A 144,179-nucleotide genomic window follows, 5' to 3' on the forward strand; every position below is an offset into this window, starting at 1 on the left:
GCTATTTTGTTGTTTTTTTTTCATGTCAGTCAGCAGCCTATGTGACTAGTAGGTGAAACAGATTTTGTTTGTAGTAATAGCTGCCTAGGGACAGATCCAGGGAATGAGCAGTGGTGAAGATGCACCACTCCTTTGATTCCTGCACCACCCAAACTTTAAAACCAACTTCCTGGGAGAAGTAGTGGCCTTTCCATTTAGGCAGCAGTGAAGGAGTCAATTGACTTCATGACTCATTATCATCTACTTGACTCCTGCTAATCTCTCTTCACTTCACAGGTGTTAATGACCCTCTCTCCTTTTAATGGTCCTGTTCCACTATTAAAACTATCCTTTCTTCTGCCATTTGGCTGTCTGTTAGCCATTCTGCATAATGTCTCTCTTCTATTACACAGCCCTGCAGACTGGTTTTAGCTGCAGTTAAAACCTTAACTCAGATGTGGTCATATTAACTCAGGTGTGAAAATGCCTGAAGTATTGGAGGCACTGTCAAATCACAGAAGACCCGATTTTGTTTTATGAATCTGAATAAGAGATGTACGTTTACCTGTTACTGTATGTTAACTATTTTTTGCCTAGCTTATTTTTTTTAAGCTTAATATATAATCTAAGAAATTAATGTGTATTCCAATAAAGTTATATATTTTTTTGCTTTGATCTTAAATTGAATTATGTTGTGCTAGGCCCCTAGCTTATTAATAAAGCTTCTAGTTTATCTTTACCTGGAGAAAAAATATTTTTATGTTATATATGATGAAGTGCCACACCATCTGCATCCCTCTTCAAAATCCTAGATCCACCCATGTAGTTTCCCTCTGTGCCCACTCTGTAGAGAATATAGGCTTCAGATCAGATGTAGGTAAGGGATTGTGGTTACACTTTTTACCTATTTAGCACCTTAAACCCAAGACTTTGAAAGTCCTTTACATACATTAATTAGAATAGGGAAAATAATCTGTGACATTCCCCATAGTCTATATTGTAATTGACTCTGACAGCACTCACTCCCCTTTTATTTGTCTTGAAGTTTTGCATGAGGTTTTAGTAGAAGAAGAGATAAGCAATAACCAATATTAAAATGAACAGCAGTAAGTTGGTGAGGCGTGCATATGAAATTTTGAAGAGATGTGGGCAGGATATTCCCAACCTCCCTTTAATTGGCAGTCACATCTGTTTCCTCACCAGGACCACTGCTCGCTGTGTTGTGTGCTGTCAGTGAAGTCGCATGGTATACTTACTGCTCCCTGGCTAGCTAACCTTTATAAATAGGAGCAGTTCTCATGAAACTGCAGGAAACTTAGTCACTCAGAGGATAAAGGACATGGCAAGACATAATCAGGCCTGGGAAACTCAGAATACTTTTTTTTTGTTCTCCTCTTTTTAATAAGATGCAGTGTCCCATCTGACAACATAGCAATACTTCCACACCTCAAGAATAATAATACTTAGTACCTGATTCATAGATGTTTGGGTCAGAAGGGACCTCAGTAGATCATCGAGTCTGCAACCTTGCCCTGGGCAGAAAAGAGCGTTGAGGTCAGATGACCCCAGCCAGGTGCATGTCTAGCCTCCTCTTAAAGACCCCCAAGGTAGGGGAGAGCACCACCTCCTTTGGAAGCCCGTTCCGCATTCTGGCAACCCTCACCGTAAAGAAGTTCTTCCTGATGTCTAACCTAAATCTGCTCTGTCAGTTTGTGGCCGTTGTTCCTAGTTACCCCAGGAGATGCCCTGGTAAACAGAGCATCTCCTATTCCTTCCTTCCTCTCCCCCCAACGATGAATTTGTAGGCAGCCACAAGATCACCTCTCAGCCTTCTCTTGTGGAGGCTGAAGAGATCCAGGACCCTCAATCTCTCATCATAGGGCTTTGCCTGTGGGCCCCTAACCATACGAGTGGCCCTGCTCTGGACCCTCTCAAGGTTATCCACATCCCTTTTGAAGTGCAGCACCCAGAACTGGATGCAGTACTACAACTGCGGCCTGCCCAATGCCGCATGAAGGGGAAGTATCACCTCCCTGACCTGTTTGTCATTCACCTACTAATGCAAGATAAAGTGTGGTTAGCTTTACTGATCGCTTCATCACATTGATGACTCATGTTCATCTTGGTGTCAACAATAACGAGATCCCTTTCTGCTGCTGTGCTGCTGAGGTCTTCCCCCAGCCTGTAAGTGTGCTGGTGATTCCTTTTCCCTAGGTGCAGCACTTTGCCTTATTCTTGTTGAACTGCATCCTATTCTGTTCTGCTCATTTTTCCAACCTGTCCAGATCTGCCTGGATTCGTTCCCTACTCTCTAGTGTGTTAACTTTACCCCATAATTTGGTATCATCTGCGAATTTGGATAGAGTGATTGAGGGAGAATAGAAGAAAAGAGTCTGGTATATTGACTAAGCAGAATTTGCATTTGTCTTTATTGCATTACTAGGACTAAGGAAGTTACTTGAAGATAAGGTGCTGCAAAGGAAATCCAATTGAGTACTATAGTTTTTCAATACACACCATCCACTGACCTGAAATGGCCTGAAAAAGTCTTATTGTAAGACTATGTGAATAGCACAACTGTATAGCTTGGGGTTCCTTTTCAATACACCTCTGAATCCCCCAAAATTATCTATACCTTATGATTTTAAAGATATCAAGAGCTAAAATATTTTCAAAGATGGAATTATATATCATCCACATATAACACAGTGCTGGTGCATCAGTTCCTTAGGGGGCTGGAAGGAAGTTCTGGCAACATTCAGACGTAGTAAGGCCACCTGGGGCACATCCAGAGGAGTGTGCACGTATGGTTTGTGGCTTCTCAAAACTGTTTGAGGCACCAGAAACCACAAATGGTGCATGTACAATCATTTGCCATGCTGCAATTTTGATATTGGGAACTCCTGGTATCAAAAAAACCTGACACACAAAAAAGTGGTGTGGTGCATGTTCCGGGAGCACATGCTGGAGCAAGTAGAAGCTGGGTCCTCCAATGACACACTCTACTGCTTTAAGTGTCTTTCAGCTTGTCTATCACACCAGGAGGTGGCAGGAGTGGGGAAATGGTAGTTTCTCTAAAACAGGGCATTTTGCCCCTCAGCAAACCCCACAGGCAGGGGCGTGCACAGTGGCATACATATATGCTGCTGCTATTTGTGCCATGGCAAATGCATGCCCCTGTATGTGGGGACTGACCTGCTCCTGAGGGCCATTGATTAAACCAGTGAAAGGAAAAGGGATGTCCCCTATTGTTGATGTCCCTTATTCTACGTTGTCTTTTATAAGACAGTTCAGTCGTGAAACGAACATTTTAAAGGCCCAGATTCAGTAATGTAATTAAGCATGTGTCTAGTTTTAAATGCCTGAGTAATCCTATTGGCACCTTGACTATAGAGTAGAAAACCACTTCCTGAGGGTCAGGGATATGGAAGAGGTGAATTTTAAGACAGGAATCTGAGTGTTTCCTTTTGATTTTGTACTTTGAGATAAAGGTCTGGAAAAATCTCAATATTATTTGTATGTCAGATGTTTCTGTTATTTAAATTTCACCACATCACCATAATACAAATACTATGCCTTTTTCCTTTCCTATTCCCTGATGTAAGTATCTACATTAGGCCTGCCATGTCATATACTATATTCCTACCTTCAGCTTCTGTATCTCTCTACAATATCCTGTCCCTAATTTCTTACTGAATTGCAGCCAGAGACAGAGAAAGGAAGTGGGTTATAAGTGAGGTGAGTGCATGCTATATATTTAAACAAGTGATTACCCAGATAATACTTCCATAGGCATCTCCAGGATTTCATGAAGGAGGGTGAGGGAGTGGTGACCAGCACTGCAACAGTGGCTGTACCTTCTTTCCTAGCTACACCTTCTCTCTCTCCCCATCAGCAGCAGCTGGGGACATTTTAAAATCTCCAGATCAGGTAAGCCTTACCATGTCCCTACTCTTGGCATCTCCTTAATTCTCTCTGTAACTCACAGATGAGATGGACAGGCCATGTCACCAGGATGATAGATGAGAGACTGCCAAAGTGTTACACAAATTGCCAATTGCTCAAATCATGAGTGAGATGTTATAAGGGAGTATAAGGCAAGATGCTGTGTTTATTGATACACAGGCACACATACACACCACATTCATACCCCAATTTCTGTTCTGCACTGGTATACATTACCAGTCTTATTAAGACTCCCAAGCTGATCACGAATAGGGAGCTGGGGTCCTGCTGGTCCATCTCATCAGACGAACTGATGCTCCCGGATGACATGCAGAACAAGACCCAAAATCGATGTCTGACCCCATTTTTTATAGCCTTGTCAATTGACCCAGCCCTCTGGGCTTTTGCTGTGTTATCACTGTATTCTTTCTTGAAGGTTGATTGCCGTTGTTCTCTCGTTGTTCTGGGGCGAATTCTTGTTGTTTTGTATTTTATCTGTCTGCATTCTTCAGCCAGTGGCCAGCTGGTGTTTTCCTTTTTCACAGACACACACACACCCATTCTCTCACACACACAGCAGACAAAGGTTGAACACTTATGTCAAGTTACAAAGCAATACAAAATGGAGTTTAAGACAAGGCAAAACTCAAGAAAATATATAAGATTAAAAGCAATAAGCAAAAAGTCTATGTTTATAACATAAGAAGACCTTCTACAGTGAGCTAGAGGAGGGAAAACATTCTCAGGGAGGCCAGAAGAAACATTTCAAGGACTCTCTCAAGTCATCCTTGAAACATTTCAACATTGACCCAAGATCTTGGGAAGATCTTGGTCATGATTGTTCCACCTGGAGAAGCCTCATCTATAGCTGAGCTACAGTCTCTGAGTGGAGAAGAGCTGCCGAGGCACAGCAGAAGTGCAAACAGCGTAAAAATAGCAACAGCAGCACGTCCACTGTTGATCAAGCAATGCAAAGTGGCATCTCTTGCTTAGTGTGCCACAGACAGTTCAATGCACAGATTGGCCTGATCAGCCACTCATGTGCGCACAGAAACCAAAGCAACCAGTAATGTCATAGATTCATAGATGCTAGGGTCGGAAGGAACCTCAGCAGATAATTGAGTCTGACCACCTGCCTAGGCAGGAAAGAGTGCTGGGGTCAGATGACCCCAGCCAGATGCCTGTCCAGCCTTCTCTTAAAGACCCCCAAGGTGGGGGAGAGCACCAGCTCTCTCGGAAGCCCATTCCAAATTTTGGCCACCCTTACCGTGAAGAAGTTTTTCCTGATATCTAGCCTAAATCTGCTCTCTGTCATTTTGTGACCATTGCTCCTTGTTACTCCAAGAGGCACCTGGGAGAACAGGACATTTCCGATCCCTTTCTACGTCCCCCAAATGAATTTGTAGGCGGCCACAAGAACACCTCTTGGGGTCATGGTCATCTTCGAATTTGAAGGAGAAACAACACAACACAACACTTCCTGTCCCATTTGCTCCCCTCCTCCACCTAGTGTTGCTGCTGTTTCTGGCCACCCTGGGGGCCAGGGGGAGCTCCAGAGCTGCTCATGTGCCAGTTCAACTGGGCTGTGTGGCGATCTGAGCTTGGCTGGGCTCAGAAGCAGATCTAAGATTTTACAAAGGGAGCAACCAGCACTGCAGGTGTGTCTGCACAAGCTTCCCTGCCCAGCACACCCCATGCTACACCGGGGTGGGCAGACAAAAACATCAGTTGGGGAATTTTTTAAGTCCCCAAAGCAGAATGTATACTCTTGTGACTGATATCGCCTAGCACTCCCTGAAGAAACAGCTTACAGTCCAAGGGAGTCCAAGTATAACCCAAGACAGACAGGATAGGCTGCACATTCCCTAAGACCATTTTTTTAGATAATAAATATAGGACAAGAATTTAAAAGTAGAATAAGAACTTAATAGCACCCCTGAAAACCAACCCCCACCATCCAAAAATACAACTGGAGAGAAGAGAGAGTTATGTCTAAGTGAAGTGGTTGTTAATTACCCTAACATCTTTCTCTGTGGCAACAAGCTACTCTCAATACATACATATGCATACCATCATATCTGCCTTTTAACTCTAACTGTATCAAATTTATTCTATAATTAAAAAATGCCTAGAGTAAGGAAGAAGGGCTACATTAAAAATATGGCAACTTTTAAAGGTTGGGGGAGAGCAGCTAGAAGAACGTGAGAGATCCTTAACCAGCATTAAAAAATGGGGGAATTTGTGGAAATTGGAGCTGAAATGATGCAAATTGAATTCAATTTATTTGGAAAAGGATCTAAAAAGCCTTTTCTACGTCCAGTTTGATTTATGAGGAGCATAATTTATTTAGCTTGTTGTAGCAGACACCAGAATCACTTGATATATTAATATGCATCTTGAATGCACTCCTTTGCATGTGAATTGTGATATCTTTTGCCTTCAGATATCTGACAGTAATTAACTCTTTATTCAATGAAATCTCCTCCCCTCTCTTTCTTCTTCTGCATTTTGGAGTAAAGCCTATCAGGTTCTGAGGTCAGCCAATTTCTGTATTAGTTAATAGGAAGTAGGGGTATTCAGAGTCACACTGCATAATGAACATTGGGTATATTTTCTCTTTCTAATGCAAATGCATATGGTATGCAAGTGTATTTTTATGCTTTATATATTGTGCTACAGTAAGTGAAGCCATTTTTTTTTAACAGCAAGCTAACCAGTGACAGAGGCAAAGCAAAGTGAGTAGGCACAGGACCTTCTCTTTCCACCCATGTTAACAAGAATTTTTATGTAGTTGACATGACTTAACATCTTCCAGTAATGTTCTTCAAAATCCAGGCAGCCCTTAAAGAGACATTAGGGAGGCTCAGTTTACAGCCCAAGTCACCAGGAGGATCTCATGTCTCTGCTAATAAGACTCTAAACTTTATGGCTTCTCATGGGTCTTTTAAAAGCAGTAATGAATTTAAATTCCATCTACCAGGCACAAAATGTGAGATGTTTTATGCAGTCTTCTTGTTCTAAACTTGGACCACTTTTACATGAAGCATGACACTGGAAGGAAATATCCTTATCTGTACATCAATAATCACACTTTTAGAAATAAGAAATATTTCATACTCAAAAAATAATATTAAAAATATAGCTTGGCATTCACCTCCCCCCCTTTAAATCCCATTTTAACACATACTAGACTGACCTCAGTTTTGGGAGAATCACTCAGCTGATTCTAAATATAGCATCACATCTACCCATAAATGGGACTGAAGGGGCAGTAGCCTTCCTTTAGAGATAGAAATTATTTTTGTTTTCCTCAGCCAGAGCTTGCTAAGGCTGTTCTTCCTCTCTGCTTTGCCATTTTTATTCTCATTGGGTAAGTATATTTTCATTTAAAAAAAATTCTCAGTAAGGAAGGAAATGAAAGAATGTTTACAAGTGTCTGTACAAAATATAAAGGAAAATGAAGAACATAATATACAATTATTTATGAAAGAAAATATCAGATTAGAGGGAAAATATGGCATGTTTTAGTCTGATTGCCAATTATATTTTATTTATTTTTAATCACTTCTTTGGATCTAGACAAATTACATTGTACTCATCTATAGAAATATGGGTATCCATGTTTCCTTATTGAAAATATAGCCAGTGCTCTTTCTTGTTCTCTATTCTCAAAAAAAGGAAGAAAACATAATTTTGTCCAGAATAGAAATATAATGTAATTAGGACACAAAAAACTCTATTTTATTTTCATCCTTTTCGCATAACTAGCAAAAACCATTTAGTTTGGAATAAAAATTGATGTATTTGGAACACAAAGTCCTATGCTATTTGTTGTCAGTCATATTTTTAAGTACATGTCTTTAAAAGACAGTTTTCTGATTGTTGTTATTGCTTTGTGCTGCTTGATGTGTTTTGTGCTTCCTGAAAATTCCAGCTAAATACCACTGATAGAGCCTTTAGAAATTGCACTCATGTTCTTGAAACTATGCCTGCTAGAAAGAGATAGTGAAATTGGATGATTGCGCCTAAGAGCCAATGAAAGCCCCATAATGAAGGATAATAGAGATTGGAATGGTTGGAAGCAACTACCTTTCACTATCTCACTGTTTCATACTCTTTGCCATTCAGTTAACAGGATATGGTGCATTAGAATGTGAGGGAAATCTCCAAACTTGATGGAAGGCGTGTGCTGCAAATCTGTTGTGTATGCAAACAGTTAGGATGATAACATTTTGGGTGAATGCGGATATTTATGGGCCAAGTTCATCCCATGCATAAGTGGCTTCAGCAGAACTGGACTCGTTCTAAAAGTCAGAAAAAATGTTTATAAAACCCTTTCAGAAAGGTGAACAAGTTTGTGCTGTCCCTGGGATGTATTTTGCCTGGTTATGACTAATGTACACAGAGTCAAAAAGACTCCAAAAGAAGTCAAAAAGAAGACGCAAGAAGAGTCAAAAAGTGCCTCCTCATCTCCTTGTCACCTACAAAACAGCCAGGTAGATCCCTGCTCCAGGCAGTCAAGGGAATACAGAAACTATGTCCTTCTACTCCCAAATTTAGTGCCTGAATGCAGTTGGGGAGAGGACCTAGGAGGCAGAACCATGGCTTCTACCTACATGCTGGCAAGCAGAGTGGGATGTCTGCAGCAAGAGGATAGTGTCCCCATGAAGTAATGCAGAAGTCCTTGTACACAGCATTCCTGTAGGACAGGAAAGTCTCATCTTCCCAGGGTGAGACAAGCTGCATCCACACTGCCCTTTACTGTGGACTATGTGCAATCTGTGCAATCTAAACCAAGAACATTTTCATTATGAGGAAATATTTATATTTAGTTCTTAAATTCACATGTATTCATTCAATGATGTTAGTATTTGGAAAGTTGAACAGCAAATGGCAAGTGATAAAGATCCATAAATTCAGATCCTACCCTGAGTAATTATCTCCTGACTATGATGTCCAGAAAGCATATATAATTGTTGGTCCTTACACAAGGTTTCCATCAAGATCACATTGTAAGTTCTGCCTAAGTGACTATATGCTAGAATTTCTAACAGATTTTCCTATCTAGCCGTAAATTACTTGCTGTCACCTGTCTGAAGTAAAAGGAATTTCTGTGAAATAGACATTAGAATTCAATGGTAATTTAGGCCACCTGGACTTGAAGATAACCTGTTGCTATAATGGCCAAATATTAAGGGATTCACCATACCATTGGTATATAAAATGGAAAAAACTGTGCGCTGAGGGGAGGGGGAGTTGGAATCAGAATGAGCAAATTCTACCCTCAGCTAAGAGGAAAATAACAAACCATCTAACCATTATGCTGTAGGACTCCAGGAAGCATAGAACAGCCTCTGGCAAAGTATGCATATCATAAAAGCCATGATAAGCCCAAAGTAACAATATGTACAAAATGTACAATATGTACAAAAGCAAAAGAGCAAGTTATACTGATCTTTTAACAGGAGTCAGAAGATAGCATTCAGCCAGAGCAGGGGGGACCCTGCCAATTTCTGCATTTGTATAGCTGGACAAGGACAGAGAAAGTACAGTGTGTGTCGTACAGCACTAGAGATAGGAAAGAGAGACCTTCTTATTCTAAGCCATAGGAATGAAAGTTATCTGCCTGTAGTGAGCACAATCTTCTTCAAGTCAGGCCTAAATGATCAGTTTCTTGGTAAAGTGCATGTGCTTTGCGACTGTGGGAATGAACTAATTAGAATTATTGCTGGTCCTCTAAATCTTAAATTAAGTCACTCATTCGACTAGCTAGGTTGAATTAGCTTATATCTAACTCTGGCTTCTTTGCTCATGAAAGCACCCTTGCTTCTTGATTATTGTTCAGAACATTGGTAAGAGTCTGTGTGCAACTTGGCCTTTGAACTCTGCCTTTTCCTCCTTATTGCTTGATTGACTACTCAAGATATACACTCTACCAAATAAGTACATACATGGAAGCACTATCTGTCTGATGGACTCAAATGATAAAATTAGTGTGCTCGGTATAATTACGATTTAAAGTTAATAAATCAAATGAGCTCTCTTGTATACCAGTATTTAGATTCTATACTCTTGTGGTCAGGGATCAAGTCTTTGTGTTTGTACAATGACACCAGTGACAGAATTTTGGTCCTTATGGTGATCTTGGATGAGGAGGATGATGACGATGAATTGTTTGCCCTACTGTACCAGTAGATTTCCACCCGGAGACTGGATATAGAATGTGAGACTAAATCAGGGATCACATAATACCCTAGAACTCTATATTTCCATGCAAACAATGAGGAAAATTAATAGGACTTATGTGGAAGAGGTTTAAGAGCAACTTGACATTCAGATCATATTTTACAACAAACAACTTCTTACAGAGAACATGGCAGCCCATCTTCTCTTCACCCCAAACCTATTCGGTGACATTGTGCAGCATTAATTTTAATGGGGCCAAGAATTCACACTTATCTCTTCTCACTGATCTTAAATGATAGGCTGTGCAGCCCTGTTGGGTGTTAAATATGTACTCCATAAGCATTGTGGTAATTATGCAGTGATGTTATTGCATTTGAACTGGTGCCAGCCAGCAGCTCCCCTCTGTGATAACAGAAGGCTAAATGAATCTAGCTTCTAACAGGCCCTGTTAATTACCTCTATTGAGGATCTGCATTAAAGTTGATCAGCCATTTGTGTCTATATTCTATATAAAGTGGGCAAACATTTAAGTATCTGAACTCAAATTCTGGGAAAATCTAGAAATGGATTTATTCATAATAAATGGAAAGAGAATCATGTTTGAAAAATAGTTTTATATTTTAAATTGAGAATTATGTACTACAAATAGCAAAAATTTTGTATAAGGGCTTTAGTTTTGGGTGCCGTACTTTAAGAAGTATGTGGATAACCTTGAGTGGGTCCAGAGGAGGGCCAGTTGTATGGTTAAGGGTCTGCAGGCTAAGCCCTATGAGGAAAGACTGAGGGACCTGGATGTCTTCAGCTTCTGCAAGAGAAGGCTGAGAGGTGATCTTGTGGCTGCTTACAAATTCATTAGGGGTGCAGCAAGGAATTGGAGATGCTCTGCTCACCAGGGCACCTCTTGGGGTAGCTAGGAACCATGGTCACAAACTGACAGAAAGCAGATTTAGGCTGGACAGCAGAAGAACTTCACAGTAAGGGGAGCCAGACTCTGGAATGGGCTTCCAAGGGAGGTGGTGCTCCTACCTTGGTGGACCCCTACCTTGGAGGTCTTTAAGAGAAGGCTGGATAGGCATCTGGCTGGGGTCATCTGACCCTAGCACTCTTTCTTGCCTAAGGCAGTGTGTTGGACTCGATGATCTGTTGAGGTCCCTTCCGACCCTAGCACCTATGAATCTATGAATCTATAAATGAAAATTGCCTGGAATATGGCGTATCCAACAGCATGGACCTGGTTCTAAAGTCCCTCTGCATTTTATCTCAGAGAGAGTTACATGCTGAGAAAGAATGGAAGATTGGGTTCATAACATGGATTGAGTTGATATATTTGATAAACTGTTGGTATAACAGTTTACCTGGGCCTAATAGACCCTGAAAGAAGAAACAGATAACACATAATACTGGGTTGCCAGGTGTTTTCAGGTGTGTACATGAAAGGATCTTTGAGCTTCCCTTTCTGAACCTTCAGTTTAGTAAAGGAAGTAGGTATAAAGAGAGAGAGGGAGGCAGCAGCTGGAAGGGGGAAACACAGTATTGTTTACTGTCTATTTAAGGAATGACCTGGAACAGCTCACTTGTTGTGTAACTTGTAGACATAATGGTTAGATAGGGGGGCAAGTTTAGTATTTAATCTCGGTGTATGACAGATTTCTTTAACATGTTTTTGATACACATGCTATTTTTTTGAAAAGTTCTAGCTCCTGGATTTACAGGGTGATATGAGCTTCCCAGCTTTCTTTAAAAAGATTCTAGTCCTCATGGCTAGAGAAAGTTTAGAAATTATGACTAACACTCACTTTTGTTCAGATCCCCTTGCATTATACTCTGTATATGCAATAAAATTGCCTACTTGTGATGTCTACATAACAGTTTGGCAAATACTTAATTGTCATTTACTAAAACTGAAGACCTTAATAAAGAGCAGCATTTGTAGGTCCTAGTATGAGGGCAGTGAGAGAAAGGCATGATTCGCTTTCTTTTCTTGTATGACTCAAAAAGAGACAATTATTTTTTACTCCTCTATGCACAGAAAGGAGGAGGCCCCATGGCCACACACCTGTTTTTGCACCAGCTTGTGGAGCATGACCAATAGGTTTACTTCACAAAGAAATATATTACCAGTATCTGGCATGTTCCCATTTCACTCCAGGGGGTCCTTCCTAATATACTGGGAGTTTATCCAGCTAAGGGCCTGGGATTTGGCCCAATGTGCTTTAGAAATGTTATACAGAGGAATTGCTTTAATCATCACTGAAATGCAACCACCTCTGTTGGGAAATGTGGCAGTTATTCAACTGCTTACAGCTCTTCCTCACAACCATCTAAGGCAGCAGGACAGGAAGTGAAGAATCCCATATCCTATTAAAATTGCAAAGGGAATTTAAGTAGACAGACTGTAATTACACAAACAGGCATTTAGTAAGGACCTGGGTGGTATCCTTGTTGATTTTACAAAAAAAAATGGATGTCATTAAATTTCTAAAACACAAATGGACGCTCCTCTATCAGTACAGTGGCTTGTTTAACACCATGCTTGGGAATTATTTCAGGCTGGGAAGAGTGCCACCTACTGAACATCAATACCACTTTCCGGTAGCATCCTAGAAGTTCCTGGTTGCTCTCCCATCTGAATACTGATCAAGTTCTGCCATGCTAAGCTAGTGAGGTCACAGCATGAGATGACTATGTTAATCAGATATAACTTTTTGTGATGGATAAGTGCATTACTTATATATAGTTAGTTAAAAATGCTTCAGCAAGTACATTTCTTGGGAAAGCATCACAGAGGTTTGAAAGCACTGGTTAAATGTGAATATCATTATTTACTTTACAGGAAAAGACTGTAGCAGGTTGAATTATGTCGTCAAAGCCATTGCCATTTTACCAAAGGAGGCATAAACACTTTGATCAGTCATATCGCAACATTGAGACAAGATACTTGCTCCAAGAATATTCAGCAAGAAGGTATGTACCACACAGTTCATGCAGTATAGAGATATTTCTCTTCTAGTGTAACTCATTTAAAAATGTAGAACTCTTTTAAAAGAAAAAATAAAGAATTTATATTGAATTTTGATTTTCTTAGAGCATAGGTTCTCAACTCCTTTTCATGTTGCTATTCCTATATGCCATATGGATCTACATGTGCTATTAGCAGGGAGCAATAAAATCTGGTGCATATTGCACTAGAGTTTATTGCTCCTGGGTGCCATGTTTTCATGATCTGGGGGGCCAGCCTGTCAGCCCAGGGGTGCTCCAATCCACCTCAGTGTGCTGCAGAAGGGCTGGCTGGGGCATGACGTTGCGTCCGTGCGGAGCTAGCCAGCAAGCAGCCCCTGCACAGAAACACACTTGTGTCCCAGCTAGCCCCATCAGAGCCTACACAATGGGCATTGCTGCACACTGAAGAACTCCACTGAAGGAGAGTACTAGTATTTACAAGTATTAACCTATCATGAAGTTAATTAGCTTACTGCGGCCTAATAGAGCTGCACTTGTAGACGTGGAGACTTTACTGCAGAGCTAATTAGGCAGCTCCTCAGTAAATATCTCATGTAGATATGTCCCCCCACCATGACTATCCCAGATATAGCTGTGATCCCTTCTCTATTTAGTGTCACGGGTTGGTCACAATCCATCAGCACCTATTCATTACATCTGGTTTGAAAATTCTGGCCTTAAAACAGAGCTTTGAGTTTGAAAATGTCACTCTAATTTTAAGAAAAGTATTTGCTATAGATTGTATCTAGGTATGGGGACAGTTTTTAGTTCTATCTGAACTCTATACCTTGAGGATGTTCACTGCCCTGAAGTGCGTTATTTGAAGTTGCAGTCACTGGGAGTTTTTGCTTTTACTTTACATCTTCATTTCTCCTTTATTTGAAATTCTCTTCTCTCATAGTATTGCAAGGAGTATTGAAAATCCTATTGCATGCGTGTGGGAGTTTCCCTCTCTCTCCGTGTTACTGCAGCTATTGAAATAAACTCTGGGTATGGACAGGTGAAACAACTATACTGAATAAAAAGGGAATTTTTTAGTGCTTGAGCTGACCCATTGTAACTGTTTTGGGTGAAATTCTAGGGTAGATTAGGTGGGGAATGTTTTGTGGAAGCCATGAAATATCCCATTTAGAAAACTGTATGGTTCTGGTCACTGATGTTAAAAAAAATGAATTTAAACTGAAACAGGTACAAAGAGGGGTGGTTGTGGTGACTAGGGAAATGGAGAACCTATATTCTGAGAGGAGACAAAAGAGTGATGTATTTAGCTTAGCAAAATCAAGGTTGAGAAGACATATGATCACTGTTTATAAATACATTGGTTGGGGTGATAATTGGGGAGAGAGGAGCTATTTAAGCTAAAGAACAATATTGGCACAATATAACATGGCTAGATCTGGTCAGGAGCAAATTTAGATTAGAATTCATTTATTTATTTATTAGATTTATATATTTTTTCCTACAAAGGCTCAGGGTAGTTTGCAGGAAAAGACAGCAAAATGACATATAAAAGCAAATGGAATTGGTGTACACCTGATGGAAGGGAGGGGCCATCACCAAGAAGGATTATACCTCCATTGCTCGAGACTGTAAGGGAGCTGTTAGGAAGGCTAAGGTGGACACAGAACTGGGATTAGCAACCCAGATCAAAGACAACAAGAAGTCCTTTTTTAAATACATAGGGAATAAAAAGAAGGCACCAGGTAACATGGGGCCCCTGCAGGACACACTTGGCAATCTGGTGGTTGCACCAGATGACAAAGATGATCTCTTTAACAAATTCTTTGCTTCCATATTTCTGAGCAGGGACTGGGACATCCCCCCACCACCAGAATCCTGGACAAACTCAGGAGAGGCACAGCCGGGTCCAGGGTCAGAGAGGACCTGGTCAGGGAACTTCTGGTGGGACTGGACATCTTCAAATTGGCAGGTCCAGATGATTTCCACCCAAGGGTGCTAAGGGAATTGGCAGAGGACATTGTAGGACCGCTGGCACAGCTCTACGAGCACTCGTGGTGCTCTGGCAAGGTGCCAGAGGACTGGAAAAGGGCCAATGTGGTCCCCATTTTCTAAAAAAGGAGAAGGAGGACCCAGGAAATTATAGACCCATTAGTCTTACCTTGGTCCTGGGAAAGCTCTTTGAGAAAATTATCCAGGAGCACATCTGTGAGGGACAAGCAGGGGAGATTATGCTTAGGGGCAACCAACATGGGTTCATTAGAGGCAGGTCCTGTCAGACCAACCTGGTGGCTTTCTATGACCAGGTCACAAAATCCTTGGATGCAGGTGTTGCGGTAGACGTAGTCTGTCTGGACTTTAGGAAGGCCTTCGACACTGTCTCTCACCCCATTCTTATCAAAAAATTAGGCGACTGTGGCGTCGATGCCTACACAGTCAGATGGGTTGCAAATTGGCTGGAGGGCCACACTCAGAGAGTGGTGGTGGACTGGTCATTTTTGACCTGGAGGGATGTGCGCAGTGGGGTTCCCCAGGGCTCAGTCCTCAGGCCTGGACTGTTCAACATCTTTATCAGCAACTTGGACAAGGGGGTGAAAAGCACCTTGTTCAAGTTCACGGATGATGCTAAGATGTGGGGAGAAGTGGGCACGTTAGAGGGAGGGACAGCTACAACTAGACCCGGACAGGTTACAAGAGTGGGCGGATGAGAGGAGGATGGGTTTCAATACTGACAAGTGCAAGGTACTGCACCTGGGGAGGAAGAACCAGCAGCATACCTACAGGCTGGGGAACTCCCTTCTTATCAGCACAGAGAGAAAAGGACCTTGGAGTCATTATTGATTCCAAGATGAACGTGGGCCACCAACATGAGGTCACGGTCAGTAGGGCAAACCGCACCTTGTCATGCATCCACAGATGCATTGCGAGCAAGTCCAAGGAGGTGATCCTTCCCCTCTATGTGACATTGGTCAGGCTGCAGCTCGAGTACTGCATCCAGTTCTGGGTGCCGCACTTCCAGAGGGATGTGGACAACATCAAGGGGGTCCAAAGGAGGGCCACTTGCATGATCGGGTGGCAGCAGGGCAGACCCTACGAAGAGAGGCTACAGGACCTGAACCTGTTCAGCCTTCTCAAGAGAAGGCTGAGAGGGGATCTGGTGGCTATCTATAAATTTACCAAGGGGGACCAGTGGGGAATGGGAGAGACCCTGTTCCCCCGAGCACTACCAGGAGAAACTAGGAATAACAGCCATAAGTTGACTGAGAGTAGGTTCAGGCTGGACATCAGGAAGCGCTACTTCACAGTCAGGGCGGCTGGGATCCGGAACTAACTTCCAAGAGAAGTGATGCTGGCTCGTACCCTGGGGGTCTTCAAAAGGAGGCTAGATAATCACCTAGCCCATGGCAGGAAGTTGGATTTGATGATCTGCTCAGGTCCCTTCTGACCCTACCAACTATGAAACTAAGAATATGAAACAAAATCTCCTTAACAAGTATGCCAGCCTAACCTGGCTTGCTGAAGATCTGCTCAGATAGGGAGGTCTTAAAGCATTTTTAGGAGACGTTCAGGCCGCAGGCTCTTGCAGACCTGTAGGGATGTGAGTTCCAAAACTGAGGCGCAACTACTGAGAACAACCATGTGTTTTTGCCAAGTGAAATTAGTGCACTGATGATCAGGGATCCTGGTTTTCTATGATAAAAAATATCCCCAATTTTCGGGTTAAAAAATGTAACCCAAAATCCATATTTTTCATCATTAAAATGAAATGCCACTAATACATAAATACATATATATTGGTGTTTCATTTTGATCATGGAAAAATGATGATTTGGGGTTATTGTTTTAACCCCCAAATTAGGGACTTTTAAATGGAGACAGCCAGGATCCCTGCTGATGATACTGGTAAGTGGTTGCTAATGGCTGATTTTAGAGATCATGCTGAGCCCTTAGACACACAGGGCTTGTTCTTTTAAGAAATTAGAACATAGTTTCTCAGGATCAGAGGAATGAAGTTTTGGAATGGTCTTTGCACAAAGTAATGGGAGTAAATGACTCAAATTGCATTAGTATGGAGCTTGACAGGTTTACAGAAGAGGCTAGGGATGGAGCAATAACCAAAGCATGTGATATATAAATTCAAGAATTTTGTGCCTCCATTATGGGATTGACAGGAAACTTTATTTCCATATTGGCAATATCTGGTAAGCTGCTGGTCACCTACATGGGTCAGGAAGAATACTTTTTTTGGCTTCTGTTGTTTATTATTATTATTATTATTTCCCTATCTGAAGTATTGGATTTTGGCCCCACTTAGAAGTGGAAGTTTGGCTGGGGTATACTAGTGCTCTTACTAGTATCTGGAAGCTGCCCAGAAATGTGGTGGGAGGGTCTTGGGCATCTACTCAGAGTCAAACCTTTCATCTTATTTTGGGTCAGGAAGAAAGTTTTTCCCCAGGTCAGCTTACTGAGGATTCCTCCCCTACCCTCACTCCCCCTTTTCTTCTATAGCAGAGAACACAGTCCTCTCCTAGGACAATCTGAGCACATATTAATATCAGGAATTTCCTTGCAGAGGTGGCAGAGCATTGCCAGTTCTTCTCTCCCCTGTTTTTTTTTGCATTTGGCAAGTTGTAGGGCTTTTTCCCTCCTTTCTCCTGAGTGTGCTTTTTCTTTCTCATGGTGTGTGAGAAATGTGTGGACCCACTGGACAAGTGATTGAATTTCTGAGGAACCCCCTTCTAGTTTTAGGTATCATAAAGCTGAAATACAAAACAGTTAGAAAGTATTAACTTCATTTGCAACAGATCCCCACTCCCTTTTAATATGATCTAACTTTTCATCTGTTTATACAATAAGATATTTTAGTTGTTTGTACCCTCCTTGTATAAATGGGAATGGGGTAATGGAGGAGTGCTCATATTCCAGAGCCAAGGATTTTGCATTAAGTTTATTTCTCTTTGGCTATCAGAACCTTATTTGTTGGCCTTCAGCATATGCCACAAGACCTACCTTTTGGCCCAACCCTTTTTGGGGGGAAGACAGTTTACTGAAGAAGTCAAGTGAAGGATTATAAGGGTGACATGTGGAGGTGGGAAGATACTTTTGGAGATCTTTATCATAGAATCATAAAAAATTAGGGTTGGAAGGGACCTCAGGAGGTCATTTAGTCCAACCCTCTGAAAGCAGGACCAGCTCCAATTGGATCATTCCAGCCAGGGCTTTGTCAAGCTGGATGGAGTTTCCACCACCTCTCTAGGTAACTTGTTTCAGTGCTTTACCACCTTCCTAGTGAGAAAGATTTTCCTAATATCCAACCTAAACCTCCCTTGCTGCAACTTGAGATGATTGCTTCTTGTTCTGTCATCTGCCACCACTGAGAACAGTCTAGCTCCATGCTCTTTTGAACCACTCTTCAGGTAGTTAAAGGCTGCTATCAAATCCCCTCTCAGTCTTCTCTCCTGAAGACTAAATAAGCCCAGTTCCCTCAGCCTGTCCTTATAAGCCATGTGCCCCAGCCCCTTCACCATTTTTGTTACTCTTCACAGGACTTTCTCCAATTTATCCATGTCCTTTCTATAGTGGGGGACCCAAGACACAGTACTCGAGGTGTGTCCTCATTAGTGCAGAATAGAGAAGAATAATTACTTCCCTCAATCTGGCAGCATCACTCTTACTAATGCAGTCCAGTATGCTGTTAGCCTTCTTGGCAACAGGGGCACACTGCTGACTCATAGGCATATTATTTTCCACTGTAACCCACCAGGTCCTTTTTTGCAGAAAAAGGACCTGGGGGTTACAGTGTGGTCTCTCATGTGTTCTGTAGCGGTGGCCCTAAAAGTTTGCTGATTGTTTCTTAATAATTACATTGTGCTAAATAAGTAGAGATATGGCATATATGGGTACAGTTGATAAATACACTGAAATTTAAAAAAAGGAAAACAGTCTCCACTGAGATAGTACCATTCACCATTAGACTCTTAAGGAGACAGTATGTGAGATTTCAAGTTAAACCTAAATATTTCTCATAAAGCACTTCGTAGTTGTGTCATACACCTCATTGAAAGTAATTTCTTTGGTTTTATAATTCCATCTTTTATCAGTAGAACAAGTTGATAGTAATTTCTTTTATATTTAAAGGGCGGCTTCTAGACAAGCATCTTATTTTCAGTCATCTGCTGGTACAGGAAAAACTACATGCGTACTCTGTGCCAGGAGGGCACGTACTGCAGATGAAGAAGAGAGACAAGAAACCAGAAAGAGGTAACATTTTTACTAATCCCTTCAGATACTTTTAATGACTCCAGTCCTGTGCAATAAACTTTTTTGTCAGTATAATCTTCAGGGAGAAATACTAACTACAATGAAATTGATGGTAACATTTCCATTGACTTCAGTGGAATAAAGTATTTACTTTAAGAGTTTATTGTTGTATGTATCACTAAACATGCTAATGTTATTAGAAAGCAGAAGGGCATTTTAGTAAGGGCTGTTGGTACAATTCAGCTGATCTTGGAAGAAAACTACTGAGGAAACTGTGAAAGATGGAAAGAGTCAGTAGCAGAGCTATCTAAAAGCCATCCATGATGCTATGTTCAACATTAATCTGCCATGACTGGAATACCAACGTGTTGAGTATCTTTTAAGTCTCATATTCCATATATCTTCATGTCTAAGTTTTCCTCTAGGTTGATTGTGTGGAAAAAAGGACAAACATATAACCAGAATAAATTGGAGGATACTTGAATTTAATACTTTTTTAGATCAAGTATATTATATTCCTACTGAATACTAAAATGATGTCTTTGGGCCAACTTAACTGTACTAAAATTCTCTCCATAACATCCCATCTATCAAGGGGGCTTACTGTCTCATCTCAGTTACAGCACTGAAATGAACTCCTTTACTAAATGTGCTGACAACTATATTCCTGTTTTGTTAATTTGAGTATCTGCAATGTACCCTGACATACTGTACAGTAACTATACCAGAGACATAGATGTTGTATGACATAAAAGTTCCAGAGATAAGAACATATTCTTCTTTTCTTTTGGAGCTAAACTGACAGGTCCTTTTTTTATTATGCCACAATCCTTTTTATTTATATAGATACAGAACATGTAAAAATGGTAAAATAGCTTTAAAATATTAAATATTTTAAATATTTAGCTTTAAAATATTATATGCCTAGCACATAAATTAGGGCCTGATCTAATGTCAACTGAAAAAATCCCAGTGTTTAATGGCTTCAGTTGACATTGGGCTGATTACCTAATGGTCAACCTGTTCTATGGTGTGACTCACAAAATGGGACATATTCCGTTAGAAGGTTTGTGGAGATTACCTAATGGAGTTTTCCTTAAATCATTCTAGTGGAAACAGACAGGGAGTGTCAACACATGAATTTAAGTGGGCTTACATTTAATGCGTATTGAACTAATGTGGATTAAGCGGGTTTTGGCAGGTATCTACATGTGGTAGGATTTTGGATTAACTTTAGTCCCAAATTGCTTCAGCCTTTCCATGTGCCCCTCTGGTCACCGGGGGGAGCTCCAGCCTCTGGACACATAGCTGCCAGTACTTGGCAGCTATGCTGAAGCCAGAGCTAGCTGCCAGCATTTGGCAGCCATCTTGAAAGCACCCCCCACCCTCTCATCCCTGGCCAGCCCCTTCCCAGCCTAGAAGTTGTGTGCCCAGCACCAGGCAGCATTCAGCAGCTCCTTACTTTGCTCACCCTGCCTCCCTGTGCCAGGGCTACTCTTGCCCCTGTCAGTGATGCCCAGCACCCTGCTGTTCTAGCCCAGCCCCTGCCAGTGATGACCAGTGCACACTGGCCACAGTGCTGGCCCTGCTGGTCCCAGCAAGCACCCCCACCCAAACCACAGGAGAGTCACACACCTGCCAGTAGGGGCCAGGGCACCAGCTGCTGGAGACCCTGGCTCACCCCCTCGTCCTGCACTCCCTTCTCCAGCCCACCTGTGCTGCTTCTTACACACTCCCTACCCCTTGCCCACTCCCAGCACCACTCTCAGGACACACACATGGTTGAAACAAAAAAAAAAAACCCATTATGCTTACAACACCCACTCTATCCATCCCCCTGACAGCAAACAGCGCTTCTCCACCATCTTTCCTACCCACCAACAATAAAAAACTTGCTTACAAATGGCATACTATACAGCAGCCCAGCCCTGAGGGAGGAGAGGCACCCAGGCAGGAGTCCTGGTGCTGGGCTCTGGCCAGGCCCCTAGTGGCTGGGCAGACCCAGGATGAAGTTTCCTGTGCTAATGCAGAGTAATATTTCCACACATTTGTTAATCTGCATTAACTCATCCTGTTTAAATTTGATACTTGGTTTGGGCAGATATCAAATTTAGGCTCACATAGCCTAAAATCACCATTTTAAACTGCATTAAGGGTGTGTACATGTAGGCATGCACCCCTAATGAGGCTTAAATTGGACTAATCCACATTAAATAACCCTGTGTACACACACCCAGAGAGAACCATTGCCTACACATGGTTCCCTATGGCTGCTCACTGTCAATCACAAAGGCATAATTTTCTCAGGTGTATTTAGCTCTGCTGGTGTTTACTTCCAGCCTTCTATCTGAAAGCAGCATTATCACATGTAGGGGTTTGTCAAACTTTATCTGTGATGTGTGCTATCCCAGTTCCACAACTGGATCATTTCAGGTTTTGGAGGACTCAACTCCATTTGTTCCACTTGATATTTGAATAGGGTGGTGGATTCAGGATTTTACCTCCAATTGTTAGAATAACATACTGATTTTTCTTAACATCTACAAAATGTAGACTATAGATAATGAAGAAAACCAATCAAGCAAACAAGGAAAGAAAAGGAAAACCTATAAAACACAAACCCAAAAGGTAAAAAAACCAAAGAAAGACACTAATTAGTCATTAGCAATTTTGGGCATTGACAGGCATGGGAAAAAAAAGTGCTTTATTCGAAGCAGCATCATGCTACTTTTACCAGGCTCTGTAGCATCTGTATAGATTGGGTGCTTCAGCATGGCTTTTTGGCACTTTTCTCTAACAGCTGATTCAATCAGCTGTTAGAGAAAAGTGCCAAAAAAGCCCCAATAAAGCGCCCAATCTATAAAGATGCTGGGAAAGCCAGGTCCAAATAACACAATGCCTCTTTTTGGCATGCCCTGGGCTCAGTGCAGGAGTGTGCCAAGTTTAAAGTAAAGCGCCATTTTTTCCCCATGTCTGCAAGCAGCCTTAATGTTTGATTTCTGTCTGGTATTTTCTCACAATTCAGTTCTATTTGCAGAATCTTTGGGCCACTTTCTCAGCTGAAGTATATCAAGATAACTCCACTGAATTCATAGAAAAGTCAATTTATACCAGTTAATATTAGCATAACATCGGCCCTCTAAATTCACAGTGAAGAGAAAGGAACCAGAATACTCATTCATTTGCAGTTCATAAGATGTTTGTTGTGATAACTTGTGAGCAAGGGAATAGTTTACATAACCAGGAACTCTGGAATGCAGCTAATGGGGCTTCAGTTGCTCTTATTTGTCTATTAGTGACAACATTAAAGCTTTGATGCTGGGTTAAAATTATGAAATTTCTTTTCTATCACATAGAGCTCTTGAGCACAGGTCTCATACAAGTGAGGAGAAACGAACCCGGTTTGCCACTGAGTTATCTTATTTACAAGATGAGATTCATTCTGCCAGGCACCTTGCTAGAGAACAGCTGGATAGACTTACTATACAAAGAATGGTATTGTAACAGAACATTTTTATTTCCTTTCAAAACAAAACTGTAAATTAATCTGTGCTTTGGAACCATACTTCTAATGCAACAGTAGCTAGTGTTTCTTAGGGCCTTGTTACATGTTTCACATCAAGATACTCAAACGTTGATCCATGATAGTACTAGCTTTAGTTTGGAGCAGTCACACTTTAAGGCTAAAAACCTTCTCTGACTGTTCCCCACCTGCACAGCTGTGACTTGCCACTAGAGGCATAGCAAGCAGAGGCCTAACTAAGAGCTACACCAGTGACTTTCCATTACAGGGTCGGTGAGCCAGGATAGGCTTCTATTCCTTTTCTAGGTGGGGGCATGTGAGAGATAAGTGGTGCTGGGAGAGGGGGTTGGGCAGGAACATTGACTGGGAGGCAGAGAGTTTAATAGGATGGAGGTGGGTAGTAAAATAGGAGGTGGAAAGGAACTGGGTTGGAGGAAGGGTGGAGAGATGAGAGAAGTAAGCCACTGAAGGATAAAATAAAAGAAAAAAAATAAAATAAAGAGTAAATTAAAGAATAAATTGGAATGTGGGATTGGGGTGCAGGGGGTACTGGTCATGCTTTCTGAGGTGGGTGGAAGGTGGGAGCAATGAGAGAAGGCACTTTTGGGGGAGCTACTGCCCCTGCCCTGGGGAGGAAGTCCCAGCTCATGGGGACCTATTCCAGCCCCCTACCTTGTTTCCCACCACCCACCCTAGACTCCATTCCTGGACCTGTCTGTGCCCTGTCTGACTAGCTGGTATGTGCTCTGCAGGCTGTTTGCATGGGGTTGCATACCTGAGGGTGGGAAGGTCACACCTCTGGAGGTGGGAGGTGGAGTTAGCTTGGTGCCAGAACCGACCCCTGGGCAGTAGAGTTCTGGGGGTGTAAAGTTTGCCCACACAGGACAGGAGGATGGGGGAGGGATAAAATGTTCCCTCTGAGGTTTAGCGATCCGTGAGCAATCCTGGCTGGGAGTGCATGGGTATCTCAGTGTGCCCGCCCCTCCCTGCTCCTGCAGCAGCCTGTGGCTGGATAGGGGCAGGTGGCGAGCAGCTGGATGGAAAGCCAGCAGTGGTGGCACCCCCTTGCTACAGCACTGGGCATCCCCCCAGTCCAGCACCTGGGGCCATGGCCCCTTACTGCCCCTTCCCGTTGGTATGCCACTGTGTGCGCAGCATTAAAAAGTTATTGCATAGCATGATTTTTTATTGTGCGTGGCCATGCATGCGCACAGCTTAGAGGGAATGCTGGAAGGGTACTGCATCCTGGGATGCTGAAGGGTTGCAACTTGGGTGGCTTATTTCTGGGGAGTGGCCATACATTATTGAAACACAAGCTTGGTAACACAGATGAGAGATAAACCTGCCTTGGAGTAGCATAACTTTAAGCCACCTAAAGAGTGCCTAAAACCAGTTTCATGTGTTAATGTGTGGACAATCCAGGTGTTAAGAACTCCAGGAGCTGTTTAAAATGAATGTGTAACAAGGCCCTTAGTTTTTGTTCATAGAGTCTGACTCCAGATGACTCTAGTGTTTGATTGGGCTCCTTCTCATCACTTTTTACTTCTGACCTGTGTAACAGCTGGAAGAAAGGATGGCCTTGGAAAGGTATGCTGTTGAAGAAAGTATAAGTCGAGCTCCTGAAATTTTGGTGCGCCTGCGGTCTCATACAGTTTGGGAAAAGATGTCTGTGAGTCTTTGTTTCACTGTACAAGGATTTCCTACTCCTCTCGTACAATGGTAAGTATCTGGGCCTTTTTAGTCCTCTAAAAGTGGTGGTAAATTACCTATGACATGACTTCTAAGTGCCACATACACTTAAAAAACCTTTGTAATCCTCATAGACATGTTAGATAGTAACTGTTGATGCCGTAGCGAGAGGAACAGAAGTACAAAATTTGTATAACAGATACACATAGCATAATAAGTACATTAATATTTCAAAATGCAAACTATAAGAGGACTCAGTAATACATTTTGATTTAACTGATAAATAAATGATAACATAGATTGAGTTTTGTTAATGATAAATGTTTTGATGTTTTATTCCAGACAGGAGTACAAAGCAGTTAAATAGTGGAAAGTGAGTGAGATTAACCAAACCTGATGTTGTGGGAGTAAATTTGCCTATCAATTGAATGAGTTACAACTACACTGAAAATAAAGGGATTCCAGTGGTGTAACTGATAGATAATTTAATCTGTGAAGTTTATCATCAAAGCATTATAGCCTGAAGCATATTCTTAGACCTCTTTGAATGAGACAGAAATCCTGGTAAAAAGCAAATCTTTATGAAAATCTCAGGATCCTTTTATTCAACACTACAATTTGAAATGTGCATTTGGGTGCATTAGGCAAATGCTTCTTGTCATCAAAAAAAGATATTTGAAGTCTCTCTTCTGCTCTAGAAGGCTGTGTATTGAAAAGTAGAGTCAAGTTAATTTAGAATAATAAAGATGTTATCCTTGATTACACAATCATTAGCACACCTCAAATGCTTGTATTTAATGTAGGAAATGTAGCAGATAAAAAAAATATCTCTACCTTACTTGTAAAATATTATCCCTTAACTTTATTTGAAGTGGAAATGTGGGACCAGAGCTTTGCTTCCAGCTTCATTTTGCAGTCTAACAGAAAGGGAGAATGATGTTATTTGAGAAAGAAGCTGAGGACTTCTATAGCAATGACAAAACAGGAGCAGACATTAGGATTGGTATACCAGACCTGTTCCAGACCTTCATGCTTCTTCCTTTCTCTCCCTTCCCAGTATAAGGGTATTTCATTGTGGTCTGGATGCATCTACAGAGCATGTCAGGATAGGGAATGAGTTTAGAAGATCAAACTTTCAGGTAGTCTTGGCCACTATTTTATAAGGAGTTAGAGTAGCTTTAGGGCTGCTCTTATAGAGGGGATTACCAGTCACTAGCAGCTCCCTGGATCAAACAGCACATTGAAGTAACCTACAAAACTCTTCCCCAGGTTCATAAAGTGCTCCTGTATGTCTACGGGAGTAGAATTTTACCCTCAGGTTATGCTAACAGAGCCTGCTTTAGATTTTATTTGTGCCAGCATATGTATAGTTGCCCTCATCAAGATGAAAAAATAGTTCTGAGATATAAAACAGGTCAATAGTTTCTCTGTACTCAACTTACCTTCCCAGCCCCTTTCATCTTCATTCTGTACTTTTCATTGGCGCATGGTAGTAATGATCAGGAATAAGCTGTGTGTATAGTTTTCTGTATTTTGGTTACATGGCCAACTTTAGTTTACATGGGAAAACAGGTTATGGTTCGTAACTTCATATGTAGACAAGGTTCTTTGGGTGAATCTGATATCTTTTATTAGACCAACTGAAATAGTTGGAAAAAAATGTTAAGTTTTCACGTTTAAAAACCCTTCATCAGGCTGACAAAACACACACATTTAAACACATCAAAAAACACCCTAAACACCCCAAAAAGCTGTGATATACATCCAAGCCGTCAGATACCACTGAATTTGCACTGAGAACACCACCAATCTTAAAAAGGCTTTCACCCAACAAGGACACTCCTCCAGAGAGATAGATCGCATGTTGGAAGAGCCACCCGGATACCACATGAAGAATTGCTGCAGTAACCCTCCCCACCCCCACCCCCCTCCAAAATCGCACACTTCTGGTTATGACATATCACCCCTCCCTCAAACCCATATGGAAAATCCTCAAACCATTGCAATCCATACTAGAAAGAGACCCTAGTCTTAAAGAGATCTTCCCAGAACCACCCATACCAGCCTTCAAACAAGCACCAAACCTCACTAACCTCATCACCAGAAGCAAACTTCCTTAGTCCCAGAACACACCGAATAGATCCAGATCACGCCATGACAAGAAATGCAAAACCTGCCAACACATCTCCACCACCCCCACTATTACTACACCCCACAACAGAGCCATTAGCATTCCCAGATCTTACAGCTGCACCTCCAGAAATGTAATATATCTCATCCAATGCACCAAATGCCCTGATGGAAAATACGCAGGAGAGACCAAACAACAACTGCGCACCAGAATGAACGCACACCGGAAATCCATCAAAGACAGAAACACTCAATTACCAGTGGGGGCACATTTCTCACAAGAAAACCACTCTCTCTCCAATCTCTCAGTCCTGATCCTCAAGGGAAACTTACACAACACTTCCCAGAGACGAGCCTACGAACTCCACTTCATCATCCTCCTGGATACTAAAAATCACAGACTAAATATAGACATTGGATTTATGACACATTATAACCTGCCTGATAACTGACTCCCCAGGTACCTCTCCACCATTCATCCCCCTTCTCTCTCCCCCACCCAGGCTGTCTCTCACCCACTGACTTCTCAATTTACATCTTCACTGACTGCCTATCTTGTATGCACACCAGCCCAGCCTCTGGCTTCTTTACTTTTCATTCCATCCAGGAAGAGCACACACCAACTGCAGAGACTTCGTCAGCCTGACAAAGGGTCTTTAAACCCAAAAGCTTGCCTAATTTTTCCCCCCAGCTATTTAAGTTGGTCTAACAAAAGATATCAGATTCACCCAGAGAACCTTGTCTGCCTACGTCCTTAGACCAACACGGCTACAACCTATACCCCTGTAACTTCATATGTTATTTTTAAGTGCAGCATAAATATTCGGATAGCAGTGAGATTGCAGTGGTGTAGACTGAATTGTAAAGCTCATTCCTGAGAAAAGCATGTATTGTATCCTAGGAGCAGCTCTGGAAAATAACTGTCTTGGACAGCCCCTGCTCCTATATTGCTCTTTTATTTCCTTTAAGATGAAGCAATTTATTGGAGACTTGATGAAGATGAAGCTTATTGTATTGCCTTTTGTTCATGTTCATTTCTACTAGCTGGTATGCTGGGAGATTCAGTACACACCATCTTGTTTCTGTGTAATTTCCACTCATCTGCTATGGGGAGGAGTCTTGGGCAAGTAGTAGGATTTCCCCTCTCTCTCCTGAATGACCAAATACAGGCAAATTTGTATGTATGCCTTTATATTTATCCATGTATACTGTACAAAGAGAGAACACTATTATCAATAAATTACAGTACACTAATTTGTATGACAGTTTTTAGTAACTGCAACTTATTTTTCTTCTGAACTTTAGGTATAAAAACGAGGCATTGATTACTCCTGCAAGTGAACCTGGAAAGTACAGAATTGAAAGCAAATATGGAGTGCATGTGCTGGAGATAAACAGGTAGATTACTTTGGTGAACAAGAGAATATTAGGACTTTTAACAGAAACCATTTACTTCAGGTACATTTGAGATGTACATAATGTACTGCAAGGCAGTCATAAAACACAGCACAGAACTTCTGCTCAGCTGCTACTTTTGCTGGGAACATTGGATGCTCAAAGCTATTTCTATCACATAATTTCTATTGCTAACAAGATGAAGAAAGGCTGGAGACAAGTAAGCAGAAACACAATATTTTGGCTTTTGGAAGCTTCTGTTTGAAGTTTGAATCCACATGCCAGTGAGTGGAACTGCTTCCTCATCGTTAATGGTCCGTTCCGTCATGGCTGAACTTTTGGTTCAGGTCTCAAAGGTTAGAAAAGCTTAGCAGGTCATCACTAGGACATTCAGATCTCACTGTCTGGCTCTGGTATACACTAGCTCTGTTCAAATTAGCTTCAGATCTTTATTCCTCTTCTTATAACTAGGGTTGGGAGATTCTGGTAGTTTCTTTTAAAATGTTGTAAATTCCAAAAGATACATTTTATCCAATTTTTACCTTTTATGTTTTGTATGGAAATGTTATGGTCATGACATAGGAAGTTTTTTGGAGAAAACAACAACTTTTCTCGAAGTTAAGTTAACCCTTAGATGGGATATGTGGTTTCAGTATTATATGTTATCAGTAGTATATGGGTGAGTGAGTGGGACCCATGCCCTGGGCTCTGCTAGCGGGTGCTGGAAAGAAGCTAAGGGGGCACCTCCTCCTCTATTCCCACCCCCCTCCTCCTTCCTAGCTTCCCATTACATTCTGCACTCTCCCTCCTCCAGCTCCAGCAGCAGAGAGGACAGAGCAGTATCACCAGTAGCTGGAAGTTTGCTGCAGCTGGGAGAGATGTCAGCCTCTTTTTGTCATTTTCCTTTTGTGTGTCCTTGTGACAAGATATTTAGCAGAATTTGAAGATTTGTTAGACTCTGATGGACTGCTCCATGAACACCTCTGCTATGGTCTTTAAACTTGCAAACTTCAGGCTGTTAACTGTGTGCTTTAGTGCCCGTGCCACCCCAGCCCATTTTTTGTCACTGAAAACCAGTGATTTTTGGCTACTCAGAACACATGACAACAGCAAATAAGAGAGGTGAGGAGGTGATGTCTCCCTCAGCAGCAGCAAACCACTGGCTGCTGCTCCTGAGCTGCTGTAGCTGCTTTGTCCTTTCCATTGCCAGAGCCAGAGCTGGCACTGGAGCAGGGAAGGTGCAAGGTGTATGGGGGAAGGGGTACAGCTCTGCCTAGGATACAGTACTGGTTACAGTTATGCCTTTGTATTGTACATAGGAAGTATGATTTGGTTACAAAATAAAGAGTGAAGAACCGCAATTCAAGTGTCAAGCCAGAAAAAAATGTATAGTAGGGGCAGATGAAAACATTCAAGGAGCTGGAGTGCTTACAGCTAACATTTTGCTGGCCAAATATTCAGCTTCCAAGTTTGTCTCCAGCTGTCAGAAGCAGCAGCACTTAGACAAGCCAGGCAACATTCAGGAAACAATAGTGCATCATTATTCTGCTTCATGCAGGCACTCCTGGGTCTAGCTCTCTTGAGAATTACTGAAGCCCAGCTTCTTTTTCCCTACCCAACATTTGTTTGTGTAGAAAGAGCTGGGAAAAAAAATGCTATTTCTTCCTTTTGGCTTTAGTGAGGAAGGAGAAAGATTTATTTTTATCCGGGAGCCTTCACTAATCTATACTGGGTTCTTCTTCGCCTTTACGTGGAGAACCTTATGGTCTTCTACCCTCTCTTTAGCATTCAGCTTGTTGGCATCCTCTCTAGGGAGCAGATCATGACTGGCCCATTCCATTTGTTCTTGCTCTTTGGGGATCAGGGAAGGAAGCTGAGAGAAGCAGGTAGATTTTGTATTCTACAAACCTCTCTTGCAGCTGTGAGAATGGAAAAACTATTCACTACCTAATAGGGGTGGTTGCAAATGAGTGATGTTTAGGTGATTGAATACCAGTGGGTGGCCTCTGGGGGAGGTATGTTGGTGCCTTATTTGGTGCCAGGGGATGGTTGTTTGCATGTATGTGGATAGCAGTGAATAATGTGTGGGTGAGTGTGAAGGCTTTTGAATGCCTTTTGTGCTGCCAGTGCATAGCTGCCAGCAGGGATGGGTATAGGTGTAAATGCCAGAGGGTGGTTTTCTGGGTGACTGTGGGGGGTACCTAGCTGGGAGTGTGCTTGGTGCACCTGACTCACCTAAACGGCTTTGCCCCTACCCCCAGGCAAATGCCCACGATCACTTTCTTCACCACTGGCCACTGGCACCTGCATCACTTAGCCTTGCTCATGTTCTTCCAAACAGCCATCTGATGGGAGCCACAGATGTGTGTTCACTTAGCTTTTTCCTGTTCTCTGCTAAGATTTTTTTTTCCAAATTGGAAATGCCCAAATGCTATCTTAATTTTTAAGCTTTTATTTATTGAAAAGTTATTTGTCATCTCTGGCATTATATAACTACTTCAGGTCCCTGACTATTTCTAACTCAAATGCATAGAGATTATGGAATTAACATTGCTAAAATCAGCTGCATTTTTATTACCACTGACTTCAGTACAAAATTGGTTCATGGACTGTGCTCTGCTTCCCCATAATGAGATAAATACAACATTCAGGAAATACTGATATCCCTTTTGAATACTAGTACTGCTTATAGCTCATATTTGGAAATAAGAAAGTTATGGCTCAGTTGTTCAAATGAAGAAAAATGTAAAAGATCTAGCCATCTGAAATGTTATTTTTTTTCTGGGTATAGAACAGTTAGGATTACCCACCTACCCACTTCTATGCTCTTCTCAGCTGTTCATACCAAAGTGCTGAACTGCATGTCATCTGATCTGTGGCCACTTTAAATGGCCTTGGAATTTGTTGGCTGTCTTCACAGCACTCCTCTGATGTTTATGGAGTGAACTTTTCCTTCTGATGCAAGGGTCATATTTATTCCTACGAATATTTCTTGGCTCCACTGGAAAAATTCTTGAGGTGCCAAAACCAGAGCATCACCTCACATTTAAAAGTTATAACTGGACACACCTTCATCTGCCCATTTCTCCACCTTAGATTCAAAATAAAACTGTACAGTAACTTGGATAACTTTCAGATCTCTAGCTTATATTTTGATTATATCCTATGCTCAATTTACTACATTTTCCCCTTCACATAACATGGCTTTTCATATAGTGTTGCTTGATTGCTGCTGAGACTGGTATTATGCTAACCTTTCACAGTTAGCAACATGAGCTCAAGTTCTCTCTTGAGCTGTAAAGTAAATGGCCCTGAAGGTCACATTATAATTTATGCCCCTCCTAAAAACATATTTCATAGTTCTCAGGAACATAGGATTTGCCATTTTATAGATCCATGTAGTCCCAGGTCCAATCTCTGATAGTGGTCAATACCAAATATTTCAAAGGACAGCTCTGACATATTCCACCCCTTGTGGAAATTTCTTCTGAAACCCATCAATGAGTGGCTGACACATCCCTAGGAGAATGAGGGTTTTGTATCCCCTGTGTTTTTATCCCATCTAATGTAACTGTAGATGTTCTAAATATTTGGATGATCTTTTTTCATTATATCTCCTGATAATCCCTGGCTTTGGATTCCTAGACAAATTTAACATTATTTCCTTTTCACAGTTTAAAATTTTGTTCTTCAATTTCATTGGATGCCTCTTTGTTCTTACAACATAGTTCTGCTATATTCTTTTAAGATCAGGTGGCTGATCAGACTACAGTATTCTAGATGAAGGTGCACTGTTGATTTAGATCAGTGATTCTCAACCAGGATGCTGCAGCCCACTGGGATACCATGAGATCCCTTTAAGGATTCTGCTGGGTGCCATGCTATACTGGCACTGTTAAGTGTGGAAACATCTACACATGATTCACAAGACAAAACAAGAGATTTTCAAATAGGAATCCATAGTGCCAAAATATTCAGACGTGTTCTTTCTGAGTTCTTTCAGCAGAAGACCTGTTCTATTTTTTTCCAAGAGTGAAAAGTAAGATCTGGTATTTTCTGAGGGGTGCCTTGAGTCCAAGGAGGCATGACTTTAATTTAACGAGCTTGAGAAATGCTGATTTAGATAATGCCAATAATGACAGTATAATATTTTCCACATTGATCCAATTGACCTAGCAGTAAATGGGTCACCTTAGCCAAATCACTCTTGCATGCAATTGGTTATAGCAGCTGGCATGCCTTAACTATGCTAGACTGATGTTCTTTCTGTTAGGCTCAGGCAGACTTTTGTTGAACTGTTTACAGTGGTGCCTAAGCCTTTCCACATCTATTAATTTACATTCAGTAATAGTTGTGAATAATTCAAAGGATTCCTTCAAATATACATCACCTTGCATTTGGGAACTCTGAAGCTGTAGTGATGCTCCTGGCTCTGGGAACAAGAAGGGCAGTGGTATCTATGGGTGGAAACAGATGTCATCTGATGTCTCATTTGTGCTGCCATAAAAAAATTATGACATTGATACCCTTTGTTGTGACACATGAAAGGAAAATCGGTGGTGTAACAGAAGATGGTAATAGACTCCATCCCTTTATTGCGGTGGCTGTCTATTAGCTCTGTGGCAGAAGAGTACCAGCAACCTGAGCTGCCTGAACTCTCCCAGCACTCTGGGCAGATGGTCCTGAGGTATGAAGGGCTCTTAAGCCTCTAGAGCACTTGCCTCCTTTCCCTTCTTACAAAGAGACAACCCAGGGAATCTCTGGGCGCTTCTCCATAAGCAGGGATGTTGAGGTTCCCTGCTCAGCCAGACATTGGGCATGGATCTAGATGGGCAGGGAAAATACTGTCTGTGTTCAGGCACACTTGTGCCTTGGGTCTGACTGGTTATAGAAAAGCCCTGCTTTCTCTACTCAGTCAGACCTACCTCTGGAGACTGCTGGGGATGGGCCTGGCTAGTGGGGAAAATGGGGAGATCATATCATCCCTTGTCCTGCACCATCCAGTGTTTCACCCAATGAAGCAGATGAGCTATACTGCAGCACATCACAGCACAGTTGATCCACTTAATTCAGCAATGTGATTTCTAACCCCTCCATCAACAGGTGGGCAGGAATGGAAGGGGTTGGAGATCTGACTAAGCAAGGAAGAAATTTTGGTTTTGCGGGGCTCCTTCTGGAATGCTGCAGTTTCACACTGCATCATATGCAGGGCTTTATTTAGCTTTCTGTTAGGTCTCTGAAGTTCTTTTCACACGGCTGGTTGCAGCCCTTGTTGCAGTAGCAGAGGGTTTCTGGGTGCATCTGCAGATTTCTGCCATGGTGTGTCAATGAGAGCATAATGCTGTGTAATGCTAGCTACAGTACTAATTTCATGCATTAAACCAGGGCTCCCATTTCCTAACTTCTTATAAATGTAGTAAAAATTAAAAAGAAATCCAATTTTAGATATATAAAAGTCACCCCAGATATGATTCTACTGAGGCTATATTAGGGATAGAGCACTTTAAATTATATGATGATTGGCTACAGCTCACAGAGATCGGGTTTGTTTTATTGAGTGCCTGAATAAAAATATAGTAACTGTGAATATATGATCTATTTAATGTAAATAGCAACACATATATGAAACTGGCTCAGACCTATGGTGGTGTCCTCACCCATCAGATATAAACTGCAACAGCTAGGAGCCATGGAATGAGGTAAGGATGAAGTAGCTGATTAAGGGCCATAATGTTACCACCACTGAAGTAGAATCCCTGAAAGAGGACAAAAGATCTTGAAACTTCAATTCAGTTCACTTTGGAAGAAAAACTGACAAAAGTAATCATTTGGAGGAGGCAATTAGCAGCACGGGCTACAAAGGAGGCAGGAGGCAGGAGGCTTTGCAGTTATCTTCCTTCTTCCAGCATACTATATGGCTGCATCTCCAGGAGATGATGAGTTATGTTCTACAGTCATTACTGCACAGTCATTGAGTACTTTGTATAAACAAGTACTTAACAGTAACTCCAGTTACTGCACAGTAGTGTTGCTGAATGGCTTTTAGGTGATGTTGACTATGCAGTAGCTCATTACTACTGCGCAGTAGCGTCGTATCATATTTCCCTGCCACACAATGCTACTGCACAGTAGTAACGAGCTACTGTGCAATCAGCATCTTGTGTAGACACAGTCCATGTGTTTACAAAACTGGAATCATGGGTAGAGCTTCTTTATGCACCTTCTAATATCTAGTCCCCTTAGTGCACCCCTGAACTGTCACCTGTACTGGGGAGCTTTTACACTAGTTCTGCCTTTCCTTGCTCCATGCTTGAGCTTAAAGCTTCTTTAAAAACAAAATAAAGGCAGTAGGGTGAAAACTGTTATTATTTCCTGCTCTTCTTTTCTCAGTATTGAAAAGTAGTAAAATATTAACCATTTCACTTAGACTGTTGCCTCTTAGGACCACCATTTTCAGCCCTTTATGTCAGAGAAATGGGGAAGAGCTGCTGCACTGGAGAGAATCAGGGTGTTTGAATTCATCCCCAAAGGGGTCATTTTTATCTGTACATGTAATTGCTATGCTCTGCTTTTTCTCTCTCATGTTGGCTGAAGAACATACCAATTCAGGCAAAAAATGTTATTTTACTCTTAACTACTATGCTGCAACCTAGTCTACTCAGATGGATGAGTGCATGCATTTTAAACATATGTATCTGCCAATATAATGGTCCCCTTGCAAACATTAGCACTCAAGAACGTAATATGGATTCAGGGCAATTTTAGTTTCACAGACATTATTAGTACCTTGGGACAGATATACTCCTGTACTCCCATTTTGTTCTTTTTAAATGTAAGCCATATACATTTCATCTGACCTTTGTAAAGTCTAAGAAACCTGCTCTTGATAAGAACATTAAATTAACTGATGAAGATCCCACTTTGAAGCCCTTGTGCACCCTAGCTATCCATTTCACCAGAGTGGTTACATTCACTAAGCCTGATCATTTGCTTATCATTATTGATAGGGTTCTACTTAACTGGTGAGAGAAAGCAATTTTTGCACAAAACTTGCTCCCAATTATTGAATCTCTGAGTCAAATCCAAGATAAGACATCAGGAGCTTTAAGCCAATCTTACTTACACCTTCTTTTTGCCATCCATGGAAAACAAGTTAGCCAATGTGATATGTAACTTTCACCTTGGGAGCATCTACACATGCTATTAGCACACAGCAATAAACTTCGGTGAATATTGTGCCAAAATGTATTGCCCCAGGCAAGCTGTTTGAATGTGCACCTGGGAGCTCATTGAGCCAGGTTGGAGCAGTCCTGGAGTGGGTCCAGAGGGGTCAGCTTGCCAACCTGGGGCTTCTCCAAGCTGGCTCAGCATGTTGTGGAAGGACTGGCTGGGGCATGACAACTGGCAGGCAGCTCCTGCATTGAAGCACCCTCATGCCACAGACAGCCATATCAGCATCTACACATGCAGTGCTGTGGAGTAAAACACTCAGCAGCAGGATAGTACTTGTATTTACTCAAGTACCAGGGCAAGTTGGGTCTTTGCTATTGGTGATGGGCAGAGGCATGAGGAACTAAGCCTGGGAGAGGGTGCTGCTCCTGTTGCTGGACCTGCACCTGCCATTGGATCTGCAAGATGAATCAGGTTTCTGCTGTTGGGAGTCTTAAACTAGTTCTGGTGTAGGACTGGGGCAGGGACCAACAATTAGCTGATTGTCAGGCCTAGGCCCACCACAGCAGAGCTAGACTGTTCTTAGTGGTGACAGATGACAGAACAAGGAGCAATCATCTCACATTGCAGCAAAGGAAGTTTAGGTTGGATATAAGGAAAACTCTCTTACTAGGAGGGTGGTGTAGCACTGGAATGGGACACCTAGAGAGGTGGTGGAATCTCCATCCTTGGAGATTTTTAAGGTCTGACTTGAGAAAACCCTGCCTGGAATAATCTAGTTGGGGATGGTCCTACTTTGAGAAGCGGTTGGACTAGATGACCTCCTGAGGCCCCTTCCAACCCTAATTTTCTATGAGTCTATGATGTGAAAAAAGTGTAGATCACTTTACTCATGCCTTGTTCCTTATACTTTCTCCACAAATTGTCACTGCCTGCAAGAGTATATTGGTCTGACCCAGTATAGCAGTTGTTATCATAGGCGGAGGGAGAATTTTTTTTTGTAGGGGGGGGCTGAGTGCACATGTGCATGTGCCCCCCACAGTGGTAAAGTCTTTGGGGGAAGGGATGGAGGGGCAGGGAAAGGGCCATGGAGGTGGGGAGGGAGTGGGGCTGGGGCTGGGATCAGGAGGGAACAGAGTGGACCTGGGTCCAGGATTGGGATCGGGGCCTGGGCCCACTGCGCCCATGTGGCTGTCTCTTCCCTTGTGTCCAGGGTTGTTGCTTGGTGCCAGTGCCCCCCAAGCCAATGAATTTGGTGCCCCCCAGCCCTGCACTGGCCTCAGCTCTGGCCCCGGCTGCCTCCCTGCATTGGCTGTGGCCCTGCACTGCCTGGGGGGCCCAGATTCAGGGGCCAAGTCATAAAATAACAGATTTAACATTCAAGAACATATTGAATCCTCCAAAATATACACAAAGACAGGCATTAATCCTCTATCAACAGTGCTACCACAAGCCAAATTGATGTCTACAGAAGACTTGTGCTCACACTCCTCTCCTTTCCTAGACTTCAGCAGCTCCTCAGTGTTTCTGTCAGTGTCAAGCCAATGTGTTTCTTTGTCTTTATACAGTAATTTACCATTTATTTCCCCTAGAACTCTGCAAACACAAAATTCATTTGTTGCTTCTCATGTCTGCTTTTAATTTTTAAATTTATTCTAAATTTATTCTCACGTGTTCACTCATTGAATTTGCACTTCAATATTTTATAAAGTTTCTTAGATTTTCTGATTTGGGGAAGATTCCTTTTGAATAAATTCAAAATATGATCACTAGATTTTCAAGTAAGCATCTTTTTGCCTTCTTTCCTGTAGAACACTGACTTGATAGGACAACTTTTCCATTACTAAAACTTTACAAACATTTTGAAATCAGACAACAATTTAAGGAGTGTCACAGATTTTTAATTGCCTTTTTTCCTTGTTTGAAAAGGTAACACAAAGAAACATCATATGCTTATCAGCACTCATGTCCAAAGTTTGGATACCTTAACAATGGACCTGAAAAAATGTAGAGAGATTTAGGATCTATTAGTGGTGTATTCTCTGAAAATTAATTAAAAGAACATCAACTGTAATTACATAACCTTAATTGAAAGTTGCTTTATTTTCAAGGTTGCAACTTTCATAGTCACTCAAAGGTAATTTTGTCTTTTAGGCTCTATCTTTGGCTTTTGTGATAACACAAGCTAATTTCACAATTTACCTTTCATTTTTTTCTTTGATATTTACTTATATGATATGTTCAGCATTTTGATACTTTCTTTTGTAAAATGCATCATTCAAAAACTGCCTCTAGGCGGTGCAATAAGCCCTGTACATTTATACTAATGTAGAATCTAGACTCTTTCATTAGGGCATGTTTACCATTAACAGGAGGTGAATTTCTGAAATAAAGTGCCACGGGCAGCATACTTTGTAGCACGGACAGGCCAGAGTATACACCATGGATGAAAAACATTACTGTCACTTCAGTGACACATGCTGCATTACATGAAGTCTGCAACCGTGTGAAGTAGTTTGCATCAAACATTTTTGTGTCTGCTCTGTGCTTTCACATCCATTGTCTGGAATCTTTTAGAAGTCACTGGGGGCCATATGTTCATGTTTCACCTGACAGTTTTCAGAATGTTACTGAGTCAGTCTTCTGAAAGAGAACTGAATGCATGCACACTGAACATTGCACTTTTCATTGGACACTCAAAGTCAAGACCTCAGGCAAATGAGTGTGAAGTACAGAGAAGCAAGAGCCAATTGCACACATTAATTGCCTGATTTTTTCAATTTGATGTCAACTCTAAAAAATAAAACCATGAAAAAAAATTGACACAAGTATTTTTTCTAAGTGTTTGATCCATAGGAAAACTGAGGGAAATTTTTATATTGGGTCAAATAAAATATTTTGCTTTGGGTTTGAGTATTTTATTAAGATACTTAAAAAAACTGAAGTTGAAGTAACTTTTGAAATCTTTGGAATCAAAGTGTTTTATGTTGAGAATGTCAAAAATGAAACTTTCTAATTTTCCAAACTTCCCAAAAATCATTTTGTTTTTGTTTTTTTTTTCCAGAAAAAAAAGCTGAAGTAAATTTGTAAAACATTCTGGTATCATGAAATGTCTATTTTTGTAACAGTTTCATCCAAAATATTTTAACTAATAAATATGTGCCATGCATTTGTATATAAAATTTAATTTAAAGTACCCCAAGTCATATCCAAAAAAGACTAGAAGGTATTTTCTTTTTTCCTTACTTCACTTTTACATGTGTAACACCAGTGGGTTTGGTAGCCTTACTTCTGATTGACCCTTGTGGAGAAAATAATGGGGATGCAGGCATTTACACTGGAAATCATATCTTGGCTGGTATGTAGATATGATATGATAGTACCATATCAAAGGCAACTGTGGAAAACAAATTATTCCACCAGCAGGCTCTGTGAAGCACTAAAAATGAGTTTTTTAAAATTGATTACACCTTCCTTAATTAGCTTCTATTTTTACATTAAAAAGAAGGAAAAACATTTAAATCAAATTAAATCAAAATCTGTAGCCATTGTATGATGACCATATTCCCCAGGCTGCTCCACTGTCTTCAAGTGGTATAAAGGCAACAAAACCTTTCTGTAGCTACCTACCAAGGATAACCCTAGAGAAAGACATCAGAGCATACAAGGCCTGCTGTTTCTTATGCCTCTCCTTTGTCTCCTATTCCTTTTTCTTACAATGCATGATGCAGAAGCCTTGGGAGGGGCAGAAAGGAGACTGGGCAGTGTATTATATACTTCAGTTATTCCTATCTGATGAATGACTCTCTATTGCACAAGTTAATGAACCTTTCATGATGCTTAAACCTGTTCTAGACCCAGGATGGAGGCACACTGAGCTCCCCGACTTCCCTCCTTTGGTCTGTGTGACCTTAGCAAGGAATCTGGTTCACTTTGTTTATGATTTGAACCTCTTGATTCATAATATATATCATTATTTGCATTTACAATTGTAAATATTGTAATTTATTTTTCCTCTTTTCCCCATTAGAGCCAGTTTTGATGATACTGCTACTTATACTGCAGTTGCAACAAATATCCATGGGCAGGCATCGACAAATGCTGCTGTGATTGTGAGAAGTAAGTCCGGTGTCACACTTAGGAAAAAGGAAAATAGACATTGTACTTTTCTTATATGGACCTTAATTGTCTATGTTTTGTAGGGTTCAGAGGGGAAGAAGAGCCACTCCCTGCTGGCATATCACCTTTCAATTGTAAGCATCATCTCCTTTTTTCTTCTTTTTTTTTTTTTTGAGAAAAAAGTGTAGATACTTTATCCAATCAGTAGCCCCAGTAACATTATTTTTTAAAACAGTACATCTTGCTTCTGACTTTACTTTCTAAATTTTCAGAAGTCACAAAGTAAGATATACGGATACATTTAACCTTCCAGTTGCATGCATTGTTCAGTCCTATATGCTAGTAATCCATTCCACATGCTGAAGCTTTTTGGAAGATAATCTGCTTGTACCAAGTACAATTTACTAGTCTCAAAGTGTCTTATGATTTCTCCATGTTCAGTGCCCTTCCCGCTTGATGTTTGCTTCACTCACATTGATGTTCAATTTTTGGAGAAGTTTGGTGTCACTTTTGGGATGGAAGGAGAAACTCTTACCCTCAAATGTTCCATGCTGATAACTCCTGAGCTGACTAGGCTTCGACCTCGGGCTGATTGGTACAGAGATGGTAAGCTGGTTTTCATGCAGTAATTAACATGCATCCATTTAAATTAGTTTCAGATTGTTCAGATGCATTTAGCTTCCTCCTTAAATCTGTGGGTAGGTTTCAGAATGTATGCTCCTGAAAGAACTTTTTACCTTCTTTAATTATCCCACCCAGGAGAGATTTTCCATTGAAGTCTCACTTTACTGGAGTGACTGCTTTGCAAATTAGAATGCTAAAATGTAAGAAACTCATGCCAAGACAGGTAGGCTTAAGACACAGGCAGATTTTAATAGAAGTTAAAAGAGACTGTTTGAACTTAGGTTCAACCCTAAGGTTTACAGACTGCCCTAATAAGTTCCTTATTGCTAGATCTTTGTTCCCTTCCATCACCATTTCTTCTACATAGCTACATAGAATTTGGAGATCAGAGTTTTAATTGGCAACTTTGGTGCCTTGAAAAGAGAGTGGGAGAGGAAGTGTGGAGAAGGTTTGTGGAGTACTGGCTCCCCTTTTAAGTTGGTGCATGAACAGCACATGCCCCTGGCATCTGCAGGCGCTCCACGATTGCTGCTGGCCACCGCTGGGAGTGTGGTGGCAGTGGAAGCATGGCGGTGGTAAGCGGGGAGCTCCTGCAGATGCCGCTGGCAATGTCGAGGGGAGGAGGGGAAGGGTGGTGAGCAGCAACCAGGGGTTGGCAATCACCCACAGGCACTGCCGGCAGTGTTGGTGGTGGCCAGAGGCAATCGTGGACTGCTCGCAGATGCCTCCGGCAGTGTTGGTGGTGGGGTGGTGAGTGGTGACTGCCTGCAGGCAACACCAACAGTATAGGCAACACCTTTTTGCAGGGGGTGCAGTGCCATGCTCAGGGCATGCGCGTGCACCCATGTGCACCCTCTACGCATTGCCCCTGGGCTGATGCCATCCTAGTTATGCAACTAATAGGGACATTGCCTGGAACTCATCTGCAGTTATCTTTGACTTGCCTTCTTCTCACAAAGCTTAGGACACACATGGACTAGGGACAGAAGTTACACATAAACTGGTTAAAGTGATCAGAAAGTGGTTTAAACCTGTAACAGAACATAAGTTCAGTGCACATTAAGCCAGTTTCAAAATGGCTGAAACCAGTTTGAGATAAACCTGGTTGAATGATGTATCAGACTTAACTGATTGAGCACAAAGCAGGTTATGCAACTTCTATCCCAGACCCCTTCCTGGCTTAAGTTAAACCAGAGTCCCCTAGCATCCCAGCATGCACACTGGGCTGTGCTCTCTCCTCCAGTGGAGCAGGGTGGCCCTGCCCTCCTGCTCCCTAGTCGGAGCAGGGACAGGCAGGGGTGGGGGCCTGGCCAGATGCTGGCCCCCTTGGAAGGGGGCAGGGAAGAGGTTTATTCCACCCCTCCTCCTCCTCTGTGCCATCAGTGCAGACCTGCATTTCTCTGCTGCCTGCTCCAGTGGTGGGGTTGTGGCCAACCACTGCAGTGGCTTGGAGCGAACTGGCCAAGGAGGGGATTTAATTCTCCCCTCTCTGTCCCACTGGCATAGATCCAAGAAGGAGTGTGCTGGGCACTCCCCCTCATTGTTGCAGTGGCAGAGCACTGCTAAACGCCAGCCGGTATGCCCCCTTGAGGCAGAGAGGTCACACAGGGGTGTTATTCCTCCCTCTACCCCCACTGCCTCTGGGGAATGCAGCCAGGGTCTGCCCATCCCAACTGCCACCTCCACTGCTTGCTCCCTGCATGGAAGGAGCAGCAGGATAAGCCCCTCCTTCCCCATTTGCCAGACACCAGCAGGAGGGGGAATAACCCCCCTCCTTGCCTCCTCACCTAAGGGGCCTGCTGACTGGCCTCTCCCTTGGCTGCTGACCCTGCTGCTCGAGTGGCAAGTGGGCAGGGCCCTTATGGGGCAGCAGCCCCTGTCCTGGTGTTTGAGGACTGTGAGCCACTTCCCAGTGGCGGGGCTGTGCTGCCAGTGGGGATGGGGGTGCACTGGGGGGCAGGCAGAGCTGCTGCAGATTGGTGGTGGCAGCACTGGGAAGAGCTTGGGGGCTATGGTCCCCTTTGAGCCCCAGTGCCACCACATGCCCTGCACAGTCCATGGCAGCTTTGACTACTCACTTGCGGCCCTCCTGCCAGGAAGAGCTTGCGCTCCCTGGACACCGGGACAAGGGCTGCTGCCCTGTCAGGTCCCTGCCCTCTCATTGCTCCAGCAGTAGGGTTGGGAGCCTGGGGAGGGGCCAGCTGGAAGGGCCCTGCAGGTGAGGGGGCAGGGAGGGGAGTTATTCCCCGCTCCTTCCAGCATCTGGTGGAGGAGGCAGGTGGGGCTTCTCCTGCAGCTCACCCCACACAGGGAGTGAGCAGTGGAAATGGTAGTCAGGGCAGGCAGACCCCAGCTGTGGTTCCCTTGGGGCAGTAAGGGTAGGGGGAGAATAATCCATTCCCTGCCCCCTCTGTCTCAGAGGGCCATGTCAGCCAGTGTTTGGCTCTACCCCAGCCCTGCTGCTGCAGCAGTGAGTGGGGAACATCTGGTGGACCCTGGCTCAGGTCCATGCTGGTGGGACAGGGAGGGGGGGAATTAAATCCCTCCTTGGCCAGTTCACTCCAGGGTACGGCCCCCCCCCAGCACAGCTTCCCTGCAACCAAGGCCTGCTCTAGCACCCCCTGGCACCTGGCCTGAGCCACTGCAGATATGTGCCTGCATTTCCTGAATGTCTATTCACTTGCAAATTGGTTCAATCTAGACAGGTTAGACTAACGTGCAAAGATTGAATCAATTCAGGCTCCGGCTTTTTGAATGTCTGTCCCTGGCCATGGGCACAAAAACCAGATGCTCATATATTCAAACAAACAAGTCACAACCAAGTGGTTTTGTGAAGAGATAAATCCATTAAAGGATGTAGGGTGGTTAGTTATGTACTCCAGTCCACAGCTCTAAATTAGCACCTTGGCTAGTAAGTCACTGTTCATTCCATGGGAGAAGTTAGGTGTCTAAGAAAGGATCTACAAAAACCAGCACGCTTACTGGGAAGATAGTAAAGATATCCGGTAGGAAACATTGAGGAAAGGGATATGGCCTAGTCTATTCTTCTCAGAGTTTTAGATGCCCATGTACAAGTTATGGGTAGAATTTCATTCAAATATGGTAAGAATTCATGTGATATATATTATTTCTGTGTATTTTACATCCCACAGATGTAAATATCACAGATATTTTTAGAACAAATATCACAGATATTTTTATAACCAGGGCCACCTCATGAATTTGGATGTCAGGAAGGTTAATAATGGACCTAGCAATATCTAATAATGTATAACAATTTTTTTAAGTTCTTTTTCAGACAAGTCATGAAATTCTGTGTTGATATTTAAATATGCATTTCCTTATTTCTTTATTTCATTATTCAAATGATAAATCACTAAAGACTGGAGATAGATCTCTGTAGTTTACTTCTATTAATTATACACAAGAAAATTACATATTCAAAATTAATAAGACTCAGACTAGCTGCTAACCAGCAAACTGTAAACTGTAAATATGTAAATCATCTCAATCAAATCTTTTCAAATAGTTTTAAGTTTCTGACAATTTAGAAGTTCTGACTCACTTTTAACCAAATTAAGATGCTCAAGGAAACATACTGGAATAATAATTTAAGAGTGTACATCTATGACCAGTTTGGATATTAGCTCAGCTGGTTTCAGAGGTTTTCCTTTAATTAGGAACCTAAATTGTGAAATATTGTGCATTCACTTAGGCTGCAAACAGACGTCACCGTTGTCATGCCAGAAAAAAAATATTGCAGCACAAAATATGGTTGAACAGATGTCCTTGTCATGCCCCAAATGCCCCAAAATGTGAGCATGGTGATTCCTATTAATAGTTTGTAGCACTGTATTGTGGCAGATGGTCTATTTGATCCTGGTGCAATCCCTGCAGCCTAGGGCTGCCCACTTTCTCCAGCTATCCTGGGTAGGCAATTCTAGGGTGTACCTTTCATGCTGTAGAGCAAGGGAACTCCATGCAGTTCCCTGCTTTGTGCTTGTAGACATGCACCTTGGATTAGGGCCAGGCACCCAACAGCATTGTCTTGTTGGATCTGAATCCCTGGGAGCCGCAGGGGACTGATGCTGTGGGACAATAGTTCTGGGCAACATCTGTACCTTCCAATCAATTGGAGCAGTTCTGCTGGAAAATATTATGGGACACCTGATTCCATGACAAAAACAATGCCTGTTTATAGCTTTATATTGGTGTCTGGAGAAATCTTACAGAGTCGAGAGAACTTGTGGGTCAGATCCTAGTCAACTTCTAAGGTTTCTAAATAGGAATTAGATGGAATTTAAGTGCCTAAGAAATAAAGAATGGTCCAAATTGACTCAGGTCAGTAGCTACAAAACCTCTTATTTGCATGGATTCATGAAGGCCTCCACTTGATGTGAAAAAATCCCAAGGCACCTAGATTTGGGTTAGCACATATTCCTACATCATTCCTGCCTAAACTAAGTTGCAATCCAAATGAAGGCTGGGATGGACATAAACTCCATCTAACTCCTTAGGCAAGGCCATAGTATGCCTAATAACCTTCTCATATGAAACTTAATATGAAACACGGTGGTAATAGCACAGTGGTAAGAACACTTTTGAAATAGGCCGAGAATACAGCTTTCTGACTTATCTCTGGTGGGACGGATTTGAATTTATAGATCTCCCCAGGAAAGTTACTTTGCCTTGGTTACTAAACTATGGGCTAAATAGGGGTTAGGGTACTCTCCATGCCTCCTGTTGAAGTTGGTCCACTGGATACCTTCAAGTGAATGATTCATGGATAAAGACCAAGCAAATGGGAGCATGACTGTAGCCTTTGACATTTAAAGATGTAACACACTACCCCCGCCCCATTTCTAGTTCACTTGTGTAGTTATAAGTATATTAATTGGCCGAAATGACTAATCTGCAACTTTTGGCACATCTGCTTCAAAGTTTATTTGAGCATCATAATCAGGGATCCTGGTTTTCTCTGATAAAAAAAAAAATCCCCAATTTTTTTGGCCTACGAAAAGTAACCCAAAATCCACATTTTTCCATGATCAAAATGAAACACCATTATATATATAAATCTATGCATTAGTGGCGTTTCAATTTAATCATGGAAAAATGTGGATTTTGGGTTACTATTGTTAACCCAAAAATTGGGGATTTTTTTTATCAGAGAAAACCAGGAACCCTGATCATGATAATAAATATGCAAAGCCCTCAGACAAATTTGAATGTAAAGCTGCTGCATTAATTATAATAGGTTTGTATAGAAGAGAACTCAAGGAGTTAACAATCAGAATTCTAATCAATTCAGTATTCTAATCAATTATTTTAAAAAAGGGATAGAAAGGAACTCCCTTGACCAGCATAAAATATTCTGCTCATTCCTTTGCTCCAATTTCACTAGTCAATCAGATTAATTAACATTAATCATGGGTCACCACCTCTCACCTGTGAAAAATTCAAATTTAATTTGATTCACTGCTCAGCAGGCATGTCTAGAGGATTTAAAATTTGGTGTATATTTATAGCAGGCTTCAGATTAAACTGAAATCTTGTCTTTACACTTGAAGAAAGATAAGTTTGACTAATCTGACACTTGACCTGAATAGGCAGAAAAGTATATAAAAATGGAAAGAAGTTACATATTGCAATCACAACTGTGTATTGTTGGTTTTCATAGCATTGTTTCAAAATGTGGATTAAAATTCCTTCCTTGTCAGTGTGTTAAAATGAGGTTAAAGGGAAATCATTCCTATTTCTGTAGTAGGTACATTATAACAGAGCAAAAGTGTACACTCATTTAATATTAATTGATTAAATGAATTTGGTGGGACACAGTGAAGACCTTGTAGATGGGATTTCCAGAGCATTAAAGCACCATCATGCTGAGCAAAGCTGCAGAAATGGCAGGCCTGATGAGCACAAAAGTATGCTAGGATGAAGATTTCTATTTGCTAGATTATTGAAACAAGCCCTTTTGCTATTCCATCCTAGATGTCCTAATAAAAGAATCCAAGTGGACAAATCTGTTCTTTGGAGAAGGCCAGGCAGCACTGTCTTTCACCCATCTGAACAAGGATGATGAAGGTTTATATACCCTGCGTATGGTTACAAAAGGAGGGGTGAATGAACATAGAGCATTCCTGTTTGTCAGAGGTATGGTCTTTATTCTTCATTTGAAAACAACTTAGCAAATGCAATAGGATAAAGAATTCACTTAGCAACATAATGGGGATTTTGATTGGGGTGTGCCAGTGCTTCTGCTGCGACTTAAATCTGGAGGTTCCCGGCTAGAGGGTCTTGCCCCTCCCTTCAGAGTCAGACCAATTGCTGCATTTGGGGTCTGGGATGAATTTTAGCTCATGGTCAGATTGGGTTTTTTGCCTTCATCTGTAGCAGGGTTGTGGCCCTCTTCCTTGAATCTCTCAAGAGTATTTTAACGACCCTGCAGCAGCAGAACACTGGCTGCAGTTGTCCCCCTACTTTACCTGTGTCAGGTTTGGTTGTTATGCTTTGTGGTTGTGTTGGATATGCTGTTCTACTAATAGGTTAGACAATGGTTTTGTATAGAATGGGTAGAGATGATCCTGCCTTTGGTGGAGTGGGGGGTTGGATTAGATGAACTCTGAAGGTCCCTTCCAGGCTTACTTCTCTAGGATTCTATAGTGAAGGAACTGCGAATAAAACTATATAATGGCATTATAAAAATGTCTAATTTAGTCCACTGGTCTATATCAGGGCCAAAACAGACACATTATTCTAGGGGGTGCTTCAGCAGTCATTTTTTCTGAAAGATGCTCTTTCCCAAAAAGCTAGGGAGCCTGTCCTTGTGCAGTCTGCCCTCTTCTTGAGTGGACATGGCTTGCTGTGGTGGCCAGCTCATCTTACTGAGAGGTCCTTGAACATGCCTGCATTTAGTCCCTCCTCTTTGTCATGACTTTTGCTTTAATCACAACTAGGCAAGGACAGGCTATATAAATCTTTGAGTTATGATTGACCCTTGCACAGGGGGTAGTGAGGAAGGAGAAAAAAAAGGTTCTTTGTCTACTGTCATCTGTGCACCTTCCTCAGCGGCAATCACAGTCTAGTCCTATGGGTAACAGCTGTGGGAAAAAGGGAAAAGAAATATTGATTAGTCAAAAAATACACATTTCATGAGAGAGACAAAGAAAAAGGAGATGAAGACATTAAAATAGAATAAAGGTAAAAATTTGTCACTGATCACAACTACTGATGTGAGTGCGAGCTCCCACGCGCATCTGTGGGTATAACCTGCCTCTCTATCTCTTTTGTTTTTAAAAATGAGTGCAATTTTTGCTGTGAAGCATTTTGAGTCTCTTAAGCACTTCAGGCCCAATCCTCATTGACTAAAACTTGGTATAATGCCACTGAAGTCAATGGAGCTAATTCATACATGCTGATCTGGTGAGTTCAGTTTAAAGGCATACCACAGCTTACATGAAGTCTTCCTCACAGTTTTCTTTCAAACTGTCATAGCATAGCAGGGGGTTGAGTAGACATGGCCACTATGGTGGGCTGTAGATCTTGTGCAGACAAACTGCTATGGCTTTGTTTCTAGTTCATTTCCTCAGACAAAACCCTAGCCAATCATGCTGGATCCCAATCCTAAAATCTCCTTTTAATGCTCTTGCCTTTGCATTAGGGTAAAGTAGTATAAGACTCTTCGGCACTTCTCTGTGGTGTTACTTTAGCAGGAACTGGACTCCTGCATAGACACAGTATGATTAGCAATGACTTGTGCTAGCTGGTGGATTTTCTTTTAATCACTGTGCTGTGCTGAAGACATTCAGGGAACAGCCATATTTTAGGAGCAATCTTAAGATGAGGCTTATGTTTGGTGATTGTTTCTCTTAACAATCAAGAGAAACCAAGAAGAGATAAATGCAGGCCATGTGCAGTATATGTATAAGCCTTTTCTGGCAGGGTGAGAACTTCCTCTATTAATAGTCTTTTTCTGGAGTTCTGGGTTCTTCAACATCAACGCTCCCCTGTCTGCATATGGGTATCTTAATTAAGGACATTAATTAGGATTATTAGCATCTCAATTAAGAAATAATCTTAGAAAAGTAGAGAAGTTCATAACTCTATAGACCAAGCTAATTTTTTCCCGGAACCATGTTGTTTTTCATTAAGTCCCACTTTTTGACATGCGAATAACTGAGATCAAGCTTTTTACTGGGCTTCAAAATCAAATAAGGTTGTTAAGCTTTCACCTCTCATTGGAAGTCTATGGATTTTTGGTGTGTACAGTTCCTGGCACATGTTATGCTTAAGAAATGATTAAGCAGTTAATCATGTGTAGTTATCTAGCCATACATTAATGCACTTAATGGAGTGATACAAGGAATAAACCACAAAATTATTACACAAAATCTGTAATAAATTTATAACTGGTTCCTATCATGCTATTAATTGAATGTATGGCCAGGCTAATTGTGGCTCTCAACCTCCAAAGTGCATAGGAGCCCTGTGCTTCTGAAGCTGAGAGTGCGGATCAGCTGATTGACACTCCCAGCTGAGGGGGCATATTGGAGTCAAGAGCTCTGATGCATCCCTAAGGTGAGGAGAAGTGATCAGGAGCCACTCCCAGCCTCAGGGAAGTATTGGAGACTTTGACTCTGATATGCCTCCTTGGCTGGGAGCAGTGGCAGATTGGGGCTCCCAACCATCAGGGAGCAGCTGGAATCAAGCAACCCACTGCACCCTAGTGATCTGGAATGCCAATCAGCTGATCCAGGCTCTCAGCAGTGGAGGCACACCATGTGATCCTGCAGTTGGAAGCAGGAATCAGTTGTGGAGGCACATGGTAAACCCTCATGCTGCAGATCAGCTGATTAGAGATTCCAGCTGTAGGTATCAGGATACCCAGCTTCCTCTGCACCAGCAGTATGTCATGATGGGAACTGATGCTGGATCCCATAATCATGCCTCCTGCATACACTTGTGGCATTGTGCATTGCATTGTAGGGATTGTGCATTAGATCCCATAGAACCTTTAATTTCATGCCTTCCAGGGGCCTCTCTCACATCTCTATCATCAGAAAGATAAACCAGAAAAGTTTTTAAGCCTATCAATCATTACTCACAAGTATGTTATTTCAGTTTAATGTGGTTTAGCCACACTGAAAACACTAGAATCTGACTGACATAGAGTGGGAATACCATACTGGTGAATTAGACAGTGACTATACTTTACTTTTGCTGTGTTGTAGCTGCTGAGTCTGGAAAGCATCCTACTCAGATCCAATATACTTATTTTTTCTGGTATAGATGCGGATGCATTAATCATGGGGGCACCAGGAGCTCCAATGGATGTTAAGTGCCATGATGCTAACAGAGATTATGTCATTGTTACCTGGAAACCACCAAATACAGTTGAGGAGAGTTCAGTCTTTGGATATTTTGTTGATAGGTGGGTGTGCATTTGCAATTTATTCTTTGTCTGCAAAAAATGTATGTACTGAAACAAATCACAATTTTTATACCTTCCACCCAAATATTTGGACTGTTTGGGGACAGTTTAGTCCATGAACAATCTAGAGGAGGCTCAGGACTGTTATAATTCTCCAGGAACCATTAAAGGGGTTGGCAATCGTTTGGAATATAGAAGGGTTCAAGCCATGTCCCCTAATCTATCATGATCCCTTGTAGCAGGGTTTGCTAGCCTGGGGCAAGAGCTAATCCAAACTAGAGAAGACTAAGTGGGCAGTTTAAACCATCATTATAGCTTCTTTCTGTTGGATCTGAATTTTGGCCTGGGTTCTGCTCAGTAGAGGCAACTCGAATCTACATTTTAGCTTTCCCCTTCTGCATTGCTTGCTTCTTACAAATGTATCCAAGGGTCTGGTGAGAGAACACATTTGCACTAAAGTAATTTACATCAGTTTTGTATGCCACTGTAATTTATACTAGGATTTGAAGAAGACCGATAAGTAAGTTAACTGCATGAGGTAGACTCTAATTCAGTGCCTCACCAGTGGGTGGTGAGTGAGCAACTATTAGCCTACATTGCTTAAGCCAAAGGCTAACTAGTATATGCTGAGGACATGAGACACCTAATACTAGTGTAACATACACTAGTGTCATTTTCCCTCTGATTTTCCCTGGGGTAATTCTACACTGGATCTGAGCGAATTACAGTGGTACAGGGCTGTACATGTGTGCCTGATCCTTTTTTTAGAAAGGTAATAACCAACTACATTGGTGTAAATTCATCATATTCAGAGCCTGAGAATCTGAACCTTAATATTAAAAAATGGCAATTTACTATATACAAAAATATTACTGATATCATTTCAATATATTTGGTGCTCTATATTAAACTTAGTAGTTACTCATTTTTGCAATACATTTTTACCTGTTTCTGTACTGTGCTATTTGTATGCCAAATACCTTTGTTTTTTCTTGGAGATAGTCTTGAACCACTCTTAAAGGGTCATCACTGGGGGAGAAATTATTCTGCCTCTGAGGACTCAACAATGTATGTGTATTATTTAAGCCTATTTAAATGCTCAGAATAAAGCATTGGTCTAATAAAAGATATCAAATTCACCCAAGGAACCTTGTCTGCAGAATAAAGCATGGCATTTAAATGGTCTGTAGATCATGGATGAATTAGTGTACTGCTCCTTTTGTAGTGTTGTTATTACTTGGATTATTGTAGCACTGAAATGTTTTAGTTATGAGGTAGATGCTGTATAGAACAAAAAGACATCTCCTACCCCAATGATCTTAAGTCTTTGTAAAGGACAGGAAACAACAGATGGATACATGTAGGCAGATTGGGGGGGGGGGGGGGGGGGGGGGAGGAGGCAGCGTACAAGAAAACAATGAGATTAATATTGGCTAACATTACCGGCAGTGTAAGCATCACAGAAAGTAACAATTGGGAAGAAAGATTCAAAGAGGATAATGAGACTCTAGCTGTTGTTTATGGGAGCTTTTCCCAAATGTAAGGGGCCGCCTGGGTAAAACCACAAGTAGGTAATGGAGATCGTCATCACCTTGTCAGAGGCGGGAACTGAATAATGAAAAAGAGTCCAGAGAGAGGTGAATAAGAGCTGACTGGTAGGATGAGAATAGACTATTCAGGGTCCTGAAAATGAAGACAAATATTACGATGCAAGAGAGAACAGATTGCTAAGGAAAAGAGAAAGGTGACAAGGTTAAAACAACATACCAATAACATATCTTTGCAGTAGTAGTCTGAATGGATATGAGTAGGGCTAGACTGAATTTGGAAAGGTCAGAGAAAATGAAGTATAACAGAACTATATTTCTTAGTTAATATTGTGGGCTAAACCCATACCTGGTTTCAGTCAGGGGGCTTCCTAAAAGCCAATGAGGGATGACTCATTCATATCAGCTATGGATCTAAGCCTATGCATGGATGTAAGCCTGGTATGTACTAATCGCATATGTTTATTATGGAATGCTGATCAATGAATTTATTTTCTGTTTCAAAGGTGTGAAGTAGGCACTGAAAACTGGGTGCAATGCAATGATGCTCCAGTCAAAATCTGCAAATATCCTGTAACCGGCTTGCTTGAGGGACGGTCTTACATGTTCCGTGTGAGAGCCGTGAACAAAGCAGGTATCAGCAGGCATTCGAGAGTCTCTGACCCAGTTGCAGCTCTTGATCCTGTTGACCTGGACAGGTTACAAAGTAAGTACTGCAAGCACTAAGAAGCAGTTCTGTATTTACCATTCAAATGTTAAGGAAAGGTTTTGTTTCTGGGCAATACTTATCTCTTTGTTTTGAACCTCTCCTTTACCTACATTATTTTCTTGTGTGCACCTTCTTACTCATTATAAGACAGAGATGCCCACACTGGCAAAAAGATCCATACTAGGTACTTGTCAGGAGTTGAATGGTTCCAGTTCATTTACATTCATATTTGCAGGATAACTTAGTATCTAAGAAATATGCACAACTAAAATGGATAGCATTAAAAAAGAAAACAAAATGAAGGAGCAACTTAGGAGCTCCACTTATTGACTTTCCATAGACTTCATTCTCCTAGCTACTAAAGACACTTTTGAAAATATTATCCAATATATCTATATTAGCTGAATAGAAAATAATTGTTGTTTGAATTCACAGGCAATAAAAGTCTCAGTCTTCTTCCTCAGGCTGTCATTGGCAGCATATCCCTCTCTTCCCCCCCATTGTACACCCCTGATAAAATAACTTCAAATTTACAGGCAGATGGGTAGGATCTCTAGTACTACTATTGTAGTCTGTCAGAGGGGAGAGTAGTTTAGATGGACATTCCTTTCAGCTCAGATTTAGCTCTGTTCAAAAGGCTAACACAAAGGCTATGTGTTTCTAATGCCCAATGTAAATTATTTTGCACTGGCCCTCTGCAACAGGCATCACAGTCACTTCTCTCCTGTAAACATTGAGTTGCCACTGCCATTTCAAGGTAGTCCTCAACCCCAAATTTCAACTGATAACATGATGCCTTGCTACTATGCCAGAGAACATCAATTAACAATATAATTCTAGGACGTTTTAATTATTCTTTAAACAGCATGGTACTGTCACCATTACTTTTCATGTAATTAATTCAATGTGAGTAAGGGTGAAGTTACATGTTAACCTTAGGCCATACTAAAGCTATGGAATATTAAGTGCTGCTAGATTTACAATGGTCTGTGAGCAGTCACACATTAAGGGTTAATACTGTTTCTTGCCTGCACAGCTCTGACTTGCCAGTATAGGTCTGGAGAGCAGGGGCCAGGCTAGGGGGCCAGGACAGCTGGGCTCTACCTCTGTTCTGGGCGGGTGAGGACAGCTGGAAGTGATGCATCCTGGGATGCTGAAGTTTGCAAATTGCTTTTTATCTCCCTGAAGTGGACTGAAGTTGCCCTAACATGAATGAGGTAGCACAGACCAGAGTTAACCCTTGCATGAAGTAGCATAACTTTGAGAAGCTCAGAGGGCACTTAGCACAAGTTAAGGATGCTCATGTTAAGTGCCCTTAGATCAGGGGTGGACAAAATATAACCCATGAGCTGAACCTAGCCCACTAACTGATTGGATTTGGCCCACAAGTGGGTGCCTGCCAATTGATTGTATCCAGCCTGGCTGTCCTTGTAGCACTCCTAATGGGACTCAGCCCTGCCTTCACCCACTGGATGGTCCCAGCCCAGACCCTGGCCCTAGCGCTGACCACCATGCACAGCTTCCCAGTATGGCTGCTGCTGCCATGCTGCAGCCACCTGAGTTACTGCTGAGCTCCCTCAATCTGCAGACCCTGGCTCTAGCCCTGACCAGCATGCACGACTTCCTAGTGGGGCTGCTGTTGCCACTGCTGCAGCCACCTGGGTTACTGCTGAACCCCCTCAACCTCCAGCAGCTCCTCCTCCTTTTGCCCCTGCTGTGCTGCTCTGGGTAGCAGGTAGGGCAGGGAAGTGATGGTGGGTATTAAAATGTTAAAATGGTATCTTCCGAAATATTTTATATGCATGGCCCTCGACAGCTCACCAAAACTCGTTAAGTGGCCCTCCAGCCAAATGAATTACCCACCCCTGCCTTTGATGATCCAGGTATAATGTGTAACTTCCCTAACAGTGACAGAATCAATACACTATAATGAAGTTATAATACAAAAACTGAGATAGTGGGCACAGTTACCCAATGGTCTTCAGTATTGACAAAAATAAGCTTCAAAATCTGTAAATAGACTAAAGTAATCCAGAAACTAATTATAACAATATTTTCATCTGCAGCTATTCATGTGGATGAAGGCAGACGTATTATAATTTCTCAAGATGAACTTGAAGGTATGTAGCTCTTCCATGGTTTCTTTTGTTTACATCCAAGAAATTTTAGAACATAATCAGTAACATAAGAGTTTGCAAAAAATCTATTTAGTGAACAAGTGCTTTGTAAATATAAAATAAAGCAGGCATCCTACCTCACAAGCCACAGATAACATCAGTTAATGCAAAAGTCTGAGGGGTAGGATAAGGTCAAGTTCTTGATTGTGCGGTATTACAATACAAATTATGTCAGATTTGGAATTCTAAAGGGTGAACATTATTGGGACTTAGCCCTGTGAAGTCTATGAGAGTCTTTTTTTTCCCTATTCCCATTAATTATGTTGAAAATAGGCTTTTTTAGTACTTAAAATAATTTATTTACTATACTTCAACAAATCTGTTTTAAACTCAACAAATTGATGTGCTTTTGCAAAGAACAAAGACACATTTGTAGGGGATAAAAATAAAAATGCATTAAAGAGGATAGTAAGTGATGTAAATTATTGCATGCGAACTTCCAAGTTGCTTTTAAGAGCTGCTTTTATTTAGAAAAAGAAGTGCCATAGAAGACTAACTCCCAATGTACTCATTTTCAGCCTGGATTTTTAACTTGTAGTTCTAATGTCTTTGTGAATAAATTGTTATAGTTTCACCTTCTATGACTTATATTGTCATGTGGAAAAGACATTTTCTATTTTTATAGATGGAATTCTAAGCATTTATTGGATATGTGCAGAATGTTGCGCTGTAAAAAAAAGAAAATGCCCCAAATACCTTAAAATCCCTCTCACGCTACTACATTTTGAGCTGCAAGAACAGGGTATTTATGGATATCTCCCAAATTGCCATTGCTGAACTGTTGCCAGGTGATACCTTATTCAGAGATAAATGAATATGCTGGAAGCTGTCATTTATAGGCTTGAAACACCTTTTGCCTGTACCAGGTTTTCAATGTCCATTCAACTAACAGAACATGGCCTTTGCTGTGGCACAGAGTGGCAATAAATTGCCCTATTTGGGCAGATTAAGATTCCCTCAATTTGGCTCATCATCACATTCCTTGCAGGCCTTGGGTGGGAATAGAGAGGGGTATGTGGGCAGACAAGTGCTGCACTCCAACTAATCTCCAGATGACATAGTTACTTGAGAAAGTAGGAACAAAGGTGGCTGTATGCTACATTTGCATGTCTCTGATTCTGTAGGGCAGATCTAAATTATATTGGCTTGTAACACCATCCATATTAGAGAAGCTATCTTTAGTATGTTTTTTTCCTCCTGTACACTTAACTTTAAGCTCCTTTTCTATTTAAACGTACTGTCCTTCTGGAATTTTTATGGTTCAGTTTTCGATACCGACTCTTGGACTTATGTCTTTGATCAAGCATCTCTTATTTGCATACAGCAAGTGGCTTTATCAAGGCATTTTGCACAGCTGATTAAAGTAATTCAAATATGATCAAAGAAAAATCATGTGAGACAAATGCACAGAGATAGAAAGTTTTCTGTTGAATATTTTATTTCAGCAGTGAAAATAAATAGCCCACTTTTAATTTGCATACTTAGTTCCTTAAAATAGAAATGAAACAAGCTAGTAACATGTAAAGCTGATATTTTAGCCTTTAGTAGCTTTGAAATGCATTGTAGGGTGGGAGTTCAGAAAGATGAGCTGTAGCATAAGTGCTGACCTGGGTGTTAATCTACTGTTTAACACTTGTAAGTTTATTACTTCTCCAGGCGATATTCAGATTCCAGGACCTCCTACCAATGTACATGCTTCAGAAACCAGCAAAACATATGTTGTACTCAGCTGGGATCCACCTGTTCCCCGTGGCAAAGAGCCACTGATGTATTTCATTGAGAAGGTACGGTACTGTACTGTTGCGTTCAGCTGTAAGGCTTTTCATTGCCACATACAATTAAATTCAAATAATTTTCAGAGCCACAGAACTAACAATAAAACTAGCTCTCACTGAGGTCTCACAGGACCTCACACTGGCACCTTAGAGAAGGCATGGATAATCAAATATCTTATTACATGATTTAATGAGTGTTGAAATTCAAGATGCAGAGAAAAAAAAGTGCTATTTACTCACTATTGCCTAAAAAGAGAACAAAAGTACCAGTACACTGTAGTAGTTTAATGGAAAGCTTATCTCTCAAAGCTTCATTGACTCTTTGCAACTTGCCTTTAATAAGAGGGAACTTATGGTTGCTGTGCCTTTGAAGCAGACCCAGGAGTAAATTGTGACCCATAACTGGGTCTCTTCTTCCCACTTCCTCCATGAAAACAGTAAATTATGCCAGCTCTTTACATGGCACAACTGTCTGTCTCTTCTGCAGTGATAGTTGTGGATGGATGTGGGAGAGGAGACCAAGCTCTGCCAACTCCATTAATTTTTATAAACTACCAACTGCCTGCCTACCTGTGCAGGAGGCTGCAATTTTCCTTCATGCTCTGTTCCACCTGACCCGACCCGCCTGAACAAGGAGGGAGGCTAAGCCTCTTTCAACACCAGTCTCTCCCACTTCTGCTCTGTGCTGCAGAGCCCCTCTGGGGGAGACTCAGGTTCAGCCTGACTTCTCCCCTACAAATGTATGCTTGTTCAGTTCTGATATCTTCCTAGATAAACTTCTCAGTTTCTCTAACTTAAATGATTTTCAGGCTCACAATTCTGGCCATATTTTTACCATTTTTGACTAATTTCTCAAATCCCCTCCTTCTCCCCCCCCCCCCCCCCGAGTTTCATTCTTACCAAGATTTCACTGCTCTTTCTTTATTTGGCTTCTTTTTTCTTCCGCATCTTCCAGCTTTTTCCTCTTTTCTTTCTTTCAAAGATGCAGCTTTTCTCTCTTCAAACTACTCCACTTGCCTCAGTGATGACACATCTCCCAGTCACCTTCCATCCACTCTTCTCTCCTCCCTTACTCTTCTCCTTAACCTCTCATTCTCTTCTGCTTCTTTCCACCACATCATAAAAATACGCTTTAGACAATCATCTCTAAAAGAAAAAGAAACAAAAAACTCACGATTGACTTTATTTGCCTATCCAACTAGTGCTCCAGCTCGCTGTCATCTTTCATCTCTAAGTTCATTGAATGTATTATTTATAATTTTTCTGTAAAATTCCTTCCATCATAAACCTTCCTCATCCTAGACTCAGCCCATTAGATTTAATTAAAATAGCTGTCACAAACATCTCTAATGATATTTTGTTAGTTAAAGCTCAGAACTAGTGAGGATACTCATAATCTTTGATCTATCATGAGTCATTGGCACCACCAGCTCTTCTTGCAATCTTCTTCTTCATTACCTTCCAAGCTTTCTTGAAGTTCTTCTACCTCCATGGTACTCCAGTGTGTCTACAGGTGCATGTGGGAGTTGTGAATTCAAATGTCAGGGTAAATTTTGACTTGTATTCTATCTTAATGTATTTATCTCCTTTTCATTTGCGTGTGTACTTCAGCTGCCCTCCAACTTTCTGTAGGGATTCCTCAAAGTTCTTTGCTCTCATCGGGGGAACAAATTCAACTACCATTCTGTGCTGTCAATACAGAGATTTCCAGGTTTCTCTCTTGTTTTCTATACTAACATATCAGGTTATTGTTCAGACTTCTCAATGTTTAGCTGTCAATTTAAGTTTAACACAAAGTGAGTTCTTAACCTTTCCCCAAGACCTCCTTTCTCAGATCACTGTGGACAACCCAACTCACCCCAAGTACTCATATTTAGGTTATGCATTTGTTATGGAATTCTCAATTCCCACATGTGATCAGTTTCTATCATTCACTTATTCAACTGTCAAGCTTTCTTTGATGCTCTCCCACATACCCAACAGAAGCCCCCCCTGCCCCCATGGTATCCTCCTCTACAGCACTCCTTAACACATTCCTTTTCTATGATTCCTACAAAAATCTTTACATCTAAGCTACAGATGTACTCAGATCCCACTGCCTTTTATGCAGACTAGTGTGGTCTTGAACTCTTCTTTCTGATAGTACAGTCATCTGTTGTCACTTGACTTGCACTTACATTGAAAGCACTTAGAGTCAAGGACCCTCTGTGTCTTCTGTCTTGCTACACTGCATGTTTCATTATTTGTGCCCCATTGTGTAACTGTAATACACATAAATTATAATAATAATAATCCCTCTGTGCTGAAATGTATCCTGGATCAGAGTCTGACATCAATTGTGCACTTGAAATTTTTGATATCCACAGGGTTTACTTACGAAGCTCTTCATAGTTCCAGTGACAAAATATCCATATAAAGAGAAAGCAGTGGCAATAACAAACACTTGATTCATTACATAAAAAAATACTAAAGGAAAATGATCACAAGAATTCTAAAGCTATAATTTCTTTATACAAATGAATGTTAAACCCTGCAAATCTTGACTCGTATGAGTAATGTTTACCTATATGAACAGTTGGCTTAATTCAAATGTGAACCACAAGGCAGGGCAGTATGTGCTCTCCAGGTACTCTGGGATATGATTAAACAGAGAGGTTTGGAGAAGAAAACTCTAAAATATATTAGAAATGCACTGAGATGTTAAATTATAACTAAATATAAACCAGTGAATTGATTCTTGTTTCTGTCACATTAAAGCACCCACAATTAATTTGCTTCAAGTCAAGGCTCAGTACCAAAATATAAAATATGCAAAAAAAATGCTATTTACATATTTCCCATCTTTTTCATTAAAGAAGAAAATGAATGTTACTTCTGCTGCTGCTGCTTCTTTCTTTTGTTTCCAAGAGCAATGTCTGAGTTTAGCATCTATCAAAGGGATTTCAAAATATGGATTGTAGATGTTTTACCTTTGTATCATTTATTTGTGGTAACACCTGTTACATATAAGCTGCTAAGAAAACAGCCAAAAAAGACTATTCTTTCTCTAAGGAATTCACAGTCTGAAACTGTAAATATGCTGCTCATATAATTCGTATAGAATTCTGTGTCTATAATGTTTATGCAACTGTCTTTGTATGTCCTAAGACACTTTTACTCAAGCTGTCTACTGGACAATTCAGCCATCCTAAGGATACTGAAATAAACTGTGGCTTTTTTTTCTGGGTCAACTGATTATTTGGGGTAACTAATGTGCAGAATAGTTCGCTCAGAGCACTGGTTTTCCAGATCTTTCACTATGCTTTCTGCCATATACACTAAAGCCAGGTCTAGCTCAGTACAAATTACAAACTGCTTTGTTCATTTTGCATGTGTAGCTGAAAATGGGGCCCTAAATTGAAGTGGTTAGGTGTCTGCTATTGCACAGTAAGTAATCTCAAGTAACTTAGTTACTTGCATTTTCAGGTAGCAAAATTTACTCACAATTAGAACCAATTTCTGCTCAATAAGCATCGGCATGTGTAGATGTGGACACTTACTGCACAGTAACTAGCTTTACTGCTCAGTAAAGTGTCTTGTGTAGACGTGCCCAATATGTCTGCTTTTGAAAGGTGGAATGAAGAAAAAAAAGTCTTTCCTTGTAGTAAGTAACTGACTAGCAACAGCTAAGGAACAGAGCCTGTACATTGTTCTGTGCCCTGTGAGTCATATGCAGATTGTATTATCCCTTTTGCTCATTATGATCTCAACAATTTTTACCATATTTCTTGCATATAATGCACACTGCAGTTTCCACCATCTGATTACCGAATGTGTTGTATGCTAGAAAATATTGTACTTTATCCACTATCACAAGGGAGTCAAAAAAGATATTGCCTCTATCTCTTCGGCATCATGTCTTCTAATGTTCCCATGTGATTATGTGCCTGTGCTAACCCCACTTGGCTAGCCTGCTCCATGCAGATGGATAGATGGACACAGATAGACAGGCATATAGATCTCCTCTGTAGAGTAGTTACCAGTAGGAGCAGTGAGGATTTGTATGCATGGGTATCAGGCATTCCAAAATTATTCTCCTTCATGAACACATTTGGTATGCTCAATTTTTAACAATTATGAAGTAATCATCACTTTTATTTTTATAGTCCATGGTTGGAAGTGGAAGCTGGCAGAGGGTCAATGCTCAGGTGGCAGTGAAATCTCCTCGCTATGCAGTGTTTGACCTTATAGAAGGAAAATCGTATGTATTTCGAGTCTTGTCAGCAAACAAACATGGCATTAGTGACCCATCTGAAATAACACCACCTATTCAAGCACAGGATACCATTGGTAAGACAGTTCATGAAATGCTGTTGATTATTTTAAAATGACAAATAAACAAACTCTTTATAAATTCAGAAGCATGCATGGCAATCCAATTCGGTTTTATAAAAATATGTATTTTAACTATCATACAAGGGATCAGGTAAGAAAACTGTGCCACACTTTTGTAGAATTAATATTCAGGATTCTCCATCACTAGCATGGTTTTTTTGGTGAGAAATGGAAGTGTTAAATCATTCCATTGATTTCAGTTAGTCCTTCTTCAGCAGCACTTCGTTAATGTGACTACTCACAAAAGGAAGACCAGATGTTCTGGCCACACTCTACTTTTGGATAATTATATTATCTAACTCAGGGAATTATAAGCTACCTACATTTTCCTATAGTTCAATTAGATAATATAGGCTTCATTTCTCTTTCTAATAACCCCTGTTGTGAATTCTGGCTCATGTACAATTCCCATTGCATAGATGTTGTTGCATTTCAGTGATAGCAAGGGTATGGCTGGACATATAGTGGCAAATTTCAAAATTCAACTAAATCATATACCTGAAGCCCAGCCTTAAACTTATCAGAACAAAAAACTACGATGTGATTATTTTTTGTCCAAGCATTGGTGACAAATAAACATGTATCAGATATTAATAGTTCCTACTTACGGCGATTGTAGGTAGGAATGGGCACTCATTTCTAAAAACAGAAATGTTTGGAAAATTTCCAGTGCTAGAAATCTTTCTAGGAAAAGAAGTACACAGGCATTCTAGCCTGCAACCACCTCCTCTCCCCTGCTTCCTGTGCCTTCTTCAGACTGGGGTGATTCTGGTCTGGGAAAGGTGTGGCTACTCCACTCCCCCCAGTCTCCAGGGGAGATGCATTGCTGCTGTGTCCCATTGGCTGTCCCCTGCCTGTAACAGCTGCTCACCTTGAAGGGTAGGGAGGGCTGTGTGGCCTCAGGTGGTCTGAGGCAATGGGTGGTAGGCTTGTGCAAAGCGGCAAGTATTCGCTTCAGGTTTGGATTCAGCTGATTTGGAGTGACAGTGATTAGATTGGGAGATTTGAATCACTGTCCTGATTTGATTCAGCTGAATCAGATCCGAAGATTCAGCGCCGCTTCGGAGATTTGGCCATAGACTAAACAGGCAGCAGGTCTCACCACACCGGACACAGCTGCCTCCAGCTGGTAAGTCTGTTGTGTTGAGCAGAGGTAGGTATTTTGTTGTATCCATTGGGGAGTTCTTCTGCATTTAACTAGCTTAATTTAAGCATTTGCTTAAAAGCAGTAGAGATATGCAATCAAGAGTAACCAGTTATATGGATTACAGGAAAGGAAGCATGCCATTGTATCACATAATGATATTAAGAAAAAAGTCAGAGCTAGTGAAATCTAAATAGTTTAAATTATATAATGCTGTACCCAGATTAATTTAGTTGCTACCTGCTTATGTATCAGTGTCTTTAAATGCAACGAATATTTATGTCTTTCTTTTGCATAGTTGTCCCATCTGCTCCTGGTCGTGTAGTAGGCACAAGGAATACAAAAACATCAGTTGTCGTACAGTGGGATAAGCCAAAACATGAAGAAGATTTATTTGGCTACTACATTGACTATTCTGTGGTGGGATCGAATCATTGGGAATCTAGTAATCATAAACCTATTAAATATAATAGGTACTGATAATATCTTTCTGTTTCTACATATTTTGAAGTCTACTGAATGTTAATATACACGCCTCTTTAAGGCTACCTTGAAAGATATTTGAAGGAATGATTTTCATAGGTTTTGATTAAATATAAGCTTAACACTATCTCCTTCTTTTTACCTGGGTTGTTCAACTCTTGACTTACCTTCTTTATGATAGTTATTTCTGACAATCAGTAGCCAAATTCCCCAAATGGGCTGTTTTGATTAGAATCACTCAACAAATGCAGTTTGTACATGTCATTTGTATACTCCTGTACCTATTCATACTAGCATACTATATGTTGTGAATTATGTATTAATTTATAAAGATGTTATATTTTTCCAAATCCTTTGATCAAATTATCCAAGAGTGGCTCTATGATATGATAAAAAGGATTATTTCTTGATTATATGTTTGTAGAACCTGGAGCACATATCAGTAATGACATACCCACATCCTACAATATTCTGTAATGTCACAGCTACTAGATATAGCAACTCCAACCGTAATTGAGACTACATTGTGTTAGCCACAGTACAGAAGTGTATGTCAAGACAGTATTAGCATTGAAATGTTCAGAAACTTGACATTATTATTACGGGGTAATTTGAGCTGAATGTTACATCATTGTAAATTAACTTGGTTACAAACGAACTTTCTGCGGTAAGAGCTACTCTAGTATGTGATCACTATATGGTAAAGAAGACAGTTTACATTGAGCAAATGGCTACCCAGGAATGAAATACCCAGGGGAAGGGTTCTTAACCTATGGTTCCTGGGCCAGATCTGACTGGAAGAACCATTTGATCTAGACTGTGAGGCTGTAGCTTTGGTGGCATTCAGCATCAGGGGGTTTGCCCATGCTCCAGTAAAGTGTCCAAGCCACTGAGTGGTGGGGAACTTTCCCATCCCAGGCCACAGCCAGGCAGTGGGGGGAAGTAGTGGCAGCTCAGTCCTAGCAACAGCCCACCTAGGATTCAGCACACAGCTGGAAAACTTTGCTGACTGTTGGCCTAGGGAGTTGACATGCAATTTGTTACATAATCCTTTTTTCCACGCAGTTAAGGGGTCACTTTATCCTAGATTTGAGTGATTTAATGTGTTGAGTATCTTCTCCACTTTTACTATGAAATAAAATCAATTTTCAATTAAGTAAATGCGTTGTGTGTGCAAGATGAAAAATGTGAGGGAAAACAGGGGGACAGAGTGGAGTACCTTAGGCCACACAGCAGGTTAGTGCCAGTTATACCATCCATAGTTCCTAAATTTCAGCACAGTGACTCTTTCACTATACTCTGCTGTGCCATACTTACACTTATTATTTTGAATAGGGTATATTGTACCTAGGAAAACACACAAGGGGCACATGTACACAAGATGTTTACTGTGGAGTTGCCTAATTAGCTCAGCAATAAAATGTCAAAGTCTATACATGCAGCCCTATTAGGCTGCAGTAAGCTAATAAATGCTGTTGTAAGATAGTACTGCCCAACAGAAGTACTATCCTACAGCAGCATCATTTAGTGTGCTGCAACACACGTATAGATGCTGATGGAGATGGCTGGGGCACAGGAGTGCTACAATGCAGAGGTTACCTGCCATCTAGCCTGCACTGGATCACCCTTGTGCCTCACCTAGCCCTCTGCAGCACATTGAACTGGCTTGGAGCATCTCTGGACTGGCATTCCTGGACAGCTGGTCACCTAGAAGGGTAAGCATCCCTGGACTGGCATCCCTGGATAGCTCTGGACAGCCCTGGATAGCTCTGGGGCCCTCTGCCTGCTAGGGCTGCTCTGCCCTGGTTCAACATGTTGCAGTCCTGGGCAATGTGTAAATACTATGCTCAGGAGCAATAAACTCCAGCACAAACTGACCTGGAGTTTATTTAGTTGAATTAATTTCATGTGTAGATGCACCCAAGGAGATGAATTCACTTGATCCTTGAGATGAACTCACAATGTTAAAGATACAAATATTTTCCAAATACAGTATGGAAAGTTAGCTGACAGAAGCTTTAAACTAAAATCCAGATACATGCTGCTTTATTGCTTTTATTTTTTTAAAATCAGGTTTGTTGTTCATGGCCTGGATACTGGAGAGAAGTACATCTTCCGTGTGAAAGCTGTGAATGCCATTGGAACCAGTGAAAATTCTCAGGAGTCTGAACCCATAACAGTACAAGCAGCCCTTAGTAAGTGTGATTCTGTGCGACTCAACTTTTAATGAGTTAAAATTTTGGAATGAATTAACTCTTCTGGTCTCAGTGGCTGGACACATAACATGTTAAAACTAGTGTAGCAAACATTGGTTTTGTACATTGAAATAAGGTATACTGGTTTCTGGAGAGGAAACATGAACAGCTCCTTAGGTAGTTGCTACAAGATGCCATATGGCTCACCACTCGGTGATAGAGTTGGTAGTAGCTACCCCAGAAAAGAAGCAGATACTGAGATACTCCTGGAAAGGAGGACTGAATAAACTTTCACTCCTGTTTAACTCCACATGAGGATCTAGTAAGTTATATTAGCATAGTTGAATATGTATGCTGCATGTCCTTTCCCTTTTTATATGAAGTTCACAGTGAGTTATACTAAAGTAAACATGCTGTATATTGAGTCCCATGCTTAATGGAGTGCTAATATGTGGGATTGTAGCATATTTATCTTAGTAGTGTTTACTCATGCATTTGGCTATAGCATAAATGGAGAAAATAAAAAGAAGTTGCTTATAAAAGATCATGTTAAAAATACAGGGCCAGATTCAGTGCCATATCATAGCTGCTTTGTTCTGCTCTGGTAATGCAAAAGCATCAGTCAATCTGATTAAACTAGCTAGAGGTTGCTGTGTAACAGCTGAGTGGTGCAAATAAGTTTATCATTGAATCCATCCCCTTGGGTTGGTTTTCAGGTGACACTATTATTGCAAAGCTACATTAAACAGAAAAGTTTGTTTGACTGCCTCTGTAGGGTGACACAAACCTTGATTCCCTTTTGACACAAAACAGCTTGGGAAAACCATTTGCATCCTCTCCTCTGGCATCCTGAAAACAATGATTCAATCTAAGCGATACAATTTTGCAACCCCAGTTCCCACTGGCTTCAGTATGAGTTGAATGTTTATTGGACGGCAGAATTATTCCTTTGGCCCCACACAACTATTATAACCCCCTTGTATTCTGACTAGGTTCCTCCACTGAATTCAGAGCCCTGAGACTTGAATGAAAATCCATAGAAAAGTCCTGCACTGGGAAGATCAGTTTGATTAACAGGGTATACTTTCAGTAAGAAAGACTTATAGCAAAACACCTAATTAAATCTGTTCTCTCTTAGAGCTGTAGACAGAAGATAATAAACACAGTTTACCAAAATAATCTTTTAAAAGATCTGCTGTTGAAAATCCCTGTTTGAAGTCTTTTTCCTGGCCTTTGCTGCTTTATTAATTACAAATCTGTTCTATTTGATTGTTTAGGAGGAAGTATATCTCATATTGGTAGGTAGTAGGTTAACATGTCTACATCCGTTCACTCTAGATTCTAATGCCTACACTATTTAACGTTGTGGTAACTTATGCTAAGACACCACTGAAATTATTTAGCTAGCTGTGAAACTAAAAAAAAGTAAAATTCACTGTTTCATTTTTTATCAACATAGAATTATGAACATGTATGTTGCATGGGGTGCATTGTTAAACACATCTTGCCCACTTGTGTGTATGTGTTTGACTAACTTTGATTCATGTCAGCAGTCACAATGGGAAGCTAGCAGAAATACATATATAGTAGAAGTGATTCACAAGTGTGTTTGCAGTATTATGACTTTATAGATCTATATGAGTTTTTACTGTGTTCATTATTGCTTAAGATGAAATAGCAACAACAGGTAAACCCTAATTTATTAGTGGAAGCCAGAGCCACCATGAAATGCTGAAACATTTTCTCTGATGTGTGTCACTGAAATGTTTAATTATATTTGGCTATGAATGATCCTTCAGAGCATGAGACCTCATCTGAAAAAGGAACAACACCTATATGTGCTGATTACTGTCAGTACCCTATGCTAATCATTAATACAGCTATAAAAGTAGAGACCTTATCAAGGCCTGAGTTAGATTTTCTTCTACTTTAACTGTGATACCTGACATTTCCTGAGGGTCTCAAAGGCAAGCAGCTCAGCCAGCACTGTCTGTAGCATTCTAGGTCCAGGAAATGGTGTTTCTAGGCAGAGTTGTGATCAAAGATGGCAAATGCGAAATGGTGCCAAGGCTGATGGGTGCTAATTCCCAACACATATTACAATTAAGACATGATTAACTGATTAATCCTGTGTTCTCCAGATGCTGGGAGCACTGGTCAGCTGATCAGGGCTCCCAGCTGGGGGACCACAATGAGGTCTCATGGCTGGGAGCTCCATCAGTGATTGGAGCTCCGAGCCATAGGTGTGAACCATGTGCTGCCATGGCTGTCAGCTGATTGGAGCTTTCAACCACTGGAGTGTATGGTATGTCTCCAGGACTGGAAGCTTTGATCAACTGATGGGGTTCCCAGCCATGGGAATGAAGACTGCCAGTTCAAGGGAAGCCTGGGATCATGTTCCCGGGCTTCCTCTGCACCAGCAATATGGTATGATGGGATTTGATATTCAGTACCACAGTTGTGCTGCAAGCCATGCACATGCGATATGGCAGGTAGTATGATTGTTGGGCTCATGCATCATATCCTATTGTACCTCTTTTGAATGTCTGTCAGTGTCCCTAAAGTAGCTGTAATAAGGAGCAAAAGAAAACAGTCTCATAACTCTCCTTGCTTTGTGGGCAACATGCCTGCTCCTGACTTCTTAAGTTATAACACTGTGGGTAAAACTTATAGATGACATCAGCCTTCTAGTCTCAACAAAGCTTGGGTTTACAAATCTTAACAGAGCTCATTGTACTTCTCTTGCAGTGCATTTTGAAGTGTGATCTAGAGACACAGAGGATTCCAGAATAATTGGTCAAATGTTACTTTAATTAATTAACAGTATTAAAGACTCTTAAATAAAAATGTTCCTTCCTTTCACCTACTCAGACAAGTTAATATATTAGAAAGGTGTTTATGCAGGTCACATTCTATTCCATTTGTACTGTTTTATAACTGTTGTTATCAGCATACTTGCCAAAGAATGCAAAACCTGTTGATAACTGGGCAGGTATAGCAGCAAAAATTTTCTTGGCAAAGGGGCTCTTACTTGCTCTCAATTGTCTACAACTACCTTGCCTAGGATTCCTGTTTTCCTAAGCGCATTTTTGGTTCCCAATTTACAGTTCATTGCAAAGCTGCAATATCTTACATATAATATTACATAGAAAAGAAGAGTGAAAAATACCATGTTCTGCAACACTGCTGTGCTTTAGACACTGCACTAACACTCTATATCCTTGTTTTCTCATAGCCTGTCCATCATATCCTTATGGTATCACACTTCTTAATTGTGATGGTCACTCAATGACTCTTGGCTGGAAACTACCAAGATTCAGTGGAGGCTCTCCAGTTCTTGGTTATTATATAGACAAACGTGAGGCTCACCACCGTAACTGGCATGAAGTCAATTCCTCTCCTATTAAAAAAAGGATTTATACGGTTGGTATTATTTTATTCCCTGCGGATTCAGCCGCTATTTTTACTATTTATTTGCATTTGAAGAAGTTTTATATTTTTGGAGAGACATTATCTGAAGTTTATTTCCCATGACTCGACCAGTTCTTTCACCAAACCTGAGAATTGGAGTAGAGAGGATTGCAAAGGAGAATGCTGGCAATGCAGTATCACCCCCAACCACCATACGCCTAGAGAGGAGTTCAGAAATGGCATTTATGGCTTAAGAGTCAGTGTGAAAACCCCACAGGTGTGTCTCTGAGACCTGGCAGTGGAGTGAAAAGGCTGGTCTCCAGGGCAGAGCAGATGGGTACTGAGAAATGAGACAAAGGTAGAGAAACATGGATGGACAGGGCTAGGAAGTGCTTTTTAGGGCTGTTTATGCTCTCATAAACAAAGGGAAAATGTACAGTTAATTTGTTTCTAAGGTTCACAGCATGCAATGTGGCTATGCTTGTACTTAGGAGGGGCTATCTACATAGTCATTTGAAGTGGCGGGGCTGAATTGCTGATGGAAGTAAAGTAGAGAGCTTTTAGATGAACACATTATTTTGTGCCCTGCTAGAAGCAGGCTAGGCCGTCAGGTACAGAATATAAGAACAAGGGGATTTAAAAATTATTTTTAATGGCTGTATTGCCTTGTTAGTTACCTTAGCTAATGTTAGCTATGTTATATATTAATTCTCCTGTATTAAGAATTTCACGCTAGATTTTATTAGCACCTGCTGTTCCCCAAGCTTAGTCTAGTTTCACTTTGATCTTGGATTTGACACTCTTTTAGATAACCTTTCCAACATGTATCTCTCTGTTCCCATCAAAAATTAAATGTTACATTCCTTTTATTATCTCCTTTTTCTCTAAAGAATATTGCCCTAGTTTCTCTATTCTTTGTGAAAATCTAAGATCTTTTAGTTCCTCCATCAGCAGTGCCTGTCCTCAGCTGCAGCCTCCCTTCTACTAATACAGTAAAACATGAATGTGAAAAAAATTCTCCAGACTGTGGAGGTTCCAACTGCAGAGCTCCAGTAGGGGTAGGGAGAAAGCCAAAGGGAAGTCCAGAGACTTTGCAGCCTGTGTGGGCTCCAAAACTGAGTTTGGTGATAATGTACTCTTTGAAAAAAGCAAAGGGCTGTGGAAAGGACAGAAAAATCACAAAGATCATATTTTAGGTATAAAAATGGCTTAGATCCCCTACATATAAATCCTGCTTTGCTAATCCCATCCCCAGTGCTTTCTCCTTCTTTCTGTTGTGCTGTATGGTTCAGGAAGCTCCTCCTAGTCCTATGTTCTTATTGCCTGTTAATAATTAAAATGAACAAATAAAATCCCCCTAGAATGACTGGAAAAACTCACCTAAGCAAATCAAATGCGGGGACTTCGTTACTGTGTAGACATACATCTTCCCCAAGACATCAGTTTCCTTCCTTTTTCCCATAGTTTTCTGTTATCTTCCCTTCTTTTATTATTCCAGGTTGATTATCACTTTCTGTCCTGGGCTAACCTGTGCCCTTACTCTCCCAATATTTGCCTCTGCAACCAAGTAGATGGAGAGAAGGCTGGAGGGAAAGGAGGGAACATAAGAGTCCTCTCCATCACCCTCTCCTTGTTGATCTTAGCTGGCCATTCATAAGCTTCACCTTTTATGGAGCTGCAGGTGTATTTCCCACTGCAGCAAGAGGGGGCAGAGGAGGGAATTGTGCCTCTGAAAGGTATATCTGTCGGCCAAGGCTGGGACTCTTCCTGGGAAATCACAGGCTGCCTAGATGTTCTCATTTAGCCCTGTATGAGCTCTCTGGGTGAAATTGTTAGATTCTTGGACCTTCTCATTTTACTTCCTTGTAAAACTCCTGGCATGTTGGCAAGTGTTTAATAATGAATAAATCAACGAGTGAATTTGTATTATAGCTATTACATTTCTGAGGTCTTGAATACCAACTCAGTTATTTGTTTCTTGCCTCATCTGAAAAGGTAGAGGATCTGACAGAAAATTCCTTCTATGAATTCAAAATTGCTGCTACAAACATTGTAGGCATAGGCCAACCTTCAGATCCCAGTGAGCACTTTAAATGTGAAACCTGGACAATGCCAGAACCTGGTAAGTCTATCACTTCTTTATAATATTCAATGTAATATATATGCCTTGCAGCACTGTCCATTTAATACATGTACACAAAGCTGTGTAGGTGTTGCCTTGGGACAGAGGGATGGACTAGGGTTGAAATTCTATTTCCCTTTGTGTGCCTAGGTTGTAGTTTTCCAGTCCTGTAGGTAGCATAGACTGAACATGCCCAGTAGGCTGTGACTGGCTGAACATGTGCTCAGCCATGTATGTACCTATTGAATGCTCCCATTGTGGACATGTAAGTGATATACTGCAAGTAGATTGAGTTGTTCACATGTTACTGACTATATCCTATAAAACTATTGATTTGAGTCAGACACAGATCGATTGTGAACAAAAGTCATTGCCACTTGATAACTGCTCAGCGTTCTTTGTCAAATGAAATTATGTTCTTAATCTACTTCAAGAGACCTGAGGGTCGGTGTGCACTCTTGGAATGGACTATCCCTGACGAACATAACATAGCAATTTATAATAAGATGGAACAGGTAGGAAACCTTTACCAGACCAACAGTGTTGAGCAAAGACTAAGAGAATGATCTATATCCTATTGTATTCAGTTTGTGGCTACAAACAGATGTCATCTTTGGAGTGAGATCAGCAGAGCCAGGATATTTCCCAGCACAGCCGATCCATTTCATTGGCATGTCATGCAGGATCAAGACCCTGCTGCTCTCAGGGCTTCAGGAACCCAATCCTGAGGGACAGTAATCCTGGGTGCTGTGCCGAGATGGGGTGTGGCAGTGACATAGGTACACCATAGGAATCCCCTGTAGGTTCCTCCTGCTTGCAGAATTGCATCCCAAGTCAGCCAGGTATGTGTGCTGCAGGAATCCCAAGTACGAGATTCTTGTGGTGCGTCTGCATGGGAGAAGGGAAATCCCGTGCAGGTTCTCCTTTTGCAAATGGGTGCCCTGAGTCAGGATAAAGCAGTCAGATATGTACACTGTGAGAATCTCCTGAAGGGGAATTATTGTAACACGCAATAACCAAAAATATGTCTTGCCATTTATGATGGCAAGACAAACTACGGCTTTATGGCTTGACAAACTATGACTACCTTTTGTAATGGCAACCTTTTAGGTACTTGGAGTGCAGCAATGGACATGGAGGTCTACTTGCTTGAAACTTCTGCTGCTATGAAAATTTTTATGGAGGCAGAAGGGAGACATCTGTTTATACTCTCTCTTCCCAATGACTTCATAAAACAGGGTTTGAGCCCTGAAGTATCAAAAAATTAAGTTGGTCCCTGCAGAACTTACTGTTACGATCTGCTGATGAGATAGCAATAATTTCTGTGCTGCTGTCTATGCACCTCAAATATCAGCATTCAGAACTGTTAATCACAAACAATAAATTCAGTTTTAAAAATGTTGAATAAGCAAATGCCACTGACTTAAGGTTCCCAGTCCACAAATACTTAAAAATATATATTTAGCCTTGAACCATTAAAGATTGCTCTTAGAGAGCATGCAGAATGATTTTTCCACCAAATTTTATTTAATATGAGGTTCCTTATTAAAGGAGTCCTTATTCAAGCTGAGTATCATTTTTCTCCATGAGTGGACACATTGACTTCAGTGGAATTAGTTATATAAGGCACTATTCTGGAAGAATAAAGGTAGCTTAGGCTGAACCTTAATAAAAGCATACATGATTTGAAGGATCCCTGGCTAGCAATATAATACATATTTCAAAGCTTGCTTCCAACAGTTACTTATGGTATTGAAATAATACAATTGAACATTGTACTTTTAGTTCAAAATCTAATTGTAATATTCTGGGATGCAAAACCAGGAATCTTACCATAAACTTCAATGGGTACTGCAGGAAAGTTCAGCAGTTGTTTTTTTTTGTTTTTTTTTTTTTAGACTCTAGAGTTAATACTAGCACTTTAACAATTGAGATAAATACACAATATTTATTCATTTCTTTGATAAGGTTAAATTTAATTAAATTAATTTTAATTTTAATTATTATGCATTTAATTTTTTTTCACTAAAAAAGTTTAGAAATACTTTTGTAAAACAAGTTAAATTTCTCGTGGTCTTATGAGTGCTTTACACTATAACTGTGAGGCTGGGCTGGAGTTTTAAGTGAGGAGAATTTGATGTTTCCTTTTAAATTATATATATGAAAATTAGCTTTTGCTTAGGTAAGAAAACATTTTAGCCAAATTCTTATTAAACCATTAAACTTTTCTTCAATAATGTTGTACTAGTATAAGGGACTATAACCTGCTTTCCATTATCATTACCCATTATCAAATTTTCTGATCCCTTTGTAAGTGTTTATGATCATCTAAATCTCAGTGAGGCAGTTACTCTGCAAAGTGGGAAAATACTGAACTGATTACTTCTGCAATCTTCAGCAGGGCTGTCCAACTGATGGCCCACAAGCCACATGTGGCCTGTGAGGAGTTAACATGTAGCCCACAGGCTTTCACCTGGCTGCCACGCCAACTATTGCTCTTGTGGCCTCAGTGGTTGGGGTCTGCATATACCCCTTCTCTCCTCTGGCTTCTGGTTCCTGTCCCTGCTCTCAGAGGTGAGGCAGTGCAGTAGGAGTGTGCCAGGTTGCCTGGTGCAGCATACCTCAGGTGGACTGCTTGTGTAATTTATGTGGCCAGAAGGAGTATAGGGGAGCTGGGCTACCTGAACTACAGGGAGGGATACCCTCATGGTGCATGTGACTGGGAGAGGGTGGTTTACCATGTTCCAGGAGCAGGAGATGGGGGAGAGCTGGAATGTGAGGTCAGGAGCACAGCCGAGGGCGGACACAAGAAGTGTGGCCCCCAGGTCTGTGGCCCATGCTGCATATGGCTGCCCAGAAGTTGGACAGCCCTGGTCTACTAAGTCAATGTAGTTACATACAGTACACACCATATACATTAGCATAGCATTTGTACCCTTGGATTAAATATTATATATATATTATGCATGCATGTGTATTTGTGTGTGTGTATGTGTGTGTACACACACACACACACATGTAGAGCTATATCTATATCTATATCTATATCTATATCTACACACAAATACACACACACATAAAATACCTAAACCAATTTCTAAAGCAACGTGTGGATGGACAGGAAAAGTTTCCATTTCCATAACGGACTACGTGACCTTTCTGTTCCATGGACTGATTGCATTATTTTCAATTCTCATTATGCAGCTAACTGAATAGGTATCAATAAATTTCTCCCTCCTAAAAACAGGACTGTTAAAATGTTCCCTAAGCCTTGTTGAAAGTAGTATTAGAAAACGACTTAGCAGCAATGAAGAGGAATTGTGATTTAATTAAGATGGAGCCAGTATCTGGGCCTATTACCGTTACATAAAAAGATTAAGGACCAATATGATGTGGCAACAACATACTTATAATTACTGTAGTTACTGAGGAAGTCATTTTTAAGATGGAAACAAGTTTTTTCCACAGAAAGGCTACAACTCTATGCAAGATTTTCAGTGTGAGTAACAGGTTTTTAGTTCATCATACTGGTGTGTAACTAAATCCTTGTAGGTTTTTTTTTTGTCTCAGGTGTATCTGTGAGTTAACAATATTATCTAATGAATTATTCCACATGAATGAAACAGAATGAAATAGTCCTCTGTCTTGTGACAGTATACACCATCACATCCTGCAATGCATTTTTCTTTCATCTTCTAATGGATAAATAGAATCGTAGAAAGTTAGAATTGGAAGGGACCTCAGGAAGTCATTTGGTCCAACCCCCTGCTCAAAGCAGGACCATTCCCAATTAGATCATCCGAGACCAAGTTTTGTCTAGCCAGATTTTGAAAACCTCCAAAGATTCACATATGAATCTCTTCATAGGAAAATTAATTATTTGTGGTTGCATAGGCCACAGGGTTGGGATTTGCAGAGGACCCTATGAAGGTAAAATATTAAACCTGAGATCTGTTAGCCCCTTTGAAACTTCCTTGCATGCAAAATCTATTAGCTCTACTCAGTACATCTAAAAAGGTTCACAGATTTATATTAAAAAACCCAAACATCACTGATGTGTTTATGGTGAAGAAACCCTTATTTTCCTACAAAGCATGCTTGCAGATTCTCTTATCCACCATAGAATTTCATGTGTACTATCATCATTACATAAAATATGATAGTGTGAAAAGAAACCCTGGTATATTCAAAAGGTTCAACCATCTGTATTTTTGAACAGCAGCAGTATTAGAGAATCACAGGGTTCGAAAGAACCTCAAGGACTATCTACTAGGTTTTGTCAGCATGACAAACAACTGATATGATTACACTCTTGAACCCCATTGATAAAAATGAATTTGAAAATTGGAGGGTTTTAAAGAAATCTGACAAGCTGAGTACGAACAACGGCAGTGAAAGTGAAGGAAAATGCAGTGATGGGAATATTACCCTACATGGGATTATAGGGAAAATACAGTTCTTTCTGTTTTAATTGTCCTTTGTTTTGGTTTTCTTTATAACTATGATCATCCACCTCACAACAAAAAACCTCTTTTATTGAGGCAGATATAGCCTGATCTAAACCCACTGAACTAGAATGGAAAGGCTCCCACTGACTTCTGTGGATCTTGGATCAAGCCAGTGGCTCCTGTTTCATGCACAGCAATAAAACTAAAAATATTTATGCTAAATCACCTATTTGATTCCAAACTCAGTGAGCAGTAGCAAATTGGAACAGTGAATTTAAACTGCAATAAAAAGAAGCATTTATTTCTCTTTGGAATATTTTAGAGTGCATGGATTTTCCAGATGAATAATCTTACTTCAGCATCAAACTACTGGGATCCTGCTAATAATACAGCTTTGGAATACTAATGCCCATCTTGCTTAAGGACAGCAATCAACTATAAGGGAAAGAGACCTAAAGCATTTCATTCTGGGCAAGATTAGAATTAGAGATTTCTTTTATTCTGGATGGAGAATTTTGAACCGAGCCAAATAAAAATTTAGATGGTACCTTTCCCCTGAAGATAGCCAGTTTTCATAAAGTTAAGTCTAACTCTAAACTTTCAATTTTTAAAATGTTTTAGGTCCTTGCTATGACCTGACTGTTTGTGAGGTTAGAAACACATCATTGGTACTTCTATGGAAAGCTCCTGTGTACACTGGCAGCAGTTCTATAACTGGGTATTTTGTGGATTATAAGGAAGTAGATGTGGAAGAGTGGAGCACAGCTAATGAAAAAATAACTTCACATCATTACTTGAAGGTAATATCAAATAGATGGATGATATAGTTACTGATGTTTCAATGAATTGACCAAGCACTTGGGATAAGATCAGGGCCCACTGAAAACAATGGTAGAACAAATGTGGAATACAATCGGTCAGGATTTCATGTTTGATTCTTTGCTATAAATGTGACCAGTTATACAAGTTTACATATACTTTACTCTGTTCTTTTCCAGATTGGTGATTTACACGAGGGTAAAACCTATGTTTTCAAAGTCCGTGCAGTGAATGAAGCTGGTATAGGCAAGTCATCTGAAGTTTCTGAACCAGTGTTGATGGAGACCAGAGCAGGTATGCTATGTAATTTCCAGTTCTTAAAAAAAATTGAAATTTTTAGAAGCAAAATTGAATTGTAAAAACTGAAATTTTTAGGTGCAGGAACTAAAATTTTACCAGCTTTGCTTAATATATACTTATCTCTGTCGTCATGTTGGTCCTTGTACTTTTCTTTTAATGTAGGACATACCTTGAGAACTAAAAATGGTGAGATTGGTTAATTGTAAATCTAATTTGGTTGTCTAAAGCAATACAGAGCTTTTAAGTGCTGCCTAGTATGCTAAATAAAGTAGCAAATAAATATTTATATGAGCCAGTGTTAATGTTATTCCTGAAGTAGGTATTCAAGTATGGAGTATATGCAAGTATATTAGAAACATGTCTCAAACATGTTTTTAAATAATATAGAAAGGCCAGATTTTCCCCTATGCTAATCAGTACTTTACTCCATAGCTAGATTCCATGATTTCAATGGAACTGTCTAAGATAAAATCTTATTTGAGAAAAGGAGGCACAAGTTGGCTTGCAGATTTATTAATGGTGTAAAATTTGGTAAATCCTGGTTTACTGGTTATCATTTCTTATTAGTTTGCTTTTCTTGTTCATTGTCAGTTTCATTGTAGAGCTTAGTGCAGCAATGGGTAAGTATTTGGGCCTGCAGGCCACATAGGCAGTTTGGGGGAGCTGTCATGGGCTGGTCAGCACCCCACTCCCCCACAACAGCCTGGAGCCTGTGTGCCCTGCAGCTCCTCACTTCCATTAGTGCTCATAAGCAGCTGAGTGCACAGCCTTGGCCCTGGCCTGGCCCAGCCCACCCAGTGCCCCCTCAGGACCTGCCTTAACTGGGGTGGACTAGCTCCATCCCAGCCAGGACCTGTGCACACAGCCTCAGCCCTGGCCCACCCCATGTCTATTCCAAACTGGCCCACCCATGACGAGCAGTGGCAGTGGCTAGGCAGAAGCTGCTGCTGGGCACGGGGGAAAAGCAGCTCCTCCCCCTCACCACTGCTGGGCCCTTTTTGCTGCAGCCACCTGGAGTCCATGGCCCTGGTGGACTATGGCTGCCCTGCAGCTTCTCTCCACTGCCACTGCTGCACCACTGGGTGGCCTGGAGGTGGCACTGTTGGTGGTGGTGACTGCACTGGAGAGGAGCCACAGGGCAGCCCAGGTGCAGGCTTTGGGCAGCTGCAGCAAGAAGAGCCCAGCAGCGGTGAGAGGGAGGCAGCTGTTTTTCCCCCATGTCTAGCAACAGCTTCTGCCCAGCTGCTGCTGCCATTCATGGTGGGCAATCAGGTCCAGAGCAGGTGGGGGTGGGCCAGGGCCAGGGCTATGTGCATGGGTCCTGGCTGGACTGGAACTGGTCTGCTTTGGTTGGGGCAGGTCCAGAGTGGGCACTGGCTGGGCTGGGCCAGGGGCGGGGCTCTGTGTGTGGGTCCCTGCCAGTTCCCATGGGGCCAGGGCTGGAGTCCAGCTGCAGAGCTGTCCCAGCCCCACTCCATGCCCAGGGGTGATGGGATGTGCCACGGGCCAGACAGCATCTGGGCTGAGCAGGACCAAGGGACCCACCATGGGCCAGACAAGTTTCTCTGCAGGCTGGATCTGGCCTATGGGCTGTATTTTGCTGACCCCTGGCTTAATGTCTCAGCAAGCACCCAGCTGAGGGGAGTAGTAGATATGCTGGCTGGTAGAGCTAAGATTCAGAGAGACTTTGGACCAAAAGAAACCAAATAAGATTCAATAAGGACAAGTGCAAAGTCTTGCACTTTGAACGGATCAATCCCATGTACTGGTACAGGCTAGGAACTGACTTGCTAAGCAGCAGCTTTGCAGAAAAGGACCTGGAGGTTACAGTGGACAGTAAGCTGAACATGAGCCATCAGTGTGTCCTTTTTGCCAAGAAGGCTAATGGTATACTGGGTTGCATTAGTAGGAGAGTTGCCAACAGATTGAGGGAACGATTCTTTCCCTCTATTCAGCACTGGTGAGGCCTTATCTGGAGTACCGTGTCTAGTTTTGGGCTCTCCACTATAAAAGGATGTGGACAAATTGGAGAGAGTCCATTGGAGGGCAACAAAAATGTTTAGGGCCCTGGGGCATATAGCTTATGAGGACAGGTTGAGGGAACTGGGCTTATTGGGCATTTTTTTATACATGTAAGCGCCGCAGCGCTAGGCGCTTTGAAAAGCGCCTGGTGCTGCAGTGCAAGCAGTTGTATAAATAGCATAATGCGTGTCAGTGCGAAGAAAATGGCAGTGGTACCCCCAGTTTAATAACCTTTAAACTAAAATATCTCAAAGGTGTTTTAGTTCAAAAGCGCACCACTGCCATTTCCTCTGTGCTCTCATGTATTTTGCCACTTATACAAGTGGAAGCGACACAGTGTGGTGAGTGTCAGCTCACATGCGGAGCATACCTGATTAAGCAAGTCTGCTCCAACATGGTGGATCTCCAGCATGTCACAGCGACAAAAAGTATGTGTATAAATGCTCATTTAGTCTGTAGAGGAGAAGACTGAGGGGGTTTAATAGCAGCCTTCAATTACCTGAAGGGGGGGGTTCCAAAAAGAATGGAGCTAGACTGTTCTCAGTGGTGGCAGATGACAGAACAAGGATCAATGGTCTCAAGTTGCAACAAGGGAAGTTTAGGTTAGATATTAGGAAAAACTTTCGCAGTAGGCAGGTAATAAAACATTGGAACAGGTTACCCAGAGAGGTGGTGGAATCTCCATCCTTGGAGTTTTTAAAGACCTGGCTAGACAAAGGCTTGGCTGGGATGATCTAGTTGGGGATGGTTCTAATTAGAGCAGGGGGTTGGACTACATAACCTCCTAAGGTCCTTCCAACTGTAATTTTCTATGATTCTATGACTATTATTTTAGACTTTGGTTTCTTTGTATAACACAAGAAACACTCCAGTATGTCACACCCTAATTTTGCAAATGATGCAAGGGTATATTTAAATATACCCATTCAGCAAAGTCTTTAAATAATTGCTTAAGACTCATTGCTGGAGCAGCATGGATTTAGATATCTGCTTAAATGCTTTTCTGAATTGCACTTTTGAAGAATAAATGCTACTCTGGCCATTGTATGTGAATTCATTCTCATTTTTCAGGAACGAAGGAAATCTTTTCTGGTGTAGATGAAGAAGGTAATATTTACCTAGCTTTTGACTGCAAAGAAGCTACAGATGCATCTGAGTTTACATGGTGCAAATCCTATGAAGAGATTGATGATACTGATAAGTTTAATATTGAAACATCTGGAGACCAGTGAGTGCTCCATCTCTGTATGGAGACAGTAGACATTTGTTCTTGTAAAGGTTTGTTTGCTTGTGGCAAAATCTCTAACTATATATTTTTATTTGATGCCTTTAGTTCTAAGATGTACTTTAAAAATCCTGATAAATCAGATTTGGGAACCTATTCCATAGCTGTTACTGACACAGATGGTGCCTCATCCAGTTTTGTTATGGATGAAGAAGGTAAGACCACTATTGTTTCAAGTCCCTTCTAGCTATAGCTATAGCCTCTTTCCTTAAATCTCTTTCCCCAGAAGAGATGTATAACCAAACTGATAACTTTGTAGGGGCTTTGTAACTGTTTTGGCACTTAAAAGCACACATTCTACTTTGTACATAGACAACAAAATATAAATGTATGTACAGGATTTGTGGGAGTTGCTAATTTTTTTGACTATCATACTAGTGAAATTTGAGCATAGTATTCAAGGAACTATAGAGGTAATATAAATAAAAGTAAAGGGTGAACACAATTCAAAAGGATATGCACTTTATATTTTAAAGACTTTTCATTTTGCTAGGCATGCAACTGTATTTGCAAAAAATAAAAATCCTATTAGTTTTCCTTGCACTAGCTATTCAGGTGAATTTCTGAAAATCTAATTATTTGTGTAAGCTGTTTTTTTTGGAATCTGTATAGCTAATTGTCTATTCAAGCTGTGTTCTGAAATTCTATGCCATTTTATTTTTCTTTTAATAACCAACTATCCTTCAGCTATTTAATCTATTCTCTAACCTCTATGCATTATCCAACTTGTTTAAGACACAGATGCAGAGTTATGAGTTCTTAAAAATACAACACTAACTTATAACTGTCAAGGTGGAAACAGATGTAATCTTTCTTCACCTTTTTCTGCCATAAACACTTATGTTGGCACAAAAGCTAAGCAGGCAGTTGTGCATTCCTCTTTTTGTACCACAAATGCCCAAAATTTGTGGCCATGACAAAGATATTTATAGATTGGGCTTCTTTATTGCAATAGACATCTGTTTTGCTTTATGGTGGGAGAGTGTGGACAGCTCTGGCTGCCCATACTCTCCAGTCACAATGGGCAGGTGCTCTGGAGGTTGAGGGGCTTGGTCCTGTGTACCTGGGGAATTTCTGAGAAGGAATGGACCCCCTTGATACCCTAGAGTGCCTATCTGACTTTCCCCTCTAATAGACATGCACCCCAGAGAATCTCAGGGCATATCTCAGTAAGAGACACAGCCCTGGGATCTCATGGGTGCCTGTGGGAAATCCCAGCAGTTCATCTCGCTAAGTGGGTCAAGCTTAAAGGGTTCCCCACCTGTGGAGATGCATCCTGAAGAGGTGTGGGAGCTGGGGAATTCCTAGCATCCTATGTCTACATAGTGGGACCTGTGCAGGTCTCACACCAACCTGTGCTTTACATAGAGGCAGAAGTCAGCATGGGTCCTGGCACAGATGTGTGGGATGGTGCAGGAGCCAAGGAATCTCCACCATCCTGTATATCCACACAGGGACCTGCACTTACCTGTCCTCCATGTGGAGCATGGGTCAGTGTAGATCCCAGGATGGAGACAGGGGGTCACATGAGTTCCTGTCTGAAGGCATCATTGAATCAGTGGCAGAAACGCAGCAGGGCATAAATACACTCACCAAAGCCTGATTGGAAGGACAATGCATGTACATGCTAATCCTGCAATATTTCTGCTTCAGGACAAACATAGGCACAATTTGTCCTGGGACAAATTCAATGTTTGTTCCTAGCCTAAGAGAGAGAGTGACTGCGTGTTGTACTCCATACTGAACTTACAGTTGTTGTTGCTGTGAATCAGGTGTACTAAATGGGTTCCTAATGAACTGGGAATTTAGGCTGAATTCAGGTGCCTCCCCATTCCAGTCTAGATTACAGTGGCCTTAAAGCACTCCACAAAATAGTGGCAAAATGGCCTCATTGTAGAAGTTTTGAAAAAAATTAAAGGCAGAATTTTCAAAAATACCTAAATAATTTAGGAATACAAGACATTTTTATACACTCTCTAGGGATGGGGAGAGTGGCGCCTTAATTAGAGACACTCTAAGAGCTGCTTTAATTGAAGCACTCACTGCATTTCATGTATCAGTGTCCCCACACTTCAAATGGTGGCGGGGGCACTTTAACTACAGCTTGTAGAATGAGCTTTAGTTAAAGCACCCCCTTCACCATTTTGAAGGGCAGGGACACTGATACACGAGATGAAGAGGCTGCTGGAGCATGCTAATTATCATGTTTCAGCAGACTCAATTGATTGAGTCTGCTCTGATGCACTGTAGTTACAGCTCAGTGGAGCAGTCTCCCTGCAAGTCTGCAGGCACCCACAAGGGCCACTGAATGATAGCAGTATTTGTGCTTCTAAATTATTTAGGCCCTTTGAAAAATCTCACATTTTCTTTTTTCATTTGTTACAAAACTACAGTTTAATCATCTTTCAGTCCAGATATTAAAAGATAGTTGTACTGAATCTAAAACTGAGCATATTCTTAAAAATGTTTTCATTTTTCATATGACACATTGACGTTTTGTCCCCTGCATTCTCCCTAAACTGCAGATTAGCACCAGTCTGGATAAGGTTTAGCTTAGTTGCTCTTTACCAGCACATTTTTTAAGTACTGTAAAATAAAAAACAGATGTACCTATATACAGCCATATTAAGAGCTCTGCTCAATCTGCCCCAGACTGGAAAGACTGTTCCCTGACCTTACCTTATCAATTCCCTCTGCACAGTAATAGATAGTCATGGATGCACCATGACAAAAATAGAGTATTGTTCTCCCACTATAACTGAGTATAGACGTGAAGGGTCCATGGCAACGTTATCATGCAAGATAGCTGTCCATACTACAATGAGGGGCTGGTTGTATTCCTGCAGAGGAAACAATCTTCACAGTCTTTATGAGGCAAATCAGCTCATAAAATTGCACATTTACTTACTCATTCTTCATGTCAGCTTATTACAGTTTTAAATTAACCTAGATGTGTAATCTACCAGCAGTGGTGCTTGCTAGGGGGCAAAGTGAAGATTTAGAGCACAGATTAGTGGCTTGAGTATAGGTGTACCCACTTTTTGGAAAGGTATGAGGCACTGTTTGTCAACTTTAACTCTACTAGTCCAGGTTTTAGGCCTTGAATATCCATTTTTAATTTGTCTAGTTTTAGACAACATAAACTGAGCATTTCATTTTAAACATGATCTTACTAAGGATTTGTATAGGAAATCTCGTTCTTTATTGCTATTGTTATTTTATCATTATTTAATCATCACATTGGTATCTAAAGGCCTCCTTTGTACACTCATATGGTGTGTCCAGACAAGCATGCATGTGCCTCTTGCCCCATCTCAAACCCCTTTGAGATGGGGCAACAGGCATGTGTGGGAAAGAAAAAATGTTCCCCAAGCTGCAAGTTTGCAGTGTGGGGAGAAAATTAGATCCCTGGATATCCAGGTTCTAACACAAATCAAAGTTTTAAGAAGTGGGGCAGGGCACGGTCCTGGACTGTGCCCTGAGGCAACCAGAGGCTTGGTCCTCCATGGAGATGCTCTGGATGCCAGAGCATCTCTGTGGTTGGCTCCTTGCACTGGTGCTGAAACACCCAGCTGGCCAGGCCACGTGTTCAGCACCAGGGCTGCAGTGCTGGTGAGTAAGGGGTCAGGGGGGCTGGAGGAGGGGACCATGGGAGAGACCCCTACTAGCCCTGCCCACTCCCCCAGCCCTGCCCTGCCCTGCTCTGGCCTGGCGGACCCCCCCCCCGATCACTTTCCTGCCCGGCCCCACCCCCCCGCCAGCCCCCCCGGAGGTCCCCGATCACTTCCCTGCCTGCCCCCCCCAGCTCCCCCCAAACACTTTTCTGCCCAGCCCCTCCCCCCACCAGCCCCTGACCCCCCCATACCCTTCCCTGCCTGGCCCCATCTCCCTCATCCCCCAAAGCCCCCCTGATCCCTGCCCCCCAACAATTTTAAAAAAACCCAACCCCCCTGGCACTTACCAGCAGTTCAGCTGCTGTCTGGCTGATTGGGGCAGCACCCACAAAGCGCGGGGCAGAGGGACAGCCCCAGTGGCCCCAGCTGAGACCCTGCTGCCCCCCACATGTCCTGTGCTGCCTGGGGGGGGGCTCTGTCAGGAGGCCCTGGAGCCCCCCCACCTCTGCTTCTAGGGTAAGTAGAGGCTTTTTTTTCCTGTTTATTTTTCCCTTTTTTGCTTCTTTAAGTGAAGCGAAGCCCACAGCCCATTGGCAGCTGGCCCAGAGGGGTAGATGCTTCTACTGGCTGTGCAGTCTCCATCTGGGTCTGGCAGGTGCACAGCAGGTCACAGCCAGGAGTTGGGAGGGCCTGGGGGTGCTGGGGGTGTGGGGCTGGGTGGGGCAGCCATCGGGGGGCCTGCAGCAGCTGGCGTGGGATGGGGCCAGGTGGGGCAGCAATTGGGGGTCTGAAGTGGGGCATGTGGGCCTTGCAGGGGAGGTGGTAGCCTTGCAGGGGAGGGGATGTAGCCCCTGTGTGGGGGCTGAATCCCCTGTGGAGTTCTGGCCGCTGCCCCTCCCGCCATGTGTGGTGCACCAGGGCTTTCACTCCCTAGCATCAGTGTACCAAGGGATAGAGAGGGAGGCCCCACGCAGGCTGATTTGCCCCTGGCTGTGGTGGAAAAAGTGGGACTCAGCTTGCGGCAGTGAAATTGAAAGTGCCACGGTGGACCTTCCAGTTTCACTTTTGCCATGTCGATTGGCAGGGGATACATAAGGTACCAAAGGTTGAGAACCACTGGTCTAATACATAGTACTACATACAGAGCTATCATTTTAGCATTTCTGATAGATCCCCATATGTATGACCTTACACATCCTACCACTTAAAACCATCTCTTAGCTGTCCACCCACTTCCTCAAACTTTATAAATCCTCCTGCAATATTGCTAAATCCTCTACTGTTTCCTAAACCCTTGCTAATTTCTTCTTGTCTCTGTGTTATCTGTAAGTTTTGAAATCATGCAATTACTTTTAACTTCCAAGTCCCCATTAGTAATAAATATGTTAAATAGGATTAGTCACAGTAGCCAGCTATACGGAATCTTGCCTCTTAAGCCATCTTGAGGAGGATTTACTGCCATTTGGACTGATTCTTTGGGTATTTCTTACCACCAGCCCTCAATCTAGCTAGTAATGAAGCTTTCTCAAAACAATACCTCAGTGTTCAGGATCAACAGTTAAAAGAGAGAGTTAGATGCAAGTTAGATTCTATTACCTGTCCATCCTTAGTATAAATTCCAGAGGAAGCTTAAAATGAGTTTTACCTGCCTGTTCAGATTTTCATGCACTTTAAATATGAAAATGTACTTAATCTACCAACCAGAATATTAACTCTTCTGTCTTCTTAACTCTAATTTTTGAAACATGAAATTTCTGACGCTGTTTGGGTATTTTTGCCCATGAGACATAAGTTGATTATTGATTCTTTGATCTGATTTGTAAACTGTTTTGACACTGGTGTTTTGACTCTTTGTTAGAATGTAATTTAAACATGAAAATTATTCTTCATTTCAGAGTTTGAACGTCTATTAGCATTAAGCCATGAAATAAAGAATCCAAGTAAGTAGAACTTTTGAATCTAGTATTTGGTTCCTGAAGTAATATAATTACACACTTATATCTAAAATTCCCGAGCCTCATTTTTCACAGCAAAACTTTGATCATGCTTGCTTATTCATTTAAAATAACATTAGTTTGAATCTTGACTATAGATATAGCCATTTTTATCGTTTAAATTATTTTGAAATTTGGGGTTTTATTGGCCATTGTTGGTGGTATCTGTATTCAGAATACCTACATATTGCATAAAACTTGCACTATAAATTTTTTTTTGCTTATTAGAAAGCAGCTTAATATTCAGCAAAAGAGAAGAATTTTGGTTATTCTTCCTTAAAATGTTTCAATACTTTGTAATTTTATATTCCTTAAATAATAGGAGTTTGCTCATATTTTGATACATTATTCCTCTCTTTCTCACCAGGGCTCATGAATTATTGACTTTTGATTGCTTTTCTCATTTAGCAATTCCTCTGAAAACAGAGTTGGCTTATGAGCTTTTTGATAAAGGAGAGGTTCGTTTCTGGCTTCAGGCTGAGCACTTGTCACCGGATGCAACCTTCAGATTTGTTATTAATGATCAAGAAGTTGAAAACAGTGATGTAAGTACATATGACAGGTAACATGTTTAATCTACTTTTGTATATGAATGATTTAAGAATATATTATCCACTTCACTGATGTTGTTTTGGTAATACCTGGAATCAACCCCATGATGTTATGCACCACATTTCATCTCTTTGGGGCAAAGATATATTTAATATAGTTTAAGGGCCTGAACTGTACACTACATTTACCCCAGTGCAAAAACAAAAGTGTATCAGAATATAAACCTCTTAACTAGCATGCCCAAGGCAGTGTAGAAATTCCCCCTGGAAGAATCAGTATACATGTCATCCATCTGTAGCTTATCTCAGAAAGTTTGCTCAAGGCAAACAGGCTATTACTTGCTCCCTGCTTGTGGCAAAGTGTTGTAATGGATGTATGGCCTGAAAGTCACTTCAAGACCCATCAGTGAGCCATGGTAAAGATCATCCTTGAATCGAGCAATTGCTTATGACAACAACAGCATGAAACTACCCCAGGATGCTGGTCTGTCCATCTTGGTTCCCACTGCTGGAAGTTATACCGGTATAAATGTGTGGACTGTCTAGCATATTAGAGTACTCACCTGAGATGTGAAACACTAAGTTTCAAGTCCCTGTAATGAATCATATGGAGCAGGCACTTTAAATGTGGGTGTCCAAAATGAATACCCTAACAGACTGGTGGATATTTGGCTGTTATAATGGGACTCTCTCTTTCTCCCACCCCGTTAGTATTTTTTTTTTTTGTTCATAGGATGTTTCAAAGACCCAAATTTCATTCCATGTCAGAACAAAAATCAATTTTGAAATCCTCGTATTTAACACAAAACAGAAATGTTTTTTTTGTTCAGTCCAGCTTCCAGGCTAAGTATAGGCAGTTCAGTTTTGCAGATTTTTTAAATTCAAATTTTGGAGGTCAGTCGGAGCTAAAAAGATCGAACCAATAAGCAAGTGAATAAACATTCACTTTTGATTTTGGAAATGGAGCCACATGCCTGCAGTGTGTTAGGGCATGTCTCTCTGCTTGGCTGAGCAGACAGTTTGGGTCAAGGCTAGCCCACCTGCCCTGTGAGAAGGGGTTTGTGGGGGAGGTGCAAAGCATCCTGGGGTGCTGGAGGTCTAAATTAACTTGAATCTGGAGGGGATCTGGGACAGAAGTTCAATAAAATGATTCAAACTAAATCAGCTAATTCTGATAGTACATCCATCCAGGTTTATCTTAAACCAGTTTTGGCCATTTTGAAAGAAGTTTATGTGCACTGAACTTCTGTTGTGTTGCAGAGTTGAAATGGTTTCTGATCACTTATAGCAGTTTGTGTGTAACTTCTGTCCCTAGCCAATGATATCATCAAGATCAGAGCCCTCAAATTGAGAACTGAATATTTAAACATATAATACTAATAAATACACTTACTTCCACCATAGTAAACCAAGTTTTAACCCCTCACCCCCATCCTGAGAAGGAAAAGTACCTCAAGCAGTACCTCGTGAAAGAGGAATGACATATTGCTCACCAGTGTACAAAATTAAGGTTTAGGAAAGTCTGGGCCTGTTTGCAGCTTAATTTGTTTCAGCGATCCACCTGTGTTAGGGCAGTTTCTCACTGCTGCCTGCATACAGGCCTGGCTTTGAAGCTATAATCTGTCTCTTAAGTGGCAGAGGACATGTTTGATCTGAGACCGTTATCTGCATTTTTGCAAATTCTAGAGAGTAAAGAGCATTTCGTTGAATTACATATTGGAAGCATTAATAGGCAGTATTCCTCAATTAGAATATGTTTCCTTCCCTCTTATTTATTTAATCTAGAAATAATAAACTGATGTACCTGAAAATATGAATATTACTAAGATCTATTCAAGATATAATATTTTGGACTTGGAACTACTTGTGGAACTCAACCATCTATTTTTAGCATGCATTTGTTTTTTGAACTACTGATGTCAGAAACAGTCTCATAGAAACAGAATTGGAGAGGAGTTGCACTATTTAACTTCTTTAATTAGTAACCCATATGTGACATTTACAATTGGAGATTTTTTTTTTTTTTCCCCACAAAAATATAATCAATCACATAAAACCTGGTATTTATGGCACCCATAAAATCATTGAACAACTTCTTGCTGCATAATGGCAACAGTTAGAAGCCTAATTACATTCTAAAACTGCAGTCACTGAACATGCTCAACAGGCCATTGTGCTGGTGAGAAGGTAGTCTCAACATTTGGCTAGAATGATATAGTTTTTCTTCTTAGGCCTAATTGGGAAACTTCTATGGCATCAACTCTGAAAGATTTTTTAACAGAATAAGATGGAACTAACTGACTTAGTTTTGCCAATATTGCTCCTTGTGCTTCAATGCAAGAAATAGGAGACATTTAAGAAGGAAGAAAAGGGCCAGATTGGATCCTGCAGGGGTTTAGGTTGTAGCCGTGTTGGTCTAAGGACATAGGCAGACAAGGTTCCTTGGGTGAATTTGATATCTTTTTCCCCACTCCAATTTTCATTCTCACTTTTTCCATTTTGTTTTTGGAAATGCTGATTTCACTTTCTCATGAGATTTGATATGTGCCACTAATATCAGTGGAAGTTTTGCTATTGCCTTCAGTATGCATCAAATCTAGATCTCAGGGACCAAAAAAAGTGTCTTTGTGCTTTAGATGCACTACGTATTAATAAACGTACCACATATCTAGTAGGCCTTTTATTCTCTTTCATAAAACCTCTTTTTGATCATCCTGATTCATCTTCCCTACTCTTTGCACTTACTTTTTGTATATGCTTTCTTTCTAGATATGCAGATTTCCATTTTAAATTTACTGATTATATCAAGTCTTCTTTATCCTGTAACACTGCATTTTTCTTTGATCTTGGGTAGTAAAGTGCACATCCAAATTTTATGATCTTCTTTTCTTCTAATTTCTTACTATACTCCCTGCATTTTATTTAATCAGTGGATGCAGTAGCCACTCTACTGATTATTCCTTTACTTTTTCCCATAATTGTTTTACTTACATTTATCTGATAGTTGCTTCTATGAGAGTTTACCTTAAATTAGTCTTAAATAGATTTCTAGCCCAATAATCTGTTTTGAAAAATGTGGCCTCTTGACCCTAACAAGTAAAATCTCATTCTTCCTTTCACAAGTTATCCATGTTTGTATTACTAGTTACCCTGACTTCACTATTCACTTGAGTGAGGATCTTCTGTATTGAGCCGTATATGGGACACAAACTAAAATCAAGAGTCCTTTCTCTATTACTGTTAAAAAAACTTTCTTTTTTCTCTTTTTCTTCCCTCATATCAGTCCCTTACTCCCCATTGTTTTTGTAGTTTACCAAAAATCCACTTGCTTTCCTCAAATTCCTGCTATTCTGACTATTGCAACCAATTTATTTCATGCTTACTAGACTTGCACCTTCTCCCTCCAGGCTGTCCAATGTATTGCCATGAAATCACCCATCACACTTCTTGTTCCAATCTTTTCAGCCCTCTTAAGATTCTTTTACATCATTTGTCACTACTTGAACACCCATTTAATAATAAATTTCCACACATAGGTGGGAGAAGGGGATAATGGATTATAGTTTATTTTATCTACAATATGTATTTTATGCTTCACACCAAATAATGCAGATTCCTGTTTAATTTCATTTATACATTTGTTTATATTTTCAGTGATCTTTTCCCTATTTTTAGATTTTTATTTAGGTTATTCCAAAAGCTCTCATTATTGTTTATAATATTTAATACCTGTTTCTGTGATTTTGATAGAGCTTTACAAGAGAGAGCTTTACTTTACAAGATTCAGCCATCAGTACTTAACTAAGACTATTTGAATTTTTGTAATGTTTATTAAACACACACAGCTAATCCTGTCCCCATTAGTACATGCTGCAAAGCCTTTGCATTTAAATTCAGGTCACAAATTATCCAAGTAGCTTACTGTAATATTTTCCAGGCTGCATTAGTAACAGGTATTTATCGTATCATTTCTATGAATAACTTTTGCTCTTCAGACAAATAGTTTACTATGGGTATTTGCTGTTTTGTCTTATGGTTTCAGTTTTTTGACTGAATGAGCATACATCTTAAAATCAAATGGCCACCACATGTGTGTATATCTATGAATTCATAATTTGTAATTTCCATATAATCTTTAATATTTTCTTAAAATGTGATGCTTCCACCAACATTCCTGTTACTTCTGTAGAATATTTAAAAGAGAGCAAATACAAAAAGGGTACATACACCATTGACTCATGATAAGGTTTTAATTCAAATTAAGTATTTGATGTAATTGGATAACTAGGCATCCAATTAAGTGGTGATCAAATTTCTTTGCTAGTGAAAAGGGTTCCATTTGTTTTTCCTTCCTGTAATTATGCTTCACTGTCTTTACCTACTCTTAGGGCATTGACAGATGTAACATCTGAAGCTCATCTGAACATCAGAGAGGAGTCCATTGGGATACTGGGGGGACTGAGCTGATTCCAATTGTGCTCTGTAGAACATGCACATGTAATAGGAGGCTCATTTTCATAGATTCATAGCATCATAGAAAAGGAGGGCTGGAATGGACCTCCAGAGGTCGTCTAGTACGAATCTCTGCATGAGAAAGGATCATCCCTGTAGAAACCACTCTGTACAAATCCACTGTCTAACCTATTAGCAAAATTACATGGTCAACCCTAACACAAATACAAGACATAACATGCCAACATGCAGGAGTACCATGGTGGCCAACATCCTGCTGCTGTAAGAATTGTTAAAATATACTCAAGAGATCCAAAGAGGGCCATAGCCTCCAATACAGGAAGGCAGATCCCCACGCTATTGATATCAATTTGAGCATAGTAAAGTTCCTCCCTGATCCAAGGAGAGAGCGAGACCCTCTAACCAGGAACATTTAAGTTTAAGTCCTAGCAGGAAAATTGGCATGCCCACTCAAAATCCCCAGCCTTGGCTGCAGCCAATATCCAGGGCTTCTGAGAAAGATGAATCCTCCCTCTCCCTCAACATGCATGAAGCAGCAGGAGGGAAAAGAAATTCTTTCCAAGTCCAATGTGGCAACACACAACTCCTAGGAGCATGGGAAATACCCATAGTAGCATAGTAGGCATAGATACTCATGTCTGACCAATGCTTGTCCAACCTCTTATTGAACACCTCCAATGATGGGGATTCCACAACTTTCCTAGGCAATCCATTCCACTGCCTCACCATTTTAATAGTGAAGAAGTCTTTCCTGATATCCTATTTAAAGCTATTTGCCTGCAATTTCAAGCCAGTGGTCTATGTCCTGCTCTATGCGACAAGAGAGAAGAGGTAGTTTCCTTCTTCTTTATGGAAGCCCTTCAAGTATCTTCTATCATGTCCTATCTTCAGTGCCTTTTCTACAAACTGAACATGCATAGCTCCTTCAACTCCTCCTCATATGAATAGCCATCCAAGCTCTTTGTCATTTTTGTCTTCTGCCTTCTCCACATGCTTTTAAAACATGGGACCCAAAACTGCATGCAGTACTCTAGAGAAGACCTAACTAGTGCCAAGTAGGGAATCATTATCACCTCCTGTACCTTGCACCTAATGCTTCTGTTGATGCATCCCAAAACTACATTCACCTTTTGTGCAGATGCATCACATTTATAGTATCTGTGATCTACCAAGACTCCGAGATCCTTTTCCATAGTGCTACCATCTAGCCAGGTATCACCCATCTTGTATTTATGATTAATATTTCCAAGGTGTAGCATTTTGTGCTTGTCTGCACTGAACTTCATCCTGTTAGCTGTAGCCCAGTTTTTTAATCTATTGAGATCCTTCTGAACTGCCCTCCTGTACTTCAACATGTTTGCAGTTCTTCCCAGTTTCGTGGCATATGCAGGCTAGCTGGTCTTTGTTCTTTGAGTCCTCCTGCCTTTTTTTAAAATGAGGCACTACATGGGCCCTTTTCCAGTCCTCTGATATAACACCTGCCTCCCATAACTTCATAAATATCCTTATCATGGGCTCTGAGATATCCTCTGCCAGTTCCTTCAGTACCCTGGGATGAAGTTCATGCAGGCTGCTGACTGGAATTCATTCAGACCCGTCAAAAGCATTCTGACAGTCTGATTGTTATCTTTCCCCTCAGCCTGTCCTTTTCCTTATCTTAGTAATCCCTTATTGGGTGTCTTGCTGCAGCTTAATTTTTCTGTGATGATTGAGGTAAAGTAGCTGTTGAATTGTTCTGCCTTCTTTGCATTTTCTGTTAAGAGTTTCCCCTGGTAAACTAACAGTGGATCCACAACTTCCTTGGTCTTTCTTTTCTGGATAAAATACTTACAGAAGCTCTTCTTATTGTCTTATTGCCAGGTGCAGGTCACTCTTTATCTTGGTCTTCTTGATTATGTCCCTTGCTATTAGGTTCTTGCTATTTTCTGGTAAACTTGCTGGGTGACGTGCCCCTTTTTCATTGCCTGTATACTTTCCTTTTACATTTGAGATATTATATAAGCCCGTTGTACAGCCACTTTGGTCTTTTGCCATTCTTAGGGTGCACCTACATGTATCGCTATGGTGATTTTGTTACTGAGCCGTGATTTAGTACTGCCTTTTGGTCAGCAAAATGACCATGAGGTCAGCAAAATTAGGATGCTAGATTTAAAAAAAAGATGGATTTCAATTGACTCAAGAAGTTAACAGGAATGGTGCTGTGGGAAGACAAAGTGAAGGAAAAAGGTGGGCACTTCTAAAGGGCACAGTATTAGAAGTGCAACAAAAATAGTTCTAACATGATGGAAGCACAAGGCTACAGCTAAGGCTGGAGACTTCAGCTGGGGTGTGCCAATTCTTCTGCTGGGGCAAAGCTGGAGGTTCCTGGCTAGAGCGTCTTGCCCCTCTGCTCAGTTAGACCAATCACCATATTTGGGGTCAAGAAGGATAGATTTGTCACCTCCTGAAGACTGCCTCATCTCCTCTTCTTCCTGACTTGGTGGCCTATAACAAATCCTTATCATTATATCTGTGCTGGATCTTTCACCTTTCATCTTCACCCAAATGCATTCTGCTCTGCTATCTTCTTCTTCCTGAAGGAGGGAAAAAGTGTATGCACTCTTGACACACAAAGCCATACCACCATATTTTCTCCCAACCCTGTCCTTCCATAACACAGTGTCAGAACATAGTTCTTTTCAAAGGCTGTAGCTTCCAGCTCATCTTGTTTATTCCCCATACTTCTTGCATGTTTATACATAGATTAACAAGTAAAATGTACTTGGTTCCCTTTTGCACCGGTCCATCCTGTCCTGTGGCTCTCTGGTCCTTCTCCAGAGTTGAGCTGCTTCTTTCAGTGCTTTCCCCTCTGGATTATTTTCTTTGTTTCTGGTGGGTTTTGATCATCATCTTCCATGAAACCAAGTTTAAAGCTCTTCTTATTAGGACCAAGTTAAAGCTCTCATTATTAGGTTGGCCAGACAATACCCAAAAATGCTCTTTCCACTTCTGGATAGATAGATCCTGTTTCTTGATAGAAGACCTGCCTCATTTGAAGTTGTAACGGGGCCGATTTCCCTGCGGCCCGTCTACCTGTTTCTGGGCTAACCGCTCACTTTCTCACCCGCCACATCTTATTGTTAATTAATTAATTAATGGTTGTTAATTAAGTGGGAGGCTGCCCATTTCTTGCCCCGATGGCAGGGGGCGCTATCTGTGGCTCCGTACCTCCTCTACACTGCAGCCCATGCCTCGCAGATGGCATCCTCTGTTCTTACAGTCACTGGCCCCACTCTGGGCCCCAGAATCCTACTGTTTGAACCCCACCTGGATCCCTCCATTCAGGTGACCTAATCCACCTTCATTCTAGGCTGCACAGCTCCCTGAGCTGCTTTCCCCTTATGGGTGTGGTCCCCCCGGGACCTTTGGCTCTACTGGCCCTGGCCCACCTCCAGGCAAGTCAGAACCCCAGGCCCTCAGCTCTGGGCATCCCTCATGGTGGGTCCCTGGCCCTTTGACCCTTCTGGTCCTGGCCCCAGCATTGGCCAGTCGGGGGATGTCAAGACAGGTTTTTTTGAGTCTATGGCCCCACTCTTTCACTAGGGTCCACGTTCTGAACCCTACAAGGGGGTAACCCACCCAGTTGTGGGAGCTGGGGTTAAGGTGCCCCGACCTGCCTTTCACCAGGGTGGTAACTGGCCTGGCATTTCCTGGATGCTCCCATGCCACTGAGAGCCCCACCAGGCCACCCACTCCTGGCAGGATGCAGTTTTAGGTCATGCCCAGGACCAGGAGCCTCCTGACCATCCCCTACAGCTTCTCCCTTACCTCCAGAGTGTTCCATTTGATGTTGCTGCACCTCCAGCCAGTAGCAAAATGCCCTGTTTATATAGGTGGCCAGAGCCCTAAAATGGCTGCTGCAATTAAGCACCTGCTGGCTGCTTGGCCCCAGGTCTTAAAGTGGCAGGCACAAACAGTGTCCTGCCACAGAAGTAAATCACTTACACAGAGCTGTGAATGCAAACCCTGTGAAGCAATCATCCCAGAGGGGAAAAGGAAAAAAAAAAAGAAAAAGAAAACCGGGCCCAAGTCAAACATCCAGAGTCACCGGTTCTTAGAAAAGTCTATACAGTGCAGTTCCACTGCTGCGCTGCTTCTGTCACTGCAGCTTCAAGGCAAATGCTCTCTGTGTTCACTGCTCTTTGAAGTGCTTCGAAATAGTAAATACTTCCCCCAGGAATATTATGCGAACGCTTTTACCATTTTTGGAGTGCATCAAAAGGTATGTACATCTGTTTGCTTGCCCTTTGAAACACTTCAAAGAGATTACACTGGTAATCTCTTGGTAATTACCTTCCCAGGTAATTCTGCCCATTTTACAGATGAGAACCACAGTATTTCTCCTCAAAGGTTGATACTTTAATTTCCTCTTTGAGCAGGACACCCAATATACCATAGTTAGGGATCTCTGGAATTCATGCCAGAAGTGTGGGGTGTGACGGCTTCTTTAATCTTGGAGTTTCCCTTGTGCCTGCCTCCCCCCCGCCCCACTGTTTGGCAGTGGGGCCCCGTTGCTTGCTGCTTGCTGCCTGTGCCTGATGGATGGGAGGTAAAAAATGCTGCAGCTTTTGCCTCCCAGCATATCAGGTGTTGGCAGCAAGTGGCGTGGGGGAAACTAGACCCTACATAAACCAACACTGAGTTCAGAAATATGGTCTCAATCTTCTCTAGCCCATTATCATGTTTGTTGTTATAATAGATCTATCTACAGTAGAAAGATTATACTTCTAAGTGCAGAACTAAGCTGACTTCAATTTTTTTTTTCTCAGGAGTTAAAGATCCATGCTCACAGATTCCCTTGCAGGAATACTCTAATAATAAATGAATTAGTAGTCTTTCTGCAGGTGATCCATGAGATATCAATTTGCCTCATTCAGTCAAACAAAGCTAGCATGGTTCCTTATACTCTGATTTACAAATTGTAGAAAATAGCTGTTAATATTGTTAATCTTATATTCATAATAGTATCCTGACTGGGACTAGTAAATGAACATGGTGATGAATATGTTGGGTGATTGCAACTTGTTAACACATTATGCTGCATTAACTTTACTTATGTGTTGTGATACTTAATTGCAGAGGCACAAAATTAGTTGTGACCGTTCAACTGGCATTATTGATATGGTGATGGATAGATTTACAATTGAAAATGAAGGTACCTATACTGTACAGATCCAAGATGGAAAAGCCAAGAACCAGTCTTCATTAGTGCTTATTGGAGATGGTAAGCTCACTGAAACATTTGGCTTAGCTTATGAAAAAAAATGCACTTTAATTATCCTTTGAAAACTTCAGCAGCTCATTCATTATTTCATACTTCTCTACTCTAAATTTAGCATTCAAGACTGTATTGGCTGAGGCTGAGTTCCAGAGAAAGGAATATCTCAGGAAACAAGGTAAAACAAAGAAGCTTGGTGATACACAGCCACATTTTTCAGTTAGTGGAACACATTTGTAAAAGAGAAGTTTCCCAATTCTTATTGTCATCAGTAGGAGCTAAGAGGATTATGCATCTTGCTGGAGATATTGAACACTTTGCAAGATGGGAATCTTATTTCTGTGGGGTGTCTATATTATTCTGTGTTATCAGAGAATATAAATCATGATATAATTTTTAGGGTTAAATGGTGCATTCTGTTGTGCCCCCAAGAAGACCCTAGGTAAAATAGGAAGCCTAATCAGAAGTTACATATTCTGTTCATTTCTGTTTGCTTTCTGATCATTCCTGCTTTAGGCTCTGATCCAGCAAAGCACTTCGGCATGTACTTAATTGTAAGGATGTGAGCTGTCCTCTTGGTCTAATTGATCAATGTCATAGACTCCTAGAGAGTTGATAGCGTAGTGTCAGAGAGAGATCTATTTCCCAGATGCAAGTTTCTAGATTTTGCACACTGGGGCATGTAATTGTAGGGCTCGCCAAAACAAGATTGTATTTGTCTGTTAAGCACATACATAACTGTACTAATATGACCAGTCTTATTGGGCCTGTGCTGGTTGATAAAGTTATTCATGGACACACATATCTTCAGCATGCATCCTTATGGGGGAACAGGAATGGTTATCTTTCTATTTGATTCTATCTGATTATATTATATAACAATTCTATTTAAATACTTCTCATTTAATTCTATTTGGAAAAAAATAGTGGTTGTCAAGGATTTTTTTCTTGAAACATAAAATAAGCATTTTGTTTTTTCTCCAATTCTCTTTTCATTAAATTCATCCTTTAACTTTTTTTGGTAACACTCTCTTTTTCCAATGATTATTTGGCAACTAAGTAAGATCAGTGCTTCCAGTTGTCTCAATAAACTGTTTTGCATTCAGGAATGATACATGTCCTAAATTGCGAAGTGAGATGTGTCCCCCAATTTTTATTTTTTATACTTCAGTGCAATAGATACCTGGTGTCAATAAGATAAATGCTTATTGCAAAGTTTCTCCTCCAGGGAGCTCATAGTTCATGAAAGATTGTTACCTGTCATCATTCTGATCTAAGATGCTAGAACATGCTCATCTTTCTTTTTCTTCTTCATATTATATTTCTCCTAAGTGAGAAATGTTCCCTGATTCCATAACATGTTTTAAGTTCATTTTGTTTCCTAGGTCCTCATTTTCATGAATACTTGTCCTGGGAAGTTACTGAAGAATGTGAAGTTTTACTTATTTGTAAGGTGAGAAAACATTTAGAAATTCAGGCAGTTTATACATTCTCGAAATAACAGATTAAAGATTATTCTTTTAAATATTACTTATTTTTAGTAATGATCCAATTTATATACAAGAATTTGGGGAAACATGAAATTTGCTGTAAATTAAAATTGAGCCTACTTGCAAATTTGGGTCAAATAGTTTGGACAGGGAAAATGGGAACATTTTTAAATATTCAAAAATACAAAGTTTCTAAAAGGAAATGTTTCATTTTAGTTTCTTCAAAATGGAATTTTGCACTATTTTATTTCAAACCAAGTTTTTCACTTAGAAAAAAATAGAAAACAGAGAAAAGGAGTAAATAATCCAAAATGAAAGAAAACATTTTGTTCTGGATCAAATATTTCAGAAATAAATGTTTCTTTAAAAAAGTCAGAGCCAGAAAGAAGTCATTTCCTTTCAGCCTCTACCGTCCCCAAATTATTATTTCGTTTTTTATGGGTTTTCTAATTTTTTTTCAGTCTGCCACCAAAAGTCATTATTTGCATAGGGGTTAATCCAAACATACACTAAAAAAATGTGTATGGATTTAAGTTAGAAAACAGGTTTTATAATTTTAATAATTTTTTAAAAAGATCTTAGGGGTCAGCATGCCAGCCTGGGGCTGTCTTGACCCAACTCAGCATTCTGCAGAGGGGCTGGATAGGGCATGAGGGTTCTCCAGTGCAGGGCTAGCCAGCTGGCAGTCCCTGCACTGAAGCACCCTTGTGCCCCAGCTGGCCCAGTCAGCATCTACTCATGTGCTGCTGGGGAGTAAAAAACTCTGCAGCAGGATAGTACTTGTATTTACAAGTACTACCCTGCTGTCAAGTTTATTAGTTTACAACAGCCTAATAACCCTGCATATGTAGATGCCAAGATGTTTACTGCAGAGCTAATTAGTCTACTCTGCAGTAAACATCTCATGTAGACATGCCCACTGGGTTTTTAATTAGAGCAGATTTAATAATTCATTAAGAGTAGTTTAACTTACTGTACAGTCCTTTTTATGTTCACAGATTATCTGTGAATCTTATAAGTGTGCTGCTGGTTACTACTGCCCAAGTGCAGCACCCTGCACTTGTCAGTATTGAAACGCATCCTGTTTTTGTTAGCTCACCCCTGCAACCTATCCAGGTCTTTCTTCAGTCTTTCCCTCCCTACTAGTGTGCCCACCTCACCCCAAATTTTGGTATCATCAGCAAATTTGAACAGGTTGCTTTTCACCCTGTTGTCCAAATCACTGATAAAGAAATTGAACAGTGCGGGCCCAAGGACCGAGCCCTGAGGGACTCCGCTGCCCATTTCCCCCCAGGCTGAATATGACCCGTCCACCACCACCCTCTGGGTACGACCCTTCAGCCAATTTCAACTAGTGCCAATAGATGCAGTAAATTAGGGTATAAATATGGCATTGGTTCTGTTTGTATGAGAGAAATAAATAGTAAAAGGGAGTAAAAGGTATCCATGTTCTATGTTTTATAATCAGTTATTTGGAAAAATAATTTCCTTTAATTTGTTTCTTAAGCTCTGAATTCAGGTTTCCCTGATGCCCTCATATAGCTCCATGAAATGTACCAGGACTGAATGGTTGATGGCATTATGGAAGTGCAGATATGCTGAAGCCCTGCATTCCTTTATAACACCTTATTTTGCTTATATTATACTTGTGTGCCTTGGTTTTGTATGAGTGCAAGCAAGGGAAGACAGCTGTGGAACACTGACAGTGCTTTTTCTGAGTGATCTGTTCAACAAAAATGGATAGAAATATATTGGCAGTTCCTGTGAAGACAGCTGAACTCCAGTCACTCTCCTTCTAGCTACTTCTTTGAAATAGTACTTTTGGTTCACTCATCCAGCAATATTTTAAATGCCATTTGATACACACAACTATATTTCACATACACTGCAATACCAGAAGTCCAATTTCCATCTCTCTGCCTATTGAACTGATGAGCTGCCATCACTTCTTCCAGGCAGCTCCCTTTAGGCAGCTTTTCTTCATTCACATCTGTGTCACATGCTTTCCTATCAAAAGACACTGCAGCTCATGGCATTCCCTCCTAGCTTCATGCTTTTTTTGGTCTCAGTGATCAAAGGTAACCATTTTCTAAGTGGATGAGTAGATTTGTACATTTCCAGAGGGCCTTCCAGCACAGGCCCTAGATTCTATACGGCCTCTCTTAGGAGGCATAGAAAGAAGTCACAGTCCTTGGGGACAGGGAAAATTCTGGATCTCCAATTTCAAAGTGGTATTGGGATTTGCTCTAATTTTACTGTACCTACAGTTTTACAGTCCTAATTACCAGCCATTCTCCCTTCAATTCAAAAGTAGCCCCTTCACATCTGGCTGCTTCTTCAGTGTATCCCTAGCACAATGATGTATGCACCTGCATGTATGTAGCCACAGTGTAATTTCTGCCACAGGTGTAACAATGCGGACAAGCACCTGGGACAGCTGCAACATGGGGCGGGGTGGGGGGGAAGCGGAGGGTGACTTTCAGCTGCCGCCGCTGTGTCATCAGTGTGATTATGTGGCTGTGGTTGCAGTGATTTTTTTCATCCTTTCCCCTCCCATTCCAAGTTGGCACCTGGAACATCTGGGTTGCCCTACCGTATTTACACTATTGATTTCTGCTGGGGAAATTATTTTGGTGGTATTTTTCTAATGTCTCTTGCTACTACCAAAGCAGTATGAATGTTCCTTAATAATTTCCTGGGCCCTAAGGAATGTACTCTGCCTGTTAAACAAAGGATAGAAGTTAGGACTCATGAGCTATGGGCATATACATGGTTTATTGCCCTTTTGGAATGAGAAATGTTCCACAGAACTCAGACTGCATTTTTTATAATAAAAAACTCAGCTAGCACAATTTGATTGTAATTGTACTGTCATTTACTTTATCTGGCCTATGCTATAGAATAAAATGTATATTTTTGTATTGGAAAAAGAGTAGAAATGAATAAACTGTGATGTCTTTTGTCAGAATATAAAAATACATGCATGTTTTTTCTCTTGTGCAGGTTGCAAATACAAAGAAGGAAACCATTTTCAAATGGTACAAAGATGGTTCTGGGGTTGATGTTGAAAAGCTGCCTGACTTACAGAAAGAAGTGTGCCACCTAACTATTCCAAGGGTACGGTATAACCTGAGCAATGACAGTTTCTGTGTAACATTTTATAGTTTCACCAGGTAGAGTTCCAAAACAACTGTCCTGATTTCTATGGACCATTTTAAGGAAAGGTACATTTGCTACCCTCCAGTTAGTTGGCATAATAGCTAATATCAGTAAGAGATTGCCTATTTTTGTTACGAGACCTGCCTCTTCATGCTCAAGTTCCTTCAGAACCCTTTGATGAATACAATCTGATCCTGATATCTTGTTGCTCCTTAATTTTTCAACTTGTTCAAGCACTTAATTTTTGACAGTCTCTCATCTTTATTGCCTAAAATGACTAGGCTTGAATCAGAAATGTCCCCAGTACTCATTATAGTGAAGACTGGGGAAAGAAAGTATGTTAGTTTCTCTCTATTTACCTTGTCTTCCTTTATAGCTTCCTTTGTACCCTATCAGTCCAGATGATCCACAGATTCGCTTGCAGGTTTCCTGCTCTAGATGTAAAGAATTATTTTAGTATTTTTTTGTTTTCATTTGTTCTTCATATTCCCTGCTAGTTCCCCTACTTCACATTTCACAATTTACTTACATTGGTTTATGCACGCTTGTTGGATTCACTTGCATTAGGTTTATATTTTCTCAAGGATGCTTGTTTGACTTGATTACCCTCTTGTCTTGTACCTTGGCATTTAACTAGTCTCTCTTTTTCTGTATCTGCTTTTGCTTAGGAATTTATATAAAACTATAATTCTATTCAATAACTTTTATGCTGACATTAAACATTTTAATTTCTTCACATTGACTGGCTTCCTAATCTTTAAAAATGGTCTCCCCTTTTAAAGCATAGTGTCTCTATTTTTGATTTTGGTATATAAGCCCTCTAAGGATATTGAGTGTATTTTAATGTGGTCAGTATTACTCAGTTATTGTTCAACTACAGTTACTGTTTGAACCAAATCCAGTGTGTTAATATTCTTGACTTATTCTCATTAACTCTTAATATTTATTTTAGCCATTCTGAGAAGTAGTCATTATATCCTAAGAGAAAATTCTCTAACTCTGATCACAATAATTTGTCCCAATAATGTACAAGTGGGTGCTCAAAGTGACCTGTTAATTAAGGTCTTATGAGACTTAAAAAGTTCTTGGACCTTACTAATTTCTACTTTTTTACATTCCTCAGGGCATATATGTCTTTATATATGGAATAGTAGGGAAAAGCAACCTGTCTATAGGAAGCCAAAATAAACTTATAGTATATTATAGTCTTCTGATATATTATATGTAAATACAAAAGATATTAATGGAGCATGCCTAAGCTCCAGTTTCCTCTTAGGAGAGGCCACTGTAGTCAGAGCACAATTCAAACTAAGATCCCTGATATAGAAAATGGTCTACAAGTTGCTTAAATCTTCTGCTCTCATTTAATTAAGTGTGTCATATTTTATGTCTAGCTGACCAACAAGGATCAAGGTATATATAAGGCAACATTATCAGACGACAGAGGTCATGATATGTCTACTCTTGATGTATCAGGAAAACGTAAGCTCAGTTTATGATGTTAAAGTAATGTATGCTTAACTGTGCTTCTAAAGGTAGATGAACATCTTTGCTGAAAACAGATAAAATGGGAAATGATCAAATGAACATAGGACTAAAAGGGGCCTCCTTGGCTATCCAGCCCAATCCCCTGCAACCACATGTAGTCATTAACTGAAGAAATCCCCCAAATTGCCAGTGAAAGCCTTCTCCAACAGCTACAAGGAACAATATTTGAAACACCAATGACTCTATATAATCATCTCCATAAAAGTAGGGGGAGCTGGGGTTACTGCCAATACCCTGCCAGCGCAGTAATAGGGAAGGAGGAAGTTAATACGTGCTCAGAACACCACAGGAAAGGGGCGCTGCCCCATGCTATAGATAAGTGATTCTCAACCAGGGTTCCAGGGCACCCTGGGGTGCTGCAATGTGTGAGGAGATAAGCAAGTGTGAGGAAATAAGTTCAGGCTCAAGCTTCTCTCAACCTCGCTGCTCACCCAATGCCTGCCCCCCTCTGCAAGAATGCAAGCACTGTAATAAATGACTTAGTTTTTTTAAATAGGGTGCCACTCAATTCACAAAAGTTAGAAGGATGGGTGTATTGAGTCATACAAGGGCTGCTTTGAATCAAACAAGGGGTGTGTCAAGTCTTAAAAGTTTGAGAACCACTGCTATGAAGGAAGGCAAAAACTGCCACAGCCCATGACAATCTGACTTACAGGAGAAAATGTTTCCTGATCCCAAATTTGGCAGTTGGTCTGACCCTGATTGAAGACCTAGACCCTATAGCCAGGAAACTCTAGGTGCATCCACACATTCATTAATGTGCTTTAGGTAATGTGAACTAAATCTAGTACCTCCCTCGTGAGCTATTAAAAAATAGCCTGTTTTAATGTGCATTAGCTAAAGAGAACTTTTTTTTGTTACACATTAGTGTGCATTAAAAGAAGCTAATGCACATTAAAGTGTACATGTCTATGAGACCTGTGGGTTCTCTAAGTACCAGCAGTTCTTTTAATTGGCACAAGAAATATTCAGATCAAGATAAAATAGTAAAAGGCATTTTCCCATCTAATCATTCTTGATAGTTCTTTGAAGTCAGAATCTTCTAAGCAGTTCAGTAACTTTTCTTTATGTGGCTGCTTCTTCAGATTATGGAGTCTCTCTCCTGTACAGCCAGTTTCCTTCTTCCTTTGCTGGCTTGATAGTGAAGCTTATTTGTCTACTATTAGAACATGTTCCTGTGTCCTGTTTAAGCTGCTTTTGGTTACCTGAAATAACTCTAAATGAGCCAGATGAGGTGCTGGGAGCTGTCTATCTGTGGAGCATGGCAAATTAGCTTATCGTGAGGTCTGTGCTTCTGCAGCTTAGCTGCTCCAGGCACCCAAGCTAGGTTAAATGAGTTGTTTTATATATCTCTACACTAGACCACAGTGTAGATAAATGCTGGGAGTCTCGCATTATCTACTGCCTTCCCACAAGGATCTCGAGTTTTGTGATTTTTAAAACCTAGCATTACACACTATTTGTTTGGAAATTTTCCACTCTCCAAAATGCAGCCCCTGATGCATGCTTGCCAAGAAAACCCCTCAACAAACAAACAAGTTTCACGTAAAATGTAACCATTATATTATCCCAACATACTCTCATTTGGAAAACAGCCATCAAGTTTTAATGCCCATCAAGTTTTAATCTCTAGTCTGGAAGATATATGACACAGCCCGGAGAGTATGTGGCTGACTTCATGTACATTGATGCATTCAGTGGCGCTGCGATTTCATAACCTCAGGCAGAATTTGTAAACTGTATATACCCAGATTCCCCAAATTGTCATACATAACTATTGTAATTTCACTGTCTCTCTTGCCTAAGGATGTGGTGATATCCCAAATCAGTGTAATTAAACTAAACATAAAAAAGCCATATTTTGATCTAATTTTACATTTTGATGATATTATGTTTCTTTTTTTTTTTTTTTCTTCTCAGTGTATGATGATATAATTCTGGCGCTGAGCAGAGTCAGTGGTAAGTAAATGCTGTCTCTGATTTTCATGTAATTTTTTGTATTAAAATCACTAGAGCTTGAGGAAGCCAATTGCTACTGTGGGAAATCTCTTGGCATCTTATTACAGGCATGTTATTAAGTTTTTGAATAGGCATTTGACCTTGCTAATTGGCAGTATTAAAGGGGAACAAAGTATTATTCCACCTCAGTTGTTTGGTTCAGACACTGTAAGTGTATTAACGCTATATATTTCTTCACATAATAACCTTCCATAAACAAGTCACTATTCATATATACAGATGGCCTCACTCTGATCCTCTGACTCTAGTGCAAAGTCAGGAGTCACTCCATTGAAATGAACAGAGCTGCAAAAGTACGGCTGGAATTGTGCCTACAATATGTCATTATATGAATAATTATTACTTTTAAAAGTAATATTTCTGGTAATAATCTTAATAAATAGCAACAAAATAATAATATTGGGCCAGACACTCAATTGGTGTAAATTGGCATGTCCCCATTTGTATTACTGGTATTATACCATTTTATAGCAACTGAAGACCTTGCTTCCAAGGTCTCAACAATTTCTTGATTATTAATTTCAGTTTTTAGGTAACCTCCACATATTGAAAGAGCAACCATTAAGAGATCCCCAGCTGACCTTGTAGCAATCAGTACATTGTGTTTTTTAACCAGAATCTGTTGAATTTTGCACAGGTAAATCTGCTTCTCCACTGAAGATCCATTGTACTCCAGAAGGAATAAGACTCCAGTGTTCCCTGAAGTACTACATGGAGGAAATGAAAGTTAACTGGTATCAAAGGTTAGTGAGAGGACCTAATTGAGGATGGATCCTGGGAAAGAACTAAAGGATTTATGTTTATTTATAACTTTCCTGTGACAATCATATAATATTCTGTACAGATTAATTAATTAACCTCCCAGCATCTTTTAAGATAAGGAAGTGTTATTCCTATTTTATAGATAAAGAGTTGAGGTACAAAGGTAGTAAATTACTTACCCAGTGACTGCATCCAGATAAGTGTGGATGTTTGGTTCCCTGGGGACAAGTAGCAGTGGCACACCTTGTGCCGCAGCTACTTGTCCCCGGGGAATGCCCATGCTACGTGCATTGGCACACAGCAAGTTACCCCGGGGCTGGTAGCATAGGCTGGGGCCAGCCTTACCTGTGCTCCTGGGGGCCTTCTGGGGCTGCAGCAGCAGTGATCCTGCTGGGTGGAGTCTGGCTGACAGCTGCAGAGCAGCTCCAGGCATCCCGGCTCCATTTTTCAGTGGTGTGCACTGCTTGCACACGTGCTTCTCTGGGTTTTTTTTTCTGCATTTTATTTTGCCCACTGGATATCCAGGGGCCAAAAAAACCTGTGGAAAAAAGCCCAGAGCAGTGTATGCATGGGCAGCGAACCCTTGTAGTGTGGAGAACATCTAACTGTGCGGTATGCAGCACTGCAAAAGTGTTTGTGGCACCCGCACACCACACAGCCGTGCCTAGTGTCACATGGGAAGTCTATGGCAGAGTGAGGAACAGAATATCTACAGAGCTCCAGTCCTGTATTCTCTACCTCCAGAGCATTCGCCTTCGTCTATATTGTATATATGGCTCATAGTTTAGTAAGATGCTCAATAACAGTTATCTGATGGGCAGTTTATGTCTGTTGTTCTTCCCACTCATATTTACAGTGCAGAGCAAAGTGAAACAGCAATGCCTTGTTCTATTTTTTTAAATAAAAATGCTGTATAATAACAAAGCATAACACAAGTGGTTCACACAATCTTGTGAGCTCTAAAATAGTCCTACATGATTCCCCTGCTTTTGAGAATTATCTGTTCTGGTCTCAAATTAGATGAAACTGGGTAATATCATATGTCTTGAATAATTCACAATGTTAAAACTACTATCAGAGTAACTTCGTATAGTTTCAGCAGCTTCTTCCATGTTTAAATTCAGGACTTATTTCTGTGTAGAACATAAAGTAAGGAGTTTCACAGACCTAATAAATTTGTAGTAACCACCAATGAGAACAGGAAATACAGACTGACCTGGACATACGGGGAGGGTCTGGTTCACTATTCCATTAGTTCTGTTTTACACTGACATGAATTTCCATGAAGAGATACAGGGATGGTGCAGAAGTAGCAATGGTCAGTTGAGGAGTCCAAGGAGAACATCTGTGAAGAATATGAAATAGTCTTCAAAACTTGAGCTTTGTATCAAATAAGTTCTGCCCTTTGAATAAGTGTGTCATTAATTTGACAGAGAAAGCAAAAAATGTATTTACCCTTGGCACCCAGTAAAGCTTCCTGAGCTTTCAAGGCAAATTACTTCAAGCTCTTATCCAGTTTGTATAAAAATAAATATAGTTAAGACAAAAAACAAATCGGTATTCTCTTTTGAACAGAATTATTTTAAGCTAGAATTGTTATTATGAATCTAATCAAAGACTGAAAAAAATACTTTCTGTTTTGAATTAAGTTCTGAATAACCATTTTGGGAAGACAGAGAGGTTAGTCAGTCCCTGATTTTCTTATTGCCTTCAGCACAGTATGTAGCTTAGTATGCAAATGCCCAGTCAGTACTGAATCATCCACTATGCTGCATAGCAGGGAGCATAATACAAATCCTAAAACCAGCATGCAGTCACCCATTCATTGCACCATGTGGAACATAGCACAGTTTCCAACCAGGTATCTAATTTGGTCTAGTGAGATAGACTGACTTTTTTTGTAAAAGGAATAAGAGCTAAGGAAAAAATCCCTTTCTTATCCAAGTAGTTCTCTATAGGTCAGAGGCCAGATCCATTGTTTGTAAAAGCTATTTATTTGGCTAACTCTGTCTTCATAATGTTAAAACTTAGTTAAAGAAAAAAGAATCATGTTAAATTCAAGAGGTACACTTGTTTAGTTAATTGGAGTCAAGGAGAATTTTCAGATATAATGATGTGGCGATACCATACAATCAGGGTGTTTTCTTAAAAAATATCACTTCTGGAGAGGAGGGGCATTTGCTTTAAAAGAATGGCACAATATAATCTTTGATATCTATATAGTTTCCTAGCACATATTTTTCTAGCAGTGTCTGTTGGTCACAGAGTTCATTTGAGCAGCAGTGATTATTTGGAAGTCACATAGGAATTCAGAATTTTTTAGTTGTTTGAAAAAAATCTTGCATTATTTTAAAGTAGAAAATGACAATGTTTAGGCTAACTTTTAACTTGGGATCAAAACCAATATGTCTTTACACTTTTAACATCCTGGAAGTGTGAAAAGATTCATCTTAAAAAGATAATTTGTTTTGGAAAATTATGTATGAGACAGTTATCCTGCAACTGTAACTATAGCAAATAGAGTTAGGACATGTCTACATAGTACTCACGTGTAGAGATATCTTGAGCTGGTTGTGGACATGCTAATCCATTTATTGGAGATCCCATACCATGCAAGGCAGCACCTGGCAGAGATTACTGGCTTAGCTATACATGCCTTAGCACTGGAATCAGAACTAGTATAGCTACATCAGTGTGGTACTGTACCTGAGCTAATAAGCCCTGCTTTTTAGAAGACCTCATTCCAGGTTCAAAGACCTTGGTAATATGTTCATCCCTAAGGGCATGCAGGACCTGTTACATCCAGGACCACATGTTGAGCATGCCCTAATTGTAGTCACAGAGGTTTACAGATATAAACATAAATACATAGATGGCATGTCTACATGTGATGCTACATCGCTGTAGCAATGCACTATGGTGATGTAGTGTCTGTGGGCAACAACCGTGATGCCACCGCTATGTTACCAGAGTAATGTGCTCCCTCATTACAGCACGTCACTACAGCGATGTAGGCCTAAAAATAACTGTGCACCTCTGGCAGTATGTGCTTTTACTGCGCTGTTATTTAGTACTTCCAAAAGGTAACAGTGGCACCACAGGGGCACATGTAGACGCACCCAGTAATAAGCAATTATAGATCTGACTGAATAATCTATAATAGTATCATCATATCTTCATATCATCCTATTGTTGGAGGTTTTCAAGACCCGGCTAGACAAAGCTTTGGCTGGGATGCTCTAGTTGGGGGTTGTCCTACTCTGAGCAAGGGGTTGGTCTAGATGATATCCTGAGGTCTCTTCCAACAGTTAGATTCTATGATCCCCAGCCACTGTGTGACAGAGGATACTGGTCAAAATGGACTTATGGTTTGACCCATTAAATGGCAGTTCTTATGTTCTTATGTTCATGGTATCATCCCATATCTGTTGCCTTATGACAAAGAATAGATGAATTCCAATCTTTGCTTAGAAATGAATGCATCAATTTGATGTTCCGATACATGCAGAGGCATCACCAGCAGTCATGGATCTTTACAAACAAGTGAGGGGGAAGAGATATGGGGGGGGGGGGTACCAACATGGAGGCACCAAGAGGACATATTCCATGGTAAGGGATCTGGTAATAGAAGAAGAGAAAGAGAGCTGCAATCCAACATACTGCTTCTTAGAGACCCATAGAAACACCAAGACAAACCTCAGCCAAAACCATCAGATATTTCCAATAGTAGTTTTGCCTGCATAAGGATTAAAAACTGATCCTTTAGTGGCATAGATTCACCCTCCTGTGGAGAAAAACCTCATGAAGTCACTCTTACTATTTTAGTAATAACTTACTTCAAGTGCATTCATATAGGCAAGAGAAAAGGAATCCTATACATTGTGAAACAGCCATCATTTGCTAACACCCCTGCCTCCCCAGCCCACATCAAGCAGGTTTATCATTAGGATTTATTTATTTATAAAATGGGCATGTAGCTGGGAAGTCCAGGTACATGTCTCCTTTTTTACATTTCTGAATACCTGTGGAAGAAACACCTGGGAGTTTAGGGCTCCTGGCTCCCCAGCTGCTGCTTCCATGTGCATAGGGGGAGGGGGGGGGGTAGCTGGAGAGCAGGGAGCTTTTCACTCTCCAGATGTAAGTGTCCCCTCATGCTGGCAGCTAGCATTTGCCCAATGAGTTTTTGTTGAATTTTATGTCTCATTGTCAGAATTCTGCAACCTGCCTTTTACACATGACATGACAGGTCGTGGATTTGGGGAACGGGGCATAAAATTCCTCAGGATCCAGTTACACAACTGCCTTAACATCTGCCATTAGCCTGAGTTCAAGTTCTGGAAACAAAATAGAGGAAGACCTTCCATTGTTTTAGTCTTAATATCTGAGTAGTTAGGGCACTTATCTGGAAAGTCAGAGATCTTGGGTTTGCCTGGCCCCACACACGCTTATCCCCTCACCCTGAAAAGGGTTGAATATGCCTTTCACAGGCTTCCCAGAAAAGTACTCTCAACTCCACACAACAGAAAAATGGACAGAGGAAAGTTTCTGCATTACTGGGAGTGAGGAGGCCCAGGTAGAAACCAGGGCCTCTCTTCTTTCCAGAGCAGCATCCATCTCATTGAGCCATACACCATCTGACTTAATCCTTTTTCCAGAAACTCTCTTGGCTGCTGAGGGGGGAGCTTCAAAAGGAGCACAGAAGGTGGTGGATAATGCCCAACATGGAATGTGCTGGTTAGAGTGGTATGTTGCAGAGAGAGAGGTGCAAACTTGCTCTTAGGCAGAGGAGGTCTGGGTTTTCAGTGTCCAAGTGTATGCCCTAATCACTCAGCTATTGAGGCTAAAATATGGAAGGATGAGTTCTCTGTCTGATTCTGAACCTTCTAATCATGGGTTTCTATCTGCCTACACTTTCAGGCTGGGGATGCTGGTATATGGTATGCACACATAACTGCATACATGGCCAGGCACTGCCTATCCTACTGCCCATGCTCAGCTTGCACACACAGTTCATATGCACATGCTGCTGGGAAATAGAATTGCTACATGGATGTTAGTGCCAAAAAATGTCATATAAATGGCAGAAAAACTACTTAGATGACCAGAAGAAAATACAATTCCATCACTTCTGTGTATGTGGTGTTGGTGCATGAACACAGACCTTATTATATTATCTTTGATGCTTCAAAAATATGTTATATCCACATTGGGAGGGAACGAATCCACTGTGAAATTGCTCTCAGTGGTTGCAATTTATTTGTAATTTTATGAGCAATATGTCATCCTTTATAACCTTTATAGCTGGATATACTATGGAGAATATACATCAAAAACATTTTCAAACCTATTTCATTTTTCAAGGGAAGCTAAGATTTCTTCTAGTGAAAAGATGAGGATTGGAGGTAGTGAAGAGGTTGCCTGGATGCAGATATGTGAACCTACTGAAAAGGATAAAGGGAAATACACCTTTGAAATCTTCGATGGCAAAGAATCCCATAAGCGCATACTTGATCTATCTGGACAAGGTAGAATATTATATATATGGTAGTCATAATGCATGGTGGATTTTTATAAACTGCATTAACTGGAATAATTATTGGAAAAATAGAAAGCTAGTGGTCAAATTCAGCCAAGTTGTAAAATTTTATTTATTCTTAAATTCATTTTCATTAGGTCTGTTCCATACATGTAGCTGTCGTTTCAGATTTCAGTATGGTGTAAGATTTTAAAAGGTTTTAAAAGAAAAGAATATTAACATAGGTATGAATTAAATTTCTATTTACTCACAGATAAATGCTACATTTAATTTCAAATAATGCACAACAATATTTCATTACAGCTTTTGATGATGCATATGCAGAATTCCAGAGACTCAAGTAAGTTCTATTTTTTTCTTTTACTTTGCAGTTTATATAGTGCCTAAATTACACAGGATAGCATTCTATCAGTAACTTGACATTAATGTGTTTTTTTTTTTTCCTCCCTACCTCTAACTTTAGGGCAGCTGCTTTTGCCGAGAAGAGTAAGTATACCGCACATTTTGTAAGAAATAATTTCCTTCCAATCTTCTTGGCTTTTAAGAGCAAATCTAGTGCCAAGGTCTTATGGTTCTTGTAATTCAATGACAGCATAACACACCCACTGCTACAGAATTTGATTTGATTTTTTAAAGTTCTGTTTGGGGTTGTCTTTAATTGCAAAAGAAACATGGCAAGTATGAAATGGGTGTGTAAGCCTCTGCTGAGCTGCTTTCTTGCATCTACAAAATGAAAGCCTGAATCACTTGGCTCTTAAGTTGTGAGAACTTTTTTCTTCATTACAGAGTGGTATTGACTTTGTGACATGATGATTAATTAAATTTAAAATGTAAAATTTAAATTATCTCACTACTGATCCTTTTAGCAAAATATTTATCTAACTGTTGTTGGAAGCAGTGGAACATATTTTTGCTAGGGACAAATGATCCATCTTGTTGCTTTCAAAGCCTGTACTGCTTTTATTATAAGCCCATAAATATGTACAATTTCTTCTGTCCTGCATAGAGAGAATGAATTATTTCCCCAGAGCTCAGATATTGCATCCCAAAAGTCTGCAACTGTGTTGAACTTCTTTTTTGACTTTCAATGCTAATGACAAAAATTGCATTAAGAATTAAAATTATAAACATGTTTATGAATAATAGTTGCTTGTTAACTGGTATAATGTTTGCGTTTTCTTTCAATTCCTAGATCGTGGTAAAGTTATAGGAGGCTTGCCTGATGTGGTGACTATAATGGAAAAGAAGGTATGAATAACCTTTGTCATTGACACAAGTTGACTCTGATTTACCATGAAGTAGTGTAGCTTGAAGCTGAGAAAACATGGAAGGTAGCTTTTAAGAAACTAGAATATATTAACTGCAAAGGTTAACATTTTCAAAGCCAACTGGACTATTTTTTAGAGAATTCTCATTAGCTGTCTGGCTAAATGTCCTGCTGAATCCTGAAAATCCCCACCCACTAACATAACACAGCTGTTAGATTTGTACTGTTCTGTATGGACCTCCCCTTAGGAGTTTCTGGGTGTGTCTACGCAAGATGCTTTACTGTGCACTTGTGCTAATTACTGTGCAGTGAGCATCCACATCTACATGTGCAGATGCTTACTGCGCAGTAATTAGTTCTAGTTGTGCATAAATTTGCTAACTGCAAATGACATAGCAAATTTACTTGTGATTAGTAACTGTGCAGTAGTGCATATGTAGATGCCTGAATGGAAGCAAATGTACTCCCGGTGAGCCGGGCAACAGGGGCAGGAGATTCCTTCCTGCCCCCAGGAGCTGCCACCTGACTGTCCCCCTAGCCTGGCAGCAGGGATCCCCCAGCCCTCACTCCATAATCCTGGGGCTGAGAGAGCCTTCTCTCCCATCCTGAGTCCCACAATTGCTGGGTTGGGGCTGGAAGTTCCTTATTTCCCAGCATCAACTCCGTGGTTCTGGGGCCAGGGCTGGGAGATCTTTATCTCCCAGCTTGAGTCCCATGGTCACAGGACCCGGGCTGGGAGATCCTTATTTCCCCATGCCAGCTTCATGAGAAGGATCTCCCAGCCAAGGACAAGCCTGTGATAAGGATTGCCTGTGACCACCAGCCCCATGATCATGAAGCAGGGGCTGGGAGTTCCCTGCTGCCAGGGCAGAGGGACATTGTCTCCACCTGGGCTGTAGTGGCCGAACATGCCCTGGCAGCAGGCAGCTCCCAGGGGCAGGGAGCAATGCCACAGCCCCCACCAGGAGACAGCTGTCTCTTGGCCCCTGGGCTAGCACCCAGGGGGAGACTGGAGCTCCCCCTGGCTGCTTCAGGGGCCAGTTGCAGGACCACAGGAAGCGGGAGTAGTCTGATGCTAGGAGCAGCAAATCTGCTTCTACATCCCTGCATGTGTAGACACGTGCCCAGGAGAGTTTACTCTTGAGTAGTTTTCTCAAGAGTAAACTGCTCCTGAATTGTTTGCATGTATAGATGCACCATCTCTGACTTAAAGGATGGCAGAGCCTTTTATTATCCTCATCTATGGACTTTGTAGTCTACCCTAGGTGCAAAGACCCAACTTCTGTTGACTCTGGTGCCTGTGTACACAAAATAGAAAAGGGCTTTCAAACTGCAGGGTTTATATTGCAAAAACCAAGGGATTATGTAGAGGTATATAATTCCTTAGCAATAAAAGAAACTAATGTACTTAGGTCTGTCCTAGGAACCCCTGCTGATGATCCATCCACTCTGCCTAATTACCAGGCCTAGATGCAGGTGGGGAGTTTTTTTTTCTCAGTAGCAGTCCCAGATTTTTTAGGGAGGTTGTACAGACATGGCCAATCGAATATGGCCAATCAAATATGGGAATATTGCTCACTCTATCTCAGAACCAGGATTTCAGACTTGTCTCAGACCCTATGGTTGGTAGAGATTCACAGATTCATAGATGTTAGGGTTGGAAGGGACCTCAATAGATCATCGAGTCTGACCCCCTGCATAGGCAGGAAAGAGTGCTGGGTCTAGATGACCCCAGCTAGATGCATATCCAACCTCCTCTTGAAGACCCCCAGGGTAGGGGAGAGCACCACCTCCCTTGGGAGCCCGTTCCAGACCTTGGCCACTCAAACTGTGAAGAAGTTCTTCCTAATGTCCAGTCTAAATCTGCTCTCTGCTAGCATGTGGCCATTATTTCTTGTAACCCCCGTGGGCGCCTTGGTGAATAAAACCTCACCAGTTCCCTTCTGTGCCCCCGTGATGAACTTATAGGCAGCCACAAGGTCGCCTCTCAACCTTCTCTTGCGGAGGCTGAAAAGGTCCAGTTTCTCTAGTCTCTCCTTGTAGGGCTTGGTCTGCAGGCCCTTAACCATACGAGTGGCCCTTCTCTGGACCCTCTCCAGGTTATCCGCATCCTTCTTGAATTGTGGTGCCCAGAATTGCATGCAGTATTCCAACTGCGGTCTGACCAGCGCCCGGTAGAGGGGAGGTATCACCTCCTTGGACCTATTCATCATGCATCTGCTGATGCACGATAAAGTGCCATTGGCTTTTCTGATGGCTTTGTCACACTGCCGACTCATGTTCATCTTAGAGTCCACTAGGACTCCAAGATCCCTTACCGCTTCCGTGCCACCCAGCAGGTCATTCCCTAGGCTGTAGGTGTGCTGGACATTTTTCTTCCCTAGGTGCAACACTTTACATTTCTCCTTGTTGAACTGCATTCTGTTGTTTTCTGCCCACTTGTCCAACCTGTCCAGGTCTGCTTGCAGCTGTTCCCTGCCCTCCGGCATGTCCACTTCTCCCCATAGCTTTGTGTCATCTGCAAACTTGGACAGAGTACATTTGACTCCCTCGTCCAAGTTGCTGATGAAGACATTAAAGAGTATCGGTCCAAGGACCGAGCCCTGCGGGACCCCACTGCCCACACCCTTCCAGGTCGAAGCCGACCCATCCACCATGACTCTCTGGGTGCAACCCTCTAGCCAATTCGCCACCCACTGGACTGTGTAGTCATCCAAGTCACAGCCTCTTAACTTGTTCACCAGTATGGGGTGGGATACCATATCGAAGACCTTCCTGAAGTCTAAGTATATGACATCCACCCCTCCTCCTGTGTCCAGGCATTTCATAACCTGGTCATAAAAAGAGACTAGATTGGTCAGGCATGATCTGCCTGCCATGAACCCGTGCTGGTTTCCCCTCAGCATAATTTGTCCTGCCGGGCTCTCGCATATGTGAGCCTTGATAATTTTTTCAAAGACTTTGCCAAGGATGAAGGTGAGACTGACTGGCCTATAGTTGCCCAGGTCCTCCTTCCTCCCCTTCTTGAAAATGGGGACCACATTGGCCCTTTTCCAGTCCTCCGGGACTTGGCCCATGTGCCACGAGCGTTCGAATATTCCCACCAGTGGCTCTGCAATGATGTTGGCCAGTGCCTTCAGCACCCTCGGATGAAGCTCATCCGGGCCTGCCGACTTAAAGGCATCCAGTTCTTCCAAGTGGCTCTGCACCATCTCAGGGTCTATGCATGGAAGTCTGGCGCCTTGCTGCTGCCTCTCTACAACCCAAGTGAGAGACTTGTCCTGCCCCTCACTAAGGAACACCGAGGCAAAGAACTCGTTGAGGAGTTCAGCCTTGTCCCCCCTGTCTGCCACCAATTGTTTCTGCCCATTTAGCAGGGGTCCTATTCCTCCCTGGGCCTTCCTATTACTCCCTGGGCCTTCCTTTTACTCCAGAAGATCAGCTGCCTTTCCATTCTAAAATAAAATCTAGTGCTATTTCCTCTCCAGAAGCTAAAAATAAATTCCAGCAGCCAACACTGCCTGTGGTAAAAATCTGTCTTTGCCTAGGCTCAGTTCATGAGTCAATGTAGTACTAGACATAGGCAAGCTCTTTTGAGTACTCTGTCACGTGCTTGGTGTGTGCAAGTTGCAATTTGCTTGAACAAAATCAAATCTTGAAAAATGTGACCCTCCATTAAGAAAATTCTATTAGATGAGAATTAAGGAACACAAAGTTCCATGGAGGCCTGATCCTGCAAGGAACACTTAATAGATTATTTACAGCATGCATATCTATGAAGGAGATATTTGTACCTTCTCAGATCAGAGAGAAATGAAATCAATCATGGGAAGAGAAATTGTAAATCCATGATTTTTTCCTAAACGTTTCCAAGATAAAATGATAAGGCACCAAAGCAAGATAAAGGCAGACACAAGGTGATATAAAGTTAGGCAAAATAAAGTTATAAACGTAAGTACAATAGGATTGAATTTTATCTTAATATAATGATATTTATGCGCATATATGTGTACATAAATAACAAGGCTTTACTAACATTTCTTAAAGGACAATGTGAAGTGATTTTGCAGGTGACTAATGTACTTTATCAAACCAGAATAATCTAAATTTGCTTATTTATATGCACATACAAACACATACATATACTAGTTTAAAAAACAAAGATATAGACATGTATTTTTTATTCTCCTTAAAATGTCATTGTTTAACCATTAGAGCATAGAAACCTGGAGAGACTATAGTATTGATTGCTTTCATAATAACATCTTAAATTTCTCAAAAAAGTTTTGTAGGAGGTCTAGGTCTGAATTGGTTTAGGCAATACTCTTCCCCGCTGTGTATGGAGAAACTTCAAGGATGCTTTTAAATGTATCATTGTCTGAACGGCAGACAAGGTTCCTTGGGTAAATCTGATATCTTTTATTAAACCAACCCAAATAGTTGGAAAATAGTTATTAAGCAAGCTTTCGGGTTCAAAAACCCTTTGTCAGGCTAAGGAAGTTTCAGCAGTTGGTGTGTGCTCTTCCTGGATGGAATGAAAAGTAAAGAAGCCAGAGGCTGGGCTGGTATGTCTGAACAGTATGTTAGACTGATGGCTTGTCAGGAGTGTGCTGCCAGCATGACTGCAATGATCATTCAACTTGCCATCTTCAGCCACTATTACCTTTGGGCTATTGTTGCATCAGAGTCATCTGTAAGATGGAGGAAAGGCTGAATCTGAAGGAAGAATCCTTAGGCATATCCTTCATGTATCTGTATTTTCAGTCCTTACACATCTAAATTTTTGGTTCACATTAATTAGCAAAGTTGAAGATTTATTGGAAAGTCCGGGGGGGCTGGACCCAATGACCTGTAAGGTCTCTTCTAGCCCCTAATAACTATGAAACTATGAAAAGCATCCTGACAGCTTTATGATAAAAAAAAAAAAGGCTTACATTGACTAATGTCTAATGTGATTTTTCTTTTCTTTAGACTCTGAATCTAACCTGCTCTGTGTTTGGAAATCCTGATCCTGAAGTGGTCTGGTTTAAGAATGATAAGCAACTTGAACTTAATGACCATTTAGTAGTTTCACTGGAGCAAGGAAAGTTTGCCAGCTTCACGATCAAGGGAGTGTCCTCAGAGGATTCAGGCAAATATAGCATCCATGTCAAGAATAAGTATGGTGGAGAAACAGTAGATGTCACTGTAAGTGTGTATGGACATGGGGAAGAACTGCCTGAGATTAAACCTTCCCAGGCCAAACCAAGACCAATACCGCCATCCTAGACCAGATGCTTAGAAAGGAATAAAAACCTCTAAAGCTGGAAAATCCAGCACAAAGTAAAGCTCAAGAACCATAAATCTGACAAATAAAACAATAGAGATGAGCTATAGTTGTAGTATTGTTGCACATAAACAATTGGCAATATCCAAACAAGCATTGAGCTTTTTAAAGTGTGCATTAGAAATGTATTTGTGCTGCAGCACTGCATACAATGCAGTGACATTACAATTGTATTTTACAGTATAAAAAATGTGGTATGGCATAACTTGCAAATAGCAAAACACTAAATACCTGCCATCAGGGTTTAATGTGTGATGGCAGTTTCTATAAAGCTACAGTAAAAAAAATAATGCCCCCCCAAAAAACAAAACAAAACAAAACAAAACAAAAAGCCCTATGCTGGGAATTAAACTATCATAGAAGTAGCACACTGCAGTTACCTATGTATTCAGAGCTGAATCCTGCCTGATACTCACACATGCAGTGTCCTTGACTTTGAAGCACTACATATATGACTAAGGCAATCACGCAGGGCCTCTATAGTCCATATTTAGTATTAGCATTGTTTTTCCATAGTGCAAGCTGCTCTTTGGTAGAGGTTTACAAAAGATCACAGTGGACTCATTAAAACAGAAGTTACGTGGTTATATTTTGTTTTTCTTGCTTTGTGCTAATAAAAATTTAAAAGTCACCTTGTGCATCTCACTGCACCAAATCACACTTAACTAGTTGTTTACTCTCCTTCGTTGTTTAATTATGGCTTATTGCACAATTTCACAGCTTTTAGCATGCAGACAATCAACTTTCAATAAAGAACACAAATTATGGTTAATCACAGTCACTTTGTGTCACTTACAACATTAATTTTGTTTTTTATGGTATGAGTCTAGATACAAACCCAGCTGGTACCACAAAATACTCATTGAACTGGGTTTGATTCTCTTTTGCCTAAAATGAGCAGCAAACTTCTCTTTGACTTCTCTAGGAACAGAAACATTATATTAGATTTCAATTTTACAAACACTTAAACGTGCTTACCATGAAGAGTGAGACTATTTTTGTGCTTAAGCTCAGGAGCTCAATATCTGTTTGAAAGTTTACAGGATTGGGCTTTAGGGGGAGATTCTTTGCACAATTACAGCCCCTTTATCACCTCCAATGGTACAAAAAGCTATGCTTTGTGCACAAATATCCAGCAAGGAAGTCTTTTATTGGCAGGTAGGTCTTGGCGGATGAAACTGCATCTCATCTAGGTTTCAGAATGAGTGGTTTTCTTTTCACCCAAAAAGTAGGGTAAGTACTGGGAAAGGAAGACAATGGAGTTTGGAGAATGGGTATCAGAAAGAAATGAAACTCCATCATATACGTTCTTTACTGCTAGGGGAGGATCTGGAAATGACACCATTTGAGTATTTTCTCTAAGTCATGTTGGGTTCATGGCTCCAAATCAGGGAGCCATAGTAGACTTTCTGAGTGTATGTGCAGACGTTACACTTAAAACCACCTAACTAGTGTTAGGTTGATTTACGTGCCAAACTGTATATATGTTTTGGGAGTTGACATTGGGCAAAAAAATGGCCGTCTGATCTAATTTAGTTCACCTGAGGAGATGCACTACATAAGTCAGGCTAACCCATGCCTAATCCTTTGGAGTCCAGCCTTGGCCTGGGAAAGCCCAGCTGCCAGCTGCTCATACCAGCCCAGGAACTGTGCTTTTCCTACTTCCCCCACTCTGGCTGGGCTATTTTTAGTCCTCTGACCCCAACCCCTGACAGACAACATCCCCTCTGACCCAACATTGTCCCTCTAGCTGCTCCTCTGATCTTGCCAACACCCCTCCTCCCCCAATCCTGAGACCTGGTATCCCTTGATTCCACTTGCCCTTCCCCTACCCCAACTTACTTAGATCATGTTCCTAGCATGGCTTCCTGTGTCTACAACTGGGGACCCAGTCTCTAATTACCAAGCAAAAGAGTCATTCTTGCTGTCTTTTGGTTGCAATGAATCCCAACAGAAGGGAAAGAGGGAGACTATCTCAGAGTACTTTATAGCTAAGACGACCATAAATTCCCTTGTTGCCAAGTCATTTTAAATACCTGTCGCAGGCATCCTGTCAGTTTCGTCAAGTGAATGCTTTTGTCTCATTTTCAGTGGGACCCCCAAAACTGGTGTTTAAAATGGGACTCTGAAAATAGGACTGTTTCACTCCTCACATGACACTCCCCACTCACTCTTCAGTTGCTCAGCTGAGACTACGACTCTGAGGCAGGGAGGGCCACTAGTCAAATATGGTCCTATATATCCAATCCTGTTGATTGGATATTTAGCCAAGAAGTGGGAGATGTGTGTCCACTTCTCCTCAGGCAGAGGAGGGGATGGAACCTGGGTCTGTAGGACTGTACTAGCTGTTGGGTTGAAAGGATTCGTTTTCTTGCAGTGTTGACACATCATTTTTTTATCTTCAGTCAAAACCATTTGGCAAATACAGTCTGAATTTTGAAGAAGTTCTAGGCAACTATATTTGTCATTGAATTTACTATTCAATGAAAAAATGTCATCCAACTGTATGCAAAGCAATCTGACTGTTAATATGGTCTGTATATGTTGCCATATATGCAACCCATGGCATTAGAAATCCAAGGAGGTTACAAAGGCTATCAGCAAACCCTTGCTTCCTTTCCTCATGAGAGCAGCATAACATTGGCAGCAGACTGACTGCTAAATGATGTTACTGTATTATTCTGACCTGTCTGTAGTTAAAAGGAAAAACCCTAAATTCTCTCTTAAGCCTGGCTAATTTTCAGTGGTTTCTATTAGGGAAGTAAGAGGTAACTTCACAAAAAATAATGTATCCTTGAAACCATTATCAACTGTAAGAAGCCTGGGCAGTACCATTCTAAGTAGCTCAACAGCGGAAAGGGATCTCATAGTCAACTTCAAAATGTACATGGGTCACCAAAGTGATGAAGTAATAAGTAAAGCTAACCACACTCTTTCTTGCATAAGTAGGTGGATCACAAACAGGTCTAGAGAGGTGATATTTCCCCTCTATGTGGCATTGGTCAGGCCACAGCTGGAGTACTGCATCCAGTTTTGGGCACCGTACTTCAGGAAGGATGTAGATAACCTGGAAAAGGTTCAGAGGAGGGCCACCTGTCTGGTTAAAGGCCCACAGGAAAAACTGTACAACGACTGATTGAGGGACCTGAATCTCCTCAGCCTCCACAAGAAAAGGTTGAGAGGTGATCTTGTGGCTGTCCACAAACTCATGGGGGGCGGGGGGGAGGGACAGCAGGAAATAGGGGATACAATGTTTACCAGGGTGCCCATTGGGGTAACTAGAAACAACGGCCACTAACTGGAGGAGAGCATATTTAGATTGGACATCAGGAAAAAATTCTGTACAGTGAGGGTTGCCAAAATATGGAATACGCTTCCAAGGGAGGTGGTGCTGTCCCCTTCCTTGGAGGTATTTAAAAGGAGATTGGACAAACACCTGGCTGGGGTCATTTGACCCCAGCAATCTTTCCTGCCCAGCACAGGGGGTCAGACTTGATGATCTAATAGGTTCCTTTTGATCCTAAAATCTATGAAATCTATGTAATCTATGAAGCCACTTTAAAAAAAGCATTAGATGTACTGGTAATGGAATAGATTTTAATATCCATAGGCTGATCTAGGATTTTGAAGAGGGGCATTTAAATCATGTGGTGCATCATCACATATCACATGACATACATTTTCTCCAGTTAAAGAGAAGCTAGAAGCGTTACTAATATGCTAGGAGCTAGTGATATATTATTCAGTTTAAGATCAAAGCAAAAAGAAATATAACTATTGGAGGGTGCAGTAATTTGCTAGATTTCATAGATTTCATAGACATTAGGGCTGGAAGGGACTTCGGAAGATCATCGAGTCCAGCCCCCTGCCCATAGGGCAGGAAGTCAGCTGGGGTCATAGGATCCCAGCAAGATAAGCATCCAGTTTCATCTTGAAGGTGTTCAATGAAGGCGCTTGAACCACCTCCGGTGGCAGGCTGTTCCAGACCTTGGGGGCTCGGACAGTAAAGAAATTCTTCCTTATGTCCAGCCTGAAACGATCTTAAAGTAGTTTGTGACCATCCGACCTCGTCATCCCTTGGGGTGTTCTGGTGAACAAACTTTCCCCCAGATACTGGTGGTCACCCCTGATAAACTTGTAGGTGGCCATCAGATCACCCCTGAGCCTGCGCTTTTCCAGGCTAAAGAGCCCCAGGGCTCTCAGCCTGTCATCGTAGGGTCTGCTTCCCTGACCTCTGATCATGCGCGTGGCTCTTCTCTGGACTCTCTCAAGCTTCTCCACATCCTTTTTGAATTGTGGAGCCCAAAACTGGACGCAGTACTCCAGCTGTGGCCTCACTAAGGCTGAGTACAGGGGGAGAATGACGTCCCGGGATTTGCTTGAGAAGCATCTATGGATGCAAGCCAGCGTTTTGTTCACTTTACTAGCCGCATCGCATTGCAGGCTCATGTTCATCTGGTGGTCAATGATGACCCCCAAGTCTCTTTCTTCCATAGTGCTAGCCAACATAGCACTGCCGAGCCTATAAGGATGCTGCGGGTTTTTCTTCCCAAGGTGGAGAACCTTGCATTTATCGGCGTTGAACACCATCAGATTCTCATCCGCCCACTTGCTGAGCCTGTCCAGGTCAGCCTGGATTACCTGCCTGTCTTCTGGTGTGGATGCTTTGCCCCAAAGTTTGGTGTCATCGGCGAACTTGGCCAGTCCACTTCTGACTCCAGTGTCCACATCATTAATGAAGATGTTGAACAGTATGGGTCCAAGGACAGAACCTTGGGGGACCCTACTGGTCACAGGACACCACGATGAGTGACTTCCATCAATTACTACCCTCTGGGTCCGACCCCAGAGCCAATTTTCCAGCCAGTGGATCGTGGAGGACCCAAGGCGACAATTGGCCAGTTTCTCCAAGAGGCGATCATGGGACACCAGATCGAAGGCTTTTTTGAAGTCAAGATATATGACATCAATCTCTTCTCCCTTGTCCAGGTGATAGGTCACCTGGTCGTAGAAGGAAATGAGATTGGTCAAGCAAGACCTACCCGCAACAAACCCGTGCTGGCTATCCCTTAAGATGTTGACTTCGGCCATAGATAACACAGTAAGGTTAAAAAACAGAGCAAACTAGGTAAAAACAGTTAAAATAGTCAAATGTTATAATGGCATTATTCCAGCAGGTTAGGGCACCCAAAGGAATCCACACCTATCCCAGCCCTGGAACGGTGTCTGCCTGGGAGTGCTAGGAAGCTTAGGGTTTCCAATGGGACATTTATGTATCTGTACACCAATGCCAGGAGCTTGGGCAACAAACAGTAGGAATTGGTCCTCCTGCTAAGAAAGACTATGATCTCATAGGGATAATGGAGACTTGGTGGGACTCCATCTATGACTGGGCCACAGGTATTGATGGCTATACCCTGTACAGGAGAGATCATGCAGATGATAAAAGGGGTGGGGGTGTAGCTCTCTATGTCAAAGAAAGCCACACATCCCTGCAAATTGACATTGGCACCCAGGGAAGATGACTGGAGTCTGTCTGGGTTAAAATACATGGGAAATATGGCACAGGGGACATCATGGTAGGAGTCTACTACAGACCTCCTAACCAGAAACAAGAGCTAGAAGAGGAATTTGCCAGGGAACTGGCTGAGGCTGCACGCTTTCAGTGCATGGTTGTCATGGGAGACTTTAACTACCCAGACATCTCATGGGAAGAGCACTCGGCCAAATCCGATCGGTCGCAAAGCTTCCTCATATGCGTGGATGAGCTCTACCTGACTGAAGAAGTCTATGGGCAGACAAGAGGTAAAGGGTTGCTGGACCTGGTACTGGCCAAAGGGGATGATCTGGTCAGTGACCTAAGAATCAGTGGAAAGCTGGGTGATAGTGACCATTAGCTGATCACCTTTCCTATCCATCGCAAAGCTGGCAAGTCAGTCAGCAATGCAGAAGTCCTCGACTTTAGGAAAGCTGACTTTGATGAGCTCAGGAAGCTCATTGTCGAGGCCCTAGAGGACCATGACTCAACAGAAAGAGGAGTCCAAGAGGAGTGGTTGCTCCTCAAGGGAGCGATCCTGACAGCACAAAGTTGTCCATCCCATCATGGAGGAAGGGTAGTAAAAGGGCGTAGCAACCCCCTTAGCTCAGCAGGGAACTTGAGGACTTCCTATGACTAAAAAGAGAGACTTATAAAGGATGGACGGCTGGAATCACCATCAAGGAGGCGTGTTCAGCACTGGTAATGGACCAGGAAAGCCAAGGCTGCAACCGAATTCCATCTGGCTTCACATATCAAGGATAATAAAAAGTCCTTTTTCAGATATGTAGGGAGTCAGAAAAAAAGCAAGGGTAACATTGGACCCTGTTGAACCAAATGGGACAACTGATAACTGACACCTTGGAAAAAGCCAACCTGCTTAATGGGTACTTTGCATTAGTTTTTCATCAGGCCAAAGGGACTGCCCTGCCTAGCATGACATGGGACCACCAGGGTGAGGGCGTATCTATACCCAGCATTGGTGCAGACCTTGTAAAGGAACACCTTGAGAGGTTGGACATCTTCAAGTCAGCTGGTCCTGACAGATTACACCCTAGGCTGATCTAGGATTTGGAGTTGTACTCAAGGAGCTGGCAGGTGTCATAGCCCAACCATTGGCAAAACTACTAAAAAATTCATGGTGCTCAGGTGAAATACCTGAAGACTGGACGAAGGCCAATGTGGTACCCATCTTCAAGAAAGGGCAGAAAGCAGATCCCGGGAATTACAGGCCAATCAGCTTGACCTCAATCCCTGGTAAGATTCTGGAGAAAATTATCAAAGAGACCCTTCTTGATAAGCTGACTGATGGCAACATCCTGAGGGACAGCCAGCATGGGTTTGTTGCAGGTAGGTCTTGCCAGACCAATCTCATCTCCTTCTATGACCAGGTGACCTATCACATGGACAAAGGAGAAGAGATTAACATCATATATCTGGATTTTAAAAAAGCCTTTGATTTGGTGTCCCATGATCTCCTTATTAAAAAATTAGCCAAATGGGTCCCCGGTTACACCACAGTCTGATGGCTGGCAAATTGGCTCTGAGGTCAGACCCAGAGAGTAGTAGTTGATGGATGTGAATCATTATGGTGCTCCATGACCAGTGGTGTCCCCCAAGGCTCTGTCCTTGGACCGGTTCTCTTCAGCATCTTTATCTACAATGTGGACATTCGTGTCAGAAGTGCACTGGCCAAGTTTGCCTATGACACTAAATTTTGGGGCATAGCTTCCACACCTGAGGGTAGGCTAGTGATCCAGGCTGACTTGGATAAGCTTAGTAAGTGGGTGGATATAAACCAGATGACATTCAATACCAAAAAATGCAAGGTACTCCACCTCGGGGGAAAAAAACCCACAGCATGCTTATAGGCTTGGCAGTGTTACGCTCACTAGCACCACAACTGAAAGAGACTTGGGGGTCATGAATGACCACAAGATGAACATGAGCCACCAATGTAATATTGCAGCTGGTAAAGCAAACAAAACTCTGGCTTGCATCCATAGATGCTTCTCAAGTAAATCCCAGGATGTCATCCTCCCACTGTACTCAGCCTTGGTGAGGCTTCAGCTGGATCCAATTCTGGGCTCCACAATTCAAGAAGGATGGCAAGAAGCTTGAGACAGTCCAGAGGAAAGCCACGCACATAATCAGAGGGCAAGAGAATAGGCCTTATGAAGAGAGGCTGAGAGCCATGGGACTCTTCAGCCTGGAAAAGCGCAGGCTCAGGGGGGACCTGGTGGCTGCCTATAAATACATAAGGGGTATACATAAGGATCTGGGGGAACATCAGTTCACCAGAGTGTCCCAAGGGATAACAAGGACCAATGGTCATAAACTCCTCTGTGACCATTTTAGACTGGACCTAAGGAAAAACTTCTTTACTATCCGAGCCCCCAAGGCCTGGAATAAACTCTCTCCAGAAGTAGTGCAGGCAGCTACTCTGGACTCTGTCAAGAAATGTTTGGATGTTTGTCTTGCTGGGATCCTTTGACCCTAGCTGACTTCCTGCCCCTGGGGCAGGGGGCTGGACTTGATGATCTTCAAGGTGCCTTCCAGCCCTATGAATCAATGAATTTGTAGTCATTATAGTTAAATATATATTTCTTATTCAGATTCACAAAACAAAATCTAGCCTTCTTGCGCACTTGACAGTACCTCCAGTACTTCATTATAAGTCATCTGAGTCAATATTACTACAAACGAGCTAAAGCTTTTAGCTAGAATAAAAAACAGTCTGCAAGGCAGTGAAGTATGAGAGAGAGATGACCAGGAATGGCTAATTGGCAGTAACATTGAAGAAGAAAGAATAGTTTGAATAGTGGTACATCAAGACCATTAAAAAGGATGGACCGTTGTTAACACCTGTGGATTAGAGAGAGATTGGCAAGAATCAGAGAGATGATAACGAGCTATGAAGTCAATAGACTCTCTCAACACTGCCTGAATAGAAATGCTTCTGCCCCTCCCAGACAGTTGGTTTTAAAAGTTGGCTAGAGCAGGAATCAAAGGGGGATACAACTTCACTAGTGCACCCCACCTTGATCTGCCCCTATTAATATCCATTTAATGAAAAAGTGATTATTTTACTATGTCCATTTAATAAACTTCAGTGTAATTTTAGGAGTATTAACTAGAGAGGTGACATTTTAAATGGAAGAAAAATAGAAGCTAGACAATCAACACAAATTACTATTTTTTGAGGATCTGTCTCATAGAACCATCATGTCTATTGAATAGGTGGGCTGACTGGAGAAGAATGCTATGATAATGTAAAAAAGTAGGAGATAACCTTACTGGGATGTTATGAATTAAAAAAAATAAGGATTTCTTATTTTAAAAAAGCAAAATAAGGATTTTTCACCAAACACCTACCACAAGAAGAATCAAGACATTTAATTCGAATCTGACATCATGCATAGGGTAAACCAAACCTTTTAGTAAAGTAAACTAAGTTGATTTTTCCTTACTATTCCAATTTTGTATTTAATACCTCAGAGGTTTTCTAAATCTTACTGTAGCAGGTTCACAAAACATCAGAGCTAGTCTCAATAGCATACAAAGTGAGTATCAGCAAGAATTTAATATTATTCTTATCTCCTTCTTCAGTACACAGGTTAAATTTAGCTGAGACTATCAAATTATTGTATGTTATGGCAGCTTTTCAGAGGTATCCTTGGGCACAGCAGACAAGGTTAGCTTCATCTCAGTTTTACCTTTAGCTGGCCTTTTTATTTAAGCAAGCTTCAGTTACTTCCTTTCAAGCAGAGGGAAAGAATTTATTATGACAGTTAATCCTCTGCTGAAGTACTGAAATTATCATTCACTGTGATATTATATTGAGAAGGCAAAGGATTTGTATACGCTGTCTCCCTTGTACACAGAGATTTCATTTTAAAACTTTGTTACCAGTTGTTAAGAAATGAGACGGGTGAGCACTACTTTAAAGGAGGCTGCAATTTTAAAATAAACTTGCGTTTAGTAATCCCTGGATGTAAAAGGGATGGATAGATGGGTTTAGTGCTCAAATCAGATTGAAATCATGATTAGATATTTTGGCAATTATGCATATTTTTCATGGACTTAGTTTCCAGGTTAGTTCAATTAAAGAACACTTTGGGAACTGGCGAGGCAAAGGCAGATATTTACCAGGCCATACCCTCAGCTCGTCTAAATTACTATTGCTCCACTGAAGTCAATGAAGGGTTACCCATTTACATCGGCTGAGCATCTCTCCTCTTATTTGCACTGTTCCAGGGCCTCATTGTGGACTGCTAGCTCTTGCTTCTAAAAAAAATGCTTCTATTCAAATGATTTCCTGTCACACTGGTGAGTTTCACGTTGTCTGAGTTTCATGTTGTGCTTTTCTGGGCAGTCATAGCATGAAATGGAGCATAGTTGGCTTGTCACAGGAGGCCAATAACATGTCAGCCAGTTTTGCTGATGGGCCTGAAGTTGCTACTGTGTCTGGCAGGTTGGCAGAGTACTGCAAGGCTGGCTAGGCTGCCTGTCCTCTGAGCACCTGCTTCCTTTGAATCATCTCTGATATATACACTGTTTATCTGCTCAAAAAAAAAGTTCTATGAAAATTCCTCCAAAGGCCAATTTACAGGTGTTTTTTTTTATAGAGAAAAGATTTCTTTTATGGCTGTATTTGCCTTTCGTGTAAATCTTTTCCCACCTCATAAGGCTTGCTTATATCCCATTGAGCTAAAAGCTCACTCACTACATTAATCTGCTCACATACGGAGACAGAGATTCTTGGATAATAGTACCCTGAGTGGTGTTAACAGAGAGACTGTTTTTGAAAAAGAAACTTTAGAAAAATAATATAACACCTTCTTCCCTGGTTTACAGGAATAGAATAAAACCTCTAGATGGCACCAAAAGAACAGGATAAAAATGATCAGGTCTAAAAAAATTCTGCCAACTATAGCATATCCATCTTTTTGATGCAAACACATCATTTAGGGAATAGGAGATTATTAAAAGCATTATACTTATGCCAGTGACAAGGACAGGTCCAGCAAATTACTGTTTCCAGGAAATAGCAGGTGATTTTGCAGACGATAATGCCACTTTTTAATCTTTGTATGATACACATTAGGAGGTAAAACATACTTTCTGAGGTATTACAAGGCCCTTATTATATCACGTTTTTCTTCTGATACGAAACCCATAGAACATATAGTGAAGTCTGAATGAACAGTCTGAATGAGCACATATCAGACTTAGAAGTATAAAGTTTCAAAGTACTTCTCAGGGCTTCAAATATTTTACTTCAAGGATCAAATCCTGCTGATTTTACTCTGTCGTCACACAGAGAATATTCCATTTAATATTAACATGAATTCTGGGAAGGAAGACTGCAGGATCTGGCTCTAAGCACTGACATTGTAAGAGTCAGTGGTGTCAAGATCTGTGGTAAACTAGTACTATTATATATTAATATTTCATTCTTTGTTGCAACGTGCAGTAACTCACTTATCCACTTTGTCCTTGGATATTATCTCAAAGTTTATCAGATTCCTATATTTTAAAAACAGCATATTTGACCTTAGATCATTTCCTTTATGAACATCTAAACTGTATAGGGGCACTTTAAAGCACTGTTTATCAGCAATAACGTTGTCTCATTGGTTAAATTAATATAATCTCATTCTAGACATGGGGAAGGTGCACTTCTACCTTCAGGCATCTAAGTGACACACATTGTACATTATCTCAAAATCCTATTCTGTGAGAACGGACCCATGGCTTTTCATTCCTTTCTGACTTGTAGGCCAGTTTCTGCCTAGCCCAGGGCCTATACGATCCTAATTTTGACCATGGGGATTGGAGCACTCCTTGAGGAGGTAGGATATGTGTGTTCAAGCTGACTGGGGCTTAGATCTCCAGGTGTTTTGATTCCATAGAAGGTGTTCTAGCCTTCAGGTTTTGGGCCAAAATGCTAATATGGGTACTTATGCCTGATTAATAGAACTTTTCAACAGAGAAGTGATAGTATTGTAGCACGTTGCTGGATTCTTTTTCCTATTTCATGTGCATTGTACTTGGGAAGACATGCTCCCCTCAGTATGTAACAGTGATTCCTTCACAACGGCATATAATCAGACTCCACAGTCAACTGGTATCCAAAGAGAAACTGATGGAATTATTCCTTTGAGAAGAGTACAGCCAGTAACTTTGATCTTGTCTGAGCATATCTCCCATTTGTGTGTTCCAGGGCTTTGCAGAAAATGCTATTGACTTTACATCAGTTTGTATTTGTATCAGTGCTCCTCCACTGTCCCCTTTGGAGGCTTGACACAGTAGCTGTAGTTGCTCCACCAGACTGGGGCTTTTAAAGACTGGTGCCTTGCTTATGCTTTTTTATTTTTTCAAAGCTTGTACTTTCTTTACTTTTCCTTTCCTAATGGGTCTCTGACTACTACTATGCTGCACCATGGTCTGTTTCTCATCTCAAAGGTTCACAGAACCTGGAAAGATATTTGGCCATCCCTATAAATTACAGAAATTTCTTCACAACCTTTGATCTGAGCATATCCTCATTGGCTTTGGTTTCTCGAGGTCTAGCCAAAATCAGTCAGAAGCCAGAATATATCCACTGTAGGAGGAACATTTAGTTTTCCTCAGCTTCCGCTTATCTGCATGCTGCCTAATATTTCTTTCCTGACTTCATGGCACTAGATTGCTTCTTGACATCACTTTCAATATGAACATCATCAGCTACATTCTTCATGCCTGTGAGCCCATCTGGTGCCTCTTTCAATTTACACTGGAAAATCTTTTGGGGCTGGCAACTAAAAGCAGGGAGTAAGTGCTGTAGGAGTTGATAGAGGGCACCTATTTTTTTTATGAATATTGTTGACTTCAACTAACAGGAAAAAGTTATGCACAGATACAGAAATTGGACTCTGGACTTATTTATGATTAGGAGCACACTAGAATATAGTAAAAAATAATGTAGACTTTCAAACACCGTTCCTCCATTAAAAGTTCCAGCTTTTTGCTCCCTCATATGTGGTTTTCACACATGATCTCGAAGAGGGAAACCAGGAATTAACTGCAATGCAAGTTGTTCCCAGCCTTCCCTTTTGCACTAATGTTGGGGGTAGGAGGGAAAAGTAATTTATTTTGGTCTTTTGAGACCTGGAATATTCCTTCCTGCATACCCAATCAGCTACAATAGCCTACACAGTCCCTGTCCCTCTTCTCCCACTTCCCACCCATTTGCTCCTGGTGAGAAAGGGGATATTGGACACAAAGCTCAGCTTACATCTGTAACTAGAACTTTGCTCTCCCAACTTTCTGTATGGCTGCTCAGGCCACAGTCTAAACTTCACTGGCTATCAGCAATAATGAACAAATAGAACATTCATAAAATTGTATGTTCCAAACTTCTACTTGAAGAAATACTGACCATTAACTTTTAATTTTGGGGGTGGGGGTGAGTAGGGGGGAATAAAGAAAAACAGAAAGGAACTTTTCAGCTCAGCTCAAATTTGCCACAAATTTTGCTTTTACAAAAATAATAAAGAGCTATAACAGATTTTGCAGATTTTTTTTGAGCAGTGATTCAGGAACAACTAATATTTTGCTATGTTTGCAACCTGAATGCTGCCAAAATATAGTAGTAAAAAACTGATATTGACTAGAAACAAGCAGCTAAATGGAATTTAGTTTGACTGGAATTGCCCACACTGAGGGAAGGGCAAAACAGTGAAATAACAAAAGTACAAAAGAAATAAAGTATTTGATATTTAAAATGTTACATGCTTAATAATTTAAATATAAGGAAGGCATATTTTCTTGAAAAACACCCCTTCAGTTTTAAATCTGTCTTTAGCTCTTTAACTGTATTCATTTGAACTGTGTGTTTTATCTTAAAATTATTTAAATGGAACTCTTAATTTGTCTTGTATCTACTAAAGCGACAAATTATACTCGTCTGCTAGAAGAGTCAGGCAGAGAATGCAGATGGAGATATTCTGCAGAAGGAAACAGTACAGGCATGCAATCAATATTATAAAATATATGTTTGCATTACTGATACTATTACTATCATGCTACCCTCACTGCATTACTACCATCATCACATTACAGTCACAGAGAAAAATACATTTTACCCTAAAGTGTTAACTAAGACTCTTTATCTGAAAACACTTAAAATAACAACATTAGCAGGTGTGTATTACCATGCTAATGGGACTATATGAATAAAGTTAAACATATTTGTCTCCACTCAAGTCAATATTACCACTAGCTAATTATGCTAGGTGGAACTGGTAGCATTGCCTTGTTTTAAGGTTTCCTGATACTTCCCTTTCCCTTTATAAGCCTGTGTTCTCAGTTGTTGTCAGCTTGCCAAAATTTAACCATTGGGACTGAAATTTTCCATGATGAGTATGTGCCTCAGGAAGATTTCTTTTTGAGGCAGGGAAGGAGCAGGGGAATTTTCACTGAAATGGAGGTTAGAAATGAGGTTAAGGAAAAAATATTGTTTTGCTCTGTTAAAGGATTCCAGTTACCTTTGCTTTAAAATGTGCTAGGCCTCCATGATTTGGAGTGGGAACTTGACATTTGACAGGAGAAGGAGTGTTAAGGATGCAAGTCTGAAAATGTTTCTAAAATTGGCCAAATTTCATAAACCACAGTTTGCACATGATCCACAGCTATAATCTTCAAAGCTTTTGCACACTTTGCATGCTTCTATTTAGGGCCAAGCAACTCTTACACTCTGATGTCCCTTATTTGGGACTCGATTCCAAACCAAAGGGGCCTGGCACATTTTAAAACAAAGAACACCAGAATCCCTTAACAGCGCAAAACAATATTTTTCCTTAACCTCATTTCTAACCTCCATTTCAGTGAAAATTCCCCTGCTCCTTCCCTGCCTCAAAAGGAAATCATCCTGAGGCACATACTCATCATGGAAGATTTCAGTCCCAATGGTTAAATTTTGGCAAGCTGACAACAACTGAAAACACAGGCTTATAAAGGGAAAGGGAAGTGTCAGGAAACCTTAAAAAAGGCACTGCTACCAGTTCGACCTAGCATAATTAGCTAGTGGTAATATTGACTTGAGTGGGGACAAATATGTTTAACTTTACTCATATACATTGTCCCATTAGCATGGTAATACACACCTGCTAGTGTTGCTATTTTAAGTGTTTTCAGATAAAGATTCTTAGTTGACACTTTGGGGTAAAATGTGTTTTTCTCTGTGACTGTTATGTGATGATGGTAGTAATGCAGTGAGGGTAGCATGATAGAAATAATATCAGTAATGCAAACATATATTTTATAATATTGATTGCATGCCTGTGCTATTTCCTTCTGCAGAGTATCTCCATCTGCATTCTTTACCTGACTCTTCTAGCTGGCATATTAGTGTAGTTTGTAAAGTGCTGCACCTGGGGATGAACAGTCCCCTACACACTTACAGGCTTGGTAGTGCCAAACAGACCAGCACCACAAATGGAAGGGACATGGGGGTAATAATTGACCACAGTATAAATATGAACCAGCAGTGCGACACTGAAGCCAGCAGGGCAAATAATACTCTAGCATGCATCAATCGATGCATCTCCAGCAAAACCAAGGAAGTGATTCTTCCGCTCCACTCAGCATTGGTGAGACTGCAGCTGGAGTACTGCGTCCAGTTCTGGGTGCCACACTTTAACAAGGATGTGGTAAAGCTTGAGAGAGTCCAGAGAAGGGCCACCCATATGATCATAGAATCATAGAAGTAGGGTTGGAAGGGACCTTGTAGCTCTTCAAGTCTGACCCCCTGCCTGGGCAGGAGGAAAACTGGGCTCAAATGACCCCAGCCAGGTAGGCATCGAGCTGCCTCTTAAAGACCCCCAGGGTAGGAGCCAGCACCACTTGTCTTGGAAGTTTGTTCCAGGGCCTCTCAGGGCAACCCATACGAGGAAAGGCTGAGGGATGAGGGACTCTTCAGTTTGAAAAAGAGAAGGCTCGGAGGGGACTTGGTAGCAGCTTACTGCTACATCAGGGGAGTACATCAAGGGCTCAGTGAACAACTGTTCACCAAGGCACCCTTGAGGGAAACCAGGAGTAATTACCACAAATTCCTAGAAGACCATTTCAGGCTTCAGGCTCAACATTAGGAAAAACTTCTTCACAGTTAGGGTGTCCAGTGACAGTGGAATAAGCTCCCTCCAGAGGTCATGCAATCGCCAACCCTGGAAAGCTTCAAGAGGAGTCTGGACGGTCACCTTGCTGGGGTTACCTGACCCCAGTTGTCTTTCCTGCCTTGTTCAGGGGGCTGGACCCAATGATCTTCTGAAGTCCCTTTCTGCCTTACAATCTATGAATCTATGAATTTTGTATTTTTGTTGTTTTACCATTTTGCCCTTTCCTCTGTGTGGGTAATGCCAGCCAATCTAAATTCCATTTTGTTGCTTGTTTCTAGTCAATATCAGTTTTTCATAGCATATTTTGGAGGCATTCAGGTTGCAAACAGAAATGCTGCTAAAATATGCTAGCAAAAAATTGAAATTATATATATACATATGTACATGTATATGTATATGTACATATGTATATATATATTTTTTTTTTTTTTTTGGGAAGATAGACATTAATTGTGTGTTGCTCATTTTTTGTGGGTGCATCTACACATGAAATTATGGTGAAGCCAATGAACTTTGGAGCTGTTTAAGCTGAAGTTATGTTCCCAGGCGTGGCATTTACAAGTGTGCCTGAGATAGCAGCAATTTGAGCCTGGGTAGAGGAGCCCTAGGTTAGTAAGGGGCACTGGGGGCCAGCACCTGTCTCCAGGTGGCAGTGGCAGAAACTGGAGGGGCTGGCTGGGGCATAGAAGTGCTGACCATGCAGAGCTGTGTGGCTAGGTGGCAGGCAAGACTGTGGCCCCTGCCCAGTCACTGTCTACACTTGTGTTTCAGTGCAGTTAACTACCCTGTTGTAAGACAGTACTGTCCCCAACAGTACAATCTTATGGCAGAGTAATTAACTGTGCTGAAACTATCTAATGACCCAGTACTATCTTACAGCTGAGTTAAGTAGTTTACTGTGCCCTAATACCAACATACATGTAGATACTTTACTGTGGAGCTAATTAGTCTGCCTTGTGGTAAAGCACAGGTGTAAATGCACCAGGTGGCTGGATCCAGATGTGCAGGCAGGTACAGTTTGTGGCACTGTAAGCCTCTTTGTGAGGCTACAAACTGCATGCCTTGCATGTTAAACCGTGTGCTATGCTGCTAATTAGCAGTGCTGAGCCAAAATTTGCTGCTGGGGTTTCCCAGTACCAAAAAAAACCCCTGAAGAAAAATGTGGTGCAAAGCACGCTAAAGTTGTGTGTGCCAGGATAAACGTGGAGACAGGGGAGCAGGCGGCCTGTTTCCCCTCTCTGCATGCTGGGGAGCCCCTGCGATGAGGCACTCTGCCCCAGCTAGCTGCTCCTCTGCTGGCTGGGGTGCAGTGTACTTCCAGATGGGGAGCAGGCAGCCCTGGGCTGGCTGTTTCCCTGTCTCCGTGTGCCTCTGAGCAGAGGCTCCACTGTGGAGCCCTCGTGCTGAGGTACATGGAGATGGGGGACCAGGCAGCCTGGGCTGGCTGTTCCCCTGTCTCGATGCACACTGTGCCCGTCAGCTGTTCCATGGCTGTCTGGGGTTCAGCGTGCCTCAGTGCAGGGGCTCCATGTGCGTTAGTGTGGGGGCTATGCAGTGGAGCCCCCACATTGAGGCACATAGAGACAGGGAAGCAGCCAGCTCAGGTCTGCCTTCTCCCCCATCTACAGGCATATCATGTCCCAGCCACCAGGAAGTGGCTGGCTGGGGCACTGGGTTCTTCATCACAGGGGCTCCGCAACTAATGGAGATGGGGGAGCAGGCAGTCCCGGGCAGCCTACTCCTCCATCTTCATATGCTGCTCCCCAGATGGCTGGTGCACAAGGTGCCTTAGTGCAGGGGCTGCCTGCTGGCTAACCATGCTGAGGCACCCTGTCTCCCAGCCAACCACCCCCACTTCAGCACTTGGGGCGGGGGGGAGAGGCATGCACTGTGGGACAAAGTAGCGGCACAAATTTTTGCCGTGACTATTTGTGTTGCTGCAAATGCATACCCCTACTCATGTGAATGTGGTCTGTATGACTAAGTAGAGACCTTAGGGTGTGATCTGTAGATGTACTAATAACAGCTGCTACTGGATTTGACGAGAAGCGATCTTTGAGCATATAAAAATCTATGTAGAGCTAATGCTATGAAAAATCCAGGTGTTTCACCAATTAAGGTGAAAGTATTTTGTTAATTTTATGTTCTAGCCCCCATCTGTGAGAATAACATCTTCTCCTCTCATAGGAGAGTGGAGATAACAAATACATTTATCTTTTGTATATAAGATAATACAGTGTAGGCAAAATAGGACACTATATGAAACTAGGAAACAAATTCTTTCTGATAGGTATGCTTGTCACCCATATCTGAAGCTGAAACTACAGAAACTACTAAAACCCTAAGGAAGGAGTTATCTTAGCTTGTTCTCTAACACAAGAAGTGGAATCTTCTCATATCCCATTATTACAGGCAACTAGCTGATCCACATGGAGTAAGGAACATTATCTTCCATCTTAGAAGTTGCTGATAGGAAGCAAATCTTCAGCCCAAAGAGATTTGTTTCCTTTTCCTGTCTAAGTGTCACAACAGAGCTGTCAGTATGAGAGAGTTCATCTTCAGGCTATACAGCACCTTTACATTTTCTTTCCCAGTTGACTGATAGCAGGATGGAGCTCAGACAGAGTACAGCAACAATTGCAGAGATACCAGTATTCTCTACACAGTGATTTTATACATTAAACTGTATGTAATGGGTTGCTTTGGTTCTACAGAGCCATTAATATCTCTAATAGCAAGGGAAAAAAGATGGAAGAAACTATGACAGGCTAGATGCATTGATGGGCTCTGCATACATTGAAACACGAAGACAAAGGCAGCCAGAATCTTAGCTTAAATTAGGTTTATGGGTGTCTTGCATTCTGGAGTGGTTCAAAGCACCCCATGAATCTGGTTCTGTCTTTTTGATATTTGTGGCAGCTCTTTCTGCCTAAGAGCTTCTGCTTATTCCATTTCATTGCCATACAATAACATATTAACTGACTAGTGCCAGCACAGCATTACTTATGAGAAAAAAGAGGAAAAAAAGAGAATGCCAAATCATATATTCTCTCTACTTTTTCCTGTTTTTTGTTTTTAAATTTTGCTCTGCTAGGAATCTTTTATTTTCCTGCATCCTAATAAACTGCCTCAATGACAAAGCTAAACCTGTCTTGCAAGAGTAATGGGAGCTACTTCAATAGCTCTTACTTTAATAGTTTTCCTATTTTATTTTTTGCTGGGTAGTGCTACCTCGATGAAGCCTTGCTGAGGCTTACCTATTTGTTATGAATATACTACAAAGCTTAATCTAATTATTATCAACCGTAAAGTAAAGCAGGGCATGTTATATTAAAGAAAGGGACTGGGCACACAAACAAGTTTCCATGAGGCAAACAAGGGCAAGGACTTATGGCATACCAGCCACTTTGAGGTAATTTCTTCTGTGTGGCAGATTGATTTTATTTCCGTCTTTATGATAAGAAGTTGAATAAACCCCCAGTCTCCTTGTTCAAGGAAGCTTGTTTTACCCTATGAAATATCAGAAATTCTCTTCCATCTTAAAGACCACTGATGGGAAGCAGATCTTCAGGGTTTTGTCTCCTGTTCTTGTGTCATTGGCAACACAGAGCTGTTGTTACAGGAGAATTCATCTTTAGGTTACATCACCTCTCGTGCCTTGAGGGTAAGCTACAGAATGTTAGCTTTCATTTATCGTGGAAAAGTATGGACATTTCTACGCATGCACATTTACTGCTGAGTAACCTAAATTACTATGCAGTAACCTAAAATTACTGCACAGTATAGGTGCATGTCTCCATGTGCACACCTGTACTGCACAGTAACTATGGAGACTTACGCTGACTTGGGTGTAAATTTGATACCTGCATGATGCAAGTATCAAATTTATGCTTGAAGACCCCTAAGGTAGGGGAGATCAACACCCTGTCTGTGTCCACATATGTGCCATGTCCTATGATCAGGTGCTATGTCAAAGGAGGCTGTTGCCTGATGAAGTGGATTTTTGACTATGAAAGCTCATGCTTCTCTGAACTAATTAGTCTTTAAGGTGTACCCTGCCCAACCTTCTTCCTGACTTCAGGTTAGGACAGAAACCAACTTTGGGTACCATAGTGGTTTTCCTCCTATAACTCAGTAGATTCCTTTCTCATCAGTAGAGTTCCCATTGTCCAGAAGTGTTGATGTTTCCTTTGATAGCAACAACTTCTGTTAGAGTCTTAGAATCATAGAGAAGCAGGGCTAGAAGGAACCTCAGAAGGTCATATAATCCTACCCCCTGTTCAAGACAGGGCCATCACTGGCTCCTGGATAGCCAGATGATTGCTAGTAGGTTGGGGGTGGTTGGGGGGGGTGCATTCTTTTAGAGATGGAACTCTAAAAGAGTCAGAATCCCATTTTGGAGGAAAGCCAGTGAGAGGAGAAACAAGAGGAAGTTACAACAGAATTGTGAGCAAGGCAGTACTGACTGGGACCCTTTGAAAAAGAGATCTACTGTAGCATGTCCCATTGCTACACATTCACTTAGTCAAAAGGTGAAGAGGAGGTTAAAAGAAATAGATGGAATGCATAAAGAAAGAGTGAAAAAAGTAGCATTATACAAAATCAAGGTAGGTCATATAAAGTGGATTCAAACCTAGCTTTACTATTACAAACATAACCGTTAAAGAGGAAATCCAAGTTGAGGTTATAAAACTTTAATAGTGGAAGCACGGTGCACATTTGGAACAGTGAAGATTATTAGCAAATGGAAGAACCTACTAGAGATAGAGGGAATTCTCCATTCTTTGCAATAAAATGAATGAAGGCTGAGTGTTTTTCTAAAGGATGTGATTTATTTAAACCAGACATTATAGAGCTTGATTCAAGAATCAAGTCCAAGTCTATGCACTGTGTTTATGCAGGAGGTCAGATTAGGCAATCATTTCCTTCTGGCCCTACAATCAATTAATCAGTTACAGCAGTCCCCTGTCAAGTCAGGATCCTTAAATGAATCCTTAATCTATTCCTTAGATCATACATTTAAGAATTAGTTATAGGATAAAAGAAGAATATGAAGTTATGCCCATCAAAAAGGAGAATATTAACATTTAAAAGTAAAACAAGGGAACAGATTGTCCAGCCAGATAATGTGCATCTACTGAGGATGTGGGAAACTTTTTCCAGCTTCAAAGTTGTATGTTACCCTATTAGCAGTCTTTGCATTGAGTGTGAGGACATTAACAATAATGAGTTATGTGCAACTTTTCATGCATCAGGCTGAAGTTTTGATTCACACTGTCTTTTCATATTATTGAAAATAATGAGTTCATGCTAAATGACACTTCCCTGGGCATGCTGGGAGGTGTGTCTCCCAGGAGATTCATTATCTCCTGTACTACACTGATCACTATATCTTGATTTTTAGGTGATACTGCTGATCGGTCAACATGTGGTTCACATTTAAGACTGAGATTAAAATATTCTTGAAGGGAAATCATAATTTGCGAGCTCATTGTGTCCTCTGGAGGCCTAGGAAGAAAAACTACTTTGATATTGCCCTTTTCCTGCAGTGGGAAATTCTGATGAAAATATGAAAGAGTTTACAGCAGTGTACTACATTGAATTGTTTAGCATTTCAGTGGTAGGATAGTTTACCTCCCAAGAGCTAAATTTAATTTGCTGGTACAGAAGTAATGATCTCAGCCACTCCAATGATAGTAATAATGCATGTATTATTAATTATTTTATTATCATTAATAAAGAACCCAAAGACCATGTACCAGAAGGCTGCATTGCACAAGAAGCTGAATGAGCATAAGTTATTGTCCTGCAAAGAGATACAGTGTTTCCAAAGCCCTGGGATGATCTGTCATTGACTGATTTTTGGTCCTTTTTTTCCCTTAAGGATATAGGTTCTGGGATGATGTGAGAAGCTTAGTTTTCATTTACACATTTCCTAGCTTCCATGTTATGGAGAAAAGCTTGAAAACATGAACTGTGAAGGCCCTAAAAAAAGTTGGCAAATAAAAGAACCCGGAGTATATTTTTAAATCTCAAAATTATTAAAATGATTTCATGCCCTTTTATAATGGCTTTGTTATTTTGACCATTTTGAGGTACCAGAAATGGGTACTAGCAGATACCTCTAGGGGTGTTAGTGTAGCTCTGACAAGGAACAGAGGTCTCCATATGCACCTCCTTGCAGACCTGGAGCCATGAGGAAAGACAAAAGCCAGTTCTGAATGTCTGTATTTCAGTACAACAGTAGCATATATGTCACTATTACTTGCAAAAAGGATTTTAGGATTAGTTTTTACCAAATTGTGGAGTGTGGCCTTTGAAGAGCTTCCTTGGCTAGGTAATATAACTGGCTGAATTCCTCAGCTGCTGGGACCTAGGAGGAACACTAATATCACTATAGGGTGATGACAGTGACTGATTAAATTTTAATATTGGAAGCCAATCGAAGTATGCCCAAGTGGGAAAATCCAGGTGATTTTCTTTCTCTTACACCAGTAAAAATCAGGAATAGATCTATGAATGTCAGTGGATCTTCACTAGTATAAAACTGGTGTATGTCAGGAAAGAATCTACATCTGTAACTCCTTCCTTCTAAGTCCTGGAAAGTGACAATTCTGACTAGGCTACAGACCAGCTGATTCAGGGGAAAAAAGGGTTATTTCCAGAAGCCAAAACACAACAATCCAACTTACCTTTCAGGGACAAGCTGTGAAGCAGCCAAAAAGGAGTAGTGCATTGTTCTTCCAAAATTGCTTGTAGACCTCAATAAACCTATGGGTGTAATTCATATGACCATACAACTAAACTTGACCTCCTGGGTCCTTTAGTCCAGCTCCCTCCTATCAGCAACAACATGTTATGCAGAGTGACATGTATTCCAGGCCTGGAATTCTTGTCTTTTGCCATTAGAAACTAGGATAAACTATATGAATCTTGGCTTCTTAAAGAATTCTTTCTTGACTTATTGGGTGAATCTAGGCAGACAAGGTTCCTTGGGTGAATTTGATATCTTTTATTAGACCAACCCAAATGGTTGGAGAATAGTTATTAAGCAAGCTTTCGGGTTCAAAAACCCTTTGTCAGGCTAAGGAAGCTTCAGCAGTTGGTGTGTGCTCTTCTTGGATGGAGTGAAAAATAAACAAGCCAGGGGCTGGGCTGGGCTGGGGAGTCAGTTGCTAGGCAGACTGTAATGTATCAAAAATCCAATGTCTATGTTTAGTCCCTGATCTCTAGTATCCAGGAGGTTGATGAAATGGAGCTCATAGCCTCATCTCTGGGAAGTGTTGTGTAAGTTTCCCTTGAGAATCAGGACTGAGAGATTGGAGAGAGAGTGGCCCTCCTGTGAGAAATGTGTCCCCACTGGTAATTGGGTGTTTCTGTCTTTGATGGATTTCCGGTGTGCATTCATTCTGGTGCGCAGTTGTTGTCTGGTCTCTCCTACATATCTTCCATCAGGGCATTTGATGCACTGGATGAGGCATATCACATTCCCGGAGGTGCAGCTGTAAGATCCTGGGATGCTGATGGCTCTGTTGTGGGGTGTAGTAATAGTGGGGGTGGTGGAGATGTGTTGGCAGGTTTTGCATTTCTTGTCCTGGCATGGTCTGGATCCTTTTGGTGTGTTCTGGGGTTGAGGGAATTTGTTTCTGGTGATGAGGTTGGTGAGGTTCGGTGCTTGTCTGAAGGCTAGGATGGGTGGCTCTGGGAAGATCTTTTTAAGAATAGGGTCTCTTTCTAATATGGGTTGCAATTTTTTGAGGATTTTCCATACAGGTTCAAGGGATGGGTGATAGGTCATAACCAGCGGTGTGCGATTTGTGGGTGTTTTTCTTCTGTACTGCAGCAGTTCTTCACATGGTATCCAGGTGGCTCTTTCAAACGTGCGATCTACCTCTCTGGAGGAGTGTCCTTGCTGGGTGAAAGCCTTTTTAAGATTGGTGAGGTGGCAATCCCGGGTGTATCTACACATTCAGTTAATATACTTTAGGTAATGCACATTAAATCTAGTACCTCTTGGTACTTTTACATGTACTCTGGGGGTGGGGAGGGTGACACTTTAATTATAGCAGCTCCGAGAGTTACTCCAATTAAAGCGCTGCAGCGTCTTGTGTATCGGCATCCCTGTGCTTCAAAATGGCAATGGGGGCACAGGGCCCCACTACCCCCCACTACCATTTTGATGTGCAGGGACTCTGATACATGACATGCAGGAGGCTGCTGGAGAATGCTAATTACCATGCTTCAGCAGACTCCATTAATCAAGTCTGCTGTGTAATTACAACACATCAGAGCAGGCTCTTGGATCATGTACAGGCACCCTCCATTGTGAGGTACTGGAAAAATGTGTATTATCCTATTTTAATGTGATAAAGAGCTATTCTAAAGAGCACTTTTGTGATGCTTTAATGTGCATTAAAATAGGCTAATACGCATTAAAGGGAACATTTAGATGCACTCACTGCTAAGCAAACTAATTGAGAAAAATCTTATGCATTTCATGCATTTCTTATGCCATGTCCTATGGTCAGATGCTATGCCAAAGTAGGCAGTTGCCTGATGAGGTAGATTTTTGCCTATGAAAGCTCATGCCTCTCTGAACTAATTAGTCTCTAAGGTATACCTTACCTTACTTTCTTCCTGACTTAAGACTCTCACAGAAACCAACTCTGGGTACCATAGTGATTTTTCTCCTCTAGTTATCTTTGGCTTCAAATTATCTTTGGTGCTCTCTACTGGACTCTTTCTAATCTGTCGTTGTCCTGTGGGGCCAGGCCAGCTCTCAGGATCTCAAAATTGTGTTGTTAGATGGAAGAGTGTGACACAATTGCACATATACATACAAAAATCGATTAGACGCATACACACGCACTAGGCATATACACACACTGGGTGTATACACACATACTAGGCGCACATGCACATCCAAGATTACCAGTCTAAGCACATGCACACTTATCACCAATTCAAGCACATACACACCCTAATGATAATGGCATGAAATCGTACACAATACACACATACATACACATATGCACACAGGTTAAACACTGACTCAGGTGACAGTGTGTGTGTGTTGGTGCCTGTTGTACCTATGCTTGGGGTGCTTGGTAACTAAAGAGCAAGTGGCAGAGATCAGGGAAAAGGCAGTGGGGATGAGGCAATAACAGTGGCAGAGATCGGGGAAAAAGGCAATGGAGATGAGGCAATAGCAAAGAAACTGGTTTGTAGGCAGAGAGGAGCTCAGGATGGCTGGAGCCACAGGAACATGGGGCAGGGGTTGGAGGTGGTGGTGAACCAGAAGCAGGAGAGAGAGAAATGAGACAGAAGTTAGAGAGGCGAGGAGCAGAGATTGGAGCAGGGCTGGAACCATAGTAAAGCAAAACCCAACTCAGGGGTCCAAATAATGGTTTTATTAAATTAACACAGTACTGTACAGCTTGGTTTCTACACACACTCACACAATGATAGCAGGAGAAAGAGACTCAGTGGAAGGGCTGGAGTCCAGGTAGGGAAGAGAAACAGAGTCCAGGTCCTTGGTTGAAGAGAGGGTAGGGGTGATAGCTACCTATCCTGGGCTGTGAGTTGATCCTTGATGGCCAGTCAAGGTCTTCTCCAACAAGGTGTTGTCCAGAGGGAGATTGCTGACAGGGCCTCTGAATGGATAGGTGGTGTGGCCTGGTGCTGGTCCAGATGGAGAGGGTGTTCCACTGGGTCTGTCTTCACTGCCCCTTTTTATAGGGGCAGACCTTCTATGACCCTAGTGACAGGAGGCATGCCCAGGCAAGGGTCAGCCCTGGTGTACTGAGCATGTGCACTCCAAACTAGGACATGCAGTTTCAGGTATCTGAACCAATTCAGGAACCAATTTACATAGGAGGGGTAGGCATGAGTCACAGTTGCAACATATTGTATAAGGCAGGGGACACAAGATGGAAGCTTGACATACAAAATGGAAACTTGACATTACTTGACATTACTTTACAGACATAGCCCTAAATCATATAAATTCAATATAAAACAGTAAAAATTAATACAAAAATATTAGGAACATAATATAATACAATATAAAACAGTAAACATCAGCATAAACATAATAATTATACAATGTAAAACAGTGGATACAAGAAGGAGAGAGAGAAGCAAAAACAACTTGCTACAAAAATGCTAAAGCTTATCCCATGTCTTAGCTCACTCTATGTCTTAGCTTACTCATACTTATCTATAGGGAATAGAGAGGGAGAGAAAAAGTCAGAAATAGTTGGGGAAGGGAGGGAATGCATTTTAAAATTAAAAAAAAAAAGAAAAACTGGGGGTTTTGCTAGACTGTAAACACCTTTACTAAAGTACAGAGCTGAAAAATGGAGACAGTTCTTCAGTTGTGGCCTCATCAATACTGTATACAACAGAAGGATCATGTCCATGTATTTTTAAGGGGCACTCCTGTCAATAAAGCCCCTTATGCTGTAGGCCTTCTTTGCAACAAGAGAACACTATTGGCTTATGTTCAGCTTATTGTTCTTTGTAACACCAAAATTAATTTCTGCAGTACTACAGCCTAGCCAGTTTTCCCCCAGTCTGTATTATTCCATTTTAAGTGCAAGACTTTGCACTTGTCCTTGGTGGATTTCATCTGATTGATTTTGGACCACTTCTTCAGTTTATCAAGGTCATTCTGAATGGACCTATCCTTCAGTGTCTGCAGTTCCACCCAACTGGTGTCATCTCTAAATTTGTTAAGTGTGCTTTCAATCCCAGCTTCCAGATCAGAGGTTTCCAACCTGTAGCGCAAGTGCCACAAATCACGGAAAGGACAGACAGTACAGCAGCAGATACAGCACATGAACAGGTCAGGCAGTGAGCACAGGGCACAAAGCAGAAAACAGAGCAGCAAATTGGGCAGAGGAAGGGATCAAAGTGGCATTTGGAGCAAGGGCTGAGTTAATTAGAGTCAGGCTTGCCAAAGTTTGGCTGTCACTGATCCAAATCATGAGATGTTGACTCATAGCTATGGCTGGATTGGGCTGCAAGGAGTTTAAATGCAACCTCAAAGTCAGTGATAGGGTAGCACAACAGAATAAATTCAAAGCTATTTTGTTGATGGTTAATGATATATAAACAATTTGAGCTGAATTTTTGTTCGGCCTGTAATTAAACTTGTGTCAAGACTGAGGCTTATCAGGAAAAAACCCCTAACAATGCTCTTCATATAAGAGATGATTTTTGGGTACAACAATAAGCTTATCTTTTCATGAAGCCTTCCAGATCATATTCTCATAACAGTTTACTTACTTCGACATACAGACAAAACAATAATATGATGTACAACTTTAATGACATACTGCTATCTTTAGGACATAAACTCATAAATAAGCCTCTTCATGTAGCCAAATATGCTGCCCTTTTTAATCTTTCAGCATTTATTGGTACTGCAGTAAAAGAAATTACTTTGTACTAATTAGCATAATTATCAAGTTTCTATAGAAAATATCTTGACTTTAGAAATGTGTCATAAAAGTCTTCTGTTTTCATTCTTTGTAAATGAATACATTTCCATCATCCCTTTCTAGAACTAAAGATTGCTCTGGGCAAAATTCACCCCCTGAGCCAAAGTTTATACACCTTTCAAGTCTACTGTCTAGGGAGTTTAAGTAGGATTTAAGTGATGCCTAAGATTTTACTGACCAGTACAGAGGTGAATAATTTGTCATGGGTGAGTATCATTGGCAAATAAAAAATTACTAAAGTCTAAAATAGTTTCCTGATACTTTAAGAAAGTAATGCTCGTTTAAAAGAGGGTAAAAACAAAACAAGGGAGAAACATAAATTCTCTATTAGAACATGAAGAAGAAAAGTCTGCTGCTGCATTCCAGGCAGAAGGCTATCCACTCTTTAAATTAGGCTTCTTACTGAGATGCCTAAATATGGACTTATGAATTTTTATTCATATTTTGGCCAGTGCATTTCTTTTTGAACATGCTGCCTCATCTGTGACTTAAAACATGGAAGCATTCTCTAAAAAATGCTAGAAATATAAATACTCAAATCATAACATTTACCAGCTACCTCCATTGCGCTATTCAAATACATTCCCTAGAAAGATAACAGAGGCATTGCTGCTATCCCCTGAATTCTTATGAAATTCATCTCATTTACCAGTAGCTTCTTGCATTGTGATTTTTATTTCATTTTGGTAACTTGGGAACAAATGCACACCCAGCGTGTAACCAGCAAGCATCATAATATAAACATAAGTGAAATGATTTCAGAGTTAATGACTTCGATTCTTGACTGAAGCCCCAGGGCACACATGAATTGGGGGAGATGCACAGATGTTTTGAACTACTTTGGAAAAGCCCAGCATGATCCTGGTCCAACTGTTTACCAAGCCAGACCCCTGGCATAAGCTACAGTGTCCTAAGCACTGTTCTAAGTGGCTCTAAGTGGCCTCAAGTGACCATTATGGCAGCTTAGTAATGCCATGGCTCAGTGAAGTCCCTACCAGTCTTCCTGTCCTCCAGATACCTTATGCTAGCCAGAGGGATAAGGCTGACTCAGGAATAGCTATATTTTTTTCTAAATAATTAGAAGATCGCCTTACCCTAGGGTGATTTTTCTGTTGCTGGTGGCACTAACTTTGAGGCTGCTTTGCACCAGTGATATTGCAAATCATTTTGAATATGGGAACAATCTGAGCCAAATAAATTCTTCCTTGATTTGTATTTGTTTCTGTGTTATTTTCTACTTTATCCTAACAGCATGGACACTAATTTTGTTTTAATTGTAAAGCTCAGATCCAAGCAAACCCTTTTAGCAGTATCAAAGGACTATTCATCTGGGAAAATATGGTAACTGAAAAGCAATGTTATTGGCAAAATTATCCATCAGTGCAACAGCATCCTCTCTTCAGTTTTCACAGTGTGATCATATTAGTGCATGTGAAAGCTGACTGCCTGCTCTGCTGCCTGCTTTTTGGCGATAAGTATTATCTGTTATATTACAGAGGCTTTTGGTCAGAGCCTTGTAGACTTTGCAGCTTTCTGAATATATTTCAAGATCTTAACTTTGGGTTTTATCATCTGCAGATAATTGTTACAGACAAACTAGCAGAAATTAATCTAGTGAAAAAGCGGACAGCTACATCTTCAGCTGGGGACAACACCGTTAAGGAGATGTTCTGAGGTAACAACTGAATCTTGTGAAAGTAGGACAGACCTAGCAGGGAACAGCTACTGTTCATCTGGGCAATAAAATCCATGCAGTTTAA

The 144,179-nt window shown here is 41.2% G+C and overlaps 1 protein-coding gene across 1 annotated transcript; it reads left to right on the top strand.

Moving 5' to 3' along the window:
• The first annotated feature begins 7,222 nt into the window (after positions 1-7,222).
• MYOM2 (myomesin 2) lies at positions 7,223-115,996 on the top strand. The gene is made up of 37 exons (XM_006260944.3): positions 7,223-7,294; positions 12,944-13,074; positions 19,207-19,329; positions 22,686-22,824; positions 24,414-24,571; positions 27,977-28,069; positions 39,267-39,355; positions 39,439-39,489; positions 39,797-39,961; positions 45,974-46,135; positions 49,271-49,412; positions 51,466-51,665; positions 53,735-53,788; positions 55,502-55,629; positions 59,766-59,949; positions 61,437-61,611; positions 63,695-63,816; positions 67,052-67,239; positions 69,223-69,349; positions 74,419-74,597; positions 74,796-74,910; positions 78,010-78,166; positions 78,272-78,378; positions 83,733-83,777; positions 84,240-84,376; positions 93,974-94,118; positions 94,231-94,290; positions 95,498-95,565; positions 98,606-98,719; positions 100,156-100,243; positions 102,230-102,268; positions 102,966-103,071; positions 108,452-108,615; positions 108,930-108,966; positions 109,090-109,112; positions 109,819-109,874; positions 114,865-115,996. The coding sequence occupies exons 2-37, from the start codon at positions 12,968-12,970 to the stop codon at positions 115,159-115,161; spliced, it is 4,344 nt and encodes a 1,447-aa protein (XP_006261006.1). The 5' UTR covers positions 7,223-7,294; positions 12,944-12,967; the 3' UTR covers positions 115,162-115,996.
• Positions 115,997-144,179: the final 28,183 nt, after the last annotated feature.

The sequence above is a fragment of the Alligator mississippiensis genome, chromosome 1 (assembly GCF_030867095.1).
Source record: "Alligator mississippiensis isolate rAllMis1 chromosome 1, rAllMis1, whole genome shotgun sequence".
In the NCBI taxonomy this organism is placed as follows: domain Eukaryota; kingdom Metazoa; phylum Chordata; order Crocodylia; family Alligatoridae; genus Alligator; species Alligator mississippiensis.

Coding starts and splice junctions, on each gene's coding strand:
- MYOM2 (XM_006260944.3), top strand. CDS start 12,968: ATGTCGTCAAAGCCATTGCCATTTTACCAAAGGAGGCATAAACACTTT. Junction 49,413..51,465: donor TTTGGATATTTTGTTGATAG/GTGGGTGTGCAT, acceptor TCTGTTTCAAAG/GTGTGAAGTAGGCACTGAAA. Junction 94,291..95,497: donor GGAATATCTCAGGAAACAAG/GTAAAACAAAGA, acceptor TTTGTTTCCTAG/GTCCTCATTTTCATGAATAC.